Consider the following 139,270-nt stretch of genomic DNA (forward strand, 5'->3'; position numbering starts at 1 on the left):
AACATAGATAATAGTTAAAAAAATAATGATGTTTGGAAACATAGATAGCAATAAGTTAAGAAAAAAAAGTAACAAGCTTATGCATGCTATTAAAAAATTTGAAAGTCCATTACATTATATTAAAAAGTAATGTGTTTATGTTACTTAATATACATATTCAAATCAAAATAATAATTTAAAATTGATTTATATCAAAAATTCATTCAAAAATATACATATATTCAAATTTTGATTTTTACTAACATATTTTCCAATAACTATTACAAAATATTTTCAATATATACAAGAAAAATACAATACAAAGCCCAATTTCAAACACCAACTTAAATTATGGTTTTTATATTTCACATTGAAATTTAAAAATATAATATATGTGATTATTTATATGATTGTACGTATAAAATATTATTGATTATAAGATTACTCATTTGATGGTACATATAAAAAATGATTAATTATATGATAACACATATTTTTGTAACCTATGATGACACATATAGAATATATAATAGTGATTAGGGGTAGGCGTTCGGGTTCGTTTTCGGGTCTGTTTGGGATTTCTTGTTCGGTTCAGATCTTTGAGGATTCGGTTCGGATTTGGATAACTAATTTAAATTATTTTTAAAAAATTTAAAATTTATTATATGCTTTAATTTTTAAAAAATCTATAAACAATAGAATATATTACATATAAATTTGAATAACATATGTCAGAGTAACTAACTTAACAAATAAATTGGTTTGGTTTAAATATTTGGATAGAGAATTAATAACTATTTAAGTATTTTTGAGTTTTGAGTATATTTTAACTATTTTAGATATTTACGTTTGATTATTTGTATATATTTTCAAGTCTTTAAACGAACTTAAAAGTATCATATATATTCTGGATGTTTTTATATATATTAAATCTAAAAAATAATTAATATATATATAAGTATATAAATCTATGAATAATCCCGAATATCTTTATATATAAAGTAGACATTTTCCCTTCTTCTGACAAGTGGAAGGGGGGTATGCTGCCACGTGTACTCTTTTATTTTTTTCATCAAAATTTACATGTTTGTTATATTAAAAAATTACCGATGGAACTTGAATAATGCAAAAACTCAGAAAATTAGAATAAATAAACAAATAACAAAAGAAAACGAAATTTTTGAGTCTGATAGAATTTCTAAGGATTTTAGTTATCTAATCATTCTCGCACAAAGAATCTTTATATGAAATTTGATAATTATTTTATTGGTCAGTAAAATTCAAGATGAATAAAGAAATAAGTAAAATAATATAAATAATTTTAAATATTTAATTTATGAACAACTAAAAATAATATTAACTTTCACTATTTATTATTTTTTACTATTTTCTATTTTTTAATTTACAAATTAAATATTTATTTCACTATTAAAAATCATAAAATAACTAAACTAAGAAGAAGAAACTAGAACACAACATATGGTCTAAACCTAAAACCTCCACAACCACAAAAAATGAAATTCCATAATAATACTAACTCAATAAAGGTCCGAAACTGAAAAGAGATTAAGAATGAAGACTAAATTATCTCATCTTACTACATAGTGTTTTAGCTAAAATAATCAGAAGTCAGAAAAAAAAAGCAAAAAGATAAAATCTGAGACAAAGCAATCCTCCGAACACAAATGTGTGTGATAGAGTACCAACGCAAAGAACCAAAAAAGCAAGTCAGAAGAAAAATAATGACCAAAATGCCAAAGTTAGCACGAAGTAGGAAAGCACATGCCTAAAGCCCCAAAAGCCCAGCCACCAGCTAAGAGGTAAGAAGCACCTCACAAATTAAAGCAAGACGCCTATGTCAGCGAAGAACCACAAAACTCTAGATAAAAAGGACCAAATCTCCATGAGATTCACTCTGTACGCCTATACCAAGGGAAACATGGAAAGAAAAGAAACAACCTGAGGGAGCGAGAATGGAAGCCAACCACCGAGAAACCAGAGCTCAAGCTTGATACCATAAACAACCTTCCAAGCCCACCGAGCATACACGGAGGAAAACACTATCCAAACCTAGAGTGGCAAACATGGCAGAAATGAGAGCTACTAGAGATTCGAGCTGCAATGAAAACTGCAACGAGATGAGAGAACAGCGAGGGAATGGAAAACAAAATGAAATTAGCAAACCGTAGAGCCGTACTCAAGCTATGAAAGAGATAAAAGAAGTTAGATCACGAAAAAACAAAATTTTAAAACTAAGACGAGCAGGGACCACCGACGTCAAGCCAACGACAAGGAAAAAACATCAATGACGCCTAAACTCTGACCCAACCCAAGAATATGCAGTCTCCGACATCAGCCAAAATTTAAGGAAGAAGAGGAGCAATCAATATTGACCGAAACAACCTACAATGCAGTGAGAACCGCACAACTTGGAACTCAAAGACCCGACCTACAACAAATATGAGATAATCTCACAGGACAAGACGGACAATAAGAACTCTACTCCAAAACATAACAATCATTCCTGGGAGAAGCACCGGTGAGGTAAACGAAATACAAAGATGGTGATAGGTAAGGTCAAAATATAGAGATATGGCAAAAAAAACATCTCAAAAAAATAATGTTCAAAATTTTGAAAATACAATAAAATATAATTTTGACTTTGAAATCGTTAATCTTAGAATCAACAAATATATAAATGCAAAGTTATTGAAATTAAATATGCTTTATATGAGAGGCTCATGTCACCACTAACAAATACTATTATATACACGACAACACATTATTGAAAAAACAAACACAAAATATATTAACATATCACTTACTACTACATAATACAGTAAAAATACAAATAATACTTTTAACAAATAAAGACGGCTACATAATTATATCATCCAGAAAACTCATACTTATTAACAATAAAACAATATTCCGCGCGAAGCGCGGACAACCCTAGTATAAGTATATATACAAGTTGGAGTAAAGCGACTGGGAGGAGGAAAATTAATCCCGAAGTCCTTCAAAATATGAGGGAATATCTGATTGCTGCAGAGGGAGGTGAGAGACGAGTTCGAGAGGAACGTGTAAAGTTGTCAATCATGGAGCTGGAGAAGGATCCGAGGGGCCAGAAATCTTTTTTGCGCTTAGAACCTGCACCGATGGTGGTAGCTGATGTGAACATTTAAAAGGGGTTAACATTTGATTACTCAAGGAAGATCGGTGGGGAGACAGGTGTGGAGAATAGCAAAATGAACAATGCTGCAGAAGTGGATGGTAGTTTCACGAAGTGTAGAGCGGAACATACGTCAGACTCTTCCTTTTGTTCTTTAGATGGTTCAACGGGTTTTAGCTCTGGTTACTCTGGAGCTGGATCTTCCGGGACATCAAAAGTGATGGGAGTTGGTAGAAGACGCCCATATAAGAAGGCTCGAAAATTTAAACCGAAGACAGGGGGTGTTAGTGGTGGTAGTGTGGAAAACACCAGTGAACCTTCAGAGAATGTAGCGGTTAAAAGGAGAGCGATGAATGTAGCAGAAAATTTCTCTAAAGTTGCGAGACTTACAAAATCAGAGGTGGTCCCAAATGGGGGACTGCCGACTCAGTAATGCGGATATTCAGCTGGAATTGCCAAGGATTGGGACGGTCTCAAGACTTGACAATTCCCCGTCTAAAGGAAATACGTAAAAAATATTTCCCGGAGATGATGTTTTGATGGAAACGAAACAAAGGAGAGATATGGTGGTTGACTTACAAGTGTTACTGGGTTACGATAGAGTTTGCACAGTGGAACCTATTGGGCTGAGTGGGGGCCTCGCTATTTTGTGGAAACAGGAGGTCCGGGTGGAGGTTAAATTTGCTGATAAAAACGTGATCGATTGTGAGATCATGTAAGCTGGTTTCAAGTTTTTGTCTCTTTCGTATATGATATGGTGGAGCTCACTGGTGTGGGTGATAGTTTCACGTGGGCAGGGAAGAGATATCAACTGACTATTCAGTGCAAACTGGATAGATGTTTCGGTCTCTGATATGAGTGGTTTCTTCAATGGTTTCGAGGCAAGGGTCTCTGAGCAGATGAACCAAAAGCTGATAGGTGACGTTACCGATGAAGAGATTAGGGAGGCGGTTTTTGCGATAAAGGCTTCAAGTGCCCCGGGGAGTGATGGTATGAGTGGTCTCTTTTTCCAACAGTATTGGGACATTATAGGAATGGATGTGTCGCAGGAAGTAAGGAGTTTTTTCCAAAGAGGAGTATTCCCGGAAGAGTGGAATTTTACTCAAATTTGTCTGATCCCCAAGATTGAATCCGTCGATGATGGTGGGTTTGAGACCCATCAGTCTATGCTCTGTGGTATACAAGATAATCTCAAAAATATTGGTTAACCGCTTGAAGCCTCTACTGGAACAGATAGTGTCCCCAACACAGTCTGCTTTTGTTCCTGAGAGACTGATATCAGATAACATTATCATTGCTCATGAGATGGTTCATGGGTTGAGAACGCATGAAAGAATTTCTAAGGAATATATGGTGATCAAGACGGACATGTCGAAGGCATATGATCGGACTGAGTGGAATTATCTAGAAGAACTCTTGACTGCACTTGGTTTTCATGAGAAATTTCGTCAATGGATCATGTTCTGTGTGCGGTCAGTTACTTACTCAGTTTTTATAAACGGTGAAACTCATGGAAAGGTATGGCCAGAAAGAGGCTTGAGACATGGTGATCCCTTATCGCCCTTTTTGTTTGATCTATGTACTGAGGGTCTATCACATCTACTAAATGAAGCAGAAAGACGAGGTGATATCGAGGGAATCTCTTTCGCAGATACAGAACCGGCCAATCACCATCTATTCTTTGCTGATGATTATCTTCTTCTCTTAAAAGCCGAGGAAGGACAATGTAATGCAGTGTGTCAGATCCTCAAGCTATATGAAAAGGTCTCAGGGCAGTTGATTAACTTCAACAAGTCTGCCATTACTTTCGGTAGAAAAGTGGGAGAAGAGAAAAAAGTGAAGATAAAGGAGATGACAGGCATTACCAATGAAGGAGGGACACGAAAATATTTGGGTTTGCCTGAGTGTTTGAGTGGGTCCAAAGTAGAAATGCTTCAGTACATCCAAGAGAAAATGAAGTCTACATTTCATGGGTGGTATTGTAAGTATCTCTCGGCAGGTGGAAAGGAAGTCCTCCTTAAATCGGTTGCAATGGAAATGCCAGTGTCACTACAAGAAAATAGCTCTATTGCAACAGAAAAATTGCAACGTTCATTTTCGTTAATATTTTGCTATGATTATTGCAATATTTTTGCAATAATAAATATTCGTTACAGTTTCGTTACAGTTTCATTACAAATTTATTGCAAAATGTCAACTATAACAGACGTTGTAATTTTTCGTTACTAAATTGCAACCTTTTGCGACATAAACAAATATCTTCCGAATTTTGCAAGAAAAATTCAACAGTTTTGAATCATTGTTAATTTGCAAAAAAATATATATAAAATATGTGGCAAAAAAAGTGAGGTAATTATATTTTTTATAACTTTTCTTTATAGAAAAGGTTAATATTTTTGTATATTACCATTTGCATCAATTAAAACATTGTTTCATTATCTCATCGCCCTTACTTTTTTCATGGAACGGACTGGCCTTGTGAAGAATGACAACATCAAGATCCATTGTTTCTGAGCTGCTTGTGCTTCATTTTATTCCGAGGATCTTTGCTTTGTTCTGCTCTAGCTGTTATCCTCCCGTTCCAAACATTACTTCAACTTTCATCTTGATGTCTGGTTCCTGTTTTTTTTTTAACCTTGGTTTCATACTAAGAGACTACCGTCTTATGTACTTTTGGCTTTGCCACTTCTTTAATATGAGATTGTTAAGAATTATTAATTAACTTCGCCTCTTCTCTCTGAATGTTTTTTCTATCCGGAGATACATCTAATTTTTTACTACAGTTTTAGTGTAATTCTTTTTTCTTCTCTTCCAATGTTCATGTTTTACTACGTTGGATAGATCATAGATCGCGTGACGAAGATGGATTAAACACGTACAAAGTGGACGACTTCAGTTAAAAACACGAGCTCTGAAGATTACAGTCCAAGTCAGCCCAATCACCCGCAAGGCCATGGCCTTAAAGATATCTCTGGGAATTTCCATTCGCATGGTCTATTAGTTCTGAGTCTGTTTTATGTCTTTGGTTTGGCATTCTACCGTATTACGTACTTATCTGTAGAATTGTATGTTTTCACTTTGTAAGCATCTTTTCTGGTCAGGGTATATTGTCTAGATGTGCTTTAAAGAGCACGATTAGCCACAGGTAACTTCTCAAATTTCTTTTGCGTCATTGCTGCAAAATGGATTGTTACGTAATTCCTTTGTTTCCGTGATGAGTTATTCTTGGGTTCACCCCCTAGGGTGAACCTCTAGATTCACCAGCCAATAGGATTTCATTATTTCAAATTCGATATCTTTTAAAAAGGAAACAAAATATTATCAAGTTATATTATGTTTTTAAAATAAAAAAGTAAAAAAAAAATAGCAGCTACAGAAAAAAGAATTAAAAAAATATTTTTAACGTCGTCAGCAAAATACAAAACCCTAAATCCTAATCCCTAAACCCTAAATCCTAAACCCTAAACCCTTGGGTAAACCTAAACCCTTGGGTAAACCCTAAACCCTTGGATAAACTCTAAACCCTTGGGTAAACCCTAAACCTTGGATAAATCCTAAACTCTAAATAAAAACACTAAACCCTAAAACTCTAAATCCTAAATCCTAAACCCTAAACCCTTGAGTGTTTTCGTGTTTAGTGATTTTGATTTAGAGTTTAAGATTTATCTTAGAGTTTAAGATTTATCCTAGAGTTTAGGGTTTACCCAAGGGTTTAGGGTTTAGGATTTAGGGTTTAGGGATTAGGATTTAGGGTTTAATGTTTTGCTGACGACGTTAAAAATATTTTTTTTGTAATTATTACTATTTTTTATTTATTTCTTTTTAATTTTTAATTTTAAAAAGATAATATAATTTGACAATATTTTGTTTCCTTTTTTAAAAGATATCGAATATGAAATAACACAATCCTATTGGTTGGTGAACCTAGAAGAATAAGTCTTCGGTGATCTTTCTTGTTACGTAATTCGCTGGCAACTACTAGAATATTATTTTATTGTGTCAAATGTTGTTTCCGCCTTATATTTTACCGCTTGACTTTTGGTTTGTTTAGAGAATAATATATTAACAGATATGGATAACCCATTATTAAGATTTACTTTAGATTTTATTGTTTCCATATATATAGAGAGCTTATACGAGTGTTTTTAATAATTCATTTGACTTCTGCACACCGTAGTTCTTCCAAAGTAACTAATCTCCAGAAATTCTTTTTTTTTCCTTGTGCGTTTTATATCCTTTATGAATTGCTTTTAAGTTTTAAGTGTTAACTTTGATCTGGTAATTTTTTCAGATGAATCAGATGGTAAATAATGGTCATAATCATGAAGCATCCCAGCTTGAAGATGATAACCTAATCACTAAAGAGCTAACTTCTGAGAAAAAACTGAGATGTATTTGAAGGTAATGCAATAGTTTTAAAAATCTTTTATTTTCCTAGATTTCTTTGTAGATTTTTTTTTGTCTTACATATATTATATTATACAGTTGGTTGATTCCACGCAAGGTCGTGTGTTTGATCTAGGAGCTCTTCTTACTGAAGTTTCACTTAATGGTAAAATGCCAGTCACCATTAAAGCCACTTAGAAAGTGATGAGTTCAAAAAAAAAAGATACAAGACATTTCTGAAGAGAATGAAGATATCAAAGAAAGGCTGAGCAAACTTGAAGGCTTGGAAAAAATGATTGGGATCATTTTTCCAGCTATTCTATCAGGGGTGTCAACAACTAAGTTTCAATTGGCGGCTTTTGTTATTTTTCTAAAGTTTTATTAGTTGTTTCTAGATTTAAATTATTGCTGGTTTTTCTCTATTAATGTATTGTTGAATTTTTTTAATATTTTAGTTTACTTAATAAAATAGGTCATTTTACTTTTGCTTATTATAAAATATATATAACGTAAAAATTAATAGCACATATAATATTGCTTATAACAAAATACTAAAACAATTAATCGATGCAACATAGTTGATATCTACTAATATTAAAATATTAATTGTTAACCATATAGTAGTCACCATAAAGAAATATTAAAAACCAAATGTATTATTTAAAAGTAATTATAGGAAAATTTGCAACAACATTTGCTATATCTTATATATAGCAAAATTTGTAACAATTTTAAATTGCAACCATACGTTGCAATTATACCAATATATATATATATATATTGTTGCATTAATATTACTAAATTAAAAAAAAAACAATAATTTTAAATTTGCAATGTTGTTTGCTATATATTTTGCGTAGCAATGACTTGCTACCATTTATGGTTACAAAATACATTGTAAATATACAACATAATTGCTATAACAAACTGTTGCAATAATATGACATATATAGCAACATTGCATTTTGTTGCTAATTTTGCTATGTATATGTAACAAACATGAATTAGCAACATTCAAACAGCAAGAAGTTAAAATTTGTCACAATTTTATTGCAATTTCATATTTGCAACAATATATGAGCATATTGCAACAATATATCATTATTGCAATATGACTATTTTCTTGTAGTGTGTTTGCTATGTCTGTTTTTAAGCTCCCTAAGCTGACATGTCAGAACCTAACTAGTGCAATGACAAACTTCTGGTGGAACTCTATGGAAGGGAGGAACAAGATGCATTGGGTTTCTTGGGAAAAAATGTGTCTTGAGAAAGAGAATGGAGGTCTAGGCTTCCGAGACTTGGAGAAATTTAATCAGGCACTCTTAGCAAAGCAAGGATGGAGATTGTTGGTGGCTCCCGAATCACTATGTGCCAAAGTCCTCAGGAGCAGGTACTACCCAAATGGAGAGTTTCTTTCCGCAAGGCTCGGGTCGAGACCTTCGTACGCGTGGAGAAGCATTCTCTTTGGAAGAGAGCTATTAGAGAAAGGTCTGCGCAGGTCTGTAGGATCAGGTGAGGAAATGAATGTCTGGTTAGACAAATGGTTGTTTGATAGTAGTCCTAAGGCGCCAATGAGGAAGCCTATTCTCTACGATTTGGACCTTCGAGTTTGTGACCTCATTGAGCCTCAGACGAAAACGTGGGACATGGGTAAGCTTGCAGAGAATTTCTTCCAACAAGACATATATTTAATACTAAAGCTGAAGCCCGCTTGGGGTGATCGAGATGCGTATGAGTGGGTACATAATACTTGGGGTGCCTATTCGGTGAAGTCTGGGTACTGGCTGGCATGCTCTCTAGACAAGTCACATGTGCGTCAGGAGGCTATTGCTAGACCCTCTATTAATGTTTTAAGAAACAAGATTTGGAAAGTGAAGACGGCTCCCAAGATTCGAATTTTTCTTTGGAAAGCTTTATCTAATGCTCTGGCGGTTACGGAGGAGTTGTTGGCTCGAGGTATACAGATTGATCCAAGATGCCAAAGTTGTGGTGCTGAGTCTGAATCTATCAATCATGTTCTCTTTGCATGCCCGGTGGCTCGACGTGTTTGGGCACAGATTGGCTTTCCCTTCCCTCCGAGGGGTTTTGAGCATCGGTCGCTACTTGAGAATTTTGATTATTTGCTAGGCTTATCGGCAAGAAAGGAGGTACCAGAAGATATCAGTAGATTGTTCCCCTGGATACTATGGCTACTATGGAAGAATAAAAATGCTTTCGCTTTTGAAGGGAAGGTGTTTGATGTGGACGCTACTGTGATCAAAATTCAGGAGGAAGCTAGGCAATGGTTTGAAGTGAATAAAAATATTACAAGTGAGCATGGAGGAAGAGGTGGTAGGATAAATCAGGTTTTATCTTGGCAACGGCCTCCCTCAGATACTCTGAAATGCAATGTTGGAATTGCTTGGTCCAAAGGTAAAAGCATGGCGGGTTCAGGGTGGATTGTAAGGGACGATAAGGGTGAGGTCGTGTTACATAGTCGACGTGCTTTCAGTGGCATCGATTCTTTAATAGAGGCAAAACATACGGGTTTACGGTGGGCATTGGAAAGTCTGGGGTCTCATCGAATCGAGAGGGTGTGTGTAGAAGTTGAAGCCCCTGAGCTAGTTGGAGTGGTAGAAAGACCGGGAGCATGGCCATCTTACCGAGCTTACGGGCGCGAGCTCCAGGTTGTTTTGGGAAGGCATAATGCGTGGAAGTTGAAAGCTGTATCAAGAGGAGCTAATAGAACCGCGTTTTTGATTGCGAGGAGCGTAACGATGGATATGAGGTTACAATCTTATGTGGCTCGAGGTGAACCGGATTGGCTAAGAGTAATTGTGGATGAAGAAAAGAGAAGGTGGTAATGCTCTGTTTTCGCATGAAGGTTTTATCGTGGAGTTTTTGTCTCAATTTTGTTTTTATGAGTTTTAGGCTCTACTTATGGTGGCTGAGGTTTTAGTTTTATCTTTTGATGTACGGATTCTATTTTGGTTTTAGTAACGAAGTTTCGGGGTTAAAAAAAAGTATATAAATCTATTTTGGATTCGGTTCGGATTGGATTAGGTTTCAGTTCTTCAAATACCAAAATTTTGAATAATTTGGATATTTAATCAATTTCGGTTCGGATTTGATACTACTTATTCGGATTGGGATCAGTTCGGTTCTTTGAATTCGAGTTTTTTTGCCTAACCCTAAATAGTGACATAAAAAACAAATAGCATCATATTTTTTAAAAAAATACACCTGCGTGGGCTCTCGGGTCTAGTTTTAGTTATAGTGATGCAAATATATTCAAATTAGCTGCAACAATGGAAAATGACAAATTTAAAGACAAACCGTAAGCGCATTGGCACACAATGATTATAAAAATAAATTTGAAATATTTAAAATATACAAAAGTTTTTAAGATTAAAACTATGAAATAGAAGATACTTAAGAATCATAAATGTGAGATATAATTATTTATAAGGACCAACATGCAAATAAAACTCTAAATTTGAAGTTTTGAAGTTTTTTTTTTTAGAGCAAAAAATTATATATTTGAAATTATAGAGTTTCTTTTGGATATTTTCTAAACATCAAATCTACTTTCTCAGTGTCTCCCTGTTTGTCACTTGCTTATGTATTCTTCTCTATTTCTTCCTTAAAATATAGCAACTTTGTTTAATTCAAGGCTACCTTAATCGTCATTTGGAGTACTTTATTGTTTATCAAAAACAACCATATCCATTCAAACACTGATAAATTATTTTATAATATGGATTTTAGAAAGCAAGTAATGGGGTTTTTAATGTTTTCTCTTTTATACTTTCGGTTTCTGCCTTTTCCATCAGAACTGAAAAAATCTTGAAGTTGTTCGTCTCACTTCGGCTTGGGCCTTGTCCATGCATTGGTGAGATTTTTATTATATTCCTCTTTTTGACATGAGTATTTATCAAATATTGGATACATACACAGTAGCTCTACAAAATTCTATGAGATAATTCAAAATTTATTCCAATCTATCTATACTATTATTGAAGAAGTGATTTTTCTTTCGTATTCTTCATATTTTTTAGAAACTTTTGCTTTTGTTTTATTCTCCATAATTTTTTTATTTTATTTGTCATGTTCTTATGATTTTGACTAAGAAATCACCAATTTAAATTTATCATATTTTTAATTTAATTAAATAAGTAAAAATAAAAATTAAGATAGAAATCAAAATATTTAGGTCGACCCAACCTTTAAATTCATATTTGTTATATGATATGTATTGTAATATACATCAATCAATTTGTTAGATGTTTTAATTAGTCGAAATTCTATCATATATGAATACTTGGCGTTGTTCGTAATTTAGTTGTTGTGCTTCAGTCTTTGTTGAAGAATATATATATATATATATACACATAATGCATTGGACGTCACTGTATTGATCAAAACTTTAAGATCTTCATAACCTTCAAACAAATAATACCAATGAACTAAGTTCCATCTCTATGTGTCATTTGGTTAATTTCATATAATATAAGTATAACATGTAATGTATCCTTAGTACATATACATAAATAATTAAACAAGTAGAAGTAAGATTAGAACATAATTCTAAGAATGCATCTTTCAAAAATTATGTATTATGCTATATTAAATATTTTTCTTGAGGCATTCTTTAAAATAATATTTTTATAGAATATGTAGCTTAATATTTTAACATGTATTATTTTATTTTGAATATCTAATTTATAGTTTGTTATAATAAAATAATATTATATTTGATTGCAGTTTACTTGATTTTCATCTTTATCAGAATATGAATATAAAGATGTATGACAAATTTTTATCTATATCAAGAAATTTCTTCAAGTAATCTAAATTTTTAGATTGTGACAAAAAAAAATCTAAATTTTTAGATATATCTTGATTAGAACCCTAACTTTATTATGTAACTAGGGGGTTGTCCGCGCTTCGCGCAGAATATTGTTTTATTATTCTTAAATATGATTTTCTGATGATGTGATTATGTGGTCAGTATTTATTTGTGAAGATCGTTATTTGATGTTTTATTATGTTATGTAGTAGTAGATAATTAGTAGATAATATATTATGTGTTTGTCTTTTTAATAATGTGTTGTTATATGTACAATACCACTTGTTAGTGGTAAGCTTTGGTTTCTCGGTGGTTGACTTCCATTCTCCCCCACTCAGGTTGTTTATCTTCTTATCATGCATCCTTTGGTGTAGGTGTGCGGAGTTAGTCTGTTGGAGCTTTGGTTTCTTCTATTCAGAGTTTTGTGGTTCTTCGTTGGCATAAGCGCCTTGTATGTGCTTGTTTAGTTTGTGAGGTACTTTTTATCTCTTACCTGGTGGTTGTGCTTCTGGTGCTTTAGACATGCGTCTTTTTGTTTCATGGTGACTTTATTCTTCAGATGATTATTCTTTCTCTGGCCCACTTTTTTGGTCTTTTGCGCTGGTGCTTGATCGAGATCAGGGATTGCTTTGTCTCATATTTTATTTTTTTGCATTTTCTGACATATGTTTGTTCTATCCAAGACATTCTGTGATAAGATGAGATATGTTAGTCTTCTTTTTTTATCTTTTTTCAGCTCTAAATCTTTATTAAGTTAGTGTTACTATAGTATTTTGCTTTTTCTTTCTGACTGTGGAAGTTTTATGTTTAAATTATGTATTGCACTCTAATTTCTTCTTATTAGTTTGGTCATTTTATATTTTTAATAGTTATATAATTTGTAAATTAAATAATAGAAAATGGTAAAAAAATAATAAAATAACAAAAAAATATGTTATTTTTAGTTACGAATAAATTAAATATGTAAAATATATTTCTGTTATTTTATTTATTTCTTATTCATATTGAATTTTAGTGAACAATAAAATAGATAATTAAATTTCATACGATAATAGTTAGTGTGAAAATGATTAGATAGTTCATGATTATAAAGTACTTGGCCAAATTGCAATAATCTAAAAGAAGAAGGACCTAAAATATAAAAAAAAAATACATGGATGACACGTGTCGTAAAATCCCCCTGCCACTTGGCAGAAGAAGGAAAAAACTCAACTTTATGTATATAGATAAATATATTAAATTCAGTATATTGTTGATTAATTTTCTACACAACTAAACCATACTTGAATAAATTTATATTATATCTTAGTAATATAATAGAATCTTTTCAAACTTACTATTTTTTGAATTTGACATAAATTCTATATATATATATATATATATCAAAACTCATCTATGGTAGTTTATGTTTTGACTTTTTCATAATTATGAGATGCATGTGTTAAGATGATTAATATAATGTAATAAAATTTAATATTATTCTTACATTATTAACCAATCAAAAATTATCTATCAATTTTTATCAACAAATTTAATTTATCGAAATTGTTATAAATTTTAAATATATACAAAATTTACTTACCGCAAATAATATTCAAATGGTATTATTCGTGATATCGCGGGAAATCATCTAGTTTAATATATGTGATAATAAGGATTCATTTAAGGAATTAATATTAAGATTCTATACTAAAAATCATCCTTTTTGGTGTGCTAGCTAGTCTTTCTTTTTCTTTGGTGGAAGAGAAATTGTGAAGCTTAAATGGAAAGAGAGGCTATCTGTTGAGCTTTAAAGTAAGGTGAAGAAATAAATGAAAGGGAGACATCAAGTGCATACGTACCAAGTAGTCCGATGCTTTTCAATTTCAATTGTCAATGTAGTAAAAAAGATGTCTTTCCACTAACAATATGGTTTAAACATAATTGCTATATATATATCTTTATGGTCTTTTCATTTCATGTCTTTCTCCTTTCTTAAACTACATTATAAAACTATAAAAAGTTTTAATCGTCAAGAACAAATACAACCAAAAATCTACACAACTATATAAGTATGTAAGAATTCGTAAATGCCTCAAAATTTCAGATTTAGTTATAGAACGATAAATTTTAAATATATTGAACCTTCTCAACAACGGTTATAGGTATAATAATTATACCGGAAAATGCAAACATGAGAAAAGTCGTTAAGTTTGTTGTAAGCATTTAGATCTTCCCCCATGTGAGTGCACATGGAGCCATGCATGCAAGAAAACTGCATCTACCTTTTTGTCCCTCTCTCAATTTCTTCGTTTTATTCCCACCTCTTAAGTCTTCATCATCTCTATATCCACCTCAGATATCTAGACACGTGATTCCTGCTCTACATCGAACGGCTCTCCTTGATCACCTTGATAATAGATAAGAGGAAAAAGGCATGAATCCAAGCCGAGATTGCTCTTATCGTTTCCTTGTTGGTTGGTCCCAACCACTAGCAATGGAGATGTAACTGCTCCTCCATGTTACTCCTCTCTTTGACCTTTATACCCTTCATTTTATACAATTTAGAGTTGTCCCCAAATTTTTCATAATTTGGAGTAATCATGTCAACTTCTTCACTTTATTTTCTTACTATCTTTATTGTTACCAAAACTAATGTTCGTTAAAAAAACATTGAGAGTTGAAACTATGTTTTCGTATGTAGTAGACTAGGGGTCTACCGTCTAATTGTTTTTGTTTTTCTCTCTTGAATTTGTTAGCCTTTTCTTTTACATTTGTATGTCAAATTAAAATTATTGTTTTGTTCAACAGAAAGAAACTATTTTAACTTATAAACGCATTGTGTTTTAAACAAGCAAGTGGTAGGAACTAGTATGAGATATGGCAGCATATATGGAACTGTTATTATAAAATGGATTAAAAAGGCTTAAAGAACTACACACATTATTTGTTTAGTTTCAAACAAAAAAAAGAACTACACACACCTTCTATAAATAGCTGAGACAACTGGTAGTCACACACTCATAAATTTCTCAAACTAAGAACTAAGAGCTTCACTTACACATCTACTCTCTCAACGGAAGACATGGCAAATCTCATAACTTACCTTCTCTTTATCACCATTCTCTTCTCTTTCATCTTTCTCACTATGTCAAAAGAAACAGAGTACAATCCAGAAAGTGTAAGTGTTAATTAGTACTACAGTTCTCTATAGTTATTACAAAGAGCTAAAACACACATTTTATTTTGTTTTGAGAACAGTATGGAGCTGGAAGTCTCAAATCATACCGTAAGTAAAAACCACATATTCATCTTGTTTTAATCTTAATCTAATATCTGATTATGAAACAATGAAACTAAAACTCGATGTTCACGACTAGCAGAATGTGGAGGGGAATGCACGAGGAGGTGCAGCAACACCAAGTACCATAAGCCATGCATGTTTTTCTGCCAAAAGTGTTGTGCTAAATGTCTTTGTGTCCCTCCAGGCACTTACGGCAACAAACAAGTGTGTCCTTGTTACAACAACTGGAAGACTCAACAAGGTGGACCAAAATGTCCTTGAGGAAAATGAGAGAACCCCAACCTATTTAGTACCTTTATAAAATTAATTCTAGTATGTTTTCAAAGTTATGATGATAAAGGAATGAAGTTAACTTTAGTATTATTTACATGTATTAAGTATCATCAATGTCATACTTCTTATATAATTATCTGTTTCTTTTCTATTTGTATCCTGTAATTTTGTTGAATCCCTATACAAAAAAAGTTTATGTACCTTCAAATTAAGAAATATATTTGTATCTTGTAATTCTGCTTTGTCATGATGGAGCAAACCGCCCGCATACTGTGGTCGTCAAGTGGTAGGCAAGACCTGTGGATGTGCTAAAATATTCGGGTTAAACCATTTTAGATCGAGCTTCTATTTGAAAATACTCTAAGACTATTCAGGTTCTCTGTGCTTAAATATTCGGGCTAAAACATTTTCTGGGTGAATCTCTTCAGAGGGGTAACAGAGGATCAGTGGAAGAAGAAATGGGAGACAAAAGAAGAAACGAGCATATAAACTTCATCCAAAGTTTGTAAACAATGAAGAACATTCTTAGATAATCACAGATTCATATAAACATAAAAAATAAAAATAAAAAAAAGCTTAAATCTGAAAAAGTAATTAAAGTTATGTAATGATAAAACCAGAAGAAGAAAGAACAAGTTCCACAACCCTTGTGATGTAACATTATCCGGCTTAGGACACACTCACAATTGCAGATACTCAGCAGCCAACGGTAACAATTGGCCAAACCATAAACACACACACAGTCACAGACTTTAAATCTAGCTTTTATATTCCTCATGTTGACAATGTTGCTATTGTAGAATCAACAACGACAACTTTCTGATGTCATCAATCACCTCTTGCGCTCTACCGGAGTTGTCTTTGCTGCAAAAGTCAACAAGAGGATTAGATACAAGGGAGAGTGTAATAGCTATACTCCAGGAGGTTTGGAGAATCTAAAAAAGCATGTGGCACTAACCAGATGACAGAAGAGGTTTCTCCTTCTTATTCCCGGTTTTGTCACCTGAGCTAGCGAGTCTCGTTGTTCTCGGAGAACTAGAGGTGATCCTACCGTTACCTGAAGATGGTAGAGAGTGACGCCTAGGAACATTGGCTTTCTCATTCCCATCTTGCTCAGCAGACTTTGGTGAGCCTTGCAGCCTCAGCTTTGCTTTCGCCGATTTAGTTGCTTGCATATAGCTTGGGATTGATGGACTAGTCTGATGATGATGATGATGCCCATTACTCTCTTCACGCTCGGTCTTGTTAGTAGCTGAACCCTTTCTCCTTGACTTCTGGTTCTCCTTCCCTGCTGAACTCTCTTTATTGTTTGGTTTGGTAGTTTTCTCTTCCCTTGCATCTTTAGCTTCACCAATTTGGTTGACCAGTGAGGAATCTAGTGCTTCATTGGTTTCCAATGGTCCAGGAGTATGTACTTCCACCTCATCAGGCTGTTCAGGCACTTCTTGCTTCTTGTTTACCTCAAAGACTTTCACAGGTTCTTCTATGGTTTCATGCTTTGTCTCCTCAACTTCTATATGAGGAACTGGTTGAGGTTGGATAGAGCTCTCAACGACAGGATTATGCACCTTCCTCAAGCCACGTTTAACCTTTTCAAGCTCAACCTGAGGATCTTCAACAGCAGGTGGTTCTACAGACTGGCTTGAAACTTTCCTGAAGCTGCGTTTGTGCTTACCAAACTCAAAAGATGTCTTTACTGAGGCACTCTTCTTGGGTTTTGCAGTTTCAGCGTCAGTGACTCTTCTCCCCATTGTCTTCTTAGGTTGAGGAACTGGTTTCCAGAAGCATGAGGCTGACCAGTTCTCTAACCAGATAGAGCTTGAGTTTGGATTGGATGAATCATAGGGTATGTGTACGGGTATCACTTTTGGCGATGAAGCAAGAAGCTGTACACAAAAAAAAATATCCATCAAGATCTTTAAAATTAAGATTAGAGACACAATAATGTTAACTTAGCTCTCTATCAACAAGGGTACCTTCAGAGCAAAAGCGTTGGCTGTTAGTTTCTTGATTCCAAGGTAAGCACCTGTAGAGTTCCCAACCTTGTTCTCCTGACCATTAGAAAAAAAAAAGAACAGTTCTAAATTAACGAGAGAAAATCGCTAGACGGCAATTAGAGGCTTTATAGGAGATTGTTGATTAGGCAAGCATTTGAGAGAACAGACAGTTGTGTCTCCACCACGACTAGGTTTGTATTAAAAGTGCAACCGTTCACACTCAGCAAGGGAACTTGATCTTACAAAGAAGCGAAAGCATCATTACCTGAAGCATCTGGAGTCTGCATTTCCTTTGAACTTGAACTCCAATGTGAGAGTTTCTGATCTCTTTTCCTCGAGCAAGCGCTTGTAACTTGATGATTCCCATGACACAGCAGAGAGTTGCAACAGCTTGCCTCCTAACCAGGTGACCACGGATAAGTGCTTGTAGCCTTATTATGCCTTTGAGTGCCCAAAAGGCACGCCGAGCCTTCACATAACAAGTTCAGATCAGATCATATGCATGGAAGAGAGCAGAGCCTAAATCCAAATAGGTGAGAATATTACCAAGTAGCCTCTAAACGCAGCCTGGACCAACGTTGCTGCAATCTCTTGTTGGATTCTCTCTGCATCAGACGGTTTGCTATCTGGAAGCTGTGTTTCATCATCTGAGATCTCTTCAGGTTCTACATGTTGCGTCTCTGATACACCACTGCTTCCATGAACGGTGGTATTAGACGCTGCAGCATTTGCAAAAGATGGTGGGAGATCGGATACTTCTACCATTGCAGTAACCACCACTACCTCGTTCCTGCTCACAACTCTCTACGCATGATAACAATAGTTAGACCAATAAACCAAGTAAAGACTTAAAACGATAACTGTTCTCCTTCACACAAATATTCGATTCTGATATAAACTCCACATATTTAGACTAGTAGCATGATCATCACACTGTTTTGAAAGGTACGTGTTACCTCATAATATCCTTTCGAAACATTGCTGCTAGATTTGGAGGATTTCTTTCCAAGTAGTACATTTTTAAACCACTTTGCAGGCTTGCCCATGATGATGATATGGATCTTGAAGAACAAACCTGCATTGTCAAACCAATTAAACAAGATTATGTTAGTAAAAAGGAAAGAATCATATCTCTATACTCAAGAGCATACCGTCACAAAATAAAGAAAATTTATAATAAATAACCCAGTTAGTTATTATAGCAAAAAAAAAAAGAATGGCTACATTTTGTTATAATCAAACTCTAATTAAAAAAAAAAAAGAAAGATAAACCTTAATCATTAGCAAAGACTGAGATTGAATCAAGAAAGGATAGAGTGAAGACAATGAATAACCCTAAGAAATAAACAAAGTTTTGGATGTGACAAAATAAAACTCAGGAACCACAGATCTGGAACATGCATTGCAGGCAGAAGAACCGTAGCTAGGGACTACTTACTTCTAAAATCCACGACACAACACTGTTGCTCCAAATTAGAAGCAAAAAGCACGACGACAGAATCAAACAACAAATCACTACTCTCTCTCTCTCTCTAAAATCGAACAATTTAAAAGAAGAATGTACCCGTCCGTGAGGGAGAGAGATAAGATGTTTCTTTTTAGCTAAAATGCTTCTTCTTCTCTCTCTATTCCTCTTCCCGGAGTACTATTCATATTTGGTTCTAGTTTCAGTGACCACAAGGTAGGTAAGAGGAGATTTTATATTTCTAAATTTTTAACCCAAAAAAGTAAGCGCATCTCCATAAACTCCCCATCTTACGCCTTTCACTTCAGCCGTTGGATCATCTCCCTTGTTTTTTTTTTTTTTTTTGTAACACATCATCTCCCTTGTTTAGTTCATTAATTTACTTCTTCTTCTTCTTTTTTTTTAGTTCATTAATTTACTTTTTATACAAAAAAAAAGAATTCAGAATTCAAAAGAGGGAGGAAATCTGTAAAGAAATTAAAAAAACATTAAATGCGAAAATTCAATAAATAAAACCTTTTAAAAAGGAGATTTGTTGTATTCATGCGTCGTACAATTTAAATCATTCAGATTTTTTTTTAAACTGTTGATTAGTGAAGAAAGCGTTAAAGATTATTTTCTGACGAACTGAAATTATTCAAATTGTGTAGTCAGTCGAGATTGGTCCGAGAGCAAGTGTAAGATTGCCGCTACGTTCATCTGAAGCATTCGTGTAATATTTACATCCATACCCTTCTTCTTTTGGGAGTTTCCATAAAGTCCCACGCGTATTTATCAACCGCTCGTGTGAAGAAGTATCGTTATTATGGAGGCTAACTACTATGGGCCTTATGGTCCAAAGCCCAATCTAAATTAGAAACCTATTTTCATATTAGAAGCAAAAAGCTTCTGCGACTTTTCATCGAACAGCTTGTGCTCATTCCTCAAGAGAGAAAGATTCAAAGTCTGCAGAACCAAGGTAATGGAGAGTGAGACGGAGACGAAGAAGAAGAAGAAGAAGCATCTAATGGAAATCGAAGGCTATCCAATCGACGGACTATCCATCGGAGGTCACGAGACTTGCATCATGTTCCCTTCGCTCCGTCTAGCTTTCGACATCGGCCGTTGCCCACATCGCGCAATCTCTCAAGACTTCCTCTTCATCTCCCACTCCCACATGGATCACATCGTAAGACCAAAACCCTTTTCTTCCTTTAGTGTCATCACATTCTTAAAGTTGTAAACTTTACGGTTTTCATTAGGGTGGATTACCAATGTATGTTGCGACTAGAGGCTTGTACAAGATGAAGCCTCCAACGATTATAGTTCCCACATCGATTAAGGAATGTGTTGAGAGTTTGTTCGAGGTCCATAGGAAGCTAGATTCTTCAGAGCTGAAGCATAATCTTGTTGGCTTGGACATTGGTAATGATACAACCCCTCTAGCATCCATTACTGGAGTTTGGTTTTGTTTTAAATTTGTTCCACTTTCTTGGTGTAGGGGAGGAGTTTATTATTAGGAAAGATCTTAAAGTGAAAGCCTTTAAGACATACCATGTCATTCATAGCCAGGTGGAGTTTTCTCAATGTCTTCTTCTTACTAATCGTTTCTTTGTGGGATTCACACTCTTTTTGTGGGATGTTGCAGGGTTATGTAGTTTACTCAACTAAACATAAACTCAAGCAGGAGTACGTTGGCCTTCCTTCAGATGAGATTAAGAACCTGAAGGCTTCTGGGGTTGAGGTTCGTCTCTGGTTTCCCTTATATTGCTAGCTCCTATCAGAGTAGTTGTGCAATAGTGTTTTCCTAAGCTATAAGCCTGAATGATATTGGATGGCAGATCACAAACAGCATTACAACTCCTGAAGTCGCTTTTACCGGAGATACAACTTCTGATTTTGTACTTGATGAAAATAATGCTGATGCTCTCAAGGCAAGGGTTCTCGTCATGGAGGTGATTATTTTCTCTTGCTGATTTATTTGAATTAGGACACTGTGCTTGATCCTTTTATCTTTCCACTTGGTGTAGAGCACGTTTCTTGATGATTCAGTATCCGTAGAGCACGCTAGGGATTATGGACATATTCATTTATCCGAGGTTAGGCTCCTCCTTGTCTCTTTGAAAACCTTGTTAGTCTCTCTGTCTCTCATTCTATCCTTACTTGAAAACTGCAGATAGTTAAGCATGCTGAAAAGTTTGAAAACAAAGCAATCCTGCTGATCCATTTTTCGGCTCGGTATACAGTGAAGGTGTGATTTCTTTGTCCAGTCCTGGTTGTCAAGTAGAGAGATAGAGTTAGTCTTTTCCGTTTAGTAAGTGATATTTGTGAGTTTTCACAGGACATCGAAGCTGCAGTTTCTGCATTGCCTCCACCTTTAAAAGGACGTGTGTATGCTTTAACACAAGGATTTTAAACAGTCGACATTCTTGCAGGTTTTGCACACTTTGGTTTTTCTTGTTCCCCAAGTTTTTGTATCCCACATTGTAAACGTTATATGTACCCTTGTTGTTGACTTTCTAAGATAGAGATGTTTATGTGATTTGCTAAATTAATAAATCCGTACAAATTTTAGTTTTACTGTTGACTTGCATTTTAATTTTAATGGCATGAAAACTACAATATATGATCAGTTAGTAGCATTTGGATTATTTAAAGAAAACCAGAACTGAGGGAATATTATATAGGCTTAATATCCGAATAATTAATTGCTAATTAATTCCAAGCAAATCTCTTGTTTTTTCCTAACCACCCATAATAAATTAGCATGTGGACAAATATATATTAGTTTATAAAAATGATTAGTGACTTGTTTATGTAACAACTAATAAGTTTGGTACTTTTAAAATAGGGAGTGTGAACATTTGAACTTTAGTCTTTAGTCTTTGCATAAATGTTAACACCCTTTGTTATTCACGTTTTTCTTCTATGAACTCTTGACCAATGTGTACTGTGTCATTAATAATTTGACATATAAAAAAAGGTATTTGCAGTGGCGGAGCCAGTGTACAATCATGGGGGTCAATTGACCCATGTCAATTTTGGCAAAAAAAAATTTACTTATGTTTCCAAAGAAAAATCTGATGAATTTAGTTTATTGACCCTTGCAAAATACATTTATTATTACATTGACCCCTCTAAAATAAAATTCTGCTTCCGCCACTCGGTATTTGCATCGACTAAACAATATAGTAAAACACATGTTTTACACATTTTATATTAGTTGATAGAAATTATTAGTGAGTCGTTTATGTAACGATTAATAAGTCTAATACTTTTTAAATAGGGAGTGTGAACATTTGAGCTTTAGGCTTTAGTCTTGCAGAAATGTTTACACCCTCTGCTATTGATGTGTAACTTTTTCTATGAACACTTGACTAATGTGTACTATGTCATCTATATTTTGACATTTTACAAAAGTATTTGCATCGACTGAACAAAATAGTAAACACACATGTTTTAGACATTTTTACATTAGTTGATAAAAATGATTAATGACTTGTTTAGGTAACGATTAATAAGTCTAGTAACGATTAATAGGGAGTGTGAACATTTGAACTCTAGGCTTTCGTCTTGTAGAAATGTTTATAACCTGATGTGTATGTGTTTTTTTTTCCCCTATGAACTCTTGACTAATTGTCCTACATCATTTAACATTTAAAAAAAATTATTTGCATCGAGTAAACAAAATAGATAAGAACACATATTTTGACATTCCTTTTAGTAACGTGATTTGAACATTCTGCAACTCGTGATTTCGTAAAAATCGTTTAGCTCGGTATATCACAATTATCAAACTGTCTTTATATAAAATTTAGTACTGTAGCATACGATATTAAACGTATAGAGAAAAACAAAAGTAATACAAGAATAGCTTATATTTTCATAAAACAATAGAACCTATCAATTGTTTATAAAACAGTAAATTTAAAACGCTAGAAATATAGGTTTAATATTGTTTTTCTTACAAAACCATTCAACAAATTCGTGTATTTAAATATCTCAATCATAATTGTGGCAATTGATAACAATACCAGTCCATTTAATCTTTTGTGAAACATGTTAGACCGCATATAATTTTTAACAGTTTCTATTTCAAAAACTTTGAAAATTTTCTTATGTGTTTTGATAATAGTATTTTTTTAAAATTAAATACTTCAATAGATTTTATAACTTGTTATCATATTATCGAAGTTTGTAGGTCCATAAATAAATTATCATCAATTATGTCTAAATGCATACTCTAAAAAAAATCAAGATTCAAACATGATGTTCTTAACATATATAACTAATAATTTCTAGCAAATATCATTCTAACTATAAGATTCTCAATTTTTTTTATCTGTATACATTAATAAAAATAAACTAAAAACGTTTTCTTGGAGTGAATGCCTGAATTAATGATTTTGGTGGCTTTGTCTCTAGGCCGGTTCTGAATTAACATCATGTACTCCTTCTGGATTTAAATGTATGATGTTTAAGATTTTACACACATATTAAGAAACAATAAATACACTATTTTAATTGTTACTTTTTGGTTATATCAATAAAGTTTCACCACTCATAATTTTACTTTTTAATTTATGTTTAAATTTAAAAATAAATACATTAATTATATCTCAAAACATCATACATTTGTATACAAAATAAAAAGATAGAACATCATACATTCGTATCCGGAGGGAGTATTATATAATATAAATTTTGGAGATACCAAGTTAAAATCTTGGTTGGAGAGATTTATTTTCTAAACAATAGCAAAAATGTACGGACCTACAGATTCGAAACCTATAATCACTAACTAAATATCATTGACGAAATATGAATGAATCCGTAGCATTATGAATCAACCATTCAAAGTCTTGAATCACAGAAAGAAAAATATGATCATCAGTGACCGCGTCCAACATTTCTCGACCTTGAAGTCACGCTATATACTACAATATCGCACGACTAGGACCGTGTATAGTAGTTACGGTTTATTCTGTTTTCGGTCAGCCCATGCTAGTTGAATTATAGTTTGATTTCATTATAATTGGCTTATTCAAAAGACTTGCTGTTTTTATACTTTCGTCATAATAAAAAACAATTTGACTTTTAAAGTCAAGTCTTTTATAATCTTAATATATTAGTTTAGACCACGATGGTTCAATTTGATAGAAGAATAATCGTTCTCTAGAAGAACTGGTGAGCCATCGTAATCATCGTATGTACATGGACTAAAGTGTGCTTTGGACTTTGGCTATTTCACGGAAATTTTGGGGAAGTTGCTGCAACTATCCTCTACTATACTCTCGGTCTAAAGACATTGTGATATGTTGTCGATGAAGATTTAAAGAATAAATCAAAACAAATATTTCCCCTTTTACATTTTAAAGTAGTTTTATATTTTTTTAATTTTGGTCCTGAATCACGATGAATTTCACAAAGCCGCCTCCCTAGCTAAGGAGATGATTCGAATGAATTGACTCCTCAGATAATGTTGTGACAAAAAAAAAAAAAAACTCCTCAGATAATGTAAAGGCCTGAAAGGAGTTTAAATTTTTTTTTTTTTTGGACAAATGGAGTTTAAAAATATATTTAGTTTTTCTAAACAAACAATGTATATATATATATATATTTATCGAAGACAGTCTGCTAAAAATACAATACTATTTTTAGATCTCTTATTTTCAGCTAATACGATGTTACATGTCAATTTCAGTCACACTCACCTGGTTGCAATAAATGAACGGTGTGATTCGTAATGCTTGGCATACAAGATTTTGAGATTTTTTTTTTATACAAATATATATCCGGTAAAATTGTGCATAAATCCGAATTTTTATTTTATTTGTTTGTACTAATCCAAATTATTTTAAACCTCTTATATATTAAAACAGAAGTCACAACCTTGATTCATGTGTGATTTAAAAAAAAATGGACATAATTGACATATTTTTATGGAAAGTCATGTTACATTTAATCTCTAATCTGGTCATTTAAATTTTGGATCTACAAGAAATTTTTATAGGGCTATCAATAATTGGATTTAAACAATAGATGATCCATTGGATTTATATATATTATAAATTAAATAGATATAATTTAATGTTGTAATACTATACCTCCATATGTTAAATATTTAAATATTTGTCGATGTTAACTTTTAAAATTATAAAGATTTTTTTTAAATAACAAAAATCATATTATCTAACAATGATTAATCTTTACTACCTTAAACCAATGAATTTTTTTTTAAATATATAGTTTATTTTAAAAATTAAACAAAAACTATATGTTTAATTATTTACTCGATAATATAAATCTATGAAGAGAAAAAAATTAATTTTTTAAAAACTTTCTTAATTTTTGAATATGAAAATAAAACTATATTTTACTAATCTTTATATATATAGTTAATATTTTAATAATGAAATAATAATCCAAATATATATATATAGAAGAAGATATAAACACATATGAAAATTTGAAACAATCTATTCAATGAACAAATATACCGTAAACTTATTATGTTTTAAAAATTGATAGACACATATATATTATAATATATACCAATTTAGAATTGAAAACAAAAATATTTATATAAAAATAAATAAAAACAAAAATCTGCGCGGTTGCGCGGATCGAGATCTAGTTCAATCTATTAAAAAAAAATTTTCACGATGAGATACAAAGATAAATCTTAGTACGAATCGGCGAATGTCGATCCAGTGTGGCACACACGTGTTCACATATGAGAAAACACGCTTCTTTGTTCGAGCTTGTCTTGTCAGGAAGTCTGCTTTGGTATTACTGGATCTGTTCTATTAATTTAGAGTCCTATTTTTTATCTACCGTATAAAAGCTATCATTTTAATTTGAACCTATTTATTTCATTTACATTAACATAAAAATACATGTTTTATTATATTTACACTATATGGTCCGACACTAAACATAAACCAAATCTAAAACCAAACCAAACGAGAACTCGGTTATGTAATACAATAGTCAATAATATAATTTAACAAAGCTTTATATAAGTTATTGGATGCATTCACTAATGTGTTTTTAATAGAAGCTTGTCTATTTTCTTCTCTTTGGTCAATAAATTCCCCATTCACCGCCATAATCAATTTTTCACACGCCATAATTCACTGAAATCAAATTTCATATTCTTTCATCATACTAAGTTATTAATTAACCATTATAAACAATCATATTATACACAAGCTTTGTTAAATTACGTTATTGTAAAGAAATAGATCATAATATCAAACATCCCTTCTATATTAATTGAGAAACATTATAACATTGTTTTGCATCCACGTATTAAAATTCAGAATTTTTGGAAAAATATGTTGGTTTATCTTAACTTATATTATACTTTTTTTATTAAACTAACTGTTAAATTGATAAATAGTATACAAAAAAATATTTTTGCACTTTCCTTAAATAAAAGATACGGAATTGTCTAATATGATTAACATATATATGATAATTAATGATTATGAATAATAAATATTTGAGAACAATTTTTGTATCTTAACTCTTTTTTTGTTTAATTTTATATTATTAAAAGATATTAAGCAATCACATTAACCGTATAATAAAAATTAAATTTTTTTTATATGTTATATTTTGAATTTTTAAAACGACTATAAATTACTAAAATGTTAAATGTCTCACACTAAAATTGTGTGATCAATGGTTTAACTTTTTGGTAATAACAAGATTCAAATAATTATAAATCGTATGAATATGAAGTCACATTTGCTAGACATTCATATTATATAGTAATATACATTAAAATTAAACTATATAATATAGAAAAATACTTAAATATGATCATTTCTAAATTTATATTGAAAAAGTATTGTAGCCTTAATATTTTAATTTTGAAATTTTGCATTAACAAAATCACAAGAAATTTGTGTTTATCATATGAGTATGAATTCTTGATGATAAATATTTACATTAAAATATACTATATATCTATGTCTATGTCATTGAAATTTAGTTATATACCATATAAATAAAATAAAATGATTGTTTTGATTCATTTACCAAAAAAATATCGTAAATAAACAAGATGTATTGTTTTGATTTATGTGTTTACTCTAATTTAATTATATACATAATACGTAAATGAATACAAATAAATAATAATATATAGAAATTATTTTTATATATAACATTCACCCCGCGCAATTACGCGGATCTTAAGCTAGTTGATCTTAAACTAAATATTATTTAGACATATCTCCTAGACATAATTTGTGAAGTGATTTGCCACATGTCTTTTTGACAATCAATTTCACAAAAAATATACATAACAACTAAAATTGGTGACATGACTTATGGTTAAATATGACATTGACAATTGTATTTAATGTATATATATATATATATATTATGGTAAACTTTATAGAATATGGAAATAACTCATACATTACATTTAATGTTGATTTATATTTTTGGTAAACTTTATAAAATATGGTAATAACTCATAAATCATCACTAAAATAAAAATACTCAAATATGACATTATAATTTTATAATTATATATTTTTATTACTAAACTTTCAAAATTTTCTACAATTTGTTTAAAAAAATTATAAAATTTTAATCGTAATATCATTAGTTTTTTAGATTTCTACAAATTTTATAAATACCGTTTAGTTATATTTTTTGATAATTATATAATTTTTATATGATTTTTTTACTAAGTTTATACAAGTTGATTTAATATATTTAACCCAAAGAAAAAGATAAAAAAAATTATCTAAGATTATAGTTTTAAATATATACATATATTCTTAAATACAATTTAAAATAAACAAAAATATTATTCCCTTAATTTTATGCTTAATTAAATCAAATTTATATTAAATATTGGTCCAAATAATAAAATATATACCCCCTGTGGCCACGGAATGCCCCATGTGGTCCAAATTTATATTAAATATTGGTAGTTAACAAAACCAATACAGACCCGAGTTTGAATACCCTCTGTGGCCACAGAATGCTTTACGCCCTCCCTAAGTTTAAAGTTAATCACGGCGTTGGTGCCGAGTCCTTTGGGTAATGGGTATTAGTGTCGGCTGGTTCCGGGCCAGGGGGATTAAATGGTTGGCAATCGAAAACCACGTGCGGATTACGGGCCTTTGGGCAAACGGAAACCACGTGCGGATTACAGGTCGCCTTTGAACCTCCTCTTAAAAAAAAACACTGCACTTGGTGCAAGAAAACACCTAGTATTTGGTTAAATAAAAACCAGTTCATTTTTGTGTTTAATAATTTAAAATTTCAAAATAACTCTATATCTGATAAATATTTCAAATCTATAAACTAACTAATTTTTCAAAAATTACGATCCTGAAATATATCAACGGATATAAACATTTAACTAACTTGGCTTTATGGCAATATATGCCTAAAGAATATTCATTTGATTTTTTTAACGTCTAATTAATTATGCTATTACAACGATGAAAAATATTACATAGACGATTCTACAGCCGACAATTCTACCATCATATGAGAATGCACGTCTGACTGCTTCACTTTGAGCCGCCCTATGAGATCCATGTTCGATGATACGCCCTGCACCATGCTGAAGACCTCTTGTAACTTTTTTTTTCATAATCTGCATAATTTGCGTTTTCAGGGGTTTGAACCACAGACCTCCTCGTGTAGAAGCATTAATGAACCTTTAGTCAAACCACTGGACTAAGGGGGCTTTCACATATTCATTTGATTTGTTACAAGATTTTATACTCAATATAATAATTAATAAATTAATATCACAATCAATGTACATGTCAAATTAAGGGTGGGCTTACCCGTTCGGGTTTGGTTCGGGTGTATTCGGGTTTCAGATTTTTGGGTGTTCAGGGTTAAAAATTTCAGTTTCATTCGGGTATTGGTTCAGGTTTTGGGGTTGTATAACCCGTTTAAATGATTTTACAAAGTTTAGAACTCACTATATATTATAAATTTCTCAAAATATAAAAACAAAATAAGATATTACATATAAATTTGAATAACACATTTCAAAATACATAAACTGAACATATAAATTGGTTTGACTTGGATAGAGAATCAACAGATACTTCAAGTATTTTTGGTGTTTTGAGTATTGTTTTAACTAGATTCTGATCCACGCGGTTATGCTATTTATAATTTATGTTTTTAGCTATAATTATGATTTGATGATATTTTATAAAATTTGGTTGACTTCCGCATTAATTACATTATGATTTGATGATTAGAAGATATATTCCTCCCATAAACATATTAAAATATAAATAATTAGTTTCAAGAACCACCAATATATAGTGACTTATTACCAAAATATAGCTACTTAATCCCTGTTTAGACTATAAATATTTACTATTTCAAAATGATATTGATTTATTATAATCACTATTGTTGAATATAACATAGAGGTACGAAATTAGCATATATTTTTTGACTTGGTATATAACATTGAGATATACTGATTTTCTAAGCATATTTAAAATATACATTCAATGACACACACAAAAAACAGAAAATGTAACCGAAAATATTGCTACCTAAATCAGAATCAAATCAAAAATGCATATCCCTATTAAGACACACACACTTGAATTGAACTCGGAATTTTATTGTGTTCCTAACATCGTTATTTGAACTAAACCAAAATAACTAAACTCAAACTCAAATTCATAAATAACAAAATAATTCATGTATTTCTTACACCAAAATCTAAAAATTGCAACCGAACCGGAATCAAACCGAAAACCATAAAATACAATCCAGAACTGAACCAAAGTTTATAAAATATCATCAAATATCATAAAATTGTATTAAAAACACAAATTATAAATAATTCCGTGCAACTGTGCGGGTCAGAATCTAGTTAACTTTATTAAGCATTGGCTCAGCATTATATTAGGTTTCACTGATCGGAAACTAATTTATTGAACAACAAACAGATCAAGAGCTGTGCAGCCAAGTACAAAAAAAAAAGGAGAGAGTACAACAATTACCTCCATCACATACATGAGGTCAGTCAAATTGCATTTTCTCCTGCGGTCCTGTGCCATTAAGATACATCATATATTTATATTTATAAATCTCTATTTTGGTTTATTTTTTCAAGAGTAATAGAAAATACATGCAGATAGTATAATGGTTTTGTATTTTTGTTGTCGTCCAGTCATGTAATTAAGTTTCAGATCCCATCAAATTCCGAAAACATTTCTTTTGTAACCTTTTATAGAAAAGAAGTTTGTGATGTTTTTGAAGATTCTTACATTATTGGGGAAAACTATTCTAGAGAATTTCCCTAATTTTGGAGGGTGAAAATCTTAGAGCTTAAAATCCTTTACTAATACCACCAAGTATTATGGTGCTCGCACTATTTTGTTTTTTCATGTTTTTGTTCTTTAACAACATTGATCATTCATGAATCAATTAGCTGATAAGTAACATTAAATTATATAATCAGGTAAGTGACAAACTGACTGATTTTACCTTTTTGTATCAGTCAATACTTTTACGTTTTAGTTATTCTAAGTTCTAACTTGCTATGTAAGTTGCTTAGAGTGCAAGATCATTTTCAAGATATAAGCTATATCTCACTTTATTTCTTTTTTCATGCAACAAAACATGTTTTCTAATTAAAAATACCTAGAAAACCTTTGAAAATTAATTCCCTAGTTTTTGATGAAAAAGAAAACTGAACGAAAAATAAAAATAAAAACCAGTAAAATGGAAGAAAATCTATTAATTTAATAATGCAATAGTTCGAAAATGTTTATTCGTCGATTTTGAAAATAATTTGGAGATGAAAGAATTAAAGAAAATGACTAACAAGTTTTGAATGAGTTGACTGGGAGATACTTTCAAAGATGAATAATATTTGTCTATTTTGTTTATAACTTTATGTACCCATATAACACTCAAATGTTTTTTCTTTAACCAAATAACTTGTTTATGAAGTAGAATGTTAGACTAATAACAACAAGAAAATTGTTTTTTGAATAAACAAAGATAGAAGCAAAGAAAAGTAGTAATAGAAAAGGAAAACTTCTGAGTAGTTTACTCAACATAACAAGAAATTCTAAGAAATTTAAGTGGGAAGGTGGAATGAATCTTTAATTTTAATGGGTCCCGACTAAACCCCGTCACGTCTATTTAAGACAACCGTACCACAATCCATTGCTCAAATCTCTAGTCTCTTACTACAAACATCAAAACTTACAAATCAAACAAAATATTTATAAGTTCACTCACCATCTCTGTTTCTTTCGTTCTCCAATGGCCTCACTTCAACTCTCCTCTCACTTTCTTGGCACAAACACTAAGAAACACAGCTCCATGTCCATCTCTCGTACTTACTCTCCTGTCCCATGCACCAGATTATTCTCCCGCAAGTTTATGTCGTGTTCCATGTCTATGAATGGATGCGAAGGTGATTTCAAGACGCCACTTGGTACAGCTGAGACGAGGACTATGGCGGCAGTTTTATCTCCAACATCCGCCACTGAGAGTCTAATCTCCGCCGTCTCCGAGCTTAAGTGTCAACCTCCGCCATTTTCCTCCGGCGTCGTCCGCTTAGAGGTACATATCTTTCCTCTGTTTTTAAAGAGATCACGCCACGTGGTCGTTTGGGATTAGTTTTTAATGATATCGTTCTCTAGTTCGTGTCCTTGGTATCGTTATGCCTAACATTAAAGTTTATACTTTTATAATAGAGCCGAGTTAAATATCCATTTTGCCTTTTTAAGAAAAACTATTTTGTTATATACCTAAGACATAATTTTACCAGAGATAATTTTAAAACACTACTTACGGATTTTATGTTATAGAGTTCGTAACCTTTTTTGTGGGCTAATGTTTAAAATAAAAATAAATCACTAAACAAATGAGCTGGATAAAAAACGGTAGTTTTTTAGTTTACAAAAAAAAAACAGTATACCATAATTTTTTATTACAATGGCCAAGTGGCCCCCCTTTCCACTTGCATCAATCTAGTAATTAGGTAGAACTTTGTTCATACAATATTTCTTAAAGACGGTACTGATTATCATTGTTACAAACAGTAGTTGCTTTTGTTTTTTAATCATAAAACATCTTTTAAAGCCATGGCTAATAATAACCAACAAGAAAGAACATATGACTCTATTATAATATGATTACTACCAGTTTACTCAAATATAGGTCGTACTAGAATCTGATAGTCAACATAACTAGACGTTTTTGGACATCCTACATGGACGTCAAAAAGGAATAATCTTTTCTTAGGCAAAATAACGTTGACCAAATCAGCTTTGACCTAAAAAGTCAAATTAACAAACAAAAAATATTCGAGAAAATATAAAAGAAAAAGAGACCTCGAAAAAGATTAATGACTGTTCTTGTACACTGTTAATTAGATTTGATGATTGATTAATCTCTAGAGATTTTAAGCAAGAAAAAAACAATGAACAAACAAAATAAAGAATAATAAATGTCTGGAAAAGCGGGCCAATCATCATCACTCACTCATTAACAGACCCAACCATTTTGTTCCCGGGAAATACTAATTTCGGTTTGATTCGGTTTAGGTACCAATCAACCAGCAAATCGGAGCAATCGATTGGCTCCAAGCGCAGAACGAGGCTCACCCTCGCTGCTTCTTCTCTCGCCGTAGCGACGTTGGTCGTCCTGATCTTCTTCTCGACTTAGCGAGCGAGAAGGATAACAATAACGGAGGCTCATCAGATCGTGATCTGGTCAGCGTTGCTGGTATCGGTTCAGCAGTGTTCTTCCGTGACCTTGACCCGTTCTCTCATGATGACTGGAGATCCATCAGAAGGTAATCACAAGCTTAAATAACAGTTAAGTTTTCGTTTCGTTTCTCTGTTATCTGATTGTTGAATGGTTGAAACATTTGTGAAGGTTTCTGTCGTCTACGTCACCTTTGATTCGTGCCTATGGTGGCATGAGGTTTGATCCTAACGGCAAGATCTCTGTGGAGTGGAAACCTTTTGGTGCATTCTACTTTGCAGTGCCTCAGGTAACTTCAAATTTTGATTTTTGTTAAGAGACTGTATGGAGTAGGCATGGCATTTCGGGAATCAGTTGGGTTTGGATAGGGTATTAGTTTGTTCGAATATGCGGCTAGAGGATAGGAACCGACAATGTTTTGGTTCAAATCGGTTTGGGTAGTCTTGTCTTTGGGTTGGTTTTGATAGTAAAATTAGAAACTAGTTGATTCCGTTATTTCAGATAAATCGGATAAAATATCGGTATTTCAGATAAAATATAGAGTAATTAGAATGATTCGTGTAAAAGCATCGGACAATTCAGATTTTCTTGGATACTTCAAATTTTTTTTTGAAACTTTTGGATAATTTCGAGTAGCTTAATTATTTTTTGATAATTTGAGTTTTTCAAATACTTTTAGATACTTTTAATAGTTTTTTTAATATATAAATAAATATATATATATATATATATATTTGGTTATGTTATATATATATATATATAATTAATATTTTATATATCCAGTTCTCCGTTTGGTTCGGTTATTTTGGATAATTGAGGGTTTCAATTTGGTTATGGTTTTGGTTATTTTGGTTCGGTTCCGGTTAGGGTTTTTGGTTCCGGTTATTTTTGCCCAAGCCTACGACTATGAAGGACGAGTTGTAATTGGCTCATACATGAACAGGTTGAGTTTAATGAGTTTGAGGGAAGCTCAATGTTGGCTGCAACTCTTGCTTGGGACGATGAACTCTCTTGGACTTTGGATAATGCCGTTGAATCACTTCAAGAGACTATGCTCCAGGTTAACCATAGATGAATTCTAGTCCTACAATTAGTGAATGGTCTTTTATACTAACGAGAGCTTTGATGTGTCAGGTTTCTTCTATTGTGATGAAGTTGCGGAAGGAATCTTTAGGAGTATCTGTTCTTAGCAAGAACCATGTTCCTACAAAAGGAGCGTATTACCCTGCCGTAGAGAAGGCTTTGGAGATGATAAATCAAAAGAGTTCATCCCTTAACAAGGTAGTTTTTCTGACCATGTCCGTGTCTATTCTTAGACTATTATGTTTTCAACTTAACTAATGTTTTCTGTATGCATAACCAGGTTGTGCTTGCTCGCAACAGCAGAGTGATAACAGATACCGACATTGATCCCATCGCATGGCTTGCACAGTTACAGAGTGAAGGGCATGATGCGTATCAGTTCTGTCTTCAGCCACCAGGTGCACCTGCTTTTATCGGAAACACGGTAGGTTACATAAGTACTCTGTTTGTACAACATTTCTATTTCATTTTAACATATCTGGAAGAAACAAGTAATGTTGACACACTTCTTTGTGAAACAGCCTGAGAGACTTTTCCAAAGGAATCAGTTAGGTGTCTGCAGTGAAGCTTTGGCTGCAACTAGGCCTCGAGGTGCTTCAACGGCTCGCGATAAGGAGATAGAGCTTGACTTACTAACCAGGTGAATTTTTTTTTACTTTAATGTCTTGAGCAATATTTTTTGGAAATGCATACTGACGTGATTTGCTAAAATGCTGCAGCCTGAAGGACGACCTTGAGTTCTCTATTGTACGAGAGAACATAAAAGAAAAGTTGAACGTAAGTTTAATCTTGTTGTTACAGCAGTTATGATTGACACGTGTTCTTATTATCCCTTTCTTCTGCTCTGCAGTCTATATGTGACAAGGTAGTTGTTAAGCCCCAAAAAACTGTGAGGAAGCTTGCAAGAGTGCAGCACTTGTATTCTCAATTGGCAGGGAGGCTTAGGAGGGAAGATGATGAGGTGAGATAAATAATATTTAAATAGTTTTACATCATATGATCATCTAGATTGACCCTTTGTCTTATGTCTGATCTATAGTTTGACATCTTGGCTGCTCTACATCCAACTCCAGCTGTTTGTGGGCTTCCAGCTGAAGAAGCCAGGCTTTTAATTAAGGAGATAGGTAATATATCTGCTTTTTTCTTTTCTTGTTTCTACTATCTCCTAGTAACTATAGATGCCTATGCTTACTGAAACATGTCACTTCTTCCAGAGTCATTCGATAGAGGAATGTACGCGGGACCTATTGGCTTTTTTGGTGGCCAGGAGAGTGAGTTTGCAGTTGGGATCAGATCAGCTCTAGTCGAAAAGGTGAAGCTTATTTGATCTCTCTTCCCCAAATAACACTTCCTAAGTTTCAGCAAACATGTCTAAATCGCTTTCTGTTTGAGTTACAGGGTCTTGGAGCATTGATCTACGCAGGGACAGGGATAGTAGCAGGAAGCAACCCAACCTCAGAGTGGAATGAGCTTGATCTAAAGATATCTCAGGTGAGAGTTGTTTACATAATGTAACCTAACATGTCTCTTCTTTTGTTTCCAAAAGTCTAAATTAAATGTTGTTGTTTTTGTAGTTTACCAAGTCAATTGAATATAAGTCAACAAGTCTACAGAGGATTAATTGAGGAAGAGTAACAACAACAACAACAACAACAACATTTGTATTTCATTGTATTATTGTATGGGAATGGAGGTTACAGTAAAAATCAGTGTGTTGTCATTTGTCAATGTATCTTTGTAACTAGAAAGAATAATTTATGTAAGTTAGTCTGTTTCTGATTGTTAATGGGTCTAGTCTCTCTTGGTTGTAACTAGGCTGAGCCCTTTATGATTGTTAATTTGTTCCTATCACTACCAAAGACCGTGTATTAATATGGATACGATCTCTCGAGTTTTAGTCGGTTTTCAATATTGTTGTTCGAATTGAACCAAAAAATGAAAAAATAAACTGAGATTAAATCGAATTTCTTAAAATATTCTAACGATTTTATTTTTTATAGTAAAGAATATCTAGAAAAAATAGAACCAAACCGTAAACCGAACGTGAGAACTGAACCGAAATTAAACCTGAAGTCTTGGTTATCTAAAACAAGTGAAAAGCGAAGATAAAGCGCTAATGAAAATGATTGGCTGAAACCACAAAGACATCATCTGACGTTGCAGTTTCTCTGTCCTCAGAGATTTTCAGATAGTGTCCGAACGGCGAAACAACACACGAAGACATCTCCAAAGCTTTTTCCTTTTCTTTCATAGCTTCGATCTTCCTCCAATGGCTGTCAACGCTCCGATATCGTCTCCTGCGGCTCACCCGCGAACACAGTTTCTCTCCAACCCCGTTCTCCCTCGCTTTCGCCGGTCATACTCCGCCGTTAAATCACCAGCAGCCTTCTCCGTCGTCTCAATGGCTCCCCAGAAAAAGGTAACACTCTCTTACTTATCTCTCTTAGCTCAATTTATGAGATCTCATGTCCCTTTCACGAGCCACTTCATGAAAGCTGCATAAAGTACGAACCTTTACTGGGTCTGACGATAGAAAAATATATCTATCGACTAAATGTAAATAACTCCATGCTTGACGTGACCTTTTTGTTAGAAAAGCTTTTAACCATAAGATGCGCTGAATCACTTAGTATCCTAGCAGAGTTTTATTTTTAAAATTTGTGTAATTGTGATTAATGAATCAAAGGTGAACAAGTATGACGCCAAGTGGAAGAAACAATGGTACGGAGCGGGACTATTCTTCGAAGGGAGCGAAGAAGTAAACGTCGACGTTTTCAAGAAGCTAGAGAAGCGAAAAGTACTAAGCAACGTTGAGAAATCTGGTCTTCTCTCAAAAGCAGAAGACTTGGGAGTCACGTTGTCATCTCTTGAGAAGCTTGGTGTCTTCTCCAAAGCCGAGGAGCTCGGTCTTCTCAGTCTCCTTGAAACTTTAGCTGGTACATCTCCTGCGGTCCTGGCCTCAGCTGCACTCCCGGCTCTCACGGCTGCTATTGTAGCTGTGGTTCTGATTCCTGATGACTCAACTACTCTGGTGGTTGCTCAAGCTGTTTTGGGCGGTGCTTTTGCTCTTGGAGCTGTTGTTTTGTTGGTTGGGTCCGTTGTTTTGGATGGACTTCAAGAAGCTGATTGATTGTTTTCTCTGTAAACAAAACTCAACTAAAAAAACATTGTTGTACAATTGTTTTTTTGTAATAAGTTTCTATAGAAGAAGGATTCTAGCTTATTAAAGCCTTATTGACACACAAAATAAAAATAGCACTAATGAGCTTCATAGAACACAAAAGAGAAAGTAAAGGTGCTTGTCTTCTAGAGATAAAAGTATTGATTGATATCATCAAAGATAGAAGAGAGAGTTGCTTGATGTTATATTGGAAGTTCTCATAATATACGTATTTGTACTACTTTGCTTGCATAAAACTCTAACTACATGGGATTAAGACATTACAATAAACAAAATCAGAAAGAAGAAGCTTTATAACAGTTCAACAAATGTTAAATTCAAATACATCCATTCTCCAGTGAGAAAAAGCCTAACTAAGCCCATAGCTTACAAATTTTTAACTTCCTAAGCAAAAACAAAAACAAAAAAACTCTAGAAGCAGAGGGATTATACCGCCAGTCGATAGATAGCTCAAGTGTAACGATCACATGATGCAGCGTAGCTTTGAGATACTAGAGTTATTTCTATTTTGATTATTATATTTATTTGTTTAATTATCTTAGTTATTTAGATAAACTTTAATAGATTTTTAAGTTTTTTTTAATAGGTTTTTAAGTTTATCTCTAGAAACCCTTTATTTCTTTTGTTACAGCTAGAACTTGAGAGTTTTCGACGAATAAAAAAACATTGATTCTTAGGTAATTTTAAACTAAATAAAATGTTGTATTATTATAGCTTCCTGTATATCATCACACATCCATAAGATCATCGTAGTATATAGGCCCGTACTGCAAAACTAAACATTAGTATGTGACATCTGTCTATAAGAGGAAGCTATAGATGTATAGAGTCTATTAAACACCTTGTCAATGTCAACTTCACGCATTATATCGATCAACATATTGGTAGAAAGTTACCACTTTTCATTCATAAAAAAAGAAAAAAGTTACCACTTTCATCAAAACATTTTGATCTCTGGTTAACCCAGTTGTGAACACTGATGGATACTTTATCTTACCGTCATCCATCAGTGTAAACATGTCTCTCTGATCACTTTAACTTCTTGAAGAGACAAGTGCTGGACAATTGCCTGGAAGCATCAAAAGAAAGTAAGTGAAGACACCAATCAAACCAATATATAAACGTATCGTAGAAGAATGAGAGGCACTGAGCAACACGGTGCGTCTGATATTAAATATCCGACATATTTTTTCTGTGACTACGTGTGTAAAACACATAAAGTGAATGTTTTGGAATGTAAAAAGCAATGTTTTGAAACCGATCCGAACACTGAACCTTCGGGTCACTGGGTTGACCGCGGACGAACCGCAGGTTAATAAATTAATTAAATTTATTAAATAATAATATATTAACTATTAAAAATATAATATATATTTTATGTTTTAAGAATATTTAGAAAACACTTAACTTTTCTTATTTTTATTTTTATTTAACATACAAAATATCAAAATATAATTCAGACTATTTAACATTTTTTGTAACAAGTTAGATGTTATGACATCTAATAAAAAATATCAAGACTTGAAACCCTTCAGTATTTAAATGTGAAATGTGAATAGTAAGATTAAACTTTAAATCTAAAAAACAAAGTTAAATATTATACTGTAATAATAGATTATCGATAACAAAAATAAACTAATACCAACCAAATCACAACAACTAATTTTGGTTCTCTTTATTATCGTTCGATTCATTTTTTCAAATGGCATAAATCTTCATCAAAATCTTAAAAAAATCAAAATTAATCATAAATTAAATAGTGTAAATAAGATTCACGAAAAAGAATAAAAAAAAGATACATAGTCGACATCCGGGAGCAGAAAAATATATTAGTAAAATCTGAAAATATTACTTTTTAATTTGAATAAAAAAAATAAATGAAAGTGACTTATTGGTTTAACCAATAGTTCAACCGATTGTCGGGTTCTTGGTTTCAGTGGTTTTTTGAGGGTTTTACTGAGTTTTTAAATAATGGGTTTTTCATAAAATCCAAACCGGATTATATTCGGATCATTGGGTTTACCGGTTCAACCGCGGGTCCGGGTCGGGTTTTAAAACACTGGTAAAAAGAAATTCAAACCAAGAAAACCTCATTAAACTTATCGTTAACAAACAAACAATTATGGTTTACTTTACTGGTTGTGTAAACACTTTTTTTTTTTGTTCAACGGTTGTATAAACATGCCCTACATTTTTCTATCACATTTGGATTTTCTTTGATTTTTAAGGTCCTATGTCCATTTTTAACTTGGAAATATATTTTTTTTGGTCACAGACTTATTGTTTTAATGGGCCTTATCTCATGAAAATATATAGCAGATAGCCTATTTTGGGCTTAGTGTAACTTCTAAAAAGAAATGGGACCTTAGATGAAAATCGGATCTATTTATAAACTTTTTAAATAATGTTCTATCGGATCAACCGATGGGTCAGAAACCCGTAATTAGTGCTATAATTGGACTGGTTACCATTCTAGCCCAAGTTTGGACTGACTTTCAATTAATGCTAGAGGTAGCAAAACCGTCTGCTGGACAACCTGAAAAATATTTTAGCTGAAACTTAAACCCAAGCTGACCAAATAATATCAATTTTTTTCGGCTAAAACCAAATCTTAAACAGACAGATTTAGAGTATATTCCAAATTAGCACTCACCACTAAGCTACGGTTACTCGGTTTACAAAATTTAAGGAGAAGGATCAGAAAATAAGCGTTGAGGACCCTGTCGAAATGACAAAAAGGAACATCTCACTATATATGGCCTAAACGCAGACAAAGAACACACGGAAACGACGATCGTTGTTACTTGTTGCCCTCAAGAGATATAAAGAAACATTAAACCTTTCGTATTTTGACCCCAACAACTTCAAATTAATTCCTTTATCACTTGAGATCTAGCAACGGATATTCAAATGTTCTTTTTGTTTTTGGATATAAAATTAGGTGAGGAGAGTTACGTGAGAACTTCAACTAACCCTTTTTTTTTTTTGAAACACAACTTCAACTAACCCACCATAAGTTTATTCAAAAGGTCCGACTAATAAAATTATATCGTTAATTATCACTTGAGATTTAGCATTGTCTATTCAATACAGACTTTGCAGAGAACAAATGATCTCATGGCACGGCCCTACTACGGCCGTTTGTTGACGAAATTGAATTTTTTATTTCTTTCTTGGTAACATATGTTTGTATATAAGATTATGATGTTTGAGTGTTTGACTCAATGATTTTGCAAATTTAAAATGATATTTATTAAATGTTGATGTTTGAGTGTTTATAAATGTTGTCAGAAAAAATGATATACGTATGGTCTCATGGTACGGCGTTTAATTAGAATCTCGAGTACTTATCAACGCTGGATTTCCTTTGTTTTTCAAAATGATATGATCTCAACGATGGTCCCATGTGCATGTAATTATCCCACTTAATTATTTCATTGCTCAATAGAACTTTTTTGTTTTGTTTTTAATAGACAAGTTGTAAGACCAAAAAATCCAAAATAAACCCCGAGTCTCATAAAATATGGACTTTGTATCACATAAGACGTGTACTGTGTACATATGGTTGGATATAATAGTTTCACACTTTAAGAGATTTAATCTCTTGCTTAATAATCCAAGTAAAAATTCTATAACCTACCGCCCATATGCATATGATTCTCACACTTAATTATTCTATGATTCAGTTCATTTAACTTACGATAACACTAGATAGCTAATAGTTTGCTACTTTGTGTTGTATGTCATGTAGCTCTATACATTTTATAGAAGCAAAACTTTAATCAGATCTTTAATACGGGTTCAAAACCGTGAAATCGTAACTTGTTTCAACATGTTCGATCATATTATGAATTATACTAGTGATAACATGGCCCAGTAACTTCAAATTAGTTCTTTTATCACTTGAGATTATTAAAAATATATAGTTGGTCAACTGCACCAACAGAAACAAATTTGGTCATTCGCTCCCCAAATGACGCGAGGATGGAAGAGTTACGTTAAAACATTTGGCTATAATGATTCCTTGGAGAAAAAAAAACATTTTTTCAAGATGACAAATGATAAATTGTCCTCCTGATTTGGACAAGTGGTAGGCGGCACTAAAATTAATTTTTTTGCAACTAAAAAAAAATATCTCCGTCGCCCGGACATGCGGCACTAAAACTTTATAACATCGGTTATCATGTTTACGATTAGAACGATTATGATGATTGAGCGTTTTTACTCAATCATAATAATCATTATAAAATGATCCTCCATATGATCTCATGGTACGAATTCTAGTATCTCCATGCAAATGATCTCATCATGGTACGACATTTAGAGTCTCGAGTACATCATCTACCAGTACCACCCATGTGCATTTATTGATCATCCCACTTAATTATCTCATTATTCAGTTCCTGATTGTTTTTATTTTTGGTGCAAAGTTCCTGATTGTTTTTTTTTCTTCGAAATGATACCATCGACCGCCCATGTGCATGTAATTATCCAACTTAATTATTTCAGTATTCAAAATTTTTAATTTCTGATAACATATATATATATATATATAATGTTTGGAATAAATGAAAAGAAATGGAACAGGTAAAATAAGCTAGTTTAAGTATGGATGCAACAAATAGAACGGACGATATTGAAAAATAAGCCAAATGATACTTATACTAATGCGATACAAATAAAATCTATATTATCAAAAAAACTTAATTCTGAAATATTTGAATAATAAAAATAACTTTTAAATGTATAATGAAATTAAGCTCTTCTATTGATCTGACCTCTAAAACCGATGGAGATATGATGACTTGCTTTACTATCAAATATCTCTTCAAGCAAGGGACCACCATAGCATATGGAGAGAAAGACATCGAAAGAGGCATGGGGAAGCTCATTCTACACCAGTTCAGCTTGTTAAAATCATTGATAAGGGAGTCAGGAATCGTGTAAGCTCTATTGTGATTATGGAAGACATGCGATATGAAAGTAGTTTAAGATATCGGTTTAGCACAAGGATAGAGTAGAAAATTAGTTAGTTTTTTTTTCTTTTTAATTCTTTAACAAAGTTGCACTTGATGTAAAGAAGGTTTTCTGGATAAATTTAACATTAATTAGAAAAAAAAAACTCTTCTAGTTTTCTATATTTTTGGAAAATACAAAAGAAAAACCCCACCTTAATGCTTAAACACCATGCAATTTGCCAATTTGGTGTGTGAGATAACTGAGCTGCGAAATATCATTTTTCTTTCTTGAAACGATAAACTACGTGCGGTGCATATTTTAGTTATTTGAGTTGAATGGAGGATAAAACCTCGTCCATCCAATATGCCCTAAGATTTTCTTATGTTTTTAATCGAAAAGAAAATAGAAAAGTGAAGAACAAAAATCAAAAAAGAAATTTTTTTTCATCAAAAGAAAGTTATTTCTTTTAAAAAGAGTTTAAAAACAAAATAAATTAAGAGGAATGAAGTCTTCTTTTATTGGCGTTAAAACGTCTTTTTATTTATTTGAGAAAAGAACAGGAATAGACTGTCTACAGCAAAGCGTCACGTCATGGTCACGACTGAAAAGAAAAAAAGAGAATTGGGCCAATTTACCCCAATCGCAAAAAATTAACAAAGTACCCAAAACCAAAAAGAACTCGTTGGGCCCGTATCTTTTTTCGTCCTACTTTCCGAAAATGCCCCAACCGCCTCGAGACGTGCGGCGAGAAGGTGAAAAGTTGTGATTCGGCGTGATCTTCCGAAGTACAAACAAAAGATACTATTCTGACATAGCTTTACGGCTGATATCTTCCCGAGCGACCGGTTTCTTTAGGTTACTCTATCAAGTACAAACGGATCGAAGCAAAAGCCGTTGGAAACATCTGTGAATCGTAAAAATGGGTGGGGGGATTTACTATGTTATCCAAAAATCTTTTGGGATTTTGGTGGTGTATTTAATGGAGGTCCGAGAAAACATAAATGTAAAGCGGAATCGATAGAGAGAGAAAGAAACATGTTAGAGTGAGATTGCTGTAGTGGCGAAGATCCTTTTACAGTAGTCGTTATCCCTTTGTGTTCGAGGTATGTCTCTAATATCTTTTAGATTTTTCGCTCTGCATTAAATTTGGTAGCTGCAAAAAAATTTGATACTACGAGATAGGTGTTTTGGTCCATCGGCATTTATTTTGATTGTCAAAACTATAACGGTATTTATGATATGGAAAAATGGCTGTCAGTTCTGATGAGAAGTCCATTTCGTTTTTGTTTACAGGTCTGTCTGTGCAAATGGGCTAGTTTGTTAAGCTTGTCGTCGGTGTGTGGGAGCAAGTTGGACAGTGTGGGTGGCTGTTCTTGGAGGATCCAACAGAGCGTAAATACGAAGTCGTGGTTCACGAAAACCAAACTTACACAAGTCTCATGGATCTTGTAAGAACACGCTACAGTGTGGGTTTGGGAACAGCTGTAACTTTGACCTACGAATTTCCGGATTGGATGAAGGCGCCTGGAGACATATCGACTCCCCCTGTTGATGTGAAAGAGGATGGGGACGTTGAACTGTTCATGCCCATTCAGACTGATCTTCCTTCGACGAGGCTGATGGTCACTATAGGCAATGAAGTTGTTGCTCGCTACCTATTCCAAAGGTGTGATGACTATACTGTTATCGGGTCTTCAAAGGGAGTGTTAGGGACAAATGATAGAGCTTACCGCGGTAAAGGCGATGATAACCTTGACGCCCAGATATTGTCTGAGAATTTTTGTCGTGGGGGTCTCCCTGAGGGCATGGGTTTCTGGGAAGGAATGCTGGGCCAGTGCGTTCTGACTGCAAGCCAGCAGTTCCTTACGAATGTTTTCAGTTGTGAAGATGTAACCATGGGCAATAAAGATGCTTTTGGCATTATGGGGGAGTCAAAGTGGGCCTACGATGGAGACAATAGGTGTTTCGGAAACATCCACTGATTCTTCGCCTGGTCCAGTGGATCCGGTGCCTGCTTTGTATGAGGGTGGCATAATACGTTTGACATATGGAGCAGAGTTGTCGCCAACAGTACCAAATAAAGTGTTAACAATTGGTTAGTGGAAACTTCTGAAAGTGTGTCCTAAATTATTTTTGTGGCTGTTACCCAAAAATGGTATGTGCTAACGTTAGATGTTGATTAAATACAGTGGAACCACATGCAACGAGGAAGGCAAGCCCGTTACTTGAGTACCTTACTTAGGGGAAATAGAAGGTCTGTAAAGAAGATGAAGACGATAGGAAGCGCAGCTACGCGAGCGGGCGTTTGAGCCCCCTGATGTCAAACCCAAACTTCCCTGACCCCATTCCTGATGCAGACACCACTGATGAAGGTAGCGATGGAATATAATCTTTTCATTTACTGATTATGGTTAGCTGTTATACAAGAATGATAACAGTTAGAATATGATTTAAACAGATACAGAGGACAAAGGAGAGAAACATCTGTTTGTGGGTCAGGTCTTCATTGACCGCTCTGCTTTCAAAACTCACATGTCTCTCTATGCTCTGGCCAACAAGTTTCGGTTTTTATGTTGTCGCCCAGAACCTGGTAAATTGGTTCTTGTCTGTCGGGGGGGGGGTGGAGAGTGTCAGCATCTAAGCTTCGGGGGTATCCCCAGTTCCAAATCAAGAGACTGGATGAGGGACACAACTGCACTGTGGATGAACGGGGCGACTTCAAGCGGCATGCTACTGCAAGCCTTATTGGAGAAATGGTTAGCAACAAGTTTGGCAGTGGGGGTCTGGGCCAAGGTCAGGTGCACTTAGGGATTTCATGCGTACTGACCATCACGTACATATCTCTTACTGGAAAGCCTGGAAGTCTAGAGAGCTGGCGTTAGAGAGTGGCCTTGGCAACACAGCAGATGCGTACAAAATGTTGCCTTCTTACTTGTCGAGGTTGGCTCTTGCGAACCCTGGCACAGTGGCTGCCATTGAGACAACACCTGATGAAGGAGACCTCAAGCGCTTCAAATATATGTTCCTCCCTTTTGGGGCGTCTGCTAAGGGTTATGGTTGCATGAGAAAGGTCGTTGTTGTCGATGGGACACACCTAAAGGGGAAATACAATGGCTGCCTTCTCACTACGAGTGCACACGATGCAAACTACCAGATCTTCCCCATAGCTTTTGGCATCGTCGACAACGAGAATGACCAGTTATGGAGTTGGTTCTTCCAAAAATTAACTGATGTAGTACTATATGGGTACGATCTTGTTTTCGTCTCAGACATACACAACTCGATTTATGCTGGCCTCCACAAGGTAAATATGTGTACAATACGGTGTAATTGTCGTTGTGAATGTTACTCTTTTATGATACCGCAACTACAGCAGTAGTGTTTAACGTAGGAAATAACTGCTAAACATATTTCTATCTCTCTGATTGCAGGTGTATCCAATGGCGAAACACTATGCTTGTGTTGTCAGTATGTTCAAGAAGAAGCACCTTGCATACCTTGTGTCGAAAGCAGCTCGAGCGTATCGCGTGTGTGACTTCTACAAGCATTTTAACGAGATCAAGATGATTGATATTAACTGCGCTGATTATCTAATCAGAATCGGGCTTGAGCACTGGGCTAGGTCACACTCTTCTGGGATGCGTTACAATATCATGACAAGCAACGTCGCTGAGTCACTCAATGCTGCACTTTCGGAGGCAATGGAGTATCCTATTGTCGCTCTGGTTGAGTACATTAGGGGTATGCTTATGAGGTGGTTTTTAGTGCGTCGTGAGTCATCAGACATGTGTGGTGGACTTGTCACACCGAAGGTGGATGAGCTCATCTCCCGTAATTTCAATGTCTCAACCGGGTATTTGGTCCGTCATATAAGCAAAGTTGAGTATGAGGTACGTGGGAAAGAAAGAGTTTTATTCTGTGTCGACCTTGATGCAAAAACATGTAGCTGCCTCGAGTTTTATATGCTCTGTATACCTTGCGGACATGCTGTCGCTGCTGCAATCCACTCTAAACGTAGGGTTGATGTGCTTGTTGGGGAGGAACTATCAAGGAACAATTGGACTGGTGGGTACTCAATGAGCGTTAACCCTGCTGGAGTTGATATGGGAACAACACCTGAAGATGATACGCTTGCCTCTCTGATCCTTGCACCTCCAAACACAAGGCGTCCTCCGGGAAGGCCAAAGAAGACAAGGATATTATCTAGGGGTGAATTCAAGGTAAGTATCGTGCATGGTGATATCTTGCATATTGCATTGTTTTAGTCATTCATTCTTGCACATGTTGAATCATTTAGATTAATATTTAGGCATATTTAGGTTCCATATTGCATACATAAGGCTTTATTAGGTGTTGGAGCATCCTTTGGAGTTTTTGGAGGTATTTGGAGACATTTGGGCTCTTAAGGAGTAGAAAATGATCATCTTAGCGAAATGGGAATTGGAGCGAGGCTCTGAAGCGACCAGATGCACCCGCTCTAGACGATTGGAGTGTAGAGCGACCCACTGGAGCGAGGTATGACACCCGCTCTGTACCAGAGCGACCTCTCGCAGCGAGGTAGCGTACCCGCTCTGGGCCCAACATCCCGTCGACAACTTTCGAGAACCGAAGCGACCAAGACGGAGCGAGGTGGGTACATCGCGCGTCAAATCCATGAAGTGCACAGGAAGCAAGAGCGACGTCCCGGAGCGAGGTGGCGAACCCGCTGTGAAGCTGGAGCGACCCACCAAAGCGGGGTCACGAACCCGCGCGCAAGATTTATATTTGGTCGATTTTTCATGTTTTGCTGGACCTTCTCAGACTTGTTTTTGAGGCCCACTAGGTTTTTAGGAGTCCTATAAATACTCTATAAACCTAAAATTAGGACTTATCTTGTTTTCTATCTAATTAAAAGCCACTTTTGGGAAAAAGATCTAATCTTGATCATCATCTTTTGTGATTGCTTGATTGCTTTGATCATTAATCATGTTTAGACTTAGATCAACTAATGATTTAGTGTCTACCATGATAATGAGTGAGTAGTTATCTTTGGATTCATGGGCTAGGATGATTAGGATGATTAAGTGATGATCTAGAATGTTTTAGAGTAGATTAATATATTTCCTGGCTTGATTGAGTGATCTTAATGCTAATCTAGAGTTGACAATTTTAGATTAGAACTCTAGACATTTCATTGCTCGGAAGGTGTTTGATGAAATGTCTGAGCCAACTCAACATGCTCTTAGCTTACCCTACCAAAGGGATTTGATGTTAGGGGAGTTTAGAAAGTTGAATGATCCATTCTTAATGATTGCTTAATTGACACAAACCAAAGGAATTTGATGTTTGATCAATGAGAGTAAATGAGCTTTTGTCTTGGAAAAGAACTTGCTTAGAATTGCTATCTAGACTTAGGGGAATGTGTTGATTGAAACCTTGCCATTTTAGATTAAATCTTAGTCATCTGAAATCAAAATCCTATGCCTATGATTCCTTCTCTACCCATTTGATTGAAATTTGCTAGTTAGTTGTGTTAGAACCTTGTTAGTTTAATCAAACCACTTTAGTGAACTGAATGCACTTAGATTAAGTTTGAACCTGCATTCTCTTTGCAACAAAATACTTAGAAATGGATTGACATCTTAAATACTACATGATTTGAATTAGGACCCTTGTAAATTCCATTTCAAATTTGGCGCCGTTGCCAATTCTAAGTTGATTTTGACATTGAGATTTGGTCCTTGCTTACGACTAAGTCTTATTTTCTTGTATCTAGTTACTGATTCTCTCTCCTACCTCTTTTGAATGTCAGGCACATGAACTTGAGGAGTTGAAGACATTAGAGCTTTTGAAAGGGATATTGCAAAGAAGAGAAGAAGAGAAGAAAGGAAAGCTCAATTGGACAGAGTTGAGCTTGAGATAGAGGGGAATCAGCGTCAAGCTAGATCTATTGGCACTTATGATCAACCCAATATACATGGGAGTAGGGTGGGTATCAGGGCACCAGCTGTGAAGAACAGTAACTTTGAGATCAAATCCAGCTTGGTCAACATGATAGAGAACAACAAGTATCATGGTCTTGCTTTGGAGGATCCACTTGATCACTTGGATCAATTTGACAAGTACTGTGGCTTGTCAAAAACAAATGGTGTCTCTGAAGATGCCTTCAAGATGAGATTGTTTCCATTTTCTTTGGGAGACAAAGCTCACACATGGGAGAAGAACCTTCCAAGTGACTCTATCACCACTTGGAATGAATGCAAGACATCATTCCTCAACAAGTTCTTCTCTAGCTCAAGGACTGCCAAGCTTAGGAATGAGATCTCTGGGTTTCAACAGAGGAATCTTGAAGGTTTTAGTGAAGCATGGGAAAGATTCAGAAGCTACTGGTCTCAATGCCCACATCATGGTTTCAGTACCTTCTATAGAGGAGTTTTACCTAAGTTCAGAAGCCAGTTGGATACTGCTAGCAATGAGTTCTTCTTGGGAAGAACTGAAGAAGATGCTGAGAAACTTGTAGAGAACATGGCTCAGAGTGATTCAGTCTACAATGATGAGCATGATAGAAGCAACAGAGACAGTGGAGGAGATGATCAGAACACAAGGAAAAAGTTGAAGGCTCTACAAGATAAGTTGGATAAGCTTCTCACAGATAGAGCTAAACAAGAGAAGGTGAACTCTGTTGGTGAGCAGAAACAAGAGGGGATTGCTGTGGTTAATGAAGTTGATGGTCTAGAAGGTCAAGAAGAGTTGTGCTTTGTGAATGCTAATGGGACATGGTACAAGAAGGAGCCTAACTTTCAGTACCACAACAACTACCAGCAAAAGCCCTTCTACAACAACCAACAACGTGGTTACCAGTCTACACAAGGCCAAGCTGGGTCTTCCACTTCTGCCCCTCAAGAAAGTAGCACCAATACTATGTTGAAACAAATCTTGGAGTCTCAGAATAACACTGCAAAGAACATTGGAAATGAATTGAAGATTTTCCACAACAAGATTGATGAGAACTACAATGACCTCAACAATAAGTTCCTACAACTCTCCTCTCACTTCAAGGCTTTGGAGAATCAGTTTGCCTCTATGCCTTCAACCTCCAAGCGCCCAATGGGATCTCTACCAGGGAAATAAGAGAAGAATCTCAAAGAGTATTGCAATGTTATCCTCTCTACTACTTCTTCTGAGATTGAGTTGCGTGATCATGAGAAAGAGGTGGATCAGATTGAAAACCTCTCGTATAGAACATAATTTGTTTCCCAAGCTGCAGCACAAATTGTTGATAAGACTGAACACAAGGCTACAGAGAGGGTTAAGGCACAAGCTGAACTGAAGGTTGCAACATAGATTTTGAAGAGAGATGAGCACAAGGCTGAGAAACAAGTTGAAAGAGAGGCTGTGCAGAAGCTAAAGGAAGTTAAGTTGGAAGGAACCATTGAGGTTGAGCAATCACCTTATGATAAGCTCCCATTTCCACAAAGGGTCCTCACCAAAGCTCAAAAGAAGGTGATCTCCAAGTTCAGAAAGGACATGAGTGCTGTAGGAGTCAAGCTTCCAGAGATCTCACATATGCGTGATGCTCATGTCCAAATGATTCTCACTTGATCCACCAGTCAAACCAAAGTCTATTCCAAAACTAGAAACCAAAGGGAAATTCACCTTGTCTTGCTCCCTTGGTAAGTTCACACTTTATGATGCTATTGTTGATTCTGGTGCAAGTGTGAATGTGATCTCAATGGAGATGGTGAAGAGTCTTGGGATCGAAAACATGGAGCCAAACACATCCTTACTAATGTTTGGGGACTCCTCTTCTACAACTCCAATTGGTCTCATCAAGGATTTTCCTTTGAAGATTGGAGCTTGCACCATTCCTATTGGCCTCACTGTTTTGAAGATGGCAACTGAGAAGAGAGTCCCATTGATCCTTGGCACACCATTTCTCACAACAGTAGGAGCTTGCATTGACTTTGCCAACAAGAAGGTCACACTCCTCAATGTGAACAAAGCTGTCTCCTACCCAATCAAGTCTTCAATGATGAATGTTGAGTATTGTGGAACCATTACTTATGGAGAACCTTCCATTGAGAAGCTCAAGGATGAAGTGATTGTTAGTGAGAAAGAAGGTTTTGATGGAGAGTCCTCTAAAGAGATGTGTGATGAGCACTTGGAAAGTGCTACTAAGGAGGGGGTGAGTAGAGCCATAGAGGCTACTCATGACAAGAAGAAGATGATGAAAGAACCTCACCCTACTTCTGTTGAAAAATCTTCACACATTCTCACTCTTCACCCAATAAAGTTCAAAGATGGAGTGATTGAGTACAAGATCAAGTGCAAGGGAATGTCTAAGTCATTCTCAGGTGCAAGAGCCATCATAACTCCTCAGCTCCAAGATGATCCACTCAAGCTTCAAGAGCTCCTCTCTCAGGTCCTCACCATCACTCTTGAAGGTGGGAAGGATCCTCCTTCTCTGTTCTCCACTTGAGGTACCACTCCAACCTTTCCATTGTATATACCATTTTTTCTTTGCATTTATCATTTCTTTTGGGTACCTCTTTCAACTTACTAACACAGAGACTGTGTGAACTAAGTTTTGGGGAGGTACCAAGTATTTGATCATGTTTTCTTTGATGATATTGCATTGAGTCTTGCATTGTACATACATATTTGCATAGAAAAACCAAAAAAATGAAAATTTTGAAAAACACAAAAATAAGCATGTAGTTGCACCTCTTGCATTTTTAGGATTGAGTCTATAGCATATAGGTTGCATTCACTTGGAAATGGAGCAGCAGTTGAAAATACCTTGTAAAGAACACTTGTCTTGTACTGAAATTGATACCCTAGCTAAACATATCAAGTAGCTTAAGCATCTCTAGAAAACCTTGCATGCTTCGAGCCTTGAAACTCTTCTTGAAACTTGTTTGCTTGCTTGATATTGGCATTGTTCTTAAAAAGAGCTCCAAACTGAACTTGGCTTGAATGAACTTGAATCTCTCTTGCATATGGGCACTTGCATACTTGATCATGGATCTCATACATATTTGGGTTATCTTATTCCATTCTACCACTCTTTGTTAACCCAAATGACACTACATACCCTTCAACCCTAGCCATTCTTTGAAACCAAACATTGATTTGCTTGAGTGAGGTCTCTTCTTGAAAGCTTGTCATGTGCAAAATCTTGAGAGTATTGGGAGCGACATAGATTTGTTCTCATCTCTTGCTAGCATAAGAACTTCATTTGAGCTAGCATCTAGGATTGTGAGTGGGTTTATGTGCTCTAAAGGCTTAATGTCTTGGGTTTGGGATGTGAGAAAGTTGAGAAAGATAAACAAGAGAGTGTAAAAGAAAAGGAAAAACCCTAGGGACCAAAAGAAAGAAAGAAAGCTCTAGATTATGTCATTTGAGACCTTTCCCCTATAAAAAAAAGAGAAAGAAAAGAAAAGAAAAAGAAAAGAAAAAGAAAAAGAAAGTCTCAATAAGATAATGGGGAAGGGCAAAGAAAAAGAGTTAGAGCTAAGAAATGAAAAGAAGGTCCCTAGTTGTTTGAGTCAAAATAAAAAGATAGTTATTCATTGGGTGAGTGATGTAAGTGGGTGTTATTGTTATTTTGGGTGTTGGGTGATGTAATATGAGGATAGAACTTGGGATCACTTGAGAAAATGGTAGAATGATGAGAATGGATCTATGTATGCATGAATTGCTTCTAGTATTAGATAACTTTTGCATATTGATCAAGCTCATTGTTCTTGAGTGATAACCACCTTGAAATGATGCATTTAAACCCTCCTCTCATTCATATTAGACCATTTACTTACCTAGCAAAATGACTGAGATCATGTGCCCATTTGTGAGAATTCACCTTGTGTGTGTGTGTGTGTGAATCAATGTGAGGGCTGGTAAAGAGAGCATGTTGGTTGATAGGCATTGCATCTTGTGTAGAGGCATAAGAGTATTGATAGGCCTAGAGAAGCTAGAGTATAATAAGAGAGTGTGCTTATGCTATTTGCTATGTTTCTTTAGGATGTCAAGTTGAGTGCTAGAAGTGTTTCTTGCGGCTATGAGCTCCCACCTTCAAACCTCTTCTCCTATGAGCTCTTGAAAGTTCACTTGTGGACAAGTAAAGGACAATTTTGGAGGATTTGATATCTTACATATTTGCATTGTTTTAGTCATTCATTCTTGCACATGTTGAATCATTTATATTAATATTTAGGCATCTTTAGGTTCCATATTGCATACATAAGTCTTTATTAGGTGTTGGAGCATCCTTTGGAGCTTTTGGAGGTATTTAGAGACATTTGGGCTCTTAAGGAATAGAAAATGATCATCTTAGCGAAATGGGAATTGGAGCGAGGTTCTGAAGCGACCTGATGCACCCGCTCTAGACGATTGGAGTGTAGAGCGACCCACTGGAGCGAGGCATGACACCCGCTCTGACCAGAGCGACCTCGACCTCTCGCAGCGAGGTAGCGTACCCGCTCTGGGCCCAACATCCCGTCGACAACTTTTGAGAACCGGAGCGACCAAGACAGAGCGAGTTGGGTACATCGCGCGTCAAATCCATGAAGTGCGAAGGAAGCCTGAGAGACGTCCATTCCCGAGGTGGCGAACCCACTGTGAAGCTGGAGCGACCCACCAAAGCGGGGTCACAAACCCGCGCGCAAGATTTATATTTGGTCGATTTTTCATGTTTTGCTGGACCTTCTCAGACTTGTTTTTGAGGCCCACTAGGTTTTTAGGAGTCCTATAAATACTCTCTAAACCTAAAATTAAGACTTATCTTGTTTTCTATCTAATCAAGAGCCACTTTTGGGAAAAAGATCTAATCTTGATCATTATCTTTTGTGATTGCTTTGATCATTAATCATGTTTAGACTTATATCAACTAATGATTTAGTGTCTACCATGATAATGAGTGAGTAGTCATCTTTGGATCCATGGGCTAGGATGATTAGGATGATTAAGTGATGATCTAGAATGTTTTAGAGTAGATTAATATATTTTCTTGCTTGATTGAGTGATCTTAATGCTAATCTGGAGTTGGCCATTTTAGATTAGAACTCTAGACATTTCATTGCCCGGAAGGTGTTCGATGAAATGTCTGAGCCAACTCAACATGCTCTTAGCTTACCCTACCAAAGGGATTTGATGTTAGGGGAGTTTAGAAAGTTGAATGATCCATTCTTAATGATTGCTTGATTGACACAAACCAAAGGAATTTGATGTTTGATCAATGAGAGTAAATGAGCTTTTGTCTTGGAAAAGAACTTGCTTAGAATTGATATCTAGACTTAGGGGAATGTGTTGATTGAAACCTTGCCATTTTAGATTAAATCTTAGTCATCTGAAATCAAAATCCTATGCCCATGATTCCTTCTTTATCCATTTGATTGAAATTTGCTAGTTAGTTGCGTTAGAACCTTGTTAGTTTAATCAAACCACTTTAGTGAACTGAATGCACTTAGATTAAGTTTGAACCTGCATTCTCTTTGCATCAAAATACTTAGAAATGAATTGACATCTTAAATACTACATGATTTGAATTAGGACCCTTGAAAAGTCCATTTCACATGGCTTTATGTTAGTTGTTACGTTTTGCGAATAGTAGTTAATCTGATTAGTTACACTATCTATGTTCTGGTAATGTAGCGTGGTGGGATTGGACGCAAGAAACGGAACTGTACGAGGTGTGGTGGGAAGGATCACAACCGGGCCACCTACAAGATGCCGATATGAAGAGTGTTTTGAGGTTGTTAAGGGGTCATTTTAATGAAGTCTTTTGTTATAGGTCTGATCTGGGGCGACCAATTTTCATGTATAATATCTAAAGTTCCCCATGAAAGTCCCAAGAATCGTCTATGGTTTGTAACACGTAGTTTGGGATCTCAATAACGTATCGGCAATGACCCCCCTTATGTAATGGAAAACCTATGTTATATAATGTTAGAAGTTATTTTGTTGTTTGATTTGTTTTTGACACCATATTAAACTGTTGATCCTGACAAAGACCAAGTGGTTGGGTCGAATATGCTATTTGTTGAGTACCCAAATTGTGATTTAAGACGAGAGTTTGTGGAGAAGAGTTTAATGTTATTTGTTGTATAATGATACCCAAGAATCGTCTATGAAAAAGTTAACTTGTAAATTGTTTATTAACAAATTAGTTGTTTAGTTATGAATAACTTCGCTTGGTGATTGATTGCAGCTTGTCAACTCTTTCTTAATAAATCAGTATGTGTTCATTTTGGCTTAATTTGGTCATGAGATCTTTTCTTGAGATCAGCTCAAGTTAAACACGTTATTTGCAAAGTACATTTAACCTTATGTTTTAGTAGTTATGTGTGTTTGTTGCCTGCTAATATTTTTCTTAGCATTAAAGTCTGTGGGTTATATATATACAAAATTTTTTGGTAACTAGCAGATATTAGCATCTATATATTTAAGTTGTGAATCTATGAAAAAGTTAGCTTGTCAACTCTTTCTTGAAAAAACAAGTATGTGTTAATTTTGGCTTAATTTGGTCATGAAATTATTTCTTGAGATCAGCTAAAGTTAAACACGTTATTTGCAAAGTATAGTTTAACCTTATGTTTTAGTAGTTAGGTGTGTACGTTGTCTGCTAATATTGTTCTTAGCAGTAACGTCTGTGAGTTATATGTATACGAAACTTGTTGGTAACTAGTAGACATTGGCATCTATATATTTAAGTTGTGAATCTAAGAAAAAGTTAGCTTGTCAACTCTTATTTAATAAACAAGTATGTGTTAATTTTGGCTTAATTTGGTCAAGAGATCATTTCTTGAGATCAGATAAAGTTAAACACGTTATTTGCAAAGTATAGTTTAACCTTATGTTTTAGTAGTTAGGTGTGTACTTTGTCTGCTAATATTTTTCTTAGCAGTTTCGTGGGTGGGTTATCTGAATACAAAACATGTTGGTAACTAGTAGACATTAGCATCTATATATTTTAGTTTGGAGTCTTAGCCTTGTTTGTTAACGGATACAAAAACTTGGCAAGTTAAATTAGTGTCATTGACAACTAACGCTCTTGACAATAGTTTTGGATAGCATGGAAACATAAATTCAAACGTCAGATTACGTCCAGACCGATAGTACGACGATCAAAAACCGAGGGGAAATTGCAAGTTTGGAAAAAAGACAAATAACAACAGGGTAATGAAAAGATGGAGATGATGTTTAAATAGGGGTGACGTTGCGATAAACGAGAACAGCCAGGTGTTTAGCCCCTGCAGCCAATGAGTCCCGTGTGATCTCTTTGCAACCGTCACCGTCGCTTGCAGCATGAGCCTGGATGAGCAGTACGGTAGTAGCGGCTGCGTCAGTAGAGTTGTGGTTCTGATGGACATCCTTTACCCTTATCATCTGATAGGGTTTGCGTTGATTGGCGCCTAAGTTTCCCATTGCTGTGTTAAGGATGTGAGGAACGACAATGGTAATTGGGTTCAAGTCTTTCTTCATCATACTTTGGGTGCGAAACCCAAAATTGCAGTCAAGTACTTGTACGGCCGACTCAGGTAAGTGAAGACATACTCCGATCCAGTGCTGTTTGTCGATGAAAAATGGAAAGTAAATTCGGTCGTAAGCATCTACGCTGCTGGTGGGAGGTATGAAGTACTTGAGAACAGCTTCATCGTATTTCAGCCTGCTGCGATCCTTCGCTACGGTGTTGACGAGCCGGGCATGTTGTTTCATCAGCAATGCAGGGAAGTTGGTGTCATAGATCGCAATCTTAGAAGAGTGAATCGCTTCCTCTTCCTGTCAAGTGCGATGTAATGCATGAGGGCATCCATCACCTGTGCGAGTTTGAAAAATGAAGGGGTTAACTTTCCCATTGTTACTTCTCTAAAAATTAGATGCAATGTGTCTATGTTAGCTACGTAATATGAATATGAAGTAGTAGCAGTTATGTTGGAAGATTACTTGCCTAGTATATATGATTTATGGTTAACATTTTCATTAGGAGTTATGAAGTTCGGTGGACATTACCTTTGTTGGCATTTGCTTGGTGCGGTCCTCAATATCGTTCAACTCATCTGTTGTAACAGAGATTCCGTTTCCAACAGTAAAAACCCTGGAAAAAAGAAGTATTACTCGGACAGTTATATGGTAAATTATTAGTTAGCGGGTTGTAGTAAAACGTACTTGTTTTGGCCAACACTCTCTCTCATAGAAATGTATATCTCGTCGATGTTGTCTGCCATCGCTGGTGGGGGTCCTTCCACTCTGAAAGTTATTATCTTGGGGTTGCACTGATAGTCATTGAACAACGGGTGTGGGATCCTTGTCCTTCTGCTCTTCCTAGTCTCTCCAATGTCATCATTTGCTACTAAAGCGGGGACTGTGACATGAATTAGCTCAGTGCGTTGAACCTCATCCTGCGAGAGGCCCAGAGAAGAAGGGTATTTCGATCAAAGATAAAAGGAATTCAATCTGAGAATATCAACCCCGGTCACTAAGATGAAATACTATTGCAAAGTAACAAGGTAAAAGAAAAGTAGCAACCCTTGAATTACGATGACTGACCTCGTTCTCGCATTGGCTGAGTTCTTCCCTCACTGGAGATAGTTGTTAGTGTGTGGAATTTGTGTTCTGACCGCCAAGAGGGGTACTGAATTCTATGTCCATATGAGTATTAGCAACATCTACAATGTTTCTGTCGTGATCTGCGACAGCTGCACAGCACAGCGGGGGGTTTGTGGTGTCATCTGAAGGAACCACCTACGATGACAAAGAGGCAAATACTTTATGGACTGCTTAGGTAGAGTTTATAACAAGGTAGCAAACAGGGAGAAAGCTAACCTCTTCAAGTTCAGTCAAACCCTCGACTTCTGAAATCACCATGTTTATGACCTTATCAACTTGTGGTTGGACGGAGGCGGGCTTCACTTGTTGTGGTGTGCCTGAGGTCTGTGCATCAGAAGGCTCGGTTGGGACCCCTTTTTGAACTTCGCCTCTTGATATATTAGTAGGTTGTAATGGTGGTCCAGAAAATGTGCAATCCCCAACAGGTTTAGGGGCCACCCCTGTGGTCTCTTTCACAGAAGAAGTGTTGGGAATGGAGTTGCCCAAATGGGTAATTATACTCTGAATGATTGTTGCCTGCATGTTTAAAAGTTCAGCTTTGATCACCTTCGCCAGTTGCTCCTCAAGCTTGGCACCTTCCTTAACAACAACATCGTCGATCAATTGGAATACCATGCGCCCAAAAAGGTTAGCGATGTGGGTCGGCTCATAAACATCCCCACTGTCCCCTACGGGAGAGTCGACGTGGCTATCCCGTTCTTTCTTATCTTTCACTTCTTTGTCTTTCTATTTTTTTCTCCGGTCTCTTGCGGGCGAGATAAGCAGCAGATAAACCTCCTCCAAGCATGGACTTGTTGAACAGATGGCCTTCTTGAATAAGTCGTACAAGGTTGTCAACGGCCTCATCATCTACCTCGTCGTCCCACACCAGCTCTTCCGGAGTGTGTGTGGTGTCCACCACCATCGAGATAACATTTACCTGCGATATGGTTGGAGGAAATAGTTAGATGGAGGCCCGGGGAAAGCTATGATTAATTTATGCATGTACTATAGCGAACACATCTTCATTATAGCATGTAATATAACATGTTAACATAGCTAATCATCTTTGTGTGAAACTAAAAAATGTTAGCAGTTAAACGGATTGTTGGAGGCACCAGGACAGAGACTAGTGGGTACGGTTTACGTTAACTGCTATCATCGCAAGGTGGTGTATAACAGTTACTAGTAACATGAAACTGTGGGGGTTGATACATTATGTTATAAGCTAATAAATTAAAGTATTCATACGTTAAATTTTTAATGCCTAACTACAACTCTTATCATCTAAACCATGTGTTACACAGTTCTAAATGCGTTATCGAGCACAAATATATGGTGAGGTATAGTTCTTACTTTGCATTCCTCATCCATGTTTCTAATATGATCGGGGTTTACACAGAATCGAACAGTTTCAGGCTTTGTGGGTGGAGCTTCGACAACCTCTGCTTCTTCAACTTGAGACTCGTTATCGCCAGAGTCTGACTCGCTATCAGAGTCAATGACGACTACCGGTTCAGGCGGAGTAACAGTCTCTCTTATCTGCGGAACGGCCGCGATGAATACAAGTTGAATGGCATCAACAAAACCAGGCAGCGTGACGCTGGCTTGGGATAGCGAAATCTCATCTTTCTTCTTAATTCCAGTGACGAGCATCTCAAATGTCACCCTTCCCCATGGATATTTCAGAAAATCTTCCAAGTTACGTATCATCTCCACATGCTCAGGGATAATCCGAGGGAAGTGTGATGTCGGGAGTAAAACACAAGAGGTAAAAGCCAGACACGCATACTTCAAACGCATCTCTCTGTCTTTTATTTTCTTCTTCTGTAGCATTTCGATGGCCGTGTCGACCAGGCAGAACTTGAGAGATCTAAATAGTTCCCCCCAGTAAAGCTTCTCCTTAATGGGGTTCTTCTTCCGTTTGCAGTTTTTCTTCGGAATCTTGCTACAATTGAGGCCGGTGACTTGCGCGAACTCGTGCAATGACATCCTCAGCGGCTTTCCGGCGAAAAGAAACCAGATCTCGTACTTTTTTTACGCGGAGGATTCTGACAATTACGAACTGGCCGAAACTTCCTGAAAATGAAGGATTCTCTGCTAGTGAAATGATCTTCCCAAACGACGTCTGGCGTAGGAAGTCAACCTCTTTCGGCTCGAGCGCATCTAGTATAGATTCGATTCTCTTTGGTTTGTGGTAAGTGTTTATTCTATCTCCGGCTGGTTCTTCACCGGCTGCAAACATCCGTTCGGGGAGTATCGTTTGCTCCATAGTGTCGCTCGGAGAAAAAGAAAGCTTCTTGTTTCAGTAAATAAATAAAAGTAGGTCCGGAGAAATGAAGATGCGAAAATTGGAAATGAGTGCTATTTCAAAAGGATTCCCCTTATACTTAAATGTAAAATGTGACTTTTCATTTACCATTTCGTCATCAAAGTAAAAATATTAGAAATAATCTAGAGAAGCCTCGAAACCTTAAATGACATGACGTGTAATAGTTGTGTTCTACTAATATGGTCTGACACCAAGGGGGTGAAGCCGAACGGATAAGCGAGTTAGGATATAGGGGTGCAATGGTATTAAAATAAAAGAGATTGATAGGATGACATTTGCCTAATTTCGAACCGGGTATATACCTCCTAATTTCTCAAAAAAAAAATCAATGTAATATAAAAGATTCGATAAAGAAACTATTTTGGCTGAATATATTTTTTACATTTTATCATAAAATCACTATATAATAGTCTTCTTAGTTCTGAATCTTATCTCTAAACGAAATCACATCAAAACATGTAAAATTATACCCCAAAAAAACTAACTTGGTCAAATTTGTAAATAAATAATTATTTAGCGATACGAAGACCACAAAGGAAACAAAAAACATATTTCTAGGAGCTGTACTTTAATTGTCACCGTCTACTAAAAGAAAAATAAAAGAGACTCAGAGACTTAAGGAGGCGCAACATTAAGCATGTAAGAATCCATTATTAAGAAACTGGCATGTGGCAGTAGGGCCATCACAATACGTGTGTGTAAAAGCATGATTAATCCGGTCTCTTAACCGAAGTTCTTAACTTATGATTTGACATTTTTTTTTTATTTTTTTTTTCTTTTTTACAGTTTTCGGTTAAGAAACGGCTTTTATATCTTTTATTTAAGAAACAGTTCTTAAATTTTCCTAGTTGGCCGAAGCTAAGAATTCCGGTTAAGAGATCGGGGTTAATGATGGTAGGTCGGAGGTCTCTGTTCAGTTGCTTCGCCTATATAAATAGATAGTTAGAGCAGAAAGATCGTTGCCTATTTGACTTATAACTCGAAACACTGTCGGCTCCGGTAAGTCTTTGCTCTCTAGGCGCTCGCGGTAACTTGTTCCAACATAGTTTTTTTTTTTTTTTGACGAATAGTTCTTTCTTTTGTTTGATTTTGTTTAATTCATTTCTTTGTATGAGTTTTGTTTTTGTGAGATGTCAAAGGATATGAATAAAAAAAAATCTATTCGATTTGCTTTTTGATCTACCAAAAGATATACCATGGATGTAATTTTAAAGTAGTTGACTGATAAAGTTGGATTCGGTTTATATTTTTGTACATATGTATTTGCTAGATTTCTCAAACTAGATATGTCATAAATAGAAAATCCTATTCTTTCTGCTTTCTTTTTTTTGTGCTTTGTAGTGTTTCTCCCATTGAGATGGGCATGTCACTTTTTCTTCTTTCTATTCACATAAAGGAAAAACAACTTGACATTGCTAATTTCCAAGTTTTTGCAATAGATTATAGGAATATTGTTTATATTTAATTATTCCGTTAAATGCAAGATTTGAGTCGTTGACATATGGTGTTTGTTATTAAAAATAACAGATATATGTTTTATATAGATTCCTCTTTGTGGTTAGAGATCATAAACGAGTTGTGGAGAGTGTCTGAGTAATTTTGGGAGATGGAGGAAGAAAGAGTGGGAAGTTCGAAGAGGCCATTTCGAGGTATCATAGCAGATCTCAAAGGAAGAGCCTTGTGTTACAAGCATGACTGGGTCGCTGGTCTTCGTTCTGGTTTCGGGTATTTGGTTGGTTTAACTTACCATTTTAAATTCTTATTGACACAAAAGATGAACAAACTTTTTAATGATTCTTTTGTTGGTAGGATTTTAGCACCGACGACATATGTTTTCTTCGCCTCTGCCCTTCCGGTTATTGCCTTTGGCGAACAACTCAGCCGTGACACAGGTCTACTTCTTTGAGTCTTCAAGTCACCTTTGATTTTAACTCACGGTTTGTATTCACGTGGAACAAAAGTCTTTAAGTGACTCTGATCTTTTTATTACTCACGGTTTGTGTTCACATGCAACAAAAAGTCTACAAGTTGCACTTTACATACGTTTTGGCTTTTGCATGCATCCTATGATTCAAAGAGAGAAGCCAATTTTAATTTTTTTTTCTATTTTATTGTGGAAAACAATGAATAGATGGAGTGTTAAGCCCAGTAGAAACGTTAACATCAACAGCGTTATGTGGAGTGATACACTCAATACTAGGAGGACAACCACTCTTGATACTTGGAGTTGCAGAACCAACTGTCTTAATGTACGTTTACTTGTACCACTTCGCCAAAGGAAGACCAGAACTAGGCAAAGAACTCTTCTTAGCTTGGGCTGCTTGGTACTAACAAAAAAAACTCTTTCGATATTTCTTTTTAATTTTTTATTTCTCTATGTAGTTATGGTTTTATTGGCTGTTGTATAAAATTCAAAGGGTATGTATGTGGACGGCTTTGTTACTGGTTGTAATAGCGATATTCAACGTAGCTGATATCATTAACCGATTCACAAGGATCGCTGGGGAGCTGTTTGGTATGTTGATCGCGGTTCTATTCATCCAACAAACCATAAAGGTAGTTGATATTATATAAAATGGTGTATAGATAAAATAACAATCATGTACATATTATATATTGGCATGCATGTTTGTAGTTTTTCAAATGGTTTTGGCTTTTGGTTTTATGTATTTTGGATAATATCATAATAGTAACACTAGTTGCCAAAAGAAAATTAAAAAAACTATTAAAAGTTAACATATATGTTTTGGTAAACATGTTAAGATTTATTACCGAGTTTTAAAGTTTTTAAAATTTTGATAGATGATACTAAGAGAACTGATACTCTGTACTAGAATAATACAAAATTGCACCTTGTCAAAATAACATATGAGATGTTTCAAATGAAATGGTTAGGGAATGTTGAGCGAGTTTAAGATGCCAGACCATGAAGACTCAACACTTGAAAAGTATCAGTTTCAGTGGCTCTACACAAACGGACTTCTGGGCCTCATTTTCACCTTTGGCCTTCTCTACACAGCTTTGAAGAGCAGAAAAGCTAGGTCTTGGCGGTATGGAACAGGTAAGAGAGACTTATCTTTTTTTTTTGGTAACAAGAGAGAGAGAGACTTATCTTGTCATGCTTTGGTCACCATTTCTGTGGCAAAAACCATTAAAGTGCCTTAAAACTCTTTTTTTGTTTTTGTTTTAAAAGGATGGTACAGAAACTTCATAGCAGACTATGGAGTTCCTCTGATGGTTGTGGTTTGGACAGCATTGTCTTTCAGTACGCCATCAACACTCCCCTCTGGTGTCCCGAGAAGACTCTCTAGTCCTCTTCCATGGGACTCTGCTTCTTTAGGACACTGGACTGTCATCAAGGTCACAATAAAAGTCACTCTATACATCTATAAAAGATCGTCTTGATTCATCATCTGAACTTCTTTGAGATTCGTTTTTGGTTCTGCTACAGGACATGGGAAAAGTCCCCCCAGCCTATATTTTTGCGGGGTTTATACCGGCTTTAATGATCGCAGGGCTCTACTTCTTTGACCACAGCGTTGTTGCCCAGCTCGCTCAGCAGAAGGAGTTCAACCTCAAGAACCCTTCTGCCTATCACTACGACGTCCTCTTGTTAGGTTTCATGGTAATTATTCTCAAACACTTTACAACATTTGACCCTTTTACCAAAGTGTTGGTAGCTTAGTGGTAGTGCAAGGGGTTGGTTCCTTTGTGCCCAGGGTTCAAACACCTTTGGTACGGAGGGTTATTCTTTGAATCGGAATATCTAAAAGCTGACTTCGGCTCTGGAAGAGATTATGGGTCTAAAAAAAAAAAAAAAAAAAAACAGTTGACCATTTGGTGGAAATCTCCAAAACTGTGTAGGTTTTGGTATGCGGTTTGCTCGGTCTGCCTCCTTCCAACGGTGTCCTTCCTCAGTCTCCTATGCATACCAAAAGCCTCGCTGTTCTCAAACGACAGGTTTAGTACTATGTTCAGACCAAGCTAGTGTTCTTGGTGAACTATTTTATGATTTTGGTGGTTACTTTTGTTCAGTTAATACGGAGGAAGATGGTGATGACAGCTAAAGAAAGCATGAGAAAGAGAGCAAGTTCCTCCCAAGTGTACGAGAACATGCAAGAAGTCTTCATAGAGATGGACAAAAGCCCACTTGTACGTAGTCAGACTAAATACCATTAAGTAAAAATTCAAGATTCAGAATCATAAGCAAACTCTGGTTTAAATCTACAGGTTCAGACAAACTCAACACACATAATGGAGCTGCAAGATTTGAAAGACGCAGTAATGAAGAAAACTGACGAGGAAGGAGATAGCAGTGAGGAGGGTGGTTTCGATCCAGAGAAGCACCTTGAAGCTTTCTTGCCTGTTAGAGTCAACGAGCAGAGAGTGAGCAACCTGTTACAGTCACTGCTAGTGGCAGGTGCTGTGTTGGCTATACCAGCCATTAAGCTCATACCAACTTCTCTCCTCTGGGGATACTTCGCTTACATGGCCATCGATAGCCTCCCAGGGAATCAGTTCTTTGAACGCACAGTGCTTCTTTTCGTCCCACCAAGCCGGAGATTCAAGTATGTGCTCTGAATTTTCTCTGTTTTGCTTTCCTTCAAAGCATGATCACTTGATGATTTTTGTTGCTAGGGTCTTGGAGGGAGCACACGCGTCGTTCGTGGAGAAAGTTCCTTACAAGTCAATGGCTGCGTTCACAATGTTGCAGATATTCTACTTTGGGCTGTGCTACGGAGTGACATGGATTCCGGTGGCCGGAATCATGTTTCCGGTACCTTTCTTCCTCTTAATAGCCATCAGACAGTACCTTCTCCCGAAGCTCTTTAAACCGGCGCATCTACGAGAACTAGATGCCTCTGAGTACGAGGAGATCCCCGGAACTCCTAGAAACCCGCTCGAGCTGTCTTTTCGGGTGAGTTAGTGTAGGGCCGGTCCTGAGCCTAAATGAAACATTGCTTTATAACCTCCAAACTTTTACGGTTTAATATAGATAAATCATACGTTTCCAAATTGTTAAAAACAAAATTTTACTAAATTGTCTATAACCCTAAAACGTATATATTACATTTGATTCTGCGTTTTTATAATCGGAGTTTTGTAATAATCATGAGTTAACATTGTCTTAAAGTCGACTGGCTCGATGAAAGACGTCCTAGAGTGTGACGCTGAGATCTTAGACGAGTTAACTACGAGCAGAGGGGAACTTAGAGTCCGTCCAGTTAGTCTTAGTCCAGACAAAGGCCCCCAGGTTAACTTCTTTTCTCGTTTGTTATAGATCTTTGTGTTAGATCTAAGCTTACTAAAAGAACAATGTTCACATGCTCATGTTTAACATGCAGATTTACCCCAACGAGATAGTAGAAGCAGGAGATGGGGACATGAGTACTCCAAGAGAGTGATCTATCAATGGTGGAAATCAGAAGACAGATGATATTAGAAGGGTTTGTGTCCTTAAATAAACCCAAGATGACGTGTTTGTCAAGATAATGTTCTTCGCAGTAAGAATTTATTAAGTACTGGTTAAGTCTTAAACCGTGCAGGGAAAACTATCGTTTTCTTTTCGTTTTCCCTTATATTAAACTTTATGAATCAATGTTTCATATTTTTTATTATATATATAATTCATGAACGAAATCTAAAACTTTTTTAGTCACTAAGAATGAAAGAAATGTTTTGAAGTTGAGACTAGGCGTTGGAAGCTTGGTTGTTCTCCAAGAAACCATATAAATGATGTATTACAAGTTCATGATTCTGAAGGCATAGCAACAAAACAACGAAGCATGTGCAAATTTTGAGATATCTGCACTAGAATTGCTTCTTCTTCACTAACATCTAAAACATATCTGCAATATGTTTCAACAGTTCACCATTTGACTTAAGAGAACTTAGCCTCTCCGTGATCTCTCAAAAGCTCTTTTACTATCCCTTCTTTGCTTACATTGCCTGCTTAGTTTCATCACAACAACACAAAGATAAAAAGGCTTTTTAGGTCAGAATAGATAAAGAACACATAACCTAGAGTAATATTCTTAAACTCATACCTCTTTCTGAAGTCCAGTCTTCTAAACTTTTCATTTGTACTAAAACACTCGATTCTTCGGTATTACAAGACCATTTTGATCGATGTTTTGGCATGATTTGAAGAACAAACTGCAATATCAGAGACTGGTTTGGTCTCTTGGCAATCGCAGTCTGCCCTAGAAATACCGTTTTTTTTAAGAAACTCTTCTCTTGAGGAGTCATCATCCATATCTCTCTCTGTACGTAAGCCTCAAGTTCAGCTTCAAGTTCCTTCACTTCCTTTTCCCTCTTTGCCAAATCTTCTTGGCTCCAACAGATGAAGCACTTCTCTCGTCATCTAACTCCATATACAAATCTATCAGTGACTTCTTGTCCAAGCGAACCTCTTTCTTGAGCTGATGAAGGATGGATTCACCGTTTGAATCAGCCATGTCTGTCTTATCTAAAGGTGATTTCCTGAGAGCTCGTACGGACCATCGTGGGCTGTTTTGCGACGAATCAGACAGAGGAATACCAAAGATCTTGTTACCTTACCTCCATCTTACAAAACTCGATGTTCTGTCCACATCCAGATCCTTAAACTCAGATTCTTTTTCAGAAACTTTGTTGTGTGAATCCCTAGGAGAAGGAGCAGGAGCAGGAGCAAGGAAAGAAGTTTTGTTCTTTGAAAACTTCTCAGATTTTGTCTTTAATAGTTTTCTACAAGAAGAACAATGTTGTTTCAAGCTGTCATTTTCAGTGTTGTTGTTGCTTGTTTTGCAAGCAACCAGATGATTTGTTGTCTGAACTAAATTTTCCTCTTTCTTGAGCGCCAAGGGAAGGTCTCGTTCATCATCAATAAGATCTTTGTGTAAGATCCCAATGAGAGACTTATAAGTATCACAGTCAGATTCTTTCTGGGCGTCGAAAGAGAGAAGACAACCTTCACACATATGTTTGATCTCGGAGAGTTTCTTGTGGGCATGGCAATAAGCAAGGGAAGAGACTTTCTTCTTGTGAGAGTCGCAGATTGAGTCATTGTAATAGAAATGAGAACAAGGAGTGTTGAGATCGAAGAATCTAGCGTATTGGTTTGATAGAAAGGCAAGAAGGCCGTCGATGAAGAGGGTAGTGATGAGAATCCATTCAAGGATGGTGTAGATGAGGGCATTGTGGCTTGTAGAAGCAGAAACAAGAACAAGAAGACACAGAGCAGTTGAATAATCATATGAGATCAAATTGAGCAAGAAGATCTCTCGCACACTCCTTTTGTTTTGTTTATGAATGTGTTTCTATTTATGGGCCGGGAGACAGAATACAACTTGTACACGACTGAAACAGAGGACATGCCAACACACACACACACATTTGACTCATACATGTATGTATGCTGTTGTAAGATTGGTTGATTAGTGAATGGGGATCATGTCCTGTGATTGAAAGATTATTTGGTTAGGAAACAGGTAATGCACCTAATCATCCCACACTAAAAATATATAAAAAGAATCTGGATTTTTGATGGGTAATGAAAAAGCTCCACTATAATAGAAGTGACCAATAAAATGTGACATATTGGAATCATTCAAGATATATTATCCTGGAAAACCAGATATCTTATTATAAACCCATGAATCACCAAAGATTGATTGATGGCCACATGGAGAAGCAACTAAGACTATGATTTTGACTGAGAGAACATGAATGAAACAAACCATACCAGATAGTATTACAACAACTTCCAAACATGTAAGGAAAAAAAAAACAGAAAAGATGAAGGTGGTGGAAACCCTACAAACACACTTACAATTCTTCAAACTCCTATGTCTATTATTCTTCTTTACTACACATCTTTTCAGCCAAATACGTAAATTTGATTAAAATATAACAAAGTTAAGTCCTATCTGTACAAGAGAGAAACAAACAAGATGTGTGTGTGTGTGTGTTGCAGATTCACCTTTTGGGATTTGCATTAAGCGACTCCAATGGTGTTGAATGCTGAATGCCTTGAAGAAGAAGAAGATGGCTCATTTATATTAGATATGGCTAGTGAGAGGCTGAGAGAGATCGGTTCAGACCAAGCTTGCGAAGTAGATGGGACCAGGTTAACTTCTGGTACAAGAGAAGATGGTTGTGATGAGTTCTCCTGCACTTCTTCCATGGGCATGACCTTATGAAAAAGCCAAGCAAGATTTGTTATACAAAAAAAACTTAAACCTACCACTAGCATCAAGGTGAATCATCTGGGTAAGTCACTAGAGTGACAAGAGGATTAGTGAATATTTACCGTAGGAGTTGTCATGTCAAAAAGGCTAGATCTTCTCCGGCGGCGACGGTTGAGATTACTTCGCCGGAGAAAGTATTTCTGAGCATGACTAGCTACTTGAGTAGACGTTCTGGTCTTGACAAAGTTTTTAGATATTCCTTTCCAATTTCCTTTTCCTACTTTCCCCAGACCAAGCAAGAACAGCTTGTGCTCTTCCTCACTCCATGGAACTCCTGTTTCAAAAAATAACAAGAACATACAAACTCTGTTTTTATCAGTCGACTGCTCAAAAACATGTCCAAAGATTAGAAACAGATTTGGACAGTACCTCGTTTCCTCTCACGGTTAGAAGAAACCGGAACAGCTTCATCCGCGGAAGCGTAACAGGAGTTGGTTTTGTTCATATCTTGTCCATCTCCATCCTCGCCACCGATCTTTAGGATCTCCTTCGTCTGCTCATAATCAGACAAGTTGTTCAAACTCACGCTCTTTCTCATAGGGTCAAGCACAACCCTAACACCAAACAGCATAATCTCTTTACTTATTCCGCACGCGACCGTGTTACTACCGTCGGCCATGATATTCCACGCGCTCCCTCTTTCACCGTAAGGAATCAAAAGTACAGAGCAATAGCAATGGAGTGGTGTGTGTGTGTGTGTGAATGTCTTCTTGATGAGTTTTATAAGCCAAAAGGCAGGTGGTTCCTTGTTAAACAATTACATGTTGTAGCTGCTATGATGGTATCATATGCCACGTGTCTAATTTGTCTTTATTAGTTACCTGCATGTCTCTACACAGTTAAATACAATTAGAGAGTGATTATTGGAAGGTTGTTAGGGTGAGGTTCTTACCGGAATATAAGAACCCGTCTCTTAATTTTTAACTAAAAAAACTAAGAACCGTCTCTTAAAACTCTTATTTAAGAGCCGTTTCTTAGTTTTTTTAGTTAAAAATTAAGAGACATGTTCTTATATTCCGATAAGAACCACATTTTAAGAACTCTCCGATAATCATGCTATTACATCGAAAGTGCTTTAACATGTAATTTAACATGATAAAAGTGTAGGTTTATAGTGTACTATACCAATCAGGTCAACTCAATGTCCCCTCCTAAGCGCATGCAACTTGATCTTAGAAAAATAGTCACCTTCTGAAAGATTCTGTGTACTCTGCTCTTATAATATCATTTTACAGCTAAACCATTGTACTTTATTTTTGTAAAGAACCATATCTTGTTGATCTATGGGTTTTTCTTAAAAGACGTTACAAGTAATTCCTTTAAAAATTATAACTTTTAATTTCAACATACTATAATAATATCAGGAAACAAAATGTACACAGTTATACATAAAGTTCATAAACCAAAATGATTTTTTTCCAAAAATATGATATGTTAGTCGGATTTATTGTCTAAAATTAGTCATAAGACGGTGTTAGGAACTAATTCGACTATGTGAATTCATTTAGAAGAACGTTAGGATGTGATTGGACGTATAAGAAAATTATTACATTTATATAATGTCATTATTTATATAATTTTAGATTTATAGGAAAATTTAAAGATTGATACCCATAGTTTTGGAAGAACTATATACCCATAGTTTTGGAAGACAACAGGAACACAAGGCACTAACATCGGTTAGAAAGCAAAGGCACCATTACTTTTATGCACACAAAGTGGAGACCTAAGTGTAGTGGTTGAAGCACTAAAGGAAGAGCTTTCCTGTCTACTTTCTTTTTAGCAATTTGGATGAGTAGCTTGAGTGACGTTTCCAGAATCAGAAAATATACACAAATATGAGATACATAGAGAGGAGAAGAACAAGAAGAGTCTTGCACGATGACCAGTTTCTTTTTATTCTGGGTGGAGTTGTTATGTTCCAATTTAAACTCAGACCAGTGCGTCATTGGTGTGTAATATGTTAGATGCGGAGTCGGAGATAGTGACCAAGAATCAGATGAGGTCATAAGCAAACACTAGAGCTTCAACTAGAGAATCTTCACTGATAGATCCTTTGCATTTGTAACTGAAGCTCCAATAATATATTACATAAGCATTTAGATCAGGACCAGAGCCGGAAAAACGGTCATTTCATAACCAACATATCGCAATATATATGTTCATTCATACCCAACTTATGCCACCGTGCAAAAACATACCTCAACTTTCGAAAATTTCAAATAACATAAATGTGTTTATCTTTATGGCGAAATCCTACATCAGTCGCCACATCAGCTGCCATGTCATATAATTTTGCTGATGTAGATGTTACGTCAGCTAATTTTGCTGACAATAATGCCACATGTGCAAAACAAAAATCTTAAAAAAGCAAAATAGTTGAAAAAATATTTTAATCTTATATAAGAGATATATTTGTAAATTTTCTGATCCTATCACAATATCGTTCTTATAAGAGTTATATATATGTTGTAATGATTTAAATTTAATGTTATTGTTGCTTCATAAGTATATATTTCTTATGATTTTCTTTTAAATTTTAGATTTTAATCGGGTTATTCGAACCGATCCGATATAACCCAAATCCGAACGATATATGATTACTTTATGGGTTATAGAATATGATACAAAATTGACCGAACCCGATGTGTTACGAATATCTCTCATATAAGATTAAAATTTATTATTTAATTAATTTTTGTAAATTTTACTAAATAGTATAAATTTATAAATTTTACATTCTTAAAAAAAATATTTTTATAAAACAATTATTTTGATTTTATAAGAATTTTGTTTGTACACGTGGCATCTTTGTTAGCAAATTAGCTGACGTAGCATCTACATTAGCAAATTTAGATGACATGACAGCTGATATAGCGACTGGTATATGATTTCGCCAAAAAGACAAACAACATGTATGTTATTTGAAATTTTTGAAACTTCAAGTGTGTTTTTACACGATAGTATAAGTCGGGTATGAATTGAACATATGACGATATGTTGGGAAATGATTGTTTTCCCGTGCAAAGCCTAATTACACATTAACCTTGAATCATTGATCTCCAAAATTTGTAGAGACTTTTTACAATACAAACCCCAAAAATATGAAAAATTTGTTAAGGTTTTTAAGAAATGTTTATTCCAAAAATCTCACACGGCCATAGTAACCAGAAAAAACATATGAATGAAAAAATAAATCTATGGCTGCAAAATCATTGGTCTGACTAATGATTCCATAAAAAAAAATTAGTTGGCTTTGTTCCAATGTATGTCTCTATATTTATCTCTAAAATTGAAATCTCAATTATAAAGATGGATTTTATCTAAGAGCATCTCCAATATATGTTTCTTTATTTTCCTCTAAAATAGAAATCTCTATTATAAAAGTAGAATTGTTCTAATGTATGCATCTATAATAGAGTTCCTCTATTTTAGACGAAAATAAAGAGAAAATTTACTTTTGTCTCTATATTTAGAGGTGAAAATATCATATCTCTATATTTTCCCTCATAAATAGAGGAACTCTATTATAGAGGCATACATTGGAGAAAATCCACCTCTATAATAGAGTTTTTCCATTTTAGAAAAAAATATAAAATTAGAAATAGAGATGGATTGGTGATAGTCTAATGTATACTTTTATAATAGATTTTCTTTATTTTAAGGAAAAATATAGAGGAATACTACTTTTTGTCTCTATATTTAGAGATGAAAATAATAGTTTTGTCTCTATATTTTGTTATATACACAAAAGAATTCTATTATAAAGGCATACATCGTAGCAAATCCACATTTATAATAGAGATTTTCTATTTCAGAAGAAAATATAGAAATAGGTTGACAAAAAATGAGAGGTATCACTACTATATAAAAGGAGCTATTTTTGGAGCTTCTAAGGGGTGTCACATGGACATAAATATTTCCCACCAATCAATCTGCCATTTCACTACGGGCTGGGTCACAAACCAATTTCAAGTTCCAGCCCAAACTTGCCCCATTCCGGCCCAACCTAAAATGCTTCTTATTATATGTGGGACCCACTATGTACTTATTAACTTAAGAAATCGTATGAGGTTGTTTCTGGGCTATAAGTTTGATTTATGATGGTAATCCTTAGCCCATTAAAAAGACGCTCAAGGCATCGTCCGCTATGATCTAGGGTTTCCAAAACCATTTTTCCTTTCGACGAGATGGTTGCGTCTCCGCCCTCCCCCCCCCCCCCCCCCCCCCCCCCCTCTTCCTTTAAGATACGTTAATTGGTATTCATGGCAGTCTTAATTTTCTACACCCCTTCCATCTTCCTTATGATACCCTTAATGACTCCACTGTTTCAAAACGTCAGCCATAGCCCTCTTTATATAAGATCGATCCTCGAGACCGGGATTAAACATCGCAACTCCCATCCCTGATTTCATCATCTGCAGTGGCTTATACTACAGACGTGAAAATGTCTTCCTTTGCTGTTTTTGGTGCTCAATCAGCCGGTCCCCACACTACTTTCTACGATCTCCGCCTTTGTCGGTCTACTCAAGTCGTTGTCGGCCGTCTATTATGCTTTTGGGATTCCCGCAATATCAATAAGAATGGCGAGTTCATGGGTAGCACCATACTCTTCCTAGATGAAAAGATGAACATGTATGTACATCTACTCTCTTAGATTAATGATTTACCTAGGAGTTTCTTGATCTAGAATGTAAAATTATAATTACCAAAACCCCTTATGTCTGTTTGTGACATTTGAACGCAGCTGATGTAACTTTGTCTAGAATATATATTTATGCTAAATCTGCTGCTCAAAGGTATAGTCATTTCAATACGTATCACTCATTTGTAACCTAAACTAAAACATACTTGCTCTTTTCAAGGTAACTATATCTGAACTCCACTCCGGCCACCAAGTTCTACTTTGACACCACCATCCCCGCTATTGAAGCATTCACAGAGAGGTCCGTCTAGAGAGCTTTGGAAAAAAAAATTATAAATCCTTCCTTTAACATTTACCCCTTATCATCCATGATCTCCTGGTTTCCACACGTGAGTTTGAGTTGCACAATCCTTAAGCAAAGAACCACGTGAGTTTGTACCCGTGTCTTCATAAATGGGGATATCCGATTTTCTCCGCCTAGACCGCCTAGCCGCTTAGGCGGCCGCCTAGCCGCTTAGGCGGCCGCCTAATCTTTTTTTTTAATAATATTTTTATTTATTTATTTGATCTAAAATTTTTATAAATATCATTTATATTCATAATTTTGATGAAAATTACACTATATTAAGTTTATATATTCTATTTGTGTGTTTTATACAATTTTTAACATGAAAATGTATTAATGTTATACACAATTAAAGATTAACATGTTTTATAACATAGTAAACAGTCTAAAAATTCCGCCCCGCATAATTTCAGATTAATCTCCGATTTTCTGTTTAGGCGCTAGGCCCAACCCGACCGCCCGACTAGCGCCTAGCGCGTTCCCGAACATGGCTTATTATGTATTTATCTTCTATAATGCTTTTTGTTACACAATTGTTCACCAACTAGCTTGGGAGGTGCAGCAGGAGAGGTTTTTACACGGGTAGAAACCATGGGAGGTATTAGAAAGAAAGAACTTGTGACAATTGGTGATCTTCATACCTACCTGTCCAACTCCAACGCCCAGGTTAGTATAGCTATTTAATTTCATTTTTGTAAAATCACATTCTCAATGTGTTACTAAATTTATTCTTTTAATGCTACGTCTATTTTTGATGTAAGGAGCCAGGAAGCTGATTTCCTCTACAAGTTAGGATTGTCGGCATCCTCCAACAGAATGGTTGGGCTTATGTCTCTTGCACCGGTTGCAGCAAGAAGCTGGACAAATATGGCACCTCATGTGTTTCACCCATGTCCATGTCCAAAAGTAAGAAATAGAAAGACTTGCCCATGTCCAAAAGTAAACTTAAGATTGTAAATGATCATAACACCTTAATGCTACTTTATGCAGGTTCCGTATAGAGCTCGCCGTTGAAGATGGCAAAGACAATGCAAACGTTTGTGGTCTTTGATACCGAGATGTCTAAACTCACCAAAACGGAAGCAGCAACACTAGCTCTTGAGGAGGTTTGGGCTCTACGATAAAAAGTTTTCAAATTTTGATTACAACTCTATCCAATGCACCGATCTTTAGCCAAAAACAGATTAACAGCGTTGGAGGTCCAGAGCTACCTTGATGCCTTGAAGAACTAGCTGGGAATCAATATGTTTTCCACATATGTGTCACTCTCTTCAACTTCACCTCCAACCACCGTACCTTCACTGTGTCTTGCTTGACCCTCTGACCGAGGTTGTTTCCTCTTACTTATATATTTAATTTAATAACGTTAGACGCAAAACTGAAACGTTTATTTGTCTTAAAGAGACCCTAGGCTGAAAGGGCTCCAGGGAGAGATATCCACACAGGACAAGCACCGTCATCTGCTACCGACACTGGTGGTCTTTCCGGCAAGGCGAAGGAAGTTGATGACGCGAATCTACCTTCTGAGAAAAAGAAGAATCAGAAGCTGACCCCGTGAGTGATTGGTGCAAGTCCACAAAACCGTAAACCCACTTAGCTTTCCTGCGTTTTCAATTTACTAAATTGCTATGTATTTCGGATTTTTGAGTTTTCGTTTTCTTTTCAATTATCTGCAAACTATCACTCACTGGTTTAACATGTACTTTTTAATTAAATTATGGGGAACGTTGGCGAGTATTATCTTATTTGCTGTCCATTTACGTGCCCTTCGTTTATCCCATGCATATAAATCCATATGTAACTTTAAAAAAGCACCGGTGAGGTCAGTTACAAATGTGACTAAATAAAAACAAAACTATGCAAATGGTTTAGTAAAAATAATGGTTCCAAACGCAGACTTTAGTTGGAGTCACAACTAAATACATACTACGATTTAGGATTCCCTTCATGGAATCAATATATAAACGGAAAGATTCTGAAGCTGTATAAAATTTCTTGATCCTTATACGTGGTCTAAGTAAATGAGTAGTATTAGCACATAAATGCATCTAATTTGGATATATTGATCTATCTAATGCTAAATACTTATTTACTATGGTATCAGTAGAAGCTCCGCCAATGCCATTTCTCACAAAAACAATTCAACTGAAGGAAAAATTGAACCAAACCAACATAACATTTTTAGTACTCACACAGAAGTTCAAGTATTGTTAATCCCACAACGCTTGAACTCCACATGCGCTACGGTGAAACGGTCACGCACACTCAATCACTCCAACTCATTCTCAATAATCATACATTTAAGGTTTGCGGTCATAAATTCACACGAGCAAGCACCACGAGAGTCATAACCGGTACATGTCAAGTTTTATAAATCAAGCTTCGCATAACATTCGGAATACCACAACTATTCACTCAAAAAACCTATGTCCCCGACCCTGCGCTTGCGCGGAAACCGCCCCTAGTATATATAAATGAAAATAGAGGTGAGTTAGAATTAGAAATGGTTGTGTTAAAAAAAAAACAAAAGTTGGCTACTTAGTTGACAGTTTGTAACATCGCTTCTGCATATAAAACTAAGATGACCATTTAACTTCCTCTACGGCCTCTTCTGGGTATCAGAGGCTGACACAACTGCTTGGCACCACAACATATTATTATATCACTTTAAGATTATGTAAAACTGTTAAGCAGAAAAAAAGATTATGTAAATAACTATTTTAAAATATAATAGAAATAAAATAATATGGTCATATATATATTGTACACAAGGAGAAGCACCTAGTAATTGTAATAGTAATGGAAAAACTCAGGCAAAAAAAAAAAATAATAATGGAAAAACTCAGTATATGGCTTGCAGTGCAAGGTTGAACCGGTAGGGCAAAAAGCCATATATAACTCACAGTCACACTCCAGCGACCCGACGTCGTTTTTGACCAATCAAAAACAGGCGTCGTGAATACACAATCAAACCGGGATAATTTTTTCCGAATGAGCAGAACCGGGTTTATATATATAATACACAGTGAGAGAGAGTCAGGGAGGCTTGGGTTACAAGGAACGTAGCCAGAGCAGTTTCAGCAGTTACCCCTCTCTCCCTCTCTCTCTTTCTCCGATTAGGGTTCGCTACTTCTTCAACACACAACTCTGTGAGCGAGTGCGTCGGTGTTCTTTCTTCTTTCGATAGTCATGGTTGCTGATTCCATCACCGAGGATTCTCAACTCTCTCATGGCTCTCCGATCACGAGAGATGTCTTCAAGAAACGAAAGGTGAGCTTTCCCACTCGACTGCGAAGAGATAGTCGTAGTTTCATCGTGATTCTTGAGTAGTTTCTAGGAGAATTCTTGTTGCGAATCGTCTTCATGGGATGTTGTACGTTGTGACTCTTTGATGATTGCAGGCGTATCTGTTAAGGAAGCTGAAACAGTGCAAGGTTGATGGTGCTCATCACAGTATGTCTGACGTGTAGAAACTTGATTTCATTTGCAGTTCTTGATATCAATCTTGTGAATGAATGAATGAATGTTGATGTCTTGTTTGTTATGATGTTAGGGACTGTTGAAGACGATGAGACTGTTGTTCTCTCTGACAACTCTAGCGATGATGATTACAGCGATGCCTTAAGCATGTTCAACGAAGAAGAAGATCCAAGCGAGAGTAACAACAAGTCGTCTTCTACAACTGAAAAGCCAGAACCTCCTTCACCAGAAGAGAAGGCTACCGATGAGGAGAAAGAAGATGATGACTGTCCCCTTTGCGCTGAAAAGATGGATGCAACGGATCTACTCTTCGAACCATGTTCTTCTTGCGAGTATAAGATGTGTCTCTTCTGCTATAACAAGATCAAAGTAGGCACTGGGGTTTGCCCAGGTTGCAGGACCAAGTATGAGCAGCAGACAAGTAGTAACAGCGGAGAAGTGAGTTTCCAGCAACGTGGTGGTGACCCAATCCGTTTGTCTTCATCGTTTCAGGGACTTGATGATGATAGTGCTTAAAGATCGAGAGAGAAAGAAGATTATGGAGAAAAGAGAGTTTCAATGAAACGTCAAATAGGTTTTTCTCTTTTCTTTTTTGTTTGTTGCCTTATTAGTGCGTCTCAGTTTCATCAGGAACTATTAATAGCTTTGTGGGGTTTAGGGTTTAGATTGTCATCTCGGAAAATAACATTCCGTTCCATTACATACTTTGTGAATCATGTACATAGAAATAAAACCATGTTACAGTGTACTCTGTTATTCAATTCAGGAAATGGTTGTTCTTAAATGAAGTTGTGAGCAATGAGTTATGTATTTGGCTATGTGTGTTGTTACTTGTTACTCACATTTGAATTTTGAGTGGCCTACGCAACTTCTTTCTGCGAATTGGGTTGAGTTATCAGCAAGTTTTGAGTTGGCAGCAAGCAACTGATAGACATGCTAGGTTGGTTATTGATGTATATCTACACTGGATTCTTCAAATTGGTTGAGAAGGGAAGGGTGGATGCTGAAGTATTATGATTAGAATGGATCAGAACACTGTTTTTGAAACTGCCAAACTAAACAAGTACTTTATTACCATAAGCCAAAACTTCAGTGCCTTTTACAGTAGCTGTGACTGGAGTATAGGTGATGGTACTATCTGATACAAAGTTGGAAAGTTCTTGATGTAAATTATAAATGTGAATGAGTTCACCAGTAAACATTAAATCTTGAGGGGGAGATGGTAGTGGCTCCCCTTGGGGTTGGTTCCTTTTTTTTCCAGTTACAAGATTATCTCGTCTTGAACACTAACGTTGAGAGTCTTATTTGGAAGAACAATACTGCTGGTCACCACAACCTCGTCTTCAACTGCAACCGAGTCTCCTGAAAACCATTATATTTCAAGTTAGCTTTCTGTCTATAAGTAGATTTTGCTGTCTGTCTGTAATGAAATGAGGAATACCGAGAATTGTAACTCCAAGTTTGGAATTGTAGACTCCCTCAGCCTGTTGTGTAATCAACAAAGTAAAAACTTCAGGTTCAAGATTGTAAAGCACACACCAAACATAAACAGGATAAGGAGAGGAGAGAAACATGCCTGGACACGGGACCATCTCCCGATTGAAGATTTCCAACCGACGATAGCATTTGTCACCACTGCATTTTCCTGTGTAAACAGTCACTGAAGAGTCAACCTCAAGAGAAGTTTAGTCATTGATGTGTAAGAAGACATACCATGATCTCAACGTCGTCAAGAATGATACAGCTGATAAGCCTCACACCCGGTCCAACACGGGCATTTGCAGAGATTGAGACGTTGGGACCAATCTGTTTGTTAATACACAAAACAGAAAGTCTTTGTGACAAAGTTGCTTCAACAAGGGACAACACCAGAGGGTTACTTACCTTTGCAGTTGGGTGTACTTTTGCAGAAGGATGTATGTAAACATCACCAATCACTATGGCACTCTTTGTTCCATCACCACTAGCCAATATGTGGGGAGAGGTTAACCGGAACTGGGATAGATAGAGTTCCGAGCACCTCAGCGACATTCTGAGCAAAAGTCAACTCATAAGTCAAAGACTTATAACACTTTCCCTGTTTCAGTTGATGCTAGGGCTAGGATTTTGAACCGAACTGACCCCACCGAACCAAAATTTTCGGTTAGTTCAGTTCGATTTGGTAGGTTTTCTAAAAAAAGTTTGGTTTTCGGTTCGGCAATCAGTCACTGTCTTTCTTAAAAAAAACAAAAAAAAAATTATACCCCTACCATACCAAAAACCTGAACCGAACTAACCAAATTGCAAACAGAACTAACCAAAATAACCGAATTTATCCACAATTTTAACAAAATTAAACTAGGATTTTCAAAAATCGGACTAACCAATACCAACCTAACTTTATTTTGGGTTAATTCAGTAAGATTTATGATGAACCGACCTAACCGAAAACCAAACTACCCGAGCCGATTACCCGCATGCCTAGTTGCTGCTAAACATTTTTGTCTACTCGTTGCAGCTTAAAAGAATAAATGGAAAGACAAGGCAAAAGGCATACCCAGGAGATTTAATTTGCTCCCAGAAATCCATAGTCTCATAAGTATAGAGCTGTTTCTTCCCAGCTAAAGGTGAGAGGATGTCTTGATCCAATCTTACAAAATCTGCCGGGATCCTATTATAAAAAGGTGGAAAACATATCGATTCAATTCAAATTGCTATTCCAGTTATGTATAAAGAGAGAATCCACAAACCTTGTTGCCGGTTGAAGAGCTTCATAGCTGGAAACACGTCTCAGAGTCGCTAAGAAAAAACAAAAGGGAACAAGAAAAGTACTAAGAGAAGGAAGCATACAACTATGTTGTAAGATCTTTGTTACTGTTTTTACCTGTATCATTCCTTTGAGAGGAAACATCTCTTATAGCAGTAAAAATTTCAGGTGTGAATACATAAACACCGCAGTTAATACGGTCACTGACCTGTGTGTTCCAAGATAAAAAAAAAAACATTAGAATCAAAGCTGGAAGATCCTAAAGATCTGAAGTCATCTCAGTGATATATGTACATACAAAGGTTTCGGGTTTCTCGGTGTAATGAAGCAGCTCATTAGTAACTGGATCTGCAACCAGTTCTCCAAATTGGCTTGCTGATTCAGGAGAGACCTAAAAAAATAAAACACAGAATCAACATTTGATTAAAAATAAAAGAATAATCTTATATATTCAATCCCAAACCTTGATGACTAGAAGAGTTCCAATCCCACCATATTTCCTATGAGCCTCTGATGAAACAAAGTATCAACTATCAATAGTAAGAAGGACCTTTGAATCCCCACAAGAAGAAAAAAAAAGAGAATACATACCGAGCATTTCTGGCAAGGGGAAACTGCAGCAAACATCACAGTTAAGTAGGAAGATATGAGACTGCAAGGAAGAAACACACACGAACTCAGATATGAAGAATAAGAAACACTTTGGTGTTCATAAAAGTGATACAATCCTTGGAGGAGACTAACCGGGTTATCTTCCATGATTAGGTTTCTAAAGTGATACAACCCACCAGCAGAACCATGTGGCTTGTCTTCTCTCAGATATCTAATAATGCAGAAACCACCAAACAAAGATGAGCCAAACTGATAACTGAGATACAAGAAGAGGAGAGGAGAGAGTGTATCAAAAACCTGACAGGGACTTTGAGTTCATTGGAAATGGCAGAGACGTAAAGTGCAAACTCCCTTTCCTCATAGAAACCAACAAGATAGACTTGAGCTAAGTTTGGAATCTGCAGACAATAAGAGATTGATGTCATCACCATCATGATTATGATGCATTGATCTCAAGTTTGAGGTGGAGTCAAAAAAGGGTTACCCTTTTACAAGCAGAGATAGGGTGATGCACCATTGGTTGTCCAGCAATGGGAAACAGAGGCTTTGGAATGTTCAGGGACAATGGTCGGAATCGAGTACCTGGTGGTGGGTGGATCCAAGATCCAGAACGGAATCAGAAAAAACAAAAACATAAGCATATAAATCTAAAAGAAGGGTCAAAGGCAAAGTCTTTGAGTGGTTTTGTTACCTTTGGTCGGACCACCGACCAAGATCACAGCCACAACTTTCTCCTCCGTTGAGCTTTCCATCTCTATAACAGACACAGAAGACTTCGAATTCTCACAAACAGAATGGCACCAGGTGTGTTGGATCTCGCACTATAGGAAGCACGAAAGATCTGTATCTCGTCGGAGAGTTTTTTTATATAAAAGGAGAAGTCTTTGAGAAGATCTAATCGACAGTATCCGCCCGGATATTCGTATTATTGGGAAGCAACATTTTTTTTTTTTTTTCAACTTCAACTCAAACTTCTTGAGATGCTCTTGGTAACCAGACCGGAATAGAACAACCAATAAAATGTAACTCCCTATGGAAGGATTTAGTAGTCTTAGCTAAAAAGTCTGAAATATGATTGCGCGCTCGTGGAATGAATGATGTTGAAATCCAGAAAGCATATCTGCAGTGTCTCTATCCTTTCCAATTCCGTCGTAAAGGTTGGCAATGCATGGGGTTCCTTTATCATTGCTATCAACTCCTTACAGTCTGTCCCAAAGCTCTGGCAAGTTGAGTGTTGAAGTATGTTCTCCATTGCCCACAGTAGAGCTTCTACTTTCGAATGCAAAGCTGATTCGCATCGAGTGAAATTTCTTGTCCCCATCAGTTGAATGTTTCCTCCACTGTCCATCCAGACTCATCCATATCCACTAAAATGAGCCGAGGCTGTCCAAGATCCATCTGACAAGCAAATATTACCCAAGCTTATGACTTGGGGTTCCTCAGTAATGTTATCTTGTACCACTGGTTGTACCACTTTGTTCGCATCAAACCAGGCTTGACATTAATTTTCTGCATGTCGAACTAGCTCCAAATGATCTCTGTCTATCCCCTTGAAAAGTTTGTCATTCCTAGCCTTCCAAATGTACCATATTATCCAGGATAAGGATCCTTGTCTTGTTCTGGCTCGATAATGTTGTTTTTCCTCTAGAATAGGTAATTCATATTTGTGTAAACGCTTGGTACTGGAAATATATATGGGCTTGATGGAGTTGATGATAAGGACCAAACTTGTAGAGCTGGCGGACACTCGAATATAGCATGGGTTACAGATTCTTCTAGTTCTCCACATCTTGGGCAGTAGTTGTCACACCTCATATTGCGTCTTACTAAGTTCCTCGTTACTGCCACATGACCAGTTAACAACTGCCATATAAGATGACATATCTTCTTAGGCACCTTTAACTTCCAAGCAAAGGCAAGAAGCTTAGTGATACTCGGTTCTAAGACTTCCTTCTCCTCCTCTGTCTTTACCAAATTCTGAGCCACCCAATATCCAGATTTAACCGTGTATTGGTTATTCCTTGTGTAATTCCAACAAAATGTATGACGACGATGAGCTGAACTTGTGGCCAAACTCCTTATAAGTGGTATGTCCTCAAGATTGACATAGTTCTCCAAAAGACCAACATCCCAATCTTTCGATACCGGATTAATGAAATTGCTAACTCTCATATTAGGATGCATTACCGACTATAGGGATAGCTGGTCTCGCAGGGGTCGTATCCACGGATCCTCCCACACCTTGACTTCATAACCTGAATGTATCTTCTGTCTGATTCCCAGTAATAACAACTTTCTCGCAGCAGAAATGCTAGACCACACATACGATGGGCTGCTAGCAGAGTTTACTCTGAGTGGTGAACTCAATCTATAGTAACTTCCCCTCAAAACCCGGACAACCAAAGAGTCAAGAAATTGAACTAGTCTCCATAATTGTTTTGGCAATAATGCCAAATTGAACTCATGGATCATACGAAAACCAATCTCACCCTCATCTTTTCATAAACAGACTTTCTCACATTTCGCCCAGTGTATTCCTCTTTTTGGTGGATTTTAACTCCACCAGAATTTAGCAATGGCACTTGTTAGGTTTTCACATATCTCCAAAGGGAGCAGGAAAATAGACATAATGTATGTCGGAAGAACTAGCAGAATGGATTTAATCAACACTTCCTTTCTTCCTTTTGAGAGCCATCTACATGTCCACCCATTCACTCTATGCATCAGCTTATCCTTTAGAAAGGCAAAAAGTTTGCACTTGGAGCCACTTATGTCTTCCAGAATCCCTAAGTAAGTTACCATGTCTCATTCGTTTTGAATTCCAAGGGCATCTTTAATCTCTTGTCTACTTGTTGCATTAATTCGCTTACCAAGAGTAAGGACGATTTATCAAAATTGATACATTGGTCTGATGCTTTTACCATACTTCCTGTCTACTTTCATTACTTCTTCACATTCATTGGACTCCGCCTTACAGAAGAAAAAGCTATCATCAGCAAAAAGAAGGTGGGATACCGACGGACACGTGCGTGTAACGCGCATCCCCGTTATTTGCATGATTGAGAAGGCTAGTGAGCGCTTCCGTGCATAGAATAAAAATGAAAGGAGACAAATGATCTCCTTGGCGTAGGCATCTACCAGGAACAATATTTCCTCTTGGCTGTCCATTCATGATAGGGGGTGTTCAATCCAGATATCGATTCGGTTTCGGTTCGGTTCGGTTTTTTCGGTGTTTCAGTTTATAAAAAATAGCTATCATATTAAAACCATATTTAATATGGTTTGGTTCGGTTTATATACCGTCGGTTTTCGGTTTATTCGATTTTATACCAAAAAACCATAAATATATTTATCTTTTAAAATATTTTGTAAATTTTACTTTATAAGATTAGATATCGGCTTTAAGTTTAATATAACATGCCGATATTTTGGTTTTTAAATAATCTATTTTTTTCGTTTACTATTTAAATAATCAGTAAACATATTTAGTTAATAACAGTAATAGTTTTATGGAATAAAAATAAGAAATATTAGTAATCCATAATACTATTAAACAAAAAGTAAAAATTATGTTTTTTTTAAATTTGATAAAAAATAAAAAATAATTTTGAACTTAAAATAAAATATTAAATTACTAAAATAAACATTTAAGTAGGAGGATCATATCAATAAAATAAATTAGGTATATATTATTAATTATATTATATAATTTACATATACTTATACTATTATATTTTAATTGATCGGTTTATTCGGTTTATTCAGTTTGATCGGTTAATATACCAAACCATATCCATATACCGCGGTTTCTTAAAAATGACATTCATTCGGTATATTCGGTACTACCAAATCCAAACCACTTTTTCTATTTCGGTTCGGTTCGGTTTTAATTGGTTCGGTTTTACCGGATTGAACACCCCTATCATGTGTACCTTATATTTTTTTTTCCTTTTTGAGAACAAGAAATACATGTTTTTTTAAAGAAAAAATATCATTCTATATAGAATCATTTTTTGGATACTATAATATAAACTATTTTTAGATAATAATAACTATGAATTGTCAAATCAATTAAATTCATTTTTATTTTTTTGCTTAATTTATATATTTTATTTATTAAAGTTATAAACGATATTAACCGTTCCAACTTTTAACAAGACAGTTCGACTGCGAAAAATCACTTAGTAAATAATAGCATAGATAAATAGATAGATAGATATATGACCAGTATTTTAGTAAATATGATAATGTATTAAAGCTCTTCTAATGAAAAAGTTAAATATATATCAGCATATTCACTTTCATTTTAATTCCAAACTTGGATACTTCACAACTAAAACATCTTTGAAAATTAAATATTCCATATTGTCAGTTTTGAGGTTAAAGTGATATCTAATGTATTATTATTTTCTACTTTTACTAATTAAATACAATAAAAATTCTATAAATTAATAATTTTGGGACTATGGTATTTTATTAATTTATAGAGTTATTAATTTACAAAAAGTTCATTTTATATTTTTTTTCTATTTTATTTTATTTTTATTTATTATATAAGAAAATAATTTATTTTACCGTATATAAATTAATTAATTTTAGAAATTAGGCTTTCATATTGTTCTTATATATTATTGATGTATATTTTTATGTTTCATAGAATTCAAATGTGGGTTTCGATATAAATTTACTAAATATTATCAAAATATATTGATATTTTAAGAAAATAGAGATGATTTCATTGTGGATATAAAACCAACAATAGAATGTTTATCCTCTACTTATATAAAATTTATATATAGATAAATTATTAATTTATAATTTTAATGGGAATATATAGTTACATAGGATCTTCTAAAAATTATTATCTTATTATTTTCTCTATTTGTGTAATATTTTGAACTAGTCCAACTCGAAACCTAATAAATTTAATAATATATAGCTTTTATTAATTTATCGATTATTAATTTATAAAGTTTCTACTGTAACAAAATCAAATGTTATTGTAATCCTATTTTATTTTGAAACTGAAAATAAAGTAGTGAATCAAAATAAATAGATAATTATACCCCAATTTGAATTAAATGCAAAATAAATATGACCCATAACTTGATTTTAAATACAAAGATATACCCCAACTTGAATCAAATGCAAAACTAACCCAAAAGGCTAGTGAAATTACAAGTATACAACCCCTAGAAGTCTTTTGGGGTTTTGTAAATCTTCTGGGAGAATGAAGTCTTCTCATATTGTAGATCTTAAAAATAATTTATAAATTTAAAAATATTTTGATGGGAGAAAAATTGAAATCATGTAATAATAAACATTTGTAAATGATATAAATTAAGATATAGTAAAATTGAAAAGTTTTCAACACAGATGAGTGAATGTAGTGATTCATAGTATTCTTTGGTTTATATTTTGGTAACATATGTTGTAGTATTGTTTGTTTTTAGGATTAAATTTTGAAAGTTTAACCTTTTTTGAAAGTTAAAATTTGATCTATATGTGTTAGTTGCGTGTATATTAAACACTTAAAGTTTATTTCAAGTTTAGTGAAGTGTTTTTTTTTCTATTTAGTTAGTTATTCAAGTTTAGGATATAAATTTAGGGTCTAGAAGACTACCAGCTCTGGACGAATAGTATATTTTGAGGTAGAAAACTTCTAGGAAGTCGTCTAATAGAAGACTTTCCTGAAAATCTTCTGAATCGAAAATATTTAACCTAAATGAAATTTTTTGTCTCCATATATAAAGAAAATGTACAAATTCTTTCTATTCTTTTTAAAAGGCTGCAACAAAAAAATGATTCTCACTAAAACTCTCCAATCTTTCTCTAATCTCTTTGAACTTGAAAACATCAAACTTTATATAAAACATAATTCCTTAGAAGACATTCTAGAAGTCTTCTGACGGAGTCTTCTCCTATATCAATTGAAGTCCAAGCTTATCTTTGTGGAGGAATAATCTATAACTCCATGTGTAATAGTTTATTTATGACATGTTTTGTGATTTATGTATGTACTCTTTTAGTTGTGATTTTTTTTTTTGTAAATTTGAAGAGATATTAATGAAATTTTAGTAAATATGTTCGTGTTTACAATATTATCTTGAAAAATACTTGAATTTATTGATACAACTTAAATAGCAAAACAAAATAACACAAAAATTTAATCAAATTTACTAAAACTAAGGGAGAAGACTTCTAAGAAAATTTGGTCAAATTCACAAAATATCAAACATTACATAAGTTCGAACATATAACACTTTCACTAGAAGTCTTTTGGGAAGTTTTCCGGGAAGTCTTCCGGGAAGTGAAAATTGAAATTTTAAATCTCATGAAAATTAAAAAATATATCTTATGATCCAAGAAGACATATTAAACCACATAACTTGATAATCTTGAAGTTACTTAACATTTTTGAAAGTTAAATAAAATATCTTACAGTTATTTAACAAGTTTACAAAAACTAACATAGAAGACTTCCACGGAAGTAAGTTAATAAACATGAATGTTGCTAACCTCATTATTAAAATCAATTAAGTTATAAATTTCTTTCAGGAGCCCCAATATCGATTAATATACATGAATTAACATATGTTAAAATCCTTTATAGTTTTAGAGAAAATGAAAATTTATTAAACATTGACATAGAAGACTTCCAGGAAATCTTTCATTTAGGTCATTTTTGCAATTGAAAATTTACAAAGTAAGACTTCTATAAAAGTCTACTCTATAGAAGACTTCGTTGGAAGTCTTCCTTTGTAAATATCAGCTTACTTTTGTTTTTGAAAAATCTTGAAAATACCAGAGAAGACTTACCGGTAAGTCTTGTAGGATAAATATCTTAGTTTTGCAATTGACTGAACTGTGCCAGAAATTGGACTTTTTATAAAAGACTTATATGAAAGTCTTCCACCAGAAAAATAAAACTTAAATATTACATTTTTGCAATTGAAAATTTACAAAGTAAGACTTCTATAGAAGTCTACTCTATAGCAGACTTCGTTGGAAGTCTTCCTTTGTAAATATCGGCTTACTTTTGTTTTTGAAAAAATCTTGAAAATACCAGAGAAAACTTACCGGTAAGTCTTCTAGGATAAACATGTTAGTTTTGCAATTGACTGAACTGTGTCAGAAATTTGACTTTTTATAGAAGACATAGATGGAAGTCTTCCACCAGAAAAATATAACTTAAATATTACATTTAACTAGATGACTTCTATGTAAGTCGTCTCAGGTTACTTTTGCAATTGAAAAATAAAACGTAAATATTTAATTTTAATTAGACGACTTCCATATAAGTCTTCCGGTAGAAGACTTACACGAAAGTCTTCTGTGATAACGAAGGTTTGACTAGAATCTCGGAATAAAATTCTAAAAGACTTCCGTGTAAGTTACATGGAAGTCGTCTAATTAAAATTAAATATTTAAGTTTTATTTTTCAATTACAAAAGTAACCCGAGACGACTTTCACCAACAGTGAAAAGACTTCCACCGAGAGTTCGAAAGACTTACAGAGATATCTTCCGGTGGAAGACTTCCGTGTAAGTCATCTAGAGAAAGTCAAACTTCTGACACAATCCGGTCAATAGCAAAATTAACTTTGTATCTCAGACGACTAACCAGGAAGTCTTCTCTGGAATTATCGAGATTTTTTTTGTTAACAAAGAAAAGTTAGAAGACTTCCAGAGAAGTCTTCTCTTAAAACACACATTAAGTCAATTGCAAAACTAACCTCAATATTGACCAGAAGACTTTCGAATAAGTCTTCTACGACCAGAAGACTTACACGGAAATCTTCTGACGAACAGATCTGAAAAAAAAATCAGTTTCAGACTTTCAACCAGTGAGATAACTTGATTAGCTTCTCCTATCACACTGAACTTCACTACGAAAAAGACCCACATGTTAATGATAAAGAATCATGAGTTTGAACCTTACAAAATTTAGAATCAAAATCTTGATTTTTTTATGAATATAGAGAGAAAGTAAAATAGACGTAGTTTGTGTGCATAAATAACATATATGAAGAATAAAAATTGAAACTTTAGTGCATTAAAATCTTTAAATTGGTTGTTCATGGTGTGTTGATGTATTGATGACAATGGTAATATTGTAAATACTTGATGAAAATAAGGATGATAGAGTAAAACACTCATTTTCGAAGAAAGAAAATAATGGTATTTTCGTGAATAATCCGAATTTCTAAGGTGAATAGGACAAATGAAAATCCCCAAAAAATTATGAGTTAGTTTTGTGTTTGACTTTTTTTTCGTGTCATTTGAAAAAAAAACTCATTATATTTTAGAGTAATCTCATGTTTATTTCATTATAAAGTAAAAATGAAATTTTATTAGAGGAAATTTTATTCCAAAAAAGAAGAAACTAAAATAGTGTTAAGTAAATTTAAGATCTGAAGAAACACTAAAGTTTTTCATCTCTGATTCTTTGTGTAATTAATCAATGTGGCCCCTGGATATGCACCTTGTTGTATCTGGGCCCGTTGTCAACACACTACTTTGTATCTATCTTCTTGCCCAACTTGTTGTATCTGGGCGGATCAAACATTTTTTGGTCGTTCAAACATCAGTTTAAGATCAAGACCGAACCAAAAAGCTATCGCGAGCCAGAATTCTCATGGCCTACCAAGCCTGGTTTGATCTACTCCACTGCCTTACTGGATATTTTATAAAAGTTAAAAAGTACTAGTACTTACCCCTGGGACGGATCGGATATCCGGGCAATTTTAAGGTATCCGGATCCGGATCCTTATCCGGCGGATCCATAATTTTATTATCTTTATCCGGATCCAGGGTTCTCGGATATTCGGGTGTCGGATATCCTTCTAAAAATTGTAATATCCGACGGATATCCGAATCCGGATTTGGATCCTTAAAATAAATAAAATAATAATAATAATAATATATATATAATATTAAAAATAATTTAAAAATAATAAATATATAATGTTTTTAATTATTTCTATGTATAATATTATAAAATTTACATAAAATTTACATATACTATTATAAAAATGAAAATATATTAAATAAAGTTAGTTTTTATATATAGATATTACTATTTTTGAAATAGTTATTAATAAAACTTACGGATCCGGATATCCGGACTAAAAAATCAAGATATCCGGATCCGGATCCGGCTTTGACGAATCCAACATTTTATTATCCGGATCCGGATTCGGCCCCTCCGGATATCCGGATTTTCGGATCGGATCCGGATCGAATCTCGGATCGAATCTGGATCTCGGATAAAAGTCTCAGGCCTACTAGTACTAGTACTTCTGAAATACTTCGTTGCAACTAGCTTGTAATTTTGTTTTTAAACCGAAATAGTTCAGTAAAACCATCTCCAATGGTTTACTCTATTTCCAATGGTTTACTCTATTTTTTTACTCTAAAATAAAGTAACTTTATAATAGAGTTTGAGTTTGTTCTAATGTTACCCTATTTCAGAATGAAAAATAGATTGATGAACAAAAAAACCAAGCTACTCCGTTATAGAGTGAAAAATATAGTATCATTGGAGCATTTTTACTTTAAACTCTATTTTACGGTGAAAAATATAGTGAGGTTGGAGATGTCTCCCGGAAAAAGTTTTTTAATGATTGTCTAAAATATGCGCAAAAGAGTTTTAGTTTGATAAATAGTCTTTTATCGGTTTTAGGTATTTCCACAGTTTCAAGAGAAACTGAGTTTCTAAAGTTTTACTACTCTCTGCTAACTATAAGCTTAAGCCAAGATAATCGCAGAAAGAACACTTGAATTAATTAAACTAAGATGATATTAAGGCCGTCAACAAAAAAAAATAGAACTGATGTTTCTTACAAAAGTTGAGATCTGCAGATAGGTTTTATGACAAAATGGCTTGAACAAAAAAAAAGGAAAAAAAAAAACTTAAGACCACATTGATACAACATATATTACTGATGGTGCATTGAACAAACAAAACGACTAGGCGCGAAAATCAATTTTATATAAATAATGAACAAGTGAGGAGCTTGATATCTGTAAACGATGGGAGCATCAATAGAATCTTTCCAGATGAGTTCTCAAGAGGCTTCTGGAACTAGACAGTCTCAAAAGATTACTGAGAACCTAGCCAAAATGTGTTAGGCTTGGAAGATGCTTCGGTTGAACCGTCTAGCTGGTAAGGTGCCTTTGATGTAATCCTGTTATAAAGGTTACAAGTGAGATATTTTAGTAACTTGCTTTAACAACAAGTTAAATTATGGAGATAGTTTTCACAAAAAAAAAAACGGACTTACCTATCCTTTCTCTTCTCCAGGAATCGATGAAGCGAAGCTCTTCTAGCAATTGGCAGTTCTACAAATAAATTTTAAGAAAAAAAACAGAGAAGAAAGTTAGTGAAATATAGCTAAAAGCCAAAAGCCTTGATACAGCACCAAACAGGCCTGAGAAAATATATATATACCGCAAGCTAAAGAGGACGTGTTAGTCTGAACTAGCTCTGATGCTGCTGCAGTTTTTGCAGGGCTAGGAACTGGATTTGGGGTAGAAGAAGCAATCTCCTTTTGGTTCTTGGCTATGTTTTGAGTATAATCACTTCCTTTGTTAGCCAAGTCAATGACTTGTTTGGCTTTCTCAGCAGGAAAATCATCAAACACCATAACTTGTCCACCGTAGAATATGGTCAATGGAGAAGATTGAGACTCCACCTTCACAGATCTGTTCAAGATTAAACATATAAGTTAGTCACATGATCAGATGATTGATGCTTTATCACTGTTTAACAGATAACAAAACATACTTGATCTCTATGATCTTCTCGACTTCTCCCTTGGCTCCAGAGGAAGAGGAAGAAGAAAAGCTTGACTGCCGAGGAACCTTATGCGTTGGTTTAACGTCTTGAGTAGGGGAAGCTTCTTCACAAGGGAATAGATTCATCATCGTTGGCTGTCGAGACACAGCAAAAACTCCTACAAACCAAAATCAGAAACATCTCTCAGAAACTCACACAGACACGACATGCAGTGATAACCAAAGCAGAACCGGTTCTTCTATTTGATTCAATTTCCGGTCAACATGTAAACCGGTTTTCAATTCAATCCCAGAATTAGAACAAAATTAAAAACAGATCTATGGTTTACCAGTGACGTCAGGGTTGCATGTCATCCCCAAGCTCAGATCTCCGAAGCTACCCTTCTCCTTGAGATAACGACTCAAACGGCTACATGTCTGTGAGAAGCTCGGCTTCTTCTGTAACTTCCGACCAGAAAATTCCCGATACTCGGCAGAACTCGACATCGCTCTTCTGCCTTAAAATTAGGGTTTTCTTTCTTTCTTTATCTCTCTCTCTCTCTGTCTTGTCTCTGTGCAAAGTGAGTTTTGTGACGAGGAAGACGATGGACCTCTCTCTTTATTACAACTACTTTATTCGCTGTTTGCAGATACAATAAATTTATTACTAGTAATAGTGCATTTAAAACATGTGTTGTTATTAAATGCCTTTATTCTAACGGCAGACAGACAGTGTCTCTGAGTTGAGGCATCTCCTCTGCTGCCCCCAAATCCCCCAAATGTGATAATCCAATCTCTCTTATACACTCTAATAAACAGAAAGAAAAACAATTTTTCTTTAATTCGAAAAATACGGAAATGACATAAAACTATGGGAATAGTTGAAGTATCTACAAGTTGTACCAGGGTATAACTCATCCGCTTCGACCCGACCCGGCAAACCAATTGAACCGAGTCGTCTAACCGTGTAACCATACTAACCAACCGAACCAATCCCTCAAAACCAAACCAAATCTGTCGGTTTTAGCAAACCCTCTCATTGTATTTCCTCGATCCAATTTGTCGAAATTTATAACTCATTTTTCCCCTCTTTTTCCTCTTTTTCTTTCCTCACAAGCGAAAAGAAGAACCCTAGTTTCCAAAATCGAGTTTGATTCGGTGAGAATCGAGATAGAATCTGGTGAAATCTATCCGGTTGCGATGGTGGTCGAAACGCGACGGGGTAAGAGGAAGGAGAATCCAACGGAGGAAGAGGCTCCGAGAGTGAAGTTTGCAAAGACGGGGTCCGGAGAAAATGTGGAGAAGACGACGACGGAGGAGAGTGAAACGAGGGCGGTGGAGATTGTTGAATCGACGGCAAAGACGACGGATGAATCGACGGCAAAGACGACGGATGAATCGACGGCAAAGACGAAGACGACGGATGTCTCGACGGAGAAGACAAGAAAGGACTCGACGGAGAATACGGCGGAGATAACGGAGCCGAGTAATGTTGCTGCAGAAGCTGCTCCGACGACACTGAACAAAGGTCCTGGAGATGAAGAGAATGAGGAAACCGCTTCTGGAGATGAAGAGAATGAGGAAACCGCTTCCGGAGATGAAGAGAATGAGGAAACCGCTTCTGGAGATGAAGTGAATGAGAAAACCGCTTATGGAGATGAAGAGAATGAGAAAACCGCTTCTGGAGATGGAGAGAATGAGGGTTCTGAAGAAGAACAAGAAAAACCAGATGGAGAGAAGTAGAGTTCCAACGAGGAGAATGAAGATTCTGAAGAAGAACCTCCAGATGGAGAGAACGAAGTGAATGCACATTCGGAAGAAGAACAAGCAAATGTAGAAGGAGAAGATGAAGCAAACGAGAATGGGAATCCACTTGAACCTCAGGTAACAAATTATCAATGAGTTTGAATTTAAGTCGTAACATATGATTAGGGAGAGCTAGTAAATCTAGTGGGTTAATGTTAGTAATACTAGGAGAACTATTGGAAAAACTGTCAGTTTTGGTACAACATAGGAAAATTGAAATTTTGTAAACGGAACCGTGGTATTACTTTGATATGCTTTAGTGTAACTTTTGTATAACTTGAGTATAACTTTAGTATAACTTTAGTATAACTTGGATATAACTTTGGTATAACTTGCAGGATTTGGATGGAAATGAGGCACCCGAGGCAATCAAACCAACCAGAATGTTCTTCAATCCATCTGAGTACAAGAAAAAAATAAAGCTAGGGACGAGGTGCATGATAGCTAGCACGATTAAGACGCTAAGCAATCTGAAACCGAAGCTGTCTAACGCGGAGTGGAACTGGTTCACAGAGTATCACTACAAGAAAAATGGGCTTTAATAGCTTATCAGAATAGCGTTTTTTACGATTATGCTATGTTTTCGATACCCGTATTTTAAACATAGTGTTTTCCTTTTACGAGACGCTATGTTCGAATGTCGACTTAAAAAAATTAAAATAAGCGTACGGTTTTTAAGGAGATGCTTATGTATTATAGCAAAGAAACATAAAAACTGTTATCTTTAGTTAGCGCGGTAATGCCCCGCGACACTTAGAAATTTTTTGACTCCTAAAATCAATTAAGCTCCAAATAAAAAATAGAAACCCCCAAAAATTAGGGTTCTCCCATCTCTCGTTTGTGTCTCCCCCATTTCCTCCATTCGATCGATAATCTGAAACCAAAACCTCTCATTTCTCTGAATCTAGCTCACATCAAATCTCACTCTCAATTATCAAGCTCTTTACTTATCTCATCCAAAATCGGCAAAATCACGTCCCCTCTGATCGAAATTCATCTCCAATCAATCGAAGGTGAACTCGGGTTTTGTCACATTGTCTCCAATTCCGATTGTTAACCGTTTATCTCTTTCGTAGTAGTGATTTAATTGCATGTTTAATTGATTCGTTTTTGTGCTCTCTGTTGCAGGGAGATATCGTTCCAGAGTTTCGATTAAGGTATCGTTTTTGTGCTCTTTAGGTTTCTCGATGAAGATTATAATTTGCTGGGTTTATTAACACCGTTGTCTTCTTTTGTAGCTAGGTCAAATCAAAATTCAAGAAATCTATCAGGTAAAATTAGTAACAAAACAATTCCATTTAAGAACTCTCGTTCTGTTTTGTTCTTTGTGGGTTGATAAAGTTACTCTCTTGTATGTAAACTTGGTTTGGAGCTGAAACATGGATAAATCTTGGGTTTGGTTACCAAGGTATTAACTTCACTTCACACTCTTTTAATTTCTCGTTTTGTATATCTCATTATGCTAAACTGTTTATCACTCACTTGTGGTAACTCGACAGGAATAGCCTTGAGTATGAGAAAGGAGCCAGTGACTTTGTGTCTTCTTCATCGAGCCGTTTAGGTGTTCCAGCTGAAATGTTTTGCCCTTGTGTTGATTGCCGCAACGTCTGCCATCAGTCTAGTGATACAGTTTTCGAGCATCTTGTGATTAGAGGGATGGATCCGAAGTACAAGATTTGTAAATTATGGTCTAAACACGGAGATATAAGGCCTGATAAGCCATGTGATATCAACTCGTCTGAGAATGAGGCGTATGAGTTGTTTAGAACAACTTTCATGGCAAGTGAAGACCATCAGTCAGCTCAGCAGGAGAGTGCAGAGGCGTTTGCGGGTATTGACAGACCAGAAGAAGCTGAGTTCAGAAAAAAAATTAGAGGATGCAGAAACTCCGTTGTACTCTCAGTGTGCTAAATACACGAAGGTTGCTGCGATCATGGGACTCTACAGGATTAAGGTCAAAAGTGGGATGTCTGAGAGCTATTTTGATCAGTTATTGGCGTTAATTCATGACATGCTTTCGAAGGAGAATGTGCTACCTAAGTCTACAGATGAGGTTAAGAAATTTCTGAAACAGTTTGGGTTTGGGTATGATGTCATCCACGCCTGCAAGAATGACTGTATCTTGTACAGGAAGAAGTATGAGGATTCGGTCAGCTGTCCAAGATGCAGTGAATCAAGATGGGAGAAGGATAAGCATACTGGTGAAGAGAAGAAAGGGATTCCGGCTAAGGTGCTTAGGTATTTTCAGATAAAAGACAGGTTCAGAAGAATGTTTAGATCAAAGCGTTTGGCGGAGGACTTGTGTTGGCATTCCTCAAATGCTTCTACCGATGGAACTATGCGACATCCTGTGGATTCAGTGACTTGGGGTCAGATTAACAGCAAATGGCCGGAGTTTGCTGCTGAAGCAAGAAACCTAAGACTAGGTATCTCTACTGATGGCATGAATCCGTTCTCCATCCAGAACACCAAGTATAGCACATGGCCTGTTCTCTTAGTCAACTACAACATGGGTCCGACTCAGTGCATGAAATCCGAGAACATTATGTTGACAATGTTGATACCTGGCCCAACCGCACCAAGCAACAACATTGACGTCTATCTCCAGCCACTGATAGAGGACCTGAAGAGTTTGTGGACAGAAGGTATGGCAGTGTATGATTCGTTTAAGAAGGAGAGTTTTAATCATAGAGCTATGTTGATGTGGAGTATCACCGACTATCCTGGTTTAGGTACATTAGCTGGCTGTAAAGTGAAGGGGAAGCAAGCCTGTAATGTCTGTGGCAAGGATACACCGCATAAGTGGCTAAAGTTTAGTCGCAAACACGTTTACATGGGGAACAGGAAGCGTCTCATGCCTAATCATCCTTATAGAAGAAAGAAAAGATGGTTTGACAACACGGTGGAGCTTGGTACTGCAAATAGGATTCAGAGTGGTGCTGAAATCTGTGATAGTCTTAGGGATTTTAAAAACGACTTTGGGAAAAAGTTAAGTAAGAAGAGTAAGCGAAAAAGGACAACAGGAGATGAGGATGATGTTGTTTCAGCTGGCGAGTACGAAGAAGAAGATGATCTCTGGCGGTGGAAGAAAAAAATCAATTTTCTTTGACTTACCTTATTGGAAGGTATGTTTTTCTTTCAAAATTGTACTTCTCGTGTTTATTTAGAATAATTTTTCTCATACATACTTGTAAAATATATGGCAGGATATGCCTGTTAGGCATAACATAGATGTTATGCACGTGGAGAAGAATGTCTCTGATGCATTGCTATCTATTCTGATGCATAGTGGGAAATCAAAGGATGGCCTCAAAGCAAGAAAAGATTTAGAAGACATGGGTATTAGAAGCAACTTGCATACTGAAGTTAGGGGAAAGAAGACTTACTTGCCTCCAGCTGCGTATTGGCTTTCTAAGGAAGAAAAAAAGAAATTTTGCAGAAGGTTATCCAACTTCAGAGGCCCTGATGGTTACTGTGCCAATATCTCCAACTGTGTCTCACTGGATCCTCCCTCTATTGGTGGCATGAAGTCACATGACCATCATGTTCTAATGCAGAATCTGTTACCGGTTGCGTTGAGAGGTCTACTTCCATGAGGTCCTCGTCTTGCAGTGACTCAGATATGCAATTACTTCAACAGACTGTGTCAACGCATCATTGATCCAGAAAAGATTATTAAACTAGAAGAAGAAATTGTGGAGACAATGTGTCAGCTAGAGAGATACTTTCATCCATCTCTGTTTGATATCATGTTTCATCTTCCACTCCATCTAGCAAGAGAAGCACGCTTGGGTGGCCCTGTACACTTCAGGTGGATGTATCCCTTTGAGAGGTAATCTTCCACTGCATCTAGCAACACAAATCACTGCTACTATATGTATATGGTACTGACGATATCTTATATTTTCATTCGTAGGTATATGAAGACACTAAAAGCTTTTGTCAAGAATTTTGCAAGACCAGAAGCTTGTATGGCCGAGGGTTATTTGGCTGGTGAATGCCTTGCATTTTGTATGGAGTTCCTGCAGAAATCTGTTCCAGTTGAAGAAGCAATGACAAGAAACGAAGATGTTGAGACGACTCAGAATGTTCTTGAAGGCCGAACGCTGCATAAAGGAAAAGAAGTGAGTCTTACTGACAAAGAGAGAGATGTTGCTCACCGGTATATCCTCATGAATACTGCAGTGATCGACCCTTATGTTCAGTAAGTTAAAACTCCAAAGATTGGTACATGTGTTTTTATCTTCTCTCACACTAACTTAATCAATATACAGGATGCATTTAGAAGAACTTCAAAATACGGATGTAAGATGTGCAAAAAATGAAACCATCTTATGGAAGTATCATACAGAAAGGTTTTCACAGTGGATTAAAGAGAAGGTATTATTTTTTTTTTTGTATTAATAATTCTATATGTATATGTTCTGATATGTATATGTTCTGATATGTTTCCTTTTCAGATACCAAATAACTCCAAGGACCATTTGCAAAGGCTGAGATGGCTTGCTTTTGGACCAAGAAATATTGCTCACACCTACAAGGGATTTGTAGTTAATGGCTATCGATACCATACAGACGATATGCAGAGGAAGACACAAAACAGTGGAGTAGCATATGAAGCCTTTTCGATGTGCAGAGCTAGTGCCAAAGATTCGAGGCAACAGGCTGATATAGTAACATACTATGGCGTGATAAAGGAGATCATTTTGCTTGACTATCACATGTTTCAACTGCCTCTGTTTAAGTGCAGTTGGGCTCATAAAAGTAGAGGACTTAAAGAGGAAGACGGTTTCACACTAGTGAATCTCCATATGAACCAGTCAACATTTGCAAACGATCCGTACATTATGCCTTCGCAAGCTAAACAAGTGTTCTATTCTAGAGAGGAAGATAGCTCTCCTTGGTATGTAGTGATGAGAGCACCACCACGAGGGTATCATGAGTTAGAGACAGAAGAAGATTTGTTCTGCAACGTTAGCTGTCCAGCCTGAAAAAGATATGGCAGATCAATCATCCGATGACGAGAGTTTTTGTGTTAGGAATGATTGTGAGGGTCAACTAATATATGAATAATGATGAGTTTGTTTTTCTTTCAGGTAATTTGGTGCAATGAATTCCAAAGCTGTTACAGAGAAGTGTCGTCGCAGTAAACGCCAAGCAGGTCTTGATGTTAGTCCTGAGGTTTCCTTAGTTCAGAAAAAACCCAAGAAAAATGCTACGATCCCGACCCTGGACAAAGACTATCATTCAGAAGAAGAAACAGATCATCAGGAAGTGGAAGAAACAGAACCTGAAAAAGTCGATGAAACTGGACCTGAAGATATGGGAGTTCAAGATGCTACCCCAAAGACAGAAGATGAAGGTGTGGATCCTGAAGATGTTACACAAGCAGAGAGAGATGTTAACGAAGATGACGACGATGAAACACAACCACCATCACAACAAGAACAATTCAGCACTCAGTCGGAGCCACAGAGACAGACACAGACAGAGCAGTCCGATAACACAGTCAAGAAGACTAGAGGGCCAACAAAAATGCGCAAAGTAGCTAAGCATATAGAGGACAAGGTCGACGTGGAGTTTAATGCTCTAGGTGAGCATGTTGGTCGCGGATCAGTTACACTCTCCTCTTTCCTAGGTCCTCTCGTGAGAGAGCATGTCCCAGTACTTCTAGATGACTGGAGACATCTCGATGAGAAAACAAAAGACGCTTTGTGGGAGGAAATTCAGGTTAAGTTATTCAAACTCTTTCATATCTGATTAATGTAGTAAGCCTTTTACTAACTTCAAAATCTTTAACACGGAAGATTCAACTAGAAAGAAGAATGGCGAAAAGATGTTGTTTTTAAGCAGATGGGTTGTTTGTGGAGGGCCTCTAAATCCAGATTGTCTTCGAAAGTCAGAGCTACCAAAAACAAGGCTCAACTACAGATAATTAAGCCCATCAACATACAATCTGCGACTGCGTGGAACAATTGGGTTAAAGGAATATGTACCACAGCTTTTAAGGTAATATAAAATGTGGATTGATTAGAGTCTGTGTATATTAATATTAATTGACTGAAATTGTAATGTGCTTGTTTAGGAACAAAGTGATAAATACAGGGAACTCAGGAAGGGACAAATTCCTCATACCACTAGCCGTAAAGGGATGATTCGACTTGCAGATGAGATGGTATGTTTGTAATTTCCAAACCTTTGGAATTAGAAATAACTTCAATTGCTGACAACAAATTCATATAAATTGTAGAGGAAAAACAGTAGTGATCCTAGAAAGGTAACTAGAACAAAGGTTTGGGTCGCTGGTCACACGCATTCTGATGGAAGACTTGTGAGTCAAGAATTTGCTGAAACAATAGTAAGATGATTTTATTTCGTAGATTTAAATTTACTTGCAAGTTTGTTAGTATGAAGAGACTTTACAAGAGTCGTTATATATGTTAATACAGGAGAAGATTAAGAGAATTGACAGTGAAATGGGGTCAAGTTCAGATAATGTCGGTGAAGATGCTGTCACGCAGGTGCTAGGAAAGGATAAACCAGGAAGAATTAGGGGGATGGGGGGAGGGGTTACTGCAACCAAGTTGGCATTCTTACATGCTAAAGACACCCATGTTCAGAAACTTCAAGATACACAAGCAAAACTAATCAACAAGATTGAAGATTTGGAAAGTGTGGTCAAAGACTTAGCCGGCCAAAAGGTAAGTTCCTTACAATAGAGTTTTGACTATATAGCCTTTTAAGTGCTATCTGGTTTTAAGAATCTTGTTTATTTCTGTCTGTGTTAGAAAAAAAAACGATTATCGTTCTAGTTATGAAGTAAGTGATATTAGCAAGGGAGGAATAAGGTGCCAACTACTTGATTGGGTTTCAAATGATGATGTCGTTGTTGCTGAAGGAGAATACCACTCTAGTGAACCCTATTATAAGATTGGTCGAATTCCATTGGGTCCAAATGCGGCTGCTGTAATAGTGAAGTCTGTCTCAGTAGAAACAGCATCTATATGGAGACCTACATCAAATTGTGCTAGGCTTGCTCAGGCGGTTGGAGTGAAAATTGCATGGCCAGCTTATAAGATAATCCTGGATGATGATATTGACTTATCAAGCAATGGTAACATCAACGGATCAGAGGTTATTATATATTGTTAAGATCTTCCCTAATATACATTGAATACATAACTACTTAAATTTATCTTTTTTAATGATTCAGCCTACTGATGCGTCCTTTGGAAAAGTTCAAATCTTTAACTACTGGAAATCAGAAAAAGAATTAATTGCTGAGGGTGTATTGTTGTCGACTGATCCTGTTGAACTAGTGAACCAAGTACCGCTAGGACCGAATGCTGCAATTCTTAGAGTGGATTTGGTTGTGAAATCTGATGCTTTTATTTGGAGACCTACTCCTCAAATGACCAAGATGGGTGATGCCCTACATGGGAAAATTGCATGGCCTATCGATAAGATACTACTACCTGATGAAGATTCACCAAAAGAATCAAACAAGAATTCAATTCAGGTATGTTTCTGAAACATTTTATTTATTACTTAACTAAAGTAGTGTGATTCTTGTTGGTATATGAACTTCTGTTTAGATGATAGTTGGATTCAACGATGATTGTGTTGATTGTCTTTGTTACTGTCTTTCGTTGTAGAGTGGTAGTAACAGCAGTGGTTGTAGCAGCAAAGGTGGTAAACAGAAGTGCGCTCTCTTGGACTGTAATAACTCTGGACAGAGAGTGGCTTTAGGTCGTGTGTTCTCAACTGATCCAGCAGAGAAGGTGCATTTCATCCCTTTAGGTCCCAATGCTTCTAAGGTTTGGGTAGAGGTTTCCGAGTACGATGGGGCACGAGTGTGGAGGCCAAACTCAGAAATTGAATTCATTGGTGATGCAGTTGGAAGCACGGTGGCTTGGCCAAATGACAAGCTTGTTTTATTGTAAGAAAGATCTGTTGGTTTTGAACTTGTTATGCTATTATGCTAGTTGCAGCACCCTTTGAACTACCAATGTTGATTTCTCTACTTTTGTAATATTTGACAAGAATGTTTTAATGTTGAATCTTTGAAGTTTATGTTTCATAATATAATGTCTGACAAAAAAAAATCGAGTCTATATAAAAATAAATAAATATATATAAATTATAAAATGAAATATATAAATATTATAATTATTTAAATATACTATATAATAGCATAAATATTAGCTGCTATAATTTCTAAATAATATATATAGCAGGAACTATTAATTGCTATATATGAATTAAAAATAACTTCTCGAAAACGCTGTTAATAATATAACTAATAACATTAATGACGCGCTATTAAATAGGTTACTATTGCAAATACAAAAGCGCTATCGATTCCTAAGAAACGATAGCACCGCAAAAAAGTGTTATCTAATGTGCCATACCTACTATGACGGGCGATGATATAACGTTCCTTAAACCGCTGTTGAATCGTTAGATAACGTTTTTCGTCCGCTAGTAAAGCCCATTTTTCTTGTAGTGTATCCTCAATTCAGACACATTTTCCACATGAAAAGCGAGAACAACCACAGGGTTCAGGGAATGTGGATGTTGTTGATGCGTACTGCCGGTAGCGAGAGGCGGAGAGAAGTGTGGTTCATTGTGAATGGTGTTGTCATCCGTTATGGGCTGAGGGAACATGGTTTGATATATGGGCTATTCTGCCACAACTATCCTCTCGGCTACAAAAAGCTTGGTGGGACGAAGTTCGTTGATCGACATTTCAAGGAAGGAGAACTTAGAAGGTTGGAGGATGTTAAGAAGAAGCTAGTGAACATGGGACCCCACAAAGACAGACTGAAGATGGCGGTTATATTCTTCCTAACTTCTGTTGTTTGCGCGCAAACGAAGGTTGTACACAAGGCTAATCCTGTGTTGGAGGTGTTCCAGAGAGCAGTGGATGATCTTGACCACTGCCAGTCCTTTCCATGGGGGAGATTCTCCTATGATTACATGCTGAAGGATATCTCTCACACAATGAAGCATTTTGGAGGGGTGGTGAAAGAAAATACATTATGGCCGCTTCCAGGTTTCTGTGTTCCACTAGAGGTATGCAAAATCCCATTAATGACTATATTGCTATTGTGATTGACTGATGGTATTTTATAAATGTTGTGTTTAACAGCTTCTTGCATTCGAGGCAATTCCTAAGCTAGGAATGGCGTTCAGAGAACCTGTTGAAGGAGCTGATATCAACTGCCCGAGGATGTGCAAGTCCTCATTCAAACGAAATGGAATGACAGCGGTGTCACTTTCTGCGATAAACAAGGAATTGTCTAACACAACCGTAAGTTTACCTGTGAACTAAAGTAGAACTAGGGTAAAACTGTGGTAGAACTAGGATAATATTAAAGTAAAACTATGGTAGAACTAGGGTAGGACTAGATAGGGAACTATGGTAGAACTAAGGTAGGACTAGATAGGGAACTATGGTAGAACTAAGGTAGGACTAGAAACGGAACAATGGTATCACTAAGGTAGGCGTGTGTTGCTAAGTTTCAAAATTAATTGTGTTTGTGATTGGATATCGACAGCATCATCCCCACCAGAAGTCCACAAGAAGAAAGACTCTTGGATGACAATTTGGAAGATGAAGACGATGTTGATGAATCTGATATAGTTGTGGATAGTTGGGAGAACTGTCTGGATGCAGGCTATAAGGTCTTTTTTCAAGACATGCACGACGAGGATGTAGCTGCGCGCCAAAAACAGGCAGAAGCGAGTGAAGCTGCAGCAGAGGATGGAATAGAAGTAGGTGAGCAGTCGATTCAACTGGGAGATGTTATAAAGTTGCTGAAAAGAACGATGAAACTGATGAGGACAGTTGACAAGAAGGTTGACCAATTGGATGGGAGATTGGCCCCGCTTGAGGAGCTTGTCAAGGAAGGACAAGCTAAAGCAGCAGAAGAAGAAGCACCAACACAAGGGAAAGCAAAGAAACAGAAACGCATGAAGAAGTGAAGTAGAGTGAAGAACTTGCTTGGTGTGTTAGAACTTTGTTTTATGTTTTTTATGAAGTAGACAAATGATGTCTTTTGATGTGTTTCTTGTTTGTGATGTGGATTTAGAACTTTTAACTATGTTATGACTATATATGCGATCTTTGTTGTGGATGCTTTTACTTTTATCGTGTAGGTCGAGTGAGAGCTAGTAAAAGTCTAGGAGAGTACCAATTTATAAAGTCTAGGAAATTAGTTTAAGAGAGTACCTATTGATAATGTCTAGGAAATTAGTTTATTAGAATAATGGTTGATGATGAAAGTGTAAACATAGAGTACCAATTGATAAACATAAGAGTGCTTAACATAAGAGTGCTTCACATAACATAAGTTTGAGCATAACATAAGATTGAACACATAAACTTACACAAGTCTTAACAAACAAAGACTTGTATTAACCGAAATGATAAAAATAGATAGGTAGGGAAGACAAAGTTTTTAGCACATGAACTCAAAACTTCTGAATTGAGAATCTCATGGACGGGAGGTCGAGGTGATAAGCCTCTTAAGCTTAGCAATCTCTTCAGTCAACTCTTTCACCTCCCCCCTTAGGCGCTCCACTTCTTGCTGAACACCGAAAGCCCATGGCTGACGAAAGTGCAACCCATCGTCGTGCACAGTTTCAACCAGAGTGTAAGTCAGTTTCAACCAGAGTGTAACTCAGTTTCACCCAGAGATACCAAGAGTATAACACAGTTTCACCCTGGGATACCCAGAGTATAACCAGATATCTCTAAGTATTACAGAGTTTCAATCAGTATATCTCAGTTTCCCTTACTTTTACAACGAAGACAAAGATAAGGGGAAATTACCTCATAATTCTTGCAGGTGAAGTACCTACTCCCAGGCAAGGTATCGAAATCTGATTTGTACTTCGGAGTTGGAGAAACATTCGTCATTATTTCACCACCGCATGGGCAACGGGTAGGAATTCCATATTGGGCATCGCAAACGAACCCTAACATGTCGTAATGTTTTTTCAGCTTCTTCATCTCCTTTATCTCTTCATACGGATGAGTCATGTTTAGTAAAGGGGAAAGAGTAAAACCGTGGAGCTTCAGAGAATATAGAAAGAGAATGGATAAAGAGAGAGTGTATGAATGGTGAGAGAGAGTAGAGAGGAGAGTGCTGGGGAAGTGAAAAAGTGTCTGGAAAAAGAGAGGAAAAGATGAGACGAGACCAGATAAAAGAGCAGAGGGAATCTACTTTTTGACCCAAATAATTGAAAATTTTGGCTTTTTTCGTTTAGGCGCGAGAATAATTTTTATTCTCCCTCCGAAATATTTGCTCTTAGTTATACTGAAGTTTCTGGTTTTACCAATTTTCTTCAAAGTTCTACTTTTCGTGATTTCAACATTTTTTAGTTTTACGTCTAATTTTAATTTGTAAAGAAAGTTTTACTTGTCATTTTTCTGCATTACCATGTAAGCATAAATGATTAGTGCAATAATATCTTTGAAATCATGAAAACTATAGAATACTTCTTTATAAGTTGATCTTATTAACAAAGTGCTCTTGGAAAGACTATATACAATGCATATCTTCACTGATCTATTTCTCATGAAACGATGAGTTTTTTTCTTATGAGGTTTGTAAATATTTATTATCTTCACTAATCTATTTTCAGAAGCAGTATCTGCTATATCATTTTTGGTGAATGTGTTTCTGTATTAAGACTTATGTAGTTCGGATTATTTCGGGTATGCCAATTTCTATCATAGTTACACCTTGTTATACTAGTTTTCCGCGGTTTTCCAATATATCTCTTAAACATAGGTTCCAAAACACTTAATCATAACTGCCAAAACGCTTAAACAGAGGTTGTAAAACAAACACTTAAACTTAGAGAATACATGGTGAGATCGCTTAAACATAGAATTCTTCAAACTTTCTAACAATTTCCTCTTCATTTGGTATCTTCTCCAAATTTCTTCTCAGTTCTGCAATTGTTTCGTTTAACTGCGTAATCACTCTACTCTTCTCTCGGATCTCATCCCAGGCTTCAATCAAAGCTCTTTTTTTGCCATAATGTCCTGTCCTCTTCATCAAACCATGCGAAGAACTTGCATCCATTTTTCTCCTGCCATAATTTCAATTGTAAAGCTATTTTCCTATCAGAATCGCTAGTTCTATAATCAGATGGGATACCTTAAAACGCTGACAACCATAAAATCGCCGTCCTGGGTTCTTATCTATCCAAGCTTGTGTTATGGCTGCCTCTAAGCCACATAAACACAATTTCTGACCATTTTGCCTTCTCCTTGACGATCCCGAACCATCTCCTTGCATCTTCACTATTTTGTACCGAGAAGGAGAAGAGTCGAGAGAGAGAGAGTAGAGAGAGAGAGAGAGAGGAGATCGAATCAAATGAAAAGGTGAACAAGAAGCAGTATTTATTCATTTATTAGAGGTTTAAAAACGAAAATTCGGGTCTATTCCACAAAAGATATACTTAGTTTTACCAATGTTTTCAAAATAAGCAAAAGCAACATACCAAAAGCAACGTACCAAAATCAAACAACACAACAACCATAAAATCCAAACAAAAGATCTAGTTTGATTCACTGGGATTACTACTACGCATTCCAAACAACAGCCAACTGAAACAGAAATATTTCCTTGGCCGCCTTATGTTTTGTGTCCTTTTACGTTGTTCCCCAACAGATGGATTCCTCTTATTCTTTTTCCTTCCCTTCCTCTTGAGGCGATCCGGAGGTATGATCTGGAGCTCTTTGATGTGATCTGGTACATTCCATTCAGACATGTCCGGCACAGAATAAATGGTCTTGTAATAAGCCAATGCCCAAAGTTCCGTCCAGTAATATTTCGAGCACAACTCATGATACTCTATCCTGATATCACGTCGACGACAAGGAGCAGCTTCAACCTCAAGGAAATATAAGTAAGCAGCAAGTCCGTGCAGACAAGAATACCTTTCATAATCATACACCTTGCAGGTACAGCTCTTCGCTATCAAGTTCACAACATAATTCTTCCCATTATCTTATGCAAGTGAATCTTGACAAGAGGAACCAGTTTGGTATCAATCGACCTAGCCACAGAGTCCTTCCGATATTCATTAAACGAGTCAGAAAACTTTTTGATGATTGTATCCAACAATGGTATTAAAGCATACCTCCTGGCGTCCTTAAACACACTGTTCATTGACTCCACACTGTTGCTAGTGTCCAAGTTGTATCTGACACCTGGGAAATGAACCCGAGCCCATGTGCTTTTATCAGTATGCTCCTCCAAATACTTGTACGCTGGAGGATATCTCACCTTAAAAGATGCGTAAGCAGACTCGAACTCAACCAACGTGTAACACCTAGCCAACTCCATAAATCTCCATCCGACTACGGCTTTGGTTGTGTTACAAGCATGCCCTCTCACATTCTGAGACAAATTCCATATACAATGGCCATGGTGAGATTGTGGAAACACATTAGCTACAGCCGCGATGAGGCTCTGGTTTCTATCGCTCATAAAAACTAATTCAGAAGAGTCTGGTATAGCAGTTTTGAGCATCTCGAAAAACCATGTCCAACTATCATTATTCTCACCGTCGAGTACACCAATCGCAAGCGGATAATGGTGACGATTAGGATCTTGAGCTTTAGCAAATACTAGTACACCACCATATCCATTCTTCAAAAATGTGGCATCCACAACTATCACCTTCCTCATGGCTGCAAAACCTTCAATACAAGCTCCCAGAGCTATGAAGCGGTACTTGAACTTATTTGCCTCATCCAACTTCACCCCTGTTTTTGTTCCCGGATTGACCTGCTCTAACATGTACAAGTAGCTATATAGCATCTTGTAGCTCTCTTCCGAACCACCACGCAACTCAGAAATAGCCAGATTTTTCCTTCTCAAGGCTGTGGAGTAGGATATTGTTACACCAAGTTTTAACTTTATAAGATCCATGATATCTTTCGGAACAGGAGTACTCAGTTTTCCAGGATATTCCTCATTCAGAAAAGTTGCAACTAATTCTGCTGAGCCTTTCCTCTTGATGTTGCTGCTTTTACTTTGATTAGACCGAGAGCATGTATGCACACCCGTGTACCTCCTAACAGAAAAAATTTCAGTCTGTGGAATCCTTGCAGCTCGTAAACCCCACTTACAGGTTGCTTCACAACATCTTAACACCAATAGTCTCCGGTCCGACTTTTTGATAACATAACGAAATCATTCACCAAATGCAGCTCTATCGACCACCTCTTGAAGTGCTTTCTTACTTAGAAACTCCTGATACTTAAACAGACCCAAACCGTCTTCCCAATCCTTTATAACCTGACTAGCTTTTTTTATAGGTGGCTGCTCAACATACTTATTTGCACCCATACCCGTCTCACCAGCGGTGTTCGTCTCTGCTGCGGTGTCCGTCTCAGCTGCTGTGTCCGTTTCAGCTGTGTGGGAACCGAAATTCGCACTGTCAATTTACGTTTAAATTAGGAAACTAGGAAAACCCTAATTTCCCAGAGGTCCCGGATCTCTGCGAGAGCCAACGGCAAGTGACCAAATATATGCGGAAATCATGAAAAGATAACAAACGAGTTAAGAGAAAACAGTAGATCTTATTTCGAGTCCGCGTGAGAGCGTTGCGATCATTACAAGAGATCATAAAAGCTTTGGCCGCAAAGGCTGTCAGCGAGTTACCTAGTTCTAGCGGCCTAAAAGCTCAAACCTAGTTGACTCGCAGCTCGATAACAAAAGACGAAGAAAATACATAAAAGGTTTTTGATTGATTTCGAACTGAACCTTATGAAAGGCTGCCTACGTACCCCACTCGAGGATCAAGCCGAACGTAGTTCAAGAGTGAACCAAGAGATCGAACTGCTTATGCACGTTCGTCTGGTAATCGGGTGCCAGTCATGGAAACAGAGCATGTCAAGAATAATGTCTCAGAGTTTCTAAGTGCCGAGAGTTCTAAGTCTAAAAAGTTGTCCCTCATGCCTCCCGCCTAGGACTCCTTATATACTCGCTCCTAGGTCAGTTTACGCTTTTCCCATTCTGCCCTTAAGCCGTCATAGCCTAAAAATGGAGATATTCCATTTTTCCCGATCTTCGTAATTATCTTCAAAATTTCGTATTTATCTGCGGAAACTTGAGCTTTATCTTTCCATGCAAACCAAGCATAAACCGTCCCACGGTTTACGGGCTGCTGGTTAAAAAATCGTAAGGTGGGCTTCGAGTCATGCCTTAGGTCCCTTTGGGCCGTCTTTCGACTTGAAGCGTTTATTACGACTTCTTTCGATAAAAACGAAATTTCTGCGGTTTTTATCGTAAAGTTTGATTGATGACTTCGAATGGCGGAAAACATGAAATGGGTTCGCTACGGTGTTCGGGAGACAGCATCGAAGGGTAGACGAGAATGCATGGATTCGTGTCGTATCGATGTTTCGGAAGAGCTCAGTCGCTACGTAGCGACCGAACGGAACGCACGCTCGTTTGCTACGTAGCGACAGAGCGGGAGGGACATTCGGTCGCTACGTAGCGACCGAGCTTGGCTTGAGCGCTACGTAGCGACTGAGCGGGACGAACGCTCGGTCCCTATGTAGCGACCGAGCTTGGCTCGAGCTCGGTCACTACGTAGCGACCGAGCGGCTTGGCTCGAGCTCGGTCGCTACGTAGCGACCGAGCGGGACGTGTGCTCGGTCGCTACGTAGCGACCGAGCGGGACGTGTGCTCGGTCGCTACGTAGCAACCGAGCTTGGCTCGAGCTCGGTCGCTATGTAGAGACCAGGCGGGACGGACGCTCGGTTGCTACGTAGCGACCAAACGGGACGTGTGCTTGGCTCGAGCTCGGTCGCTACGTAGCGACCGTGCGACCTTTTTTGGGCCTTTCTTCGATGTCTCGAGTTTCTTCCGCAGGGCTCTTCGTAAGAATAAATCTTTTCCGAAGATTTATTTTTCGTAAAAACGTTCATGCCGATTTTTACGGACTTTCAGACATTGATTTCGTCGTGGCCGATTTTGACCCCAACAAGCTTCTGTGTCCGTTTCAGCTGCAGTGTCTGTCTCCGCTGCAGTGTCTGTCTCCTCTGCAGTGTATGTCCCAGCTGCGGGGTCCGTATCCATAAAATCATTCTCTGCATCTATCAGCTCCTTCTGTTGATTTGCTTGACCATTTTCTACATACAGAGTTATGGGCTTAGGTCCGATTTCATCATAAACATCATCATTTCCTTGCAACACTTCGTAGTTCATACCAAACGAACTTATGCCCACTCTCGACACCTTCTTTAACTGATCCGATCTACTCGTCTCCTCCATTAACAAAATAGATCTACGGTTGTCTTTATCAACGGTTGTTAGGAAACCAAACAGATCATCATCATCATGAATAATTTGATGTTCTTCAGATCCATACACCATCGACATTCACTTCAATGCCAGTTTTACCTTACTTTCATCCAACACAAGCTTTTTATACAACTTTTCTTCTAGCATTGCCAAACTTATATCCTCCACTGTTGTCTTCAAGGTTACACAAGAGATCTCCCCTTTGTATTTGAAATAGACGCTCACATATTTCATCATTGTATCCTGCAAGAAAAAAAGAATAAAGTTTTAGTTATACCCGTAGTTCTTAGTTCTACCGAGTTGTCTACAGTTTTACCAAGTTTTACCTACTCTACAACAATTGTCAGTTCTACTTGTTATACCTAGTTATACAAAGTAATGCTTAATGCTTAAACAAGAACTCAAATGTATGTACGATTGATTGATCGGAGAGATCTCCGTGCAAAGCTACTCACAATTGAGACAATTCATGCACCCCCATGCATAACAATTTCATATACAAATCAACCAAATCATCCCAGAATAAATGTCGTTTTAACACTTTCAATTACAAACCCTAAATCCAATTTCTATCTTGCAGCTCACTGAGGAGAGAATAACTAACCTGCATTACAACCTCTCCGAATGAATGCTAGCCGGTGGAAACGTTGCGGTCCGACGGCGTCGCCGGAGTAGCTATCGACGTCGACAACAGAGTAGCTGGGAGGGAGCTGCGAACCAATCAGAGACAATAACGAGCTTCTCGAGAGGGAGAGGAGCTGCGAGCTGGAGTTTTCCTTGAGCTGCGGGATAACAATTTTTTTTCTTTCAATTTTTGATTTTCTTTTTTTCTGAATTCCAATTGAATTCGGTTTCAATTGAATTGAATTCTCAATTACAAACCGTCGACCGAAACCCAGACCAAACCGGATAACTCAACCCATCCGCCCCAAATTCGATTTTTTTCCCACCCTCGAAGGACATTCCCGTCATTTCACGCCGACTTAATGAAAAAGGGGCATAGGCGATATGGAGCCCATATGAGATTTTGCTTATCACATTTGGGGGCACCAGAGGCGTTGACTGAGTTCACAGTCATCCGCCCCATTTCCGATCCTACAGAAAAGCCATAAAATAATGTTTATTAAATACTCTCTCCATTTCTAAAAGATTTACTCTCTCCGTTCTATTAAGATAAATTTTTTAGAAAAAAAAATGTTTTATAAAGATGTATTTTTTGTGTTTTCTATGAAAAAATTGTAAACTTCGAAAAAATTAATTGACTTTATTGAATTACTATTGGTTAAAAGTTATTGAAAATTAAAAATTAGAGAAAATGATACATTTATTATGGTAGTTTAATGTGTTTTCTTAATATGTGTGAAAATATTAAAAAGTACTCCCTCCGGATATGAATATATGATGTTCTAGTTTTTTTCCTTGTATACAAATTTATGATGTTCTAATTTTAATCAATGCATTTTACTTTTAAAATAAAATATAAATCAAAATGTAAAAATATAATTGGTTGAATTCTATCGGGAATCAAATAAAACTTTAAACTAACTAAAAGTAAAACCAAAAAGTGTTTGACAAAAATAAGTATTTAATTTCTCTTAATATATGTGCACAACTTTAAACATCATATATTTGTATCCAGAGGGAGTATATCTTTATGAAACGGATGTAGTATGTTTTAGGAAAAAAAATTATTTCAAAAAGATACATTTTTTACATTTTCAATGCATTAATTAATTGCAAATTGTAAACTTCAAAAAACATAATTGTGTTTATTAAAATACTATTGGTTAAAAGTTATAGGTAAAATCTAATAACAAAAAATAATGTATTGATAACTAAAATCTGATATGTTTTCTTAATAAGTGCGAAAATCTTAAAATATACTCAATCCGTTCCCGAAAGTAAGATGTTTTAGATTTTTTACTTGTTCAACAAAGATAGATTTTCTATATGTTTAAGGTACTTTTTTATACTTTTAGGAAACATTAAATGAATTTTTTTGAATTGATTAAATTTCATTGGTGAAAATTTATTGGAAAATGTATAATAAAGTAAAAGACAAATTAAATTATAAACATTTATTGAATTCTTAATAAGCGTGAATACTTTAAAAAATCTTAATTTCGGGAACAGAGGGAGAGGGAGTACATCTTTTTGAAATGGAGAGAGGATGTGATAAATAAAAAGGTACTTCAACATGCATGATTAAATACCTGAAATTTGAGTCACTTAAAACAAATCTCAGTTTAAATAATTATCGTGTGTGTGTCAAAACCTCTATTACACAATAGGCAAGTGGCCTTGCTGTATAAACTATGACCCACTCATCCATAAATCACGTTTTGTAATTACCTTATTGTAAAACTTGCACAATCAAGGTGTTATTGATTTATATATTTTGATTGATTTAGAAATCTATGTAGTATTTATAAATCCAAGTAAAATATACCGATTTTTTAAATTTTTTCGGATTAGTATTTACAAATCCGAAGCTTTTCTTTCGGATTTGAATCTTTCACTACAAGAAAACACAAGTTTAGCGAGGAAACTTAACGAGGAAAACTAATCTTCGTAAATTTACAACGAATTTACGAGAAACTTACGAGGAAATATAAAATCAACGTTATTTCCTCGTAAAATAACGACGAAATCATTTCGTCGTAAAGTCGATGTAATGTCATGTGGCTTTTACGAGGAAATATGCGTTCCTCGTAAACTCGACGTAAATGTACCGTGTACTTTACGAGGAAATATTTTACGTCTACTTAGCGAGGAAATTCTGAATCCACCAACTTTGTAGTTGTAACACGTTTTTTCGGCAACCTAACTAAATTTCGTCGTAAATTCCTAGCAAAATTACAACTACCAGATTCGAAAATTTCTTATAAATATGGACGTTTGAACATCATTTTAAACACACCAACAAGAAAAAAAAATGTCGGGCTCCGGGAATATTTTCGAGCTGCGGAGGTGGATGTATATGCATAGAGATGCTAACGGGAGAGTGACTAAAGAATACCTTGCGGGGCTGGAGACATTTATGCATCAAGCAGATTCCACACCGCTCGCCCAAGAAAGCGGTAAGATGTTTTGTCCTTGTCAGAAATGCAACAATTCGAAATTGGCAAATCGTGAAAATGTTTGGAAGCATTTAATAAATAGAGGTTTCACGCCAAATTACTATGTCTGGTTTTAATATGGAGAAGGTTATAATTATGATCAGAATGAAGCTAGTAGTAGTAATAGCAATTTTCAGGAAGAACCGGTTGATCATCATTTGCATAATGAACATAGTTACCATCAGGAGGAGCAGATGGTAGATTATGATAGGGTTCATGATATGGTAGCTGATGCATCTGTAGCTCATGATGAAGATGAAGAACCTAACATAGATGCAAAAAAGTTTTATGAAATGTTAAATGCGGCGAATCAGCCACTTTACAGTGGTTTTAGAGAAGGTCTCTCTAAATTGTCGTTGGCTTCTAGAATGATGAATATTAAAATTGATCACAATCTACCTGAAAGTTGCATGAATGAATGGGCAGACTTGTTTAAAGAGTATTTGCCGGAAGACAATGTGTCTGCTGATTCTTATTATGAGATTCAGAAACTGGTTTATAGTCTTGGGTTGCCTTCGGAGATGATAGATGTTTGCATCGACAACTGCATAATCTACTGGGGAGATGATGAGAAGTTAGAAGAATGGCGATTCTGCAAGAAGCCACGATTCAAGCCGCAAGGACGGAGATGTAATAGGGTACCGTACCAAAGGATGTGGTACCTACCAATTACAGACAAATTGAAAAGATTGTATGAACCTGAGCAGACAGTCGGAGGGATGAGATGGCATGTCGAGCATACTCAGACGGATGGTGAGATGACTTATCCATCAGATGCAAGAGTCTGGAAGCATTTTAACAAAGTACATCTGGAATTCGCTAGCAATAGCCGGAATGTGTATCTTGGATTATGCACAGATGGATTTAGTCCATTCGGAATGTCAGAGAAACAATATTCATTGTGGCCAGTCTTTCTTACGCCATACAACCTGCCACTAGGGATGTTAAAACGGGTCTGATGCTCGCGGGCTTTAACGGGCGGATTCTAAACGGGCAGAGCCCGTACCCGTTTATTTATATAGAAATATTTAACGGCTCATACAGGGTCGGCCCTTTAAGAGTGTTTATTAAACGGGTGTACCCGCTAAATAAAAGGGTGCCCGTTTAATTTTTTTTTTTCTTTAGAATATGTGAAACTACGTTGTATTATCATTATGCTTTCCTTTGATCTCAGAGAAACATGATATGAATCGAACTTGAGAAACAATATTGTGGGTCTCTTCGTCTTCTTCACTAAGAGAAGGTAAGCATCTAATTTCGAAATTATTTTCTCATCTAATTTCGAAATTGTTTTCTTCTAATTTTGATTATAGGTTGCAGCCTACTTTGGTTCCAAGGGTACGTTTTTGCTGTGAGACTGTGAGCGTCCTAAATCCTAATACTTCAAGTGAGTTTCTTTGTTTCGTGTGATCTATTTTTGGAGAAGATGATGTTTTATTTAATCTGGGTTTTGATTCTGGGTTGCAGGAGGTTTGGTAACTTTGAAGTGTACGTTTCTGCTGTGAGGGTTTTTGTTGTGTTTGGTGGGTTATCTTCACTTTCAGGTAAGCTTATAAGACCTCTCGTAGTCTCATTAGTAATGGAGTCTCTTTGGTTTTGTGTGGATTAAGATTCTTTCTGATGAGCATTAATAGGATTTTGAAGTAATGGAACCTGTTTGTAGTGATTATTTAGTCTCATTACAATTCTCTTTTGCAGTTTTGTAATTGTGTAGACAAGATGACTTTAGTTTTGTTCGATTTGAGTTTCAAACATGCCATGAGAATGAGCATGAGTGAAGAGGTAACCTTGACTATTAATTGAGTTTTATTGCAAGCGTCTTGTTACTTAGTTCAGGAGAAAGGTTTAGTTTTTTTTTGGTGAGATTTGATTCATTTTCTGTGAGAATTTTGGTGCTGATAACACCATGCGTTTGGCCTCTTTGGTTTAACCATGACCTGTTTCTGTCTTTAATAGAGAAGAACGTGTAAACAAACACTAATACATTCACCCTCGTCCGAGCTTCCCATTTTCTTTTGTGTGGCTGCAATAATATTTTCTTTTTTCTTTGCAGATCAAAGCTCATGTAGATGGTTTGAGACTAAGAGAGGAGGATGAAGTTGGTTTATGTCTTGTTTCTAAATGGTTCGCAGTTTTTTTTTTTTAAATTCAGACAGAAGCTTTATGTGCTTTCAGATTCTCAATGGTTTGTTGTATTTCACTAAGTTTCAGATTTATGTACTTGCAGATTTTAAATATGTATTAGATGCACTGCAGATTTTAAATCAGGTTTATTACATGTTATTGAGCATGTAAATGATTAAAACTGCATTTAAAAATAGGTATTTAAGAAGTTTGCACAAAATCATATCTTAAGATAATTAAAATTGCATTTAAAAAAAGGAAACAATAACAATAAAAGAAATAATTAAAGACAATATCATTACAAAAAAAATCATATGGTTTAACGTCATTACAAATTAATTAAATTGTAATTAGAAGTTGACAAAAAAATAAAATAAATAGGCTCACGGGTCTAAACGGGTAAACGGACATCACAATTGTAAACGGGCCACAGTTAAACATGCTCTAACGGGCAGGGCTCTAAATGGGCATGAAGTTAACGGGTTCTAAACGGGCATGGCACTAAACGGGCATGGTTTAAACGGGCTCGGGTAGCCCGTTTTAACATCCCTACCTGCCACCGGAGATGTGCATGCAACGGGAGTTGCTATTCTTGACCATATTAATACCTGGTCCGAACCATCCAAAAAGGTCTCTGGATGTTTTCCTACAACCACTGACAAAAGAGTTGAAGGATTTGTGGTCAACAGGGATGAGGACGTATGACTGCTCAACGAAGACGAATTTTACGATGCGAGCGATGCTTTTGTGGACCATAAGTGACTTTCGTGCCTATGGGATGTTGTCTGGATGGACTACACATGGGAGATTAGTTTGTCCATATTGTAATGGAACGACAGATGCGTTTCAACTGAAGAATGGTAGGAAGACAAGTTGGTTCGATTGTCACCGTCGATTTCTTCCCATTGGCCGTCCGTACCGAAGAAACAAGAAATTGTTTAGGCACAAAAGGGTTGTGAGAGACACTCCTCCTCTATATCTAACTGGAGAACAAATTGAAGCGCAAATCGACTACTACGAAGCTAACGAAACAGTTCGTTGTGGTGGTAATTGGCATGTCCCCGGTAATATGCATGATTCTTACGGTGTTCATCACAACTGGCACAAGAAGAGTATAATTTGGGAGTTGCCATATTGGAAGGATCTTCTTCTGCGCCACAACCTCGATGTGATGCATATAGAGAATAATTTCTTTGAGAACATCATGAATACAATATTGAATGTCCCAAGGAAGACAAAAGACAACATAAAATCGAGGTTGGACTTGCCGGATATTTACTCAAGAAGTGAGTTACATATAAAAAGCAATGGACAAGTTCCCGTTTCGATATTCAGATTGTCTTCAGAAAAAAAAAGTCGGTGTTGTTCGACTGGGTGGCATCAGAAGTGAAGTTCCCCGACGGATATGCTTCAAATCTCTCTTGATGTGTTGAAAAGGGTCAAAAGTTCTCCGGGATGAAGAGTCATGATTGTCATGTCTTTATGCAACGACTACTTCCCTTTGCATTTGCGGAGGTACTTCCAACAAACGTACATGAAGCACTTGCAGGTAGTATATTATAACACATTAATTTTATTATGGTTTAGTTTGCAATAATATATGACTAATAATGTGTTTAATTGGTTGTAGGAAAATCTCATGTTTTCTTGTAGTGTTTGTATTTTTTAACAAAAAAATCCAAACAAATTCATTCAAATCCATTATAAAATCAAATTTATTAGTAAATCCGTACGATTGAATAATATTTGATTTGATATAGAATTTATGAATCATTAAACCAATAACACATGATTTTAATACAGATTTGAAAATCATAGAACCAATAACACTAGATTTAGTTCCGATTTTCAAATCCATTAAAATACAACAACCAATAACCCCCACTAAATACTCGTAAATCGTACGAGCTAATTTGGGACATGATGTAAACTCGTCTGTGTTGAATTTCATTCTATTAGAAATAAAGTTGATGTTACTCGGCCAGTTTAAACTTGAGTGTTTAATCCATACTGTTTATTTGATAACCTGATTAATAATCGGAATTCATTTCAAACTTGGATCAAGTACCGTGAAATACAATCTAGTTCGTAGTACCAAATACATTTTTTTGCCCAAAACCTATCAATAGGGCACTAAAAAAACTTGCACACTAATATAAGAGTAATTGAAGCGGGAATCACATGTCTCCTCCACAAATACTGACCTTACTAGGTAGTAATCTCTGTTGTGCGCGGAACGGAATAGTTTATTAGATTATTTATTTTATGATGTACTGAGAGATTTGTTGCCTTTCGGATTCGGTTAATTTATTCAGATTTTGGATTTTTTTTAAATTTTGGTTTGGATTTGGTTTGAATCATTGTGGGTTCGGTTCGGATTCGAGTTCGTGTACCCATTTTAATTATGTATTTTTTAACAAAATTCAAATATATTTAAATCCTCAAAATCTGAAAATAAAATAATATAAAACATAAAAAATTGAATAATGTAAGGCTAAATATTTAAATTTACATAAAAGTTAGTTCAGTTTAAATATTTAGATGGAGAACAAATAAATATTTTCAGTATTTTAAGCATTTTATGTTATTTTTAGATATTTTCATATTTTTGAATATCTAATAGATACAAAATTTAAATTAATTAACATATTTAAGTATATAATTGCGATTTACATATTTTTAGTTTGAATCAGATTCGAATCTGGTTATCTAAATATTAAACTTTTAGATCCATATCAGTACTTGATCAATTTTAGTTTGTGTTTAGTATTACTTTTAATTCTAATTCAGTTCGGTTCTTCGGATCTAGAAATTTTACCCAGACTTACTTTTTTCTACTAATATAAAGCAAAATAAAATAAATGTAAAACACATATTATGAGCTTATTTAACATACATCATTATTGCACCATACTTTAAGAATACCAATAAAAATGGTTGAGCGTCATGTCAATATTGTTGGGCATGTTGTAAAATTGATAACATGGCTAAGTTAGGCAAGATACAAAACTTTCAATATTGTTGGGCATGTTGCAATATAGTCTATAACCAATAACGTGTATTTTCCTATAAAGTTTTTAGATAAATATAATAAAACACGATACAATCGAGTGAAAAATGTTAGAGTTGCGTGGAAAATAATGTGTTCTATTCACTCGGCACCTGAATTTTGTTTTTCAATCGTTTCAGGAATTTTCTTTTCTTTTATAGATTTTTTTGATTTCTGATTTTTTCTAGCAATCTGATTATGTTTATAATTCTTGGTATGATATGAAAACCTAGCAAAGAAAAGCAATATTTGGCTAAACTAAAGAACCGTCTTTGTGTGTAGTGTTTTTACCTCAGTTTCATTAATTCATAACCAATCACAATTATTTATTGCCTTCGTGTACATAAGCATCAACCATGGCCAAGTTCGGCAAGATACGAAACTTTTAATTTCTAAAAAACATTCTCATTCTATGAATCTTAATGATTTTGTAATTTTTTTTTTTCAAAATGATATTATTGAGTAGTTGTTCAGAGAGAATTTCAGTTCACAAATACTTTCTCTGATTCATAATAAGTGTCATTTTAACTTTTTCTTGTTATAAAAAAGTGTCACTTTACAATTTCAATGCAAATTATACTAACTTTCAGCTGAAAATTAATTGAAAACTGCATTGATTTTATAAATAATTTTATTTATCTCAAATACTATTGGTCAGAGAAGTGTAATTAATAACAATTTACATATATTTCTGTCACTTTCTTAATTTGTGTGAAAAATGTCAAAGTGACACTTATTCAGAAACAGAAGGAGTACAAAAGTTAAAAATACATAAACTAAAATTGAGCTGATTAAAAAAAATTTAGTGTTAACACATTAAATTATCTGCGTTAGAATTAACATAATTAGTATATGAACACATTAATTATTAAATGATTAAGAAACCGATACATCAGCATATTCAAATTGAAATCGATGTGAGTGAAATTGCCACATGATGAATATAGCGTAAATACATTAATGACAAGTATTTCTCATTTAATATTTAGGAGATACATGTCCCACCGTAAGGAAAATATTTGCACAGTAATGTACCAATGTGTATGTGATCGCATTATATGATATTCTGTTTGTTATTATATCCACGCTTATGTATGTATGGTACAAGTAGGCATGAGACTTATTTTCCGAGATCCGGATTTGATCTGAAATCCGCTCCGAAAAGAGGATATCCGGAGTGTCCGGATCCGAATCCGGATAGTAAAATCTTGGATCCGTCCAAACCGAATCTGAATCCGGATATCTTAGTTTTTAGGTCCGGATATCCGGATTCGGATCCGTATTTTTAAAACACATTAAATTTTTAAATTTCATAAATATTTATATTTGATATATTAATATTTATACATGAATTAATCTTATAATATTATATTTTAGTTTTTACAATATTATAGACTTATATAAATATATTTATAAATATTTAATTTATGGATATCCGAAATCTGAATATCCGGAAACCACGAATCCGGATCCAGATATTAAATTCACGGATCCGACGGATCCGGATCAGGATCCGACGGATCCGGATCTGGATCTGGGTACCTGAATTTCTTGGATATCCAGATCCGTCTCAGCCTAGGTACAAGCAAGTATCCACGGTATAGTAACATAGAAACAATTTTTTTTTTTAGTTCAACTCTAACAATACCAATTTTGTGTTTTTTTTGTCAACTACCAATTTTGTGTTTTTTTTGTCAACTACCAATTTTGTGTTAGTATCACATAGTATTTGATCAAAGGAAATACATTCTTATCCGCATTTAACCAATTATTCTTGCATATAAATATTCACAACAGAAAAAATAGTGATACTGGGACCTTCTTGGCAGAGAAATCATGAGTTTCTATCTTTTTAATTCGGTACATCATGATTTAGTTCAAGTCCTACCAAATAGTTTTTACCAACTCTTCCAAATAAGTAAAACCTAAGCCATGCCATGCCGCAAAGACTATCTAGCCACTCTCTTGGGTTTAAAGTTTAAACCAATTGATTTTGATCAATTTCTTAGAGTAGATATTGTGAGAGACAAGGTTTCACTTCTTAGATTTAGGTTAGGTCAAGAGGGATGAATGAGAATCGTGGGCTGAATCCCGTAAATAAACTTGAAGAATGAATATGATTTTATTGATGAGTTGAGAGATGATGAATACAAAGGAATGTATCTTGAGATGATTACTAAAGAATACGTAATGCTTCTAATCTAGTACAAAAGTTGATATCTGGAAAAAAGATGGCTTGTCTTTTATCTTCTCCGTCTTTATATAGTCTAGGTTTCGTTGGCAGCTCTTCAACTGTTCTCCGAGATATTCGGCTTCAATTACGGAACTCGCTTTAGGCTCCTCTTGACCGAGTCTCTCAAGGTGTTAGCTCACTTTCTGTCGTGACCTCTGCTATGATGTCTCCCAGGTCCAGTCGTCAGCTCAGCTTTCAGCTCCCTTTGTTATGATGGGCTTATCGCAACCTACATGCTAGCTCACGCTTATCGGTACCTCACCTGAGGGTCATATTCGGGTCCAACAGTTGCCCCCAGCTTCCGAATAAAATCCTTTGTCTCGGAAGCTAGAATCTAGCTATCGATCTTATCTTTTCGTTGAGATAATGATTAGTTCTTATCCTATTTAGATTCGGCTTACCCGATCTAACGGTCTTTATTACGTTTGGCAGAATCTACGGTTCAGATGGAGAGGGTTTGAAATGACCTTTCCAATTCTCGAGAGGTGATGGGATATAAAGCTGTGAACATTAACTGCTAGCCTCCCACTTTCTCCACGCCTCCGTTCGGTTTCCAAGGTAACTTCTCTCCTCTCTCTTTATTTTACTGCGATTTCTATTTTTTTTTTTATCTTCCTCGTTACTTTTCTCTGCAAATTCTCTCCCAAACCTTGCAATCGATTTTCTCCTTAACCTTCCCGTACTATGGATCATCCGAAAGAAGGTTCCGGGGAATCCGGGATGCCTCCCTCTGCTTCTGGAGCTAAACTACTGAAAGTTAAGCAAGAAGTCGGAGCCAAGATGAGGAAGGGGAAAAAGACAGCCAGGGAGGCAATCGCGACCAGAGTTTCTAAACGGAAGAAGAAGGACGATTCTAGCGGGAGCAGTCCTCACTCGCCTTCGTTGCTGAAAAATCAAGACGTGGTTAACCTCATGGTTCAAGCTCTCGGCCAAAAGGAGCTTGGCCGTGCCTGTAATTCCGACGAAACCCCCGAGACCGCTCCGGAGGGTTGGTTATGTTGCCATGAGAAGTACATCTCCAAGTCTCACTTGAGATTTCCTCTTCCGACCCTACTGCTTGATCTACTAGATCATTATCAGTTAGCCCTTTCCCAACTCTGTCCCTCGGTTATCCGGGTGATAAACGGCTTTATCACTAGGTCCAAAGAGGAGGGGGTTAGCGTCGGTCTTACCGAACTTATGAGCCTCTTTTCCCTGAAGGAAAGCGCCTCTAAGGAGGGTGGTACCGGGACCTACTACCTCCCTAGTCGTCCCAATCATGTTATCTTCAGATTCTCTAGTAGTGATGATGACTGGAGGAAGAAGTATTTTTACGTTAAAGTTGATCCTTCGACGGTTCCTGTGGGTCGGAACCTTAGGGTCACTTGGACTAATCCATCTGGTTAGGAATTCTAGGGATATGCTTTTTCCGTTTTATTCATTTATGGCCGAGTGACCTTTTTTGCTCCGATTTACTTGCAGAAATCGAAGATCCTCCGAAGCTCTCTACCAAGCTTACCAGAGCTCTATACCGCAAGTTGCAGCAGAGTCCCTGTACCTGGGTAGCCTACACCACCTCTCGAATAAGTGCAGCCAGATTCCCAGATACCTACAACGCCTCTTTCCAAGATCCCATTCCTGCTGAGGACCTTGAGAGTCAGTTCTTGTTCGAACCTTTTTAATGATTTTATTGCCTTGAAGTTTTTAAACTTAAGGATTTCCATTGTTCCAGTTTCGGCAGGTGATTCAGTTGTATCGATCTCAACTGGTGCTAGTGCTTCGGGAACTGAAAAGTCTCAGCCAGGTGACATGACTCTGCGACCATCATTCCGTTCTAGGGGTAACCCCTCCAAGGCTGCCAGTGCTTCTCGTGGAAGCGACAAGAACCAAGGAGGATCGTTCCTTATCTCAATGAAGGAAGTTTTGGACGACGGAGGATCCAATCCTGTTGTCGAGACTACTCCAACTAAGGTTGTAGCTCGGGATGCTGCTCCTCTCCCTGAGGTCCAGGTGCCGGAGGCTGACTACCAGGCTCCAAAGGGTACCTCTGAGGTCGAGCGGTCGAGACACAAGAGGCCCAGGACCGATCAGGGCGGAGCTCCCACCCGTTCTTCTTCCTCGTCCTCTAGAGGAGGAACTGTTGGGTGGAGCTTTACACATTCGAAGCCTGGGTCGATCCTGGACGACTCTTGGGGCCTAGCTGCGATAATGAGGCACCTGAAGAGCGTGGGATGTCCCCTTCCAGCGCTCAAGGACCTGACTAACCGAGATGAGTATCTCGATATTGCTCACTGTATGGGTCAGGTACATGATCTCTATCTGTTCTTTGTTTACATTCTTTGAGGACGATGATTTATATATATATATATATATTTTTTGGTTTTATTGCAGTTGGCTGGGGCTGTTAACAGGGCCCAGCTCAGGTTTGAGAATGCTCTGCATGCTGCCCCCAGTGCTGGTGAACTTGCTGAGGTTACCGAGATGGTTAAGGCAGCCAAAGCCGATCTTGACCAAGCCCGGGTTCGAATTTCTGAACTCGAAGCCGAAGTGACGAGGCTAGGGTTGAAGGCCGATGCTCAGCAAGGAGAGATCGAGAGCCAAAAACTCGATATCCAGGTGAAGAGCAGGAGGGTCAACGATTTGGAAGCCGCTCGAAGGATAGCTGAGCATCAAGTACGTGAGCTCATTGCCTCGTCCCAGGATAGCCAGAAGAACAAGGAAGCTGAAGTCAAACTGGCTGTAAGGGAAGGGAAGAAAGAAGTCGCCGAAGCTTACGGCAAGATCCTGGTCTGTGTTAAGGAGAAGTTTGCTAGGAAGAAAGATGAGGTCAGCGCCTTGGTGTATGCTCAGGAGCTCCAAGCTAATGCCGACCTCTTGAAGGATATGCTGAACAACAAGATCCAAAGCGTTGAAGAGGAGTACAACCAATTGGTGGCCTTATTACCAGAAGCGACAACTGCGTATGAGAAGGCCCAAGTCTCTGACTTCTCGGTCAGCAAGCTTCCTCTTCCCCAGATCTCGGAGAGTTCAGGTACTTTCGAGATTGACATGTTTAATCCATCCTTTTCTGGGGAGTATGGCTCTAATTTGGGTTTGATGACTCCTGACTTAGCTCCAGTCGAGGCAGCTATAGGAGGTGATGGCAATGTGGTCGATGAGGGAGTTCCTGCCGGTGCTGGTGATCCGATTCAGGAAGAGGAGGAAGATTGAGAGCTACGGCTCTTTTTAGCTTTATGTTTTGTGTTTTTAAGACTTCGGCCTAAGGGCTTTGTTTCGTTATGCGTTATGACTTAGTGCCTGAGGAGGCCTTTAAACCTTAACACTTGCTGGATTTCAATAGCCTGGGGAGGCTTTTAAACACTTTCTTATGTTTAAATCGTGGCTATTATTTCTGTTTTAAGTTTTTGAACTTAACCTCGTTTTGTTTAATCACAGTGATTGTGAATCTCAGATGATTTGTGTGCTGTAGTCGTTGAGTCGGATTAGGACCTTTAGTCTTAACTTATGATAAGCATTTAGCTTAATGGATATTCGGTCGTGATAACCTTAAAGAGAGGTTCTTGATTTTAGCTCGGAGACCCGAGCCCGATTCGAAAGGTTCTGGGACCTGGTTGTTCAGATTCGTAGGAACCTGGATTCAGATTCATAGGGACCTGAGTTAATTCGAAGGACTTCGAGGCCTTTGAAGTTTAACGGATGGAATTTGAGGAATTTCGGGATTTTCCTGATGCTTTAGGATTTTAAGACCTTTCGATTTTGATAAGGGTTTCAAGACCTTTTGGTTTTGATTAGGATTTTAGGACCTGGTTGATTGTTAAGGATTTTGCGGCCTTAGCAGTTGTCAAGGATTTTAGGACCTTGTTGATTGTTAAGGATTTTGCGGCCTTAGCAGTTGTCAAGGATTTTAGGACCTTGTTGATTGTTAAGGATTTTAAGACCTTAGTTTATGTTAAGGATTTTAAGACCTTTGGGTGTATTAAGGATTTTAAGACCTTTGGGTGTATTAAGGATTTTAAGACCTTTGGGTGTATTAAGGATTTTAAGACCTTTGGGTGTATTAAGGATTTTAAGACCTTAGGTTCAGGATTTCAGGGACCTGAATGTATTCCCGATTTAGGGGGATCTAAATTTTCTTGGAGGGTTTTAAGACCTTTGATGTTTATGAAACTGAATCAATCGTTTTATTAATATCAGATATCGGAGAATACATGATTCAGATTATTTACACAGTAACTATTTTTAGGCTAAGTGTTCTTGGTAACACCTGCCCCTTTGGCTTAGGTGAGGAGGTTGGTGAGAAGAGGTTGGGGCTGCACTCATGACGGAGTTGCCTACGTACCCAGTCAAGGGATCAAGCCAAACGTAGTTCAGGGGTTTTAGGTACCTAATGATAGTATCTTTTGAGGTTCGTGGCATTCCACGATCGGATTTCAGGTACCCCGGTTCGTACCTTCTGGAGTTTGTAAACTCCGGGTCGTACTATGTGGATAATTCGGTAGGGTCCTTCCCAGTTGGTTCCTAACTTTCCAGCTCCCGGTTCCTTTGTTCCTTCGAACACTTTCCTAAGCACTAGGTCCCCTACGGCGAACTGTCGGGGCCTTACTTTGGAATTGTAGTGTCGTGCCATTGCTTGCTGATAATTTTGAATGCGAAGCAAGGCTTGGTCTCGTCTTTCCTCGATCAAGTCGAGGCTATCCATCAGGAGCTGGTTATTAGCTGCGGGATTTGAGGTGCAGAGCTCCCGTCTGAGGCTACCTGCGGTGGTTTCTGCTGGGACGACAGCTTCCATCCCGTAAGCTAAGGAGAAGGGAGTTTCCTCTGTAGCTTTTCGTGGGGTGGTTCGGCAGGCCCATAGTACTTCGGGTAGTTTTTCCGACCAAAGCTCCTTTTGGGCTCCTAGGCGTTTCTTGAGGTTTGCTAAAACTGATTTGTTGGCAGCCTCCGCCTGTCCGTTCCCTTGAGGTCGCCGAGGTGATGAGAAGGTGAGGCGGATGTTCCATTTATCGCAGAAACTTTTGAAGTCGTGGGATATGAACTGTCCTCCATTGTCGGTTACGATTTCGTATGGGACGCCATGCCTGCATACGATGTTTTTCCAAACAAATCCTTCGACCTCGAATCTGTTTATTTGTTGGAAAGCTTCAGCTTCAATCCATTTCGTGAAGTAGTCGGTTAGGACCAGGAGGTTTAGTAACTTCTTTCCTTTCCCTGAAGGTACTAATGGACCTATAATGTCCATAGACCACCTCATGAACGGATAGGGAGCTGATATGTTAGACAGCTTTTCCGCTGGTTGGTGTATGATCGGTGCATGCCTTTGGCATTTGTCGCACGATGAGGAGTAGACCTCACAATCTGCGATAATGGTAGGCCAGAAGTAGCCTTGTCTTTTTATTCGGATGGCTAAGGCTCTGCCTCCGGAATGGTTTCCACAGGAACCGTCGTGCATTTCCTTCATGAGTTTCATAGCTACTAGGCCGTGAACGCATTTTAGGTAAGGTCCGGAGACACTTCGTTTGTGGAGGGCTGACTCGATTATACAGTATCTTGCTGCTAAAGCTTTGAGTTTTCGAGCCTCCCACTTGTTGGGTGGAATTTTTCCCTCTAGGATGTAATCCATGATCGGTATTCTCCAGTCTTCTCTCCCTACAACTTTGTTGTGAAGAGAGGAGGGAGATTCCTGTTCGGGACCTGGTGCCGTGGTGCCCCCGGAGATATTCGTTGGAGTAGGTTCTAGGTTCTGAGGAATATCTCCAATTTCCTCGTTATCCCCTGTGGTTTGTGTAGCGTTCCTAGATGCGTTTTTAAGAGCGGTGCGGCTTCTTGTTTGGACTTTATAGACAAGTGGCTCCGAGGTCTGGATGGTGCCCCCGGAGGTACTCGTAGAGTTAGGCTCTAGGGAGTCTGAACTTCGGTGAGTACCTTCACTTTTGTCGTTGTTTTCCGGGTTCTGGGTTGCTTTCCTGGAGGTGTGCTTTCTAAAGCTGCGTGTTCTAGTTTTCGGGAACCAGAATGTCGTGAAAACTTGGGTAGCTACCGTCGGGAGGCTGTTATCCTCTATTTTTTCCTTTGGTTTGCTATCCATCTCAGCCTTGGTAGCTATGTCGATACTTGGCTTCTCGATTCCTTCCACGGGTATAATTCGTTTTACGAGAGGGTCGGATGTGGAAGCTAATGCGGCGAGCGCGTCTGCTGAGGAGTTCTCCCCTCGTGGGATCCTCGTTAGCTCGAACTTGTCAAACTGCTTTGTGAGGTTTAGGACGACCTCGAGGTATGCCCCCATTCTTTCGTCCCTTGTTTCGTATTCCCCGTGAAACTGGCTAGCTACCAGCTGCGAGTCGCTGTAGGCGTTTAGCTCCCGAATTCCGAGGCTCAGGGCGAGCTTTAATCCAGCGATTAGTGCTTCGTACTCGGCCTCGTTGTTGGAAGCGTTAAATCCAAGTCTATAGGATTGTTCGATGGTTTCTCCGGCTGAGGAGGTTAGTCTTAAACCGACACCGGAGCCTTGCCTTGACGAGGCTCCGTCCACGTATAGGCTCCATTTCGGAACCTCTGTTTCCTGGTCTAGATGTTCGGATGCTAGCTCAATAACGAAATCGGCGAGGACCTGAGCTTTTGCTGCTGCTCGGGGTCTGTACTCGATGTCGTACTCGCTGAGCTCTATAGCCCATTTGGCTAATCGTCCGGATTGGCTAGGGCTATGCAGAATCGTCCGTAATGGTTGTGAGGTCATTACGATGATCGAGTGCGATTGGAAATAAGGTCGCAGCTTCCTGGCAGCTGTCACGACTGCTAGGGCTAGTTTTTCCATGGTGGGATATCTCGTCTCGGCGTCTATTAAGCTTTTGCTAGTATAATAGACAGGTCTCTGTTCGTTTTGTTCCTCTCGTACTAGCACTCCGCTGACTGCAGCTGCCGACACGGCGAGGTACAGGTACAGTGGTTCTCCTACTACAGGTTTGGATAGTATCGGAGGTTCCGAGAGGTAAGCCTTCAGCTGTTTGAAGGCTTCTTCGCACTTTTCATCCCATAAGAACTTCTTATTATTTTTCAGAAGTTTATAGAATGGAAGGCATTTATCGGTGGACCTGGAGATGAATCGATTTAGTGCTGCGATCCGTCCGGTCAATCTTTGTACCTCTCTGGTCGTTTTAGGTGATGGCATTTCCAGGAATGTCGCTATTTGTTTCGGGTTGGCTTCGATGCCTCTTTCGGTTACGAGGTAACCTAGGAATTCGCCGGAAGGTACTCCGAAGGTACACTTAGCTGGGTTTAGCTTCATGTCGTATTTGTTGAGGATTTCGAAACATTCTCTTAGATGGGAGATGTGGTCCTCCCCCTTTGAGGATTTGACTAACATGTCGTCGATGTAGACTTCCATGGTTTTTCCGAGTTGTCCAGCGAACATTTTATTTACTAACCTTTGATAGGTAGCTCCCGCGTTTTTCAAACCAAACGGCATGACCTTGTAACAATAGGTTCCTCGTTCAGTTATGAATGCGGTTTTCTCTTGATCCTCAGGATCCATCATAATCTGGTTATATCCTGAAAAGGCATCCATAAAGGACAAGAGCTGGTGTCCAGCCGTTGCTTCGACCAAACGATCGATATGAGGTAACGGGAAGCTGTCCTTAGGACAGGCTTTGTTTAAATCGGTGAAGTCTACACAGATTCTCCATTTCCCATTCTTCTTTTTTACTACCACTGGGTTAGCTAGCCAATCGGGGTATTGTACCTCTCGGATGGACCCGGCCTTTGTTAGTCGATCGACCTCGTCGTTGACAGCTTGGGCTTTTTCTAGACCTAGCTTACGACGTTTCTGTTTGATCGGTTTAAAAGTAGGGTCTACATTGAGCTTATGAGTGGTGACATTTGCATCTATGCCTTTCATGTCGCTGGTGGTCCATGCAAAGGTTTTGATATTCTGTTTTAGGAATTCGACGAGCTCCTTTTTGGTTTCGAGAGGTAGCTCGGATCCGATGCTCACCTGTTTCTCAGGATTTGAGTCGTCGATGCTAACTTTTTCGGTGAGGTTCTTAGGGGGACCTCGGATATTTCGTTGCATTTCGCGACTCTCCTGGATCTGTAATTGCTATTGGGGGGATTCTTTTATGATCTCGAATCCTCCCAGGTAACAGATCCTTGAAATCTTTTGGCTACCGTGTATGGTAGCTATTCCGTTGGTTGTTGGAAATTTCACGCATTGGTGATAAGTTGAAGCTACTGCTTTCATCTTATGAATCCAAGGCCTTCCGAGGATTGCGTGGAAAGGGGATGGTTTGTCGACAACTATGAAGTTGGTCATTTTCATGACTCCGCCAGCTATAATTGGGAGCTTAATTGTTCCCAATGAGGTGGCTGTTTCACCTGAGAAACCTACGAGGTTGGATTTCTGGTCGACAATTTCGTAGTCGTCTATTTCCATTCCCTTTAGTGCGTTGTAGAAAATAAGATCGACGGAGCTTCCGGTGTCGATCATGAGCTTAGGTACCTCGTACCCTGCTATATTTAATGTTATGACAAGGGCATCGTCATGAGGTCTATCGAGGTCTAATGTCTCACTCTCCCAGAAAGAGATCTTAGTGTTAGACTCAGGCTTGGTCGGTTTGGACTGAGTGTTTGACACAGCTTTCCGTACGTGACTTTTAATAGAGTTAACGGAGTCTTGACACACATCGGACCCTCCAAGGATGTAATCGATCCTTGAGCCAGGGCTCGATTGGGGAGGTGGTTTACTCAAGAGGGCCTCGATTTGTAGGCTTTTTCCTTGTGGAAACTTTCCAAGGATCATATCGACTCTCTTTTTGGGAGCTGGGGGTGGTGAGTCTGTTTCTTTTTCAGGTGACCTCTCGCGTTTTGGAGAGCTATCTCTGGGACCTCTCTTCTGATAAGGTTGTGGCTTTTTGAGGTCCACATCTTTTATTTCTCCGGCTGCGAATTTAGCAGCCAGTTGTCGTTGGAGGTCCCAACATTCTTCGGTTGAATGTCCCTTTCGATCGTGGTAAGAGCAATGTTTGCTCTCGTCATAACCTTTGGACCAGGGGGCTTTAGCTGTCGCGGCGACAGGTTTTTCTTCCTTGTCTTCCTCGACTACGTAAGAATGTTCTCCCTGGGTCTGATTATTTCGGGAGCTACCTCTTTTGTGAGGTCCCTTTCCATCGGAGGCTTCGCCTTTCGGGTGACTCTGGGGTTTTCTGTGGAGCTTATCTAATGCTGCCATTTCCTCCTCCAAGGTAATGTATCTAGAGGCCTTATGGAGGGCGTCGTCGATAGTTGGAGGGGGATTTAGCGTTAGCTCCGAGAAGAAACCTGATTTATACCAGAGACCTCTCCTAAGAGCCTCAATGGCTACCTGATCGTTGGGATTCGAGAGTTTAGTTCTTACTGCTCTGAACTTTTCGATGTAGACTCGCAGTGAGTCTCCCAGTCCTTGTCTGATCTTCCAGAGGTCAGCCTCAGACGCTTGTTTCAGGATGTGAGTTGAATATTGCTTCATAAAGGCGTTAGCCAATTGATCGAAACTGTCTATAGAGTTCGGCTCGAGGCTGGAGAACCATTCGAGAGCTGTTCCGATCAGGTTTTCGGCAAATGTTCTGCAATATCCTGCATCACACTCTTCCTTTGTGAAGTGAGCTTTAACGATAGCTAATCGGAAGGCTCTTAAATAGGCCTTTGGGTCTGCGTTCCCATCGTATTCAGGAATCTTAATTTTTCGAGTATCTCTTATGTAAGAGTTGGCAATTCTATCGGTGAACGGAGTTCCACGAGTCTCCTCAATTAAGCTCTCGATTTCGGGAGCTGAGCTCGTTACCTTGTGAACTTGAGCTCCCAATTTCTGGAGAGCTGCGTGGGTTCGCTCCATGTACCTGCGAATTGCGTCAGGTCCCTCGAAGGGAAGGACATTTGGGTCATTATCAGATACTCGGCGAGCAGGTTCCTGGTGAGACCGAGCTCGGTCGTCTTCCCAGCTAGCTGGCGAAATAGGTCGCTCATTGGTCCTTAGGCTCCGAGCGAGGTTAGTGCGGAGAGCTGCAGGATCAGCATCCGTCCTTTGGTATTCGTCTGTGCTTGGGGTTGAAACCCTAGCTTGAAACACCGAAGCTGATGTTCTGCCCCCGGATGGTATGTTGGTTCCTGCTCCAGACCCGGAAGGAGGTGGCGGTGGAGGCAAACGGGTGTTCCCACCGGTGTTTCGATCAGGCATGGAGCTAGTTGTAGCTACATTGCTCCCCATGGTGCTGGCGATAGGAGGGGTAAACGCAGGAGCTGTCCTAGCGCGAGGCGTTCGGAAAGCAGGTTCTTGCCCTTCTGCACCTGGGCTGTCAGGGGAGAAGTTCAGGCGCTCTCTAGGGAAGGACGGGTCAGCTAAACGTTCATGGAAAGTGACTCCTCTTCCCTGGTGGACGGACGGTTGGGTCGTTGCGGATTGAGATCTGGTTATCTCTTCGAACCGCTGCTGTCGTTCGGCTAACTGTTGCACCGTTCGCTCGGTCTCTTGAGCTTTGTCCACTAACTGGAGCATCATCCGACGGATCTCAGAAAGCTGATCTTCCGTTTGGTTCGGAGCGGATTGATGCGATGGGTTATTGAGGGCTGAGGACCCAGAGTTGGTCCCTCCGGAGGCTCTCGGGTTATTTGCCCCCGGAGCAGTGCGATTCGGTGAGCTATTGCTCTGGTTCGATTGATCGGGGTTAGATGGATTCGTTCCGTCTAATGGATTCATCTTTAAGCTTTAGAGAAAGGGATTCGATTATTTAGTCCCCACAGACGGCGCCAATTGTGAGAGACAAGGTTTCACTTCTTAGATTTAGGTTAGGTCAAGAGGGATGAATGAGAATCGTGGGCTGAATCCCGTAAATAAACTTGAAGAATGAATATGATTTTATTGATGAGTTGAGAGATGATGAATACAAAGGAATGTATCTTGAGATGATTACTAAAGAATACGTAATGCTTCTAATCTAGTACAAAAGTTGATATCTGGAAAAAAGATGGCTTGTCTTTTATCTTCTCCGTCTTTATATAGTCTAGGTTTCGTTGGCAGCTCTTCAACTGTTCTCCGAGATATTCGGCTTCAATTACGGAACTCGCTTTAGGCTCCTCTTGACCGAGTCTCTCAAGGTGTTAGCTCACTTTCTGTCGTGACCTCTGCTATGATGTCTCCCAGGTCCAGTCGTCAGCTCAGCTTTCAGCTCCCTTTGTTATGATGGGCTTATCGCAACCCACATGCTAGCTCACGCTTATCGGTACCTCACCTGAGGGTCATATTCGGGTCCAACAGATATAGCCTATGCTAATTTTAGGAACTCAACAAAAAAAAATTGAAAGTAAAGGTTCTTAGGTAGGTATAACTAATCATTTTTAAAGAAATTAAAATAAATTAGTAGGAACATCATGACTGAAAGAGTAAAGTATAATTAAAAGAAACATCAATCAAATTTAATTTGTAAAACAGTAAACATGTGATAAGGTGGTTGGGAGAGGGAAGATCTCACAGATAAGAATAAGATGGATAACATGTGACAATATATTTGTCTAACTACAATATGATCGCAAATGAGAATATGTTTTTGTTTTTCAGTGGGGAACATAGTGGCCACCTAAATGCAAGATGGGTCACAAGAAGAATAGATCATAATGTGAAATAGTCCTTACATATTTTTTCTTCACGTTATCTAATTATAATCTCTTCTACTACATGGTTTGAGCTGAGTCTGATGAGATACTTTAATCCACCTTTGTGTATGTCCAACTTTAGCAGCTGAAAAGACAAAATCATTTCGAAAGACAACTCTCTAGATATGTTATAATCAGAGTATAACTGCCAAGAGTTGCTAAATTTAACTGAGGACTGATTTGGTATGTTACTGTTTTCATACTGTATGATTAACAATAGTGAAATGAAATACTACAAAAAGCTACAAAGATTCCAATCAAAAGGGTAACACGGAAGAAATTTGTTCATGGCAAATCCAAACTCTGCTACGTTTGCTCCTGTCCAAGTTCTCTGGCACAGCAGATCTTGATCCTAAGAAAACTAGCTTTAGCTCTTGGTAGTTTAACAAACTGTGTTGATTCCCGCAACAACATAACATTGGAAGTTCTTGTAAACACTGCACATAACAAATACATGCTTTGAAACTCAGCTTCATCACAGGACAACACTTAATTTCCAGGCTATTCTAATCAATAATCAATATCGAGTATACTTAAGGTCAGAGAGCCAACTGTCCATTGATGATACATCAGAAAACAAATGGATGTGTTAGTGTACCTTACAGCAAGTTATAAAACCAGGTTTGGAGTACAAGCGATGATTGCTTTCACTTGTAAGGAGCAAAAATGATGCTGGAGTTATGACCACCAAACCCAAAAGAATTTGACAAGGCTGCTTTAATGTCCAATCTCTCCTTCTTAGAGCCCACCAGTAATTTTGTATCCTGCTCCAGTTTCATCACATTAGGTAGTATTATTAAAACTTTTCTTATGGACATTAAATGGTCTTTGTGTAGTATACTAGTATCAAAATATGATCATCTTGGAATAATAAGGCAAAAAAAATACCAACATACCACTCCATTCTCTGGATTGTCTAGGTTGATATTTGGATGAACCCAACCGGTTTTTATTGCCTTTAGAAACCAACAGAAAATTAGCATGAAAAATGAGAAAACTGCACCCAGTCTCTAATATTTATTGTCTTACCTGCACGGTTGCAACAGCCTCTACAGCTCCAGCAGCTCCCAGCAAGTGTCCGATCATAGATTTCGTGGAGTTTACCTTTAGCTGCCAACATAGTGAGAGGAACAAATAAGAAAAGTACATAGAACTAGCTTGGAATCTTGTAACATCTTCTAAGATACTAAACTTGAGGACTGAAAAAAGGAAACTACCTCAGGATTTTGACCAAAACAGTGAACAAGGGCTTTGTACTCCTTAAGGTCTCCAGCTGGTGTTGAGGTTGCATGTGCATTCACGTAATTTATCTGTTCCTTGGTAATCCCAGCATGAGCTAACGCTCTCTCAATACATATAATCACACCAGCTCCTGTGGATATTTAGACATGGGTTAATGGCAAACTAATATGAAATAGGGGAAAATGAAAGTACCATCAGGGTGAGGCTCGGTCATGTGGTAGGCATCACATGTGAAGCTCCCACCAAGGAACTCTGCGTAGATAGTTGCTCCTCTTTTCTGAAAAGATAAAATCACAATACATAAGTTCTTACAACTTTTTCCGTGGCAAGAATGAGAAAAGCTTTGAGATAAGTTTCATTTGTGAGAAACCTTATATACCTTAGCATGCTCAAGTTCTTCCAAAAGCAGAACTCCAGCTCCCTCCCCCATCACGAAACCATCTCGATTCTGTTACAAAAACATAATACACACATTTCAACACATTAAACTTCCTTCAACATTACAGACATGTAAGGGAAGGTCCTATTGACAGAACTTCGATGCAGTGTAAGAAAATTACACAATCCCAAGGACGTGAAGCTTTTGCGGGATCATTATTCCTTTGTGAAAGAGCCCGGACTGCCACGAAACCTGCCAACCCTGCACTGGTACACATACAATAAGATACATGTATCTTAAACTTCAAAAGAGCAGTGCAGGAGAGAGAGAGAGAGAGTTTGCACCTATTGGAATAATAGCTGCATCTGAGCCACCACAGAGCATTACATCCTGAAAGGTTTAGGGGAAAGACAAGACAGTCTAATAAAGTAAAACCAGAAGAGAAGTCTACCAAACAGAGTTTAGGAGATACTTACAGCTTCACCCTTAATAATGTGGTTAGCTGAATTCAGAATGCAAAAGTTGCTTGTAGCACAAGCACTTGATATAGAGTAGTTTGGCCCCATCCACCCCTAATTTATCATTTGAAAAGAAACGTCAGTGGTTGTTCATTCATATTTTGTTTATATAACATTCACATTTAGACCAGACCAGACCAGATCAATAGCGAGCATAGCAGAACCCATGTTAGTTGTAGCAAGAGGAACACAAAAAGGATTCATCTTCTTGTAAGAGATCTTCAAAGCTTGAATAGCCTCATGAAAGACCTTCATGCCACCCAGTGCAGAGCCAATCAAAATGCCACATTTGGCTTTGTCAAACTCAGCCATGACTTGTTCGGTTACACCACCATCAGCCAAAGCTTTCTTGCCAGCAGTGAGAAGATAGAGCATGAACTTGTCCATCCTCCTAGACAGTTTAGGAGCAACCCATCCTTCAGTTGAGAAAGATTTGATCTCACCCGCGATTCTCTTGAACAAAATTTAAAAACAAAGGAAAGATAGGAAATAAAGAAACTCCACAAAGATACCAAGAAAGTCTTGATATAATAATAATAATATTTGCTTATTATACCGTAGGAAAGTCAGAACAATCAAAATCCTCAATGTGGCTAATACCACTGTTGCCTTGTAGCAAGTTCTCGTAAAAGGTATGTGGGTCATGACCTAATGATGTTTCAACTCCCATGCCTGTCACCACAACTCGACGCTTCTCCATAGGGGGATTATTCTTGCTAACCATGGCTTCATTTTCCATATTCATAGCAATAGCCATGGCTCTACCTAAAAACAACATAACACATTATAAGTTGATGATGGAGCTACTTAAAATTAATTAGTTACTTAAAATTAATTAAGTTCCATGCAACTTCATAGTTATATATATATATATATATATAGTTTGACTGCCATTTGTCCAGGTCTCCAGACTATGTATCCACATATAGTCCTTATCTAGAGTCTGAAACTCACGATAAAAATTGCAAATGTACCTACAAGTTTCATCATTTGCCCAATAACATAAAAACCATATCAACATGGAACTAAGAATTGTGTAAGGAAACATTTAAAAAAAAAAGAAAGAAAAACTTTAACAGGAAGACGCGGCCACCATGGCAAAAGGAGAATGCTATACCGGAGTTAGTTGCTCGGTTCAATCTGATCTGGTTTCGATTCAAAGAAATACTATTTGATCCGAAGAGAGAAGACAAGGCAATGCTATTGTTGCTGTTGTAGTGATTGCAAGGCCTAAAGTCCAAATAGGCGTAACAGGAAGAGGCAGCCACCATGGCAAAAGTGAAGCGAAAGAGGCCAGAGAGAAGAAGAAGAAGACGAAGACGACAAGAACGTAGAGAAGCGAGAAAAGAGTGAAGAGAGAATCCAGCGGACTCACGAGAGACGTAAGAAGAATCTCTCTCTCTCTCTCTCTCTTTCAGAAGGCGTGCGGAGCGCCTGGTTGCGTAAAATCGTGCACAAAACCTCATGAGAGAAAGATACAAACACTTTCATATACCAAACGACACAGTTCAAAAATATCCATATGCCCCATTCTATATTTTACGTTATGCAACTTTTGTCTATTTTTATTGGAAGATCCCAATATAAAATTGCCATTTTCAATCGTATGAACAAAATACTACATCTTGCTACTTCATTTTGTTTTCAAGTAAAATATATATAGCAAAGAGTAATTTAATTTAAAGTAGTTTAAACTTCTAAATCCTGATTGATATTTGACAATCTACTGTATTTTATCAAAAATTTTAAAATTTAAACAAATAAAGTATAACAATACAAAAAAGAAAAATTTGTTTGTTAAATTATTTGAAATATACTTTTAGTTTACTACTCTACTCCACCAAATGGTTCTCTTATTATTAATGGAAGGGAACCTAAATCACACATTCACAATAACTACAAATACTACAAATAATTTCAAAAACAAATAACAACAAATAATTATATCAGTTTTACATTATTTACAGTAAATTGTTTTATTTATACGTATTATGCTTATGATATACTGTTTTTACCTTTAACAAAGGAAATCAAGAACCATACGCTTTCATCTCCAATAAATTTAACCAAGATAAGACCCGCGCTATGAGTTTATTAGTTTTCGTTTTTTTTTTAAATAAAAGATGTTAGTTTTGTTTAATTTGGATATCAGTTCGATTATACATTGTTTTTCTGTTTTCAATCTCCTAAAATATAACTACCATTCTAAATCTATATTTATTTTGTTTTGTTCGATTAAAATGATTGAGGTTTTTTTGTTATAACCTCATAACTATTATTATTTGTTTAGTTTCATGTTATATGAATTTTAGACTGTTGTGATGTCGAACCAAGAATTTTATTTTACAACTTATAAATGAATGCAAAATAAAATGAAATTGAATTATAATTGAAGAAAAGGACATCCAATATTATTTGTGTTGTTTGTACAAAAATGTTGGTGACATTTTAAGATTATGTATTTTATATAAGCTTATCTAATATTATTTGTGCTGTTTGAACTTTGATATACGGTAGACATAATATAAAAAGTTGTATTGATACTCATATAAATTTATTTTTATTAAGTTTAATAATTGATCACTAATAGTATTTTTATTTAAATTTTTTTAATAGTAATTTTATTATAATAAATTTTTAATTCTATCAGTCTAATATCATATTATATAAAGTAGTGTTTCCTCCCTCTTGGTGCTGCCACGTCATTAAGTAGAGGGAGGAAAAGTCGACACGTGTCTCATTCACGTAACAATGAGTGTATTTTGTTTTGTGTTCGAATGGGCTTTTAGACGTGTTAGTTATCTGTAGGTATTGGGCCGAAAACATACAAAAACCTGGCCCTGTATGCACCTTCGCTTTCTCGGCGTGAAACCGACATTTCTTTCTAGGGTTCTTCGTCTTCTGCTAAAGCTGATTAGGTCTATCATCAATGGAAGTTCTGAAAGTCTCAGAGAGATGAGTCTCTGTCAGTAATCATCGTCGCGTCTAGGGTTCATCGTCGTCGCGTCTATGTCAGTTCGTGTTCTTCAGTATGAATTCATTTCCTTACAGGCGTTACAAGCTTCACTGATTTAATGTCATTAACTCTTCAGTGATCAATCTCTCATTCAATGATTGTAAACCCTCTTCCAGGCGGTGTATCTTCACCTATAAAAAGGTAAGACCTCATCCCTTAAGAATCATCCTCACAATTCCAATAGCAATATAAATTTCTTTCTTACTTTAATGGTTTACGCCTTGGTTCTTCTTGGACGGCTGCTCAGATTCTGGGAAGCCATGTGGCGGTCTCGACATGCTCTTTGTCGATTCTCAGGTTCCCCGTATAATCTCATAAATTCCTTCATTCCGATCTAATTATTTCTTCTTACTCTTCCGGAGTTAATTTCGATATCTGATACACAAAAAATGAATCCTTGCTACTGTCAAGTTAACAGTGGTAATCGTAATATTTGAGATTCAATCCATAGAACCAGTTTACTCTTTACTCTTATGAGTTCAGTATTAAGCTGGGAAACAAATAGGGTTTTAAAATCAATGGTGACGCAAGTAACTAGAATACCTAGAGATTCAAATTCGATTTAAATGAAAGCCAGCTTAGGGTTGTTCATCGGGTGTCAATTCGGAACCAAACAACTACTCAAGTTCAATGAGGTGCAGTCTAGAACTCGGATCACTCGGCTAGAACAATCCACTATCGCGGACTTGTTCCCTTTGCTGATCGGTCTTGAGTCCTAAGCTCTCACTTGGAACAAGACGCGATAGCAAGCCTTAGAGATTAGGTTCGATTAGTTCACTTAATACCCTAATATCTACTCTCGCTGATTAGAGATATGAAGCTCATTCAATATATATCAATTTATCTCCTAAGCGGTTAGCCAGGTGATTAAACTAGAGATCAAACATTAAGTGATCAATTCAATGCAAGCAGTTAGAACAATATGAATGAAGAACAGTTAAAATCACTTATTTGCGTTTAGCTCATGCGATTGACACCCTAAACCCTAAGCAAGCTTAGCCGACTACTCAATCATAAAGCAAGATGACACAGACATGATTTCTGAATAATACTACATATAAAATAAAGTAGAAAGACAAGGGTTCAGGATGATCTTCTCGTGAAAATGAGAGATGAAGCCTTCTCCCTTACAAGTTGCTAAATCCAAAATAGTTCTAGGTCTCTTGTAAAACTAGCGTAAGAAATTAGAAATGATAGCATAGGCTTTTTATATGGAAGCGCCAGTGGTAAAGAGAAGGGAGAGAAAATCTAGGGCAAACCCCTGAAATCTTGGAGGTTTCCTTAATAGTCGGGAACAGTCAGTCGCTTGCTCTCTTTGGGAACAACCTTCGGATTGATCCGACTGGCTGTTCTGCGTTAGATATTCCAAAATGACTTCTTCCTTCATGGCACTCTCTTCTTTACTATTTCACCTGCTCCAAACCTGGAATGATATCAAATAAGCACGAATTAGGACTGAGAATTAACTCAAAGAACACATATAATGGTATTAAAAACATCATATATCAATTCTCCCAGACTTAGATCCTTGTTTGTCCTCGAATAAGGCCAAGCCTCAAGAACATTTAGAAAGGTTTGAAAGAGTGGAAACTCGCTTGACCTCAATAACCATACTCTTACCACACATCTCTGAACCATACAAGCTGTAGACTCAAACCACACACCCTTACCAGAACACCCACGATCGCTGTTCAAAAATCAGCTTCATACTCTGTATCTCATACCTGAAAAGGGTACACTATCGAGACAAAACTCCTTAAATTCAATTAAGAACAGTGTGAGCTTCTCATCACAAGCACTATTCAGGGTAGACGAGCTAGGTAAGGAACATGCTATTTCATGGTGGAGCTAAGAGTGTTAAGGGGCTACCAAATTTAAGTGGATGCAGGATATCGCGCAAAATAGTAGGAGAGGATGGATCCATTGATGTCAGCAGCCCTTACATGTTTCTGCTTCATGGGTGCAGTTGTTCTCTCTTTTGGATCAACCGTGGGACTGTTCTTCAGTTCTTGACTTCCTTTGCCTACTCCTCAAAAATTGGTACCAACTCCTTGCTCATCCTTCCTAGTGGCGTGATTTTATATATATTATTATTTTTTTTCTGACATACAAGGTGATGGGGTTGCGAGGGAGAGGCAACAGAATGAATGTTTCGCAGCCACTGGTGGTCTATTCTTTTTTTCTCACTGGTCGTCATTGTTCCTCTGGTTAGAACATGCACTCATAGACTGTTCTCTTGTTAGAGCATGGTCTCATCGACTGTTCTCTTCATGCTTGATCTCTCTTCTCTGAGTGTATGGCATTAACGGGTAAGAGGCTGCGTCGATCCTTTCCTCTCCGACCCTTTTGCACATATCTGCACTTATGACACTGAAAAACAGAGTGCATGAGGGTAAAAATAAAGGCTTATGCGCAAGGTGGGAACTAGCTAAAGATGAGCTAGCCACTCAAGATCAGCAAGATTGGTAAAAGGAGTAAGAAGTCATGAGCGTAAGTCTCGTTTCCCTGATCTAGTGCCCATAACAAGAAGAATTTCAGTCAATATTAGGTTCAAGTTAGATGGAGTTGAGTCTACCCAGTGTAACCTGATCGGTTGAGAGCTTCTGGAGAATCAAATAAGATAAGTCAGGGGTATTCCAGGTCCAAGTGTGGGTCTTTCATCACTGCTAAGGTCACTGGATAAGAAAGTTAGAGCACGAGGTGGTTAAAAGATTATCACAACACAAGGTCCTAATTCCCTCAAGAGTTCTAGCTAACTCGATCCTAAACTGACTCAATAAAACATCCAAATGACATAGGGACTGACTCAGAAATAAAGACATAGAGTATCAGCACACAACAAGTGCTTCCCCCAGACTTAATTTACACCATCCCTGGTGTGAAACCAAATCGAGGTCAGCCAAATAACAACACAAAGCATAAAAATAAAGAGTTCAGATGGATAGAACAATGGATAGAGAATAGTCCTTGCTGACTCAGTCGGACTCGCCGCTCTCGGCCAGATCAAACGAACGTCTGTTGCGCGAGCGATGAACCTCCTCAGTTGAAGTGCATGTTCCCATAGGTGATGGGTCAGCTTCTGGGGTAATGTCCTCGACATCCTCCATATCCGCGTCAGGTGCAGCAGCACGAGGATCAGTGCATAGGAGCTCAAGTGGTGGGAGGAAGCGTATGTTGTCGAACACGCTGAGCCTGGTGATCTCGGGGGTGAGGCAGATGGTGAACAGTTGGGTACCCTCCTTGTCGAAGAAGCTGTAGGTATCCTCATCTCGCATGATGTGGCACGCCATAAGGTACTTGATGTCGAGGTACTGAATCTCCGTGTTCACCTTGTATTTGCTGAGATCAATGCAGAAATGTTTGAAGAGCGGCGTGAGCAAGCTACCGCTTCTGTCCTTGTTGTTCGTGCCATGCATCAGACAGAGCCTCCTCTCAGAAAGCATGGTGATGAAATGAAAGCTTGGGTTCGTCTTGACCTTCTGAATTGGAATGCCAGACCCTGAAGCGCGGATCTCATCCTCAATACCGGCATACAAGGTTTGCAGCTCCCCGTTTGTCACTTTGGAAGTCTGATCCTTGGCGAACAGGAGGTTTGAAATGATCTTTGCAATGACTCTAAGTGTCGGGTTCCTGATCTGCGACTGGTAAGCTTTGCCAGGTGTGAAGTTCCCATTCGCGATGAAGTCCCAGAAGGTATTTGATGGGGCAAACTTTTTCGCCACTGCTACCCCTCTC

The 139,270-nt window shown here is 36.8% G+C and overlaps 17 protein-coding genes, 1 long non-coding RNA gene, 1 other non-coding gene and 1 pseudogene across 25 annotated transcripts; 11 read left to right on the forward strand and 9 right to left on the reverse strand.

Moving 5' to 3' along the window:
- The first annotated feature begins 15,280 nt into the window (after positions 1–15,280).
- On the forward strand, positions 15,281–16,155 carry LOC111202929 (gibberellin-regulated protein 6-like). Its single transcript, XM_022696185.2, has 3 exons — positions 15,281–15,525; positions 15,606–15,633; positions 15,728–16,155. The coding sequence occupies exons 1-3, from the start codon at positions 15,430–15,432 to the stop codon at positions 15,907–15,909; spliced, it is 306 nt and encodes a 101-aa protein (XP_022551906.1). The 5' UTR covers positions 15,281–15,429; the 3' UTR covers positions 15,910–16,155.
- Positions 16,156–16,392: 237 nt separating this feature from the next.
- On the reverse strand, positions 16,393–19,724 carry LOC111202927 (protein IQ-DOMAIN 31-like). 2 transcript variants are annotated; one of them, XM_022696183.2, is made up of 7 exons: positions 19,483–19,724; positions 18,875–18,993; positions 18,465–18,722; positions 18,184–18,387; positions 17,898–17,972; positions 16,880–17,807; positions 16,393–16,785 (listed from the first exon to the last, which is right to left on the reverse strand). In XM_022696183.2, exons 2-7 carry the CDS (start codon positions 18,962–18,964, stop codon positions 16,754–16,756), a joined length of 1,587 nt encoding a protein of 528 aa, XP_022551904.1. In that variant the 5' UTR covers positions 18,965–18,993; positions 19,483–19,724; the 3' UTR covers positions 16,393–16,753. The 2 variants fall into 2 exon arrangements, with proteins under 2 accessions (XP_022551904.1, XP_022551903.1); XM_022696182.2 differs by having other exon boundaries at positions 19,357–19,620.
- Positions 19,725–20,127: 403 nt separating this feature from the next.
- Positions 20,128–21,942, forward strand: LOC111202928 (tRNase Z TRZ1-like). Its single transcript, XM_022696184.2, has 8 exons — positions 20,128–20,551; positions 20,625–20,787; positions 20,864–20,934; positions 21,011–21,106; positions 21,204–21,317; positions 21,393–21,461; positions 21,539–21,613; positions 21,704–21,942. The coding sequence occupies exons 1-8, from the start codon at positions 20,345–20,347 to the stop codon at positions 21,776–21,778; spliced, it is 870 nt and encodes a 289-aa protein (XP_022551905.1). The 5' UTR covers positions 20,128–20,344; the 3' UTR covers positions 21,779–21,942.
- A 9,608-nt stretch (positions 21,943–31,550) lies between these two features.
- On the forward strand, positions 31,551–36,097 carry LOC106376638 (isochorismate synthase 1, chloroplastic-like). Its single transcript, XM_013816735.3, has 13 exons — positions 31,551–31,956; positions 32,943–33,193; positions 33,277–33,394; positions 34,049–34,165; positions 34,240–34,386; positions 34,469–34,612; positions 34,710–34,828; positions 34,908–34,965; positions 35,039–35,149; positions 35,228–35,312; positions 35,403–35,500; positions 35,587–35,679; positions 35,763–36,097. The coding sequence occupies exons 1-13, from the start codon at positions 31,654–31,656 to the stop codon at positions 35,811–35,813; spliced, it is 1,695 nt and encodes a 564-aa protein (XP_013672189.1). The 5' UTR covers positions 31,551–31,653; the 3' UTR covers positions 35,814–36,097.
- Positions 36,098–36,157: 60 nt separating this feature from the next.
- Positions 36,158–37,411, forward strand: BNACNNG08290D. The gene is made up of 2 exons (XM_013816736.3): positions 36,158–36,607; positions 36,875–37,411. Exons 1-2 carry the CDS (start codon positions 36,458–36,460, stop codon positions 37,316–37,318), a joined length of 594 nt encoding a protein of 197 aa, XP_013672190.1. The 5' UTR covers positions 36,158–36,457; the 3' UTR covers positions 37,319–37,411.
- Positions 37,412–43,057: 5,646 nt separating this feature from the next.
- Positions 43,058–49,493, forward strand: LOC111202930. 3 transcript variants are annotated; one of them, XM_048747674.1, is made up of 5 exons: positions 43,058–43,431; positions 43,622–44,423; positions 44,518–44,700; positions 44,787–45,632; positions 45,760–49,493. In XM_048747674.1, the coding sequence occupies exon 5, from the start codon at positions 48,359–48,361 to the stop codon at positions 49,436–49,438; it is 1,080 nt and encodes a 359-aa protein (XP_048603631.1). In that variant the 5' UTR covers positions 43,058–43,431; positions 43,622–44,423; positions 44,518–44,700; positions 44,787–45,632; positions 45,760–48,358; the 3' UTR covers positions 49,439–49,493. The 3 variants fall into 3 exon arrangements, with proteins under 3 accessions (XP_048603631.1, XP_022551907.1, XP_048603630.1); XM_022696186.2 differs by having other exon boundaries at positions 45,760–48,340; XM_048747673.1 differs by lacking the exons at positions 43,058–43,431; positions 43,622–44,423 and having other exon boundaries at positions 44,438–44,700; positions 45,760–48,340.
- Positions 48,614–48,720, reverse strand: LOC125582601. The gene has a single exon (XR_007320058.1). It is a non-coding gene; the product is annotated as a small nucleolar RNA R71 (small nucleolar RNA).
- Positions 49,494–55,504: 6,011 nt separating the features above from the next.
- Positions 55,505–57,526, reverse strand: LOC106373626. The gene is made up of 4 exons (XM_013813776.1): positions 57,128–57,526; positions 56,471–56,703; positions 56,315–56,399; positions 55,505–56,083 (listed from the first exon to the last, which is right to left on the reverse strand). The coding sequence occupies exons 1-4, from the start codon at positions 57,524–57,526 to the stop codon at positions 55,505–55,507; spliced, it is 1,296 nt and encodes a 431-aa protein (XP_013669230.1).
- Positions 57,527–60,066: 2,540 nt separating this feature from the next.
- Positions 60,067–64,862, forward strand: LOC111206353 (boron transporter 4-like). 2 transcript variants are annotated; one of them, XM_022702995.2, is made up of 14 exons: positions 60,067–60,221; positions 60,767–60,947; positions 61,032–61,114; positions 61,354–61,546; positions 61,640–61,778; positions 62,118–62,283; positions 62,416–62,582; positions 62,674–62,847; positions 63,087–63,182; positions 63,258–63,374; positions 63,453–63,790; positions 63,861–64,140; positions 64,357–64,476; positions 64,568–64,862. In XM_022702995.2, exons 2-14 carry the CDS (start codon positions 60,829–60,831, stop codon positions 64,625–64,627), a joined length of 2,052 nt encoding a protein of 683 aa, XP_022558716.1. In that variant the 5' UTR covers positions 60,067–60,221; positions 60,767–60,828; the 3' UTR covers positions 64,628–64,862. The 2 variants fall into 2 exon arrangements, with proteins under 2 accessions (XP_022558716.1, XP_048603632.1); XM_048747675.1 differs by having other exon boundaries at positions 60,074–60,221; positions 60,785–60,947.
- A 106-nt stretch (positions 64,863–64,968) lies between these two features.
- Positions 64,969–66,738, reverse strand: LOC111206355 (annotated as a pseudogene).
- A 192-nt stretch (positions 66,739–66,930) lies between these two features.
- Positions 66,931–68,256, reverse strand: LOC106374735 (transcription factor MYB1R1-like). Its single transcript, XM_048747676.1, has 3 exons — positions 67,820–68,256; positions 67,513–67,724; positions 66,931–67,395 (listed from the first exon to the last, which is right to left on the reverse strand). Exons 1-3 carry the CDS (start codon positions 68,067–68,069, stop codon positions 67,198–67,200), a joined length of 660 nt encoding a protein of 219 aa, XP_048603633.1. The 5' UTR covers positions 68,070–68,256; the 3' UTR covers positions 66,931–67,197.
- Positions 68,257–73,401: 5,145 nt separating this feature from the next.
- Positions 73,402–76,709, forward strand: BNACNNG08250D. Its single transcript, XM_048747677.1, has 3 exons — positions 73,402–75,711; positions 75,843–75,894; positions 75,995–76,709. The coding sequence occupies exons 1-3, from the start codon at positions 75,631–75,633 to the stop codon at positions 76,435–76,437; spliced, it is 576 nt and encodes a 191-aa protein (XP_048603634.1). The 5' UTR covers positions 73,402–75,630; the 3' UTR covers positions 76,438–76,709.
- Positions 76,710–76,969: 260 nt separating this feature from the next.
- On the reverse strand, positions 76,970–80,260 carry LOC106376641 (mannose-1-phosphate guanyltransferase alpha-like). Of its 2 annotated transcripts, none has more exons than XM_013816741.3 (15): positions 79,971–80,260; positions 79,764–79,861; positions 79,577–79,677; positions 79,412–79,490; positions 79,259–79,319; positions 79,131–79,177; positions 78,966–79,058; positions 78,785–78,875; positions 78,651–78,699; positions 78,458–78,571; positions 77,806–77,953; positions 77,635–77,727; positions 77,498–77,566; positions 77,363–77,405; positions 76,970–77,283 (listed from the first exon to the last, which is right to left on the reverse strand). In XM_013816741.3, the coding sequence occupies exons 1-15, from the start codon at positions 80,029–80,031 to the stop codon at positions 77,183–77,185; spliced, it is 1,248 nt and encodes a 415-aa protein (XP_013672195.1). In that variant the 5' UTR covers positions 80,032–80,260; the 3' UTR covers positions 76,970–77,182. The 2 variants fall into 2 exon arrangements, with proteins under 2 accessions (XP_013672195.1, XP_013672196.1); XM_013816742.3 differs by having other exon boundaries at positions 77,363–77,399; positions 77,494–77,566.
- An 8,802-nt stretch (positions 80,261–89,062) lies between these two features.
- Positions 89,063–90,820, reverse strand: LOC111202931 (protein TIFY 10B). The gene is made up of 5 exons (XM_022696187.2): positions 90,408–90,820; positions 90,068–90,236; positions 89,732–89,985; positions 89,565–89,622; positions 89,063–89,468 (listed from the first exon to the last, which is right to left on the reverse strand). Exons 1-5 carry the CDS (start codon positions 90,562–90,564, stop codon positions 89,384–89,386), a joined length of 723 nt encoding a protein of 240 aa, XP_022551908.1. The 5' UTR covers positions 90,565–90,820; the 3' UTR covers positions 89,063–89,383.
- A 437-nt stretch (positions 90,821–91,257) lies between these two features.
- LOC111203092 (mitotic apparatus protein p62-like) lies at positions 91,258–92,405 on the forward strand. Its single transcript, XM_022696533.2, has 3 exons — positions 91,258–91,759; positions 91,823–91,941; positions 92,202–92,405. Exons 1-3 carry the CDS (start codon positions 91,258–91,260, stop codon positions 92,403–92,405), a joined length of 825 nt encoding a protein of 274 aa, XP_022552254.2.
- A 7,993-nt stretch (positions 92,406–100,398) lies between these two features.
- On the forward strand, positions 100,399–101,197 carry LOC125582272 (uncharacterized protein At3g43530-like). Its single transcript, XM_048748876.1, has 2 exons — positions 100,399–100,938; positions 101,015–101,197. The coding sequence occupies exons 1-2, from the start codon at positions 100,399–100,401 to the stop codon at positions 101,195–101,197; spliced, it is 723 nt and encodes a 240-aa protein (XP_048604833.1).
- Positions 101,198–104,867: 3,670 nt separating this feature from the next.
- Positions 104,868–105,818, reverse strand: LOC125582273 (protein FAR1-RELATED SEQUENCE 3-like). The gene has a single exon (XM_048748877.1). It carries the CDS (start codon positions 105,816–105,818, stop codon positions 104,868–104,870), a length of 951 nt encoding a protein of 316 aa, XP_048604834.1.
- Positions 105,819–112,410: 6,592 nt separating this feature from the next.
- Positions 112,411–113,602, forward strand: LOC106437023. Its single transcript, XR_001287210.3, has 4 exons — positions 112,411–112,562; positions 112,633–112,706; positions 112,787–112,863; positions 113,373–113,602. It is a non-coding gene; the product is annotated as an uncharacterized LOC106437023 (long non-coding RNA).
- A 6,602-nt stretch (positions 113,603–120,204) lies between these two features.
- On the forward strand, positions 120,205–122,147 carry LOC106363365. Of its 2 annotated transcripts, none has more exons than XM_048747680.1 (4): positions 120,205–120,360; positions 120,437–121,008; positions 121,096–121,735; positions 121,823–122,147. In XM_048747680.1, the coding sequence occupies exons 2-4, from the start codon at positions 120,514–120,516 to the stop codon at positions 121,912–121,914; spliced, it is 1,227 nt and encodes a 408-aa protein (XP_048603637.1). In that variant the 5' UTR covers positions 120,205–120,360; positions 120,437–120,513; the 3' UTR covers positions 121,915–122,147. The 2 variants fall into 2 exon arrangements, with proteins under 2 accessions (XP_048603637.1, XP_048603636.1); XM_048747679.1 differs by having other exon boundaries at positions 120,206–120,360; positions 121,817–122,147.
- An 8,367-nt stretch (positions 122,148–130,514) lies between these two features.
- LOC125581731 (3-oxoacyl-[acyl-carrier-protein] synthase II, chloroplastic-like) lies at positions 130,515–133,968 on the reverse strand. Its single transcript, XM_048747678.1, has 13 exons — positions 133,637–133,968; positions 133,076–133,284; positions 132,658–132,972; positions 132,478–132,573; positions 132,346–132,391; positions 132,183–132,262; positions 132,002–132,070; positions 131,815–131,899; positions 131,598–131,752; positions 131,410–131,490; positions 131,277–131,336; positions 130,979–131,144; positions 130,515–130,817 (listed from the first exon to the last, which is right to left on the reverse strand). Exons 1-12 carry the CDS (start codon positions 133,788–133,790, stop codon positions 131,028–131,030), a joined length of 1,467 nt encoding a protein of 488 aa, XP_048603635.1. The 5' UTR covers positions 133,791–133,968; the 3' UTR covers positions 130,515–130,817; positions 130,979–131,027.
- Between the last annotated feature and the right edge of the window lie 5,302 nt (positions 133,969–139,270).

The sequence above is a fragment of the Brassica napus genome, chromosome C2 (assembly GCF_020379485.1).
Source record: "Brassica napus cultivar Da-Ae chromosome C2, Da-Ae, whole genome shotgun sequence".
In the NCBI taxonomy this organism is placed as follows: Eukaryota; Viridiplantae; Streptophyta; class Magnoliopsida; order Brassicales; family Brassicaceae; genus Brassica; species Brassica napus.

Coding starts and splice junctions, on each gene's coding strand:
- LOC111202929 (XM_022696185.2), top strand. CDS start 15,430: ATGGCAAATCTCATAACTTACCTTCTCTTTATCACCATTCTCTTCTCT. Junction 15,526..15,605: donor CAGAGTACAATCCAGAAAGT/GTAAGTGTTAAT, acceptor TTTTGAGAACAG/TATGGAGCTGGAAGTCTCAA. Junction 15,634..15,727: donor TGGAAGTCTCAAATCATACC/GTAAGTAAAAAC, acceptor CACGACTAGCAG/AATGTGGAGGGGAATGCACG.
- LOC111202927 (XM_022696183.2), bottom strand. CDS start 18,964: ATGGGCAAGCCTGCAAAGTGGTTTAAAAATGTACTACTTGGAAAGAAA. Junction 18,388..18,464: donor CTGCGTTTAGAGGCTACTTG/GTAATATTCTCA, acceptor TGTTATGTGAAG/GCTCGGCGTGCCTTTTGGGC. Junction 16,786..16,879: donor GAAACCTCTTCTGTCATCTG/GTTAGTGCCACA, acceptor TGACTTTTGCAG/CAAAGACAACTCCGGTAGAG.
- LOC111202928 (XM_022696184.2), top strand. CDS start 20,345: ATGGAGAGTGAGACGGAGACGAAGAAGAAGAAGAAGAAGCATCTAATG. Junction 20,552..20,624: donor ACTCCCACATGGATCACATC/GTAAGACCAAAA, acceptor GGTTTTCATTAG/GGTGGATTACCAATGTATGT. Junction 21,614..21,703: donor CGGCTCGGTATACAGTGAAG/GTGTGATTTCTT, acceptor GAGTTTTCACAG/GACATCGAAGCTGCAGTTTC.
- LOC106376638 (XM_013816735.3), top strand. CDS start 31,654: ATGGCCTCACTTCAACTCTCCTCTCACTTTCTTGGCACAAACACTAAG. Junction 31,957..32,942: donor CCGGCGTCGTCCGCTTAGAG/GTACATATCTTT, acceptor GATTCGGTTTAG/GTACCAATCAACCAGCAAAT. Junction 34,829..34,907: donor GAGCTTGACTTACTAACCAG/GTGAATTTTTTT, acceptor AAAATGCTGCAG/CCTGAAGGACGACCTTGAGT.
- BNACNNG08290D (XM_013816736.3), top strand. CDS start 36,458: ATGGCTGTCAACGCTCCGATATCGTCTCCTGCGGCTCACCCGCGAACA. Junction 36,608..36,874: donor CAATGGCTCCCCAGAAAAAG/GTAACACTCTCT, acceptor AATGAATCAAAG/GTGAACAAGTATGACGCCAA.
- LOC111202930 (XM_022696186.2), top strand. CDS start 45,144: ATGCGTACTGACCATCACGTACATATCTCTTACTGGAAAGCCTGGAAG. Junction 45,633..45,759: donor TTTATGCTGGCCTCCACAAG/GTAAATATGTGT, acceptor CTCTGATTGCAG/GTGTATCCAATGGCGAAACA.
- LOC106373626 (XM_013813776.1), bottom strand. CDS start 57,526: ATGGTATTCCAATTGATCGACGATGTTGTTGTTAAGGAAGGTGCCAAG. Junction 56,704..57,127: donor GTTTGACTGAACTTGAAGAG/GTTAGCTTTCTC, acceptor GGCCTCTCGCAG/GATGAGGTTCAACGCACTGA. Junction 56,400..56,470: donor GAGAGTGTTGGCCAAAACAA/GTACGTTTTACT, acceptor TCTTTTTTCCAG/GGTTTTTACTGTTGGAAACG.
- LOC111206353 (XM_022702995.2), top strand. CDS start 60,829: ATGGAGGAAGAAAGAGTGGGAAGTTCGAAGAGGCCATTTCGAGGTATC. Junction 61,115..61,353: donor ACAACTCAGCCGTGACACAG/GTCTACTTCTTT, acceptor AACAATGAATAG/ATGGAGTGTTAAGCCCAGTA. Junction 63,183..63,257: donor TCGCTGTTCTCAAACGACAG/GTTTAGTACTAT, acceptor ACTTTTGTTCAG/TTAATACGGAGGAAGATGGT.
- LOC106374735 (XM_048747676.1), bottom strand. CDS start 68,069: ATGGCCGACGGTAGTAACACGGTCGCGTGCGGAATAAGTAAAGAGATT. Junction 67,725..67,819: donor TAACCGTGAGAGGAAACGAG/GTACTGTCCAAA, acceptor TTTTTGAAACAG/GAGTTCCATGGAGTGAGGAA. Junction 67,396..67,512: donor TTGACATGACAACTCCTACG/GTAAATATTCAC, acceptor CTTTTTCATAAG/GTCATGCCCATGGAAGAAGT.
- BNACNNG08250D (XM_048747677.1), top strand. CDS start 75,631: ATGGTTGCTGATTCCATCACCGAGGATTCTCAACTCTCTCATGGCTCT. Junction 75,712..75,842: donor ATGTCTTCAAGAAACGAAAG/GTGAGCTTTCCC, acceptor TGATGATTGCAG/GCGTATCTGTTAAGGAAGCT. Junction 75,895..75,994: donor GGTTGATGGTGCTCATCACA/GTATGTCTGACG, acceptor TTATGATGTTAG/GGACTGTTGAAGACGATGAG.
- LOC106376641 (XM_013816741.3), bottom strand. CDS start 80,031: ATGGAAAGCTCAACGGAGGAGAAAGTTGTGGCTGTGATCTTGGTCGGT. Junction 78,700..78,784: donor CTCTCAAAGGAATGATACAG/GTAAAAACAGTA, acceptor GTTTTTTCTTAG/CGACTCTGAGACGTGTTTCC. Junction 77,406..77,497: donor GGAGATGGTCCCGTGTCCAG/GCATGTTTCTCT, acceptor ATTACACAACAG/GCTGAGGGAGTCTACAATTC.
- LOC111202931 (XM_022696187.2), bottom strand. CDS start 90,564: ATGTCGAGTTCTGCCGAGTATCGGGAATTTTCTGGTCGGAAGTTACAG. Junction 89,623..89,731: donor CACGTCCTCTTTAGCTTGCG/GTATATATATAT, acceptor ATTTATTTGTAG/AACTGCCAATTGCTAGAAGA. Junction 89,469..89,564: donor CTGGAGAAGAGAAAGGATAG/GTAAGTCCGTTT, acceptor CCTTTATAACAG/GATTACATCAAAGGCACCTT.
- LOC111203092 (XM_022696533.2), top strand. CDS start 91,258: ATGGTGGTCGAAACGCGACGGGGTAAGAGGAAGGAGAATCCAACGGAG. Junction 91,760..91,822: donor TGGAGATGGAGAGAATGAGG/GTTCTGAAGAAG, acceptor AGGAGAATGAAG/ATTCTGAAGAAGAACCTCCA. Junction 91,942..92,201: donor GGAATCCACTTGAACCTCAG/GTAACAAATTAT, acceptor TATAACTTGCAG/GATTTGGATGGAAATGAGGC.
- LOC125582272 (XM_048748876.1), top strand. CDS start 100,399: ATGAAAAGCGAGAACAACCACAGGGTTCAGGGAATGTGGATGTTGTTG. Junction 100,939..101,014: donor GTTTCTGTGTTCCACTAGAG/GTATGCAAAATC, acceptor TGTGTTTAACAG/CTTCTTGCATTCGAGGCAAT.
- LOC125582273 (XM_048748877.1), bottom strand. CDS start 105,818: ATGGATCTTATAAAGTTAAAACTTGGTGTAACAATATCCTACTCCACA.
- LOC106363365 (XM_048747679.1), top strand. CDS start 120,514: ATGACTCTGCGACCATCATTCCGTTCTAGGGGTAACCCCTCCAAGGCT. Junction 121,009..121,095: donor TTGCTCACTGTATGGGTCAG/GTACATGATCTC, acceptor GTTTTATTGCAG/TTGGCTGGGGCTGTTAACAG. Junction 121,736..121,816: donor CCAGATCTCGGAGAGTTCAG/GTACTTTCGAGA, acceptor CTCCTGACTTAG/CTCCAGTCGAGGCAGCTATA.
- LOC125581731 (XM_048747678.1), bottom strand. CDS start 133,790: ATGGTGGCTGCCTCTTCCTGTTACGCCTATTTGGACTTTAGGCCTTGC. Junction 132,071..132,182: donor CTTCACGTCCTTGGGATTGT/GTAATTTTCTTA, acceptor TTTTTGTAACAG/AATCGAGATGGTTTCGTGAT. Junction 131,337..131,409: donor AGGCTGTTGCAACCGTGCAG/GTAAGACAATAA, acceptor TGGTTTCTAAAG/GCAATAAAAACCGGTTGGGT.